At 45.7% G+C, this 135,864-nt stretch overlaps 2 protein-coding genes across 7 annotated transcripts in view; one reads left to right on the forward strand and one right to left on the reverse strand.

Moving 5' to 3' along the window:
* Nucleotides 1–11,713, reverse strand: part of LOC306917753 (calumenin-A-like) — a 21,624-nt gene extending 9,911 nt beyond the window's left edge. The window contains exons 1-4 of the mRNA XM_079530659.1: nucleotides 11,535–11,713; nucleotides 8,761–8,991; nucleotides 2,509–2,702; nucleotides 478–644 (exon numbers count right to left, since the gene is read on the reverse strand). Of these exons, the coding sequence (XP_079386785.1) occupies nucleotides 478–644; nucleotides 2,509–2,702; nucleotides 8,761–8,990 (591 nt within the window). The 5' untranslated portion in view covers nucleotide 8,991; nucleotides 11,535–11,713. The remainder of the gene's footprint in view (nucleotides 1–477; nucleotides 645–2,508; nucleotides 2,703–8,760; nucleotides 8,992–11,534) is intronic.
* A 14,412-nt stretch (nucleotides 11,714–26,125) lies between these two features.
* On the forward strand, nucleotides 26,126–121,098 carry upf2 (UPF2 regulator of nonsense mediated mRNA decay). 6 transcript variants are annotated; one of them, XM_079530662.1, is made up of 23 exons: nucleotides 26,126–26,210; nucleotides 28,846–29,250; nucleotides 33,120–33,899; nucleotides 38,651–38,811; nucleotides 43,057–43,251; nucleotides 47,355–47,510; nucleotides 50,994–51,097; nucleotides 54,446–54,531; nucleotides 57,522–57,630; nucleotides 61,252–61,365; nucleotides 64,430–64,546; nucleotides 67,170–67,355; nucleotides 70,724–70,927; nucleotides 73,110–73,385; nucleotides 76,175–76,183; nucleotides 77,002–77,176; nucleotides 103,799–103,950; nucleotides 107,317–107,421; nucleotides 108,737–108,835; nucleotides 112,585–112,776; nucleotides 114,790–114,931; nucleotides 118,406–118,526; nucleotides 120,669–121,098. In XM_079530662.1, exons 2-23 carry the CDS (start codon nucleotides 28,847–28,849, stop codon nucleotides 120,676–120,678), a joined length of 3,897 nt encoding a protein of 1,298 aa, XP_079386788.1. In that variant the 5' UTR covers nucleotides 26,126–26,210; nucleotide 28,846; the 3' UTR covers nucleotides 120,679–121,098. The 6 variants fall into 6 exon arrangements, with proteins under 6 accessions (XP_079386788.1, XP_079386786.1, XP_079386789.1 ...); XM_079530660.1 differs by lacking the exon at nucleotides 76,175–76,183 and having other exon boundaries at nucleotides 76,993–77,176; XM_079530663.1 differs by lacking the exon at nucleotides 76,175–76,183 and having other exon boundaries at nucleotides 76,993–77,176; nucleotides 120,672–121,098.
* Nucleotides 121,099–135,864: the final 14,766 nt, after the last annotated feature.

Below are 135,864 nucleotides of genomic sequence, written 5' to 3' on the forward strand. Positions count from 1 at the left end.
CGAAAAATGTTCGTCGACTACCCTTTTCCACTGACGTAAACTACATGGAAACTAAATGAAAACTAAGACATGGTGACTAAAACTATGACTAAATATACTGACAATTTTATCAACAAATAAAAACTAGACTAAAATGCCAATCTACAAGCCCACAACGCGTCGCTGCGACGCGTTGTGGGCTTGTAGATTGGCTATTTTCAGCATGCAACCAAGTGTAAAATGACTTATACTGGATCGCTTGTCCACTAGTCCCTTCCTAACATTTTAGTCTAGTTTTTATTTGTTGATAAAATTGTCAGTATATTTAGTCATAGTTTTAGTGCTTACTACTATTTTCAGCAAGTGAAAAAAAACAGTCATTACGACAGCATCGTAATGACTAAAACTAGACTAAACACAAACATTCCGTGTGACTAAAATATGACTGAAACTAAATAAACTATTCAAAAGACTAAAACTAAAATCAAAATGTCCTACCTGCACCACGGTGTGCTTCATGTGGTCGAAGTCTTCGGGGTGGAGGAAGGCGGTGAATTCCTCGCGGTCTGCGTCGTTGTCGGCGTTCTTGTCGGCTGCCTTGAAGCGCTTCTCGTCGCGCGACATCTGTTTCTTATAGTCGTAGCCTTCTTCTTCTGTTGGGTTCTCTGAGGAAATATTAGATTAGATTAGGTCTTCTTCTGTTGGGTTCTCTGAGGAGGGGAAGGAAAGATTAGATTAGATTAGGTCTTCTTCTGTTGGGTTCTCTGAGGAAGGGAAAGATTAGATTAGGTCTTCTTCTGTTGGGTTCTCTGAGGAAGGGAAAGATTACATTAGATTAGATTAGATTAGGTCTTCTTCTGTTGGGTTCTCTGAGGAGGGGAAGGAAAGATTAGATTAGATTAGGTCTTCTGTTGGGTTCTCTGAGGAAGGGAAAGATTAGATTAGATTAGATTAGGTCTTCTTCTGTTGGGTTCTCTGAGGAGGGGAAGGAAAGATTAGATTAGATTAGGTCTTCTGTTGGGTTCTCTGAGGAAGGGAAAGATTAGATTAGATTAGATTAGGTCTTCTTCTGTTGGGTTCTCTGAGGAGGGGAAGGAAAGATTAGATTAGGTCTTCTTCTGTTGGGTTCTCTGAGGAAGGGAAAGATTAGATTAGGTCTTCTTCTGTTGGGTTCTCTGAGGAAGGGAAAGATTAGATTAGATTAGATTAGGTCTTCTTCTGTTGGGTTCTCTGAGGAAGGGAAGGGGGGGAAATATTAGATTAGGTCTTGTCTTCATTTAGGCCTTAGATTAGGTCTAACAGCACCATAACGTTCAACAAGGCAGCGGTAGTAGGGAGGGATACACAATATAATCGGTACCTTAATCGGAACAGGCATCAATTATAAAAGGTAATATCAGATCCATATCAATTATAAAAGGTAATAGCAGATCCATATCAATTATAAAAGGTAATATCAGATCCATATCAATTATAAAAGGTAATATCAGATCCATATTATAAAAGGTAATATCAGATCCATATCAATTATAAAAGGTAATATCAGATCCATATCAATTATAAAAGGTAATATCAGATCCATATCAATTATAAAAGGTAATATCAGATCCATATCAACCATAGAAATGCCATATCGGTATCGGAACGGTCTCAAAATAATACAGATTATTTAATCGGTTATGAAAACAGACACTTGGAAAAGAGTATAGACTTTATTTACCCATTTTGGTGTTAGCATTATGTTATGTTTAGATCTACAAGCTCATAGCGCTATGAACTTGTAGGTCTGCTATTTATGAAAAATCAAAGAACCACTGACATAGACACATAGCTTTTTCAGAAAACTGGCAGGATTTAGAAGACATTTTTAGAATCTGATCTCAGGTCAGAATGGGTTAACAGGCTGTGGGCCGATAAGCCCCTATAGGGCCAATCAGCCCCTATAGCGCCTATAGGCTTGTTTCCATTGTGGTCCTCTGTATAATATCAGAACCGGTCAGAATCGGTATCGGCAGATATGACCCTGCAGATAATCAGATATCGGTCATAATTTCAGAATCGTGTACCACTAAACAATAATACTTTCAACCTGGCAGCCCTACTTTAGGGCCATTATAGGTACCAACCTGGCAGCCCTACTTTAGGGCCATTATAGGTACCAACCTGGCAGCCCTACTTTAGGGCCATTATAGGTACCAACCTGGCAGCCCTACTTTAGGGCCATTATAGGTACCAACCTGGCAGCCCTACTTTAGGGCCATTATAGGTACCAACCTGGCAGCCCTACTTTAGGGCCATTATAGGTACCAACCTGGCAGCCCTACTTTAGGGCCATTATAGGTACCACAACCGGTGGTACAGCGTGGCTGTACATAAAAGACACACACGCGTACAGGCAACTTTGTGTGTGTGTGTGTGTGTGTGTGTGTGTGTGTGTGTGTGTGTGTGTGTGTGTGTGTGTGTGTGTGTGTGTGTGTGTGTGTGTGTGTGTGTGTGTGTGTGTGTGAAGCTTCATGCGCCCGTCCTTACCTAAATACGTGCCGTAGGTGACGTTCTTGTACTCGTCCCAGGAGATGATGTCGTCTCCGTTGGTATCGTAGTCCTTCCACTGGCGGTCCACGTTGTCGTAGATGTACTTCTTCTGGGCTTTCTTGATCCACTCGTTGAGCTCAGCCTCCGTCACGAAGCCGTCCTTGTCTTCGTCTATTCTGTCTACGATGATGCTGTGAAGAGAAGGAAGATATGATGAAGATATGGGCATGTTTCTATTGTCTACGATGATGAAGAGAAGGAGGAGCATGATGAAGATATGATGAAGATATGATGAAGATATGAAGATATGAGCATGTTTCTATTGTCTACGATGATGCTGAAGTGAAGGAGGAGCATGATGAAGATATGGGCATGTTTCTATTGTCTACGATGATGAAGAGAAGGAGGAGCATGATGAAGATATGATGAAGATATGATGAAGATATGAAGATATGAGCATGTTTCTATTGTCTACGATGATGCTGAAGTGAAGGAGGAGCATGATGAAGATATGGGCATGTTTCTATTGTCTACGATGATGAAGAGAAGGAGGAGCATGATGAAGATATGATGAAGATATGATGAAGATATGAAGATATGAGCATGTTTCTATTGTCTACGATGATGCTGAAGTGAAGGAGGAGCATGATGAAGATATGATGAAGATATGATGAAGATATGGGCATGTTTCTATTGTCTACGATGATGCTGAAGAGAAGGAGGAGCATGATGAAGATATGATGAAGATATGATGAAGATATGAGCATGTTTCTATTGTCTACGATGATGCTGAAGAGAAGGAGGAGCATGATGAAGATATGATGAAGATATGGGCATGTTTCTATTGTCTACGATGATGCTGAAGAGAAGGAGGAGCATGATGAAGATATGATGAAGATATGAGCATGTTTCTATTGTCTACGATGATGCTGAAGAGAAGGAGGAGCATGATGAAGATATGATGAAGATATGATGAAGATATGAGCATGTTTCTATTGTCTACGATGATGCTGAAGAGAAGGAGGAGCATGATGAAGATATGATGAAGATATGAGCATGTTTCTATTGTCTACGATGATGCTGAAGAGAAGGAGGAGCATGATGAAGATATGATGAAGATATGATGAAGATATGGGCATGTTTCTATTGTCTACGATGATGCTGAAGAGAAGGAGGAGCATGATGAAGATATGATGAAGATATGATGAAGATATGATGAAGATATGAGCATGTTTCTATTGTCTACGATGATGCTGAAGAGAAGGAGGAGCATGATGAAGATATGATGAAGATATGAGCATGTTTCTATTGTCTACGATGATGCTGAAGTGAAGGAGGAGCATGATGAAGATATGATGAAGATATGATGAAGATATGGGCATGTTTCTATTGTCTACGATGATGCTGAAGAGAAGGAGGAGCATGATGAAGATATGATGAAGATATGATGAAGATATGGGCATGTTTCTATTGTCTACGATGATGCTGAAGAGAAGGAGGAGCATGATGAAGATATGATGAAGATATGATGAAGATATGATGAAGATATGATGAAGATATGAGCATGTTTCTATTGTCTACGATGATGCTGAAGTGAAGGAGGAGCATGATGAAGATATGATGAAGATATGATGAAGATATGAAGATATGATGAAGATATGGGCATGTTTCTATTGTCTACGATGATGCTGAAGAGAAGGAGGAGCATGATGAAGATATGATGAAGATATGGGCATGTTTCTATTGTCTACGATGATGCTGAAGAGAAGGAGGAGCATGATGAAGATATGATGAAGATATGATGAAGATATGAGCATGTTTCTATTGTCTACGATGATGCTGAAGTGAAGGAGGAGCATGATGAAGATATGATGAAGATATGATGAAGATATGATGAAGATATGGGCATGTTTCTATTGTCTACGATGATGCTGAAGTGAAGGAGGAGCATGATGAAGATATGATGAAGATATGATGAAGATATGGGCATGTTTCTATTGTCTACGATGATGCTGAAGAGAAGGAGGAGCATGATGAAGATATGATGAAGATATGATGAAGATATGAGCATGTTTCTATTGTCTACGATGATGCTGAAGTGAAGGAGGAGCATGATGAAGATATGATGAAGATATGATGAAGATATGAGCATGTTTCTATTGTCTACGATGATGCTGAAGTGAAGGAGGAGCATGATGAAGATATGATGAAGATATGATGAAGATATGGGCATGTTTCTATTGTCTACGATGATGCTGAAGAGAAGGAGGAGCATGATGAAGATATGATGAAGATATGGGCATGTTTCTATTGTCTACGATGATGCTGAAGTGAAGGAGGAGCATGATGAAGATATGATGAAGATATGAAGATATGAGCATGTTTCTATTGTCTACGATGATGCTGAAGAGAAGGAGGAGCATGATGAAGATATGATGAAGATATGATGAAGATATGAGCATGTTTCTATTGTCTACGATGATGCTGAAGTGAAGGAGGAGCATGATGAAGATATGATGAAGATATGAAGATATGAGCATGTTTCTATTGTCTACGATGATGCTGAAGAGAAGGAGGAGCATGATGAAGATATGATGAAGATATGATGAAGATATGAGCATGTTTCTATTGTCTACGATGATGCTGAAGAGAAGGAGGAGCATGATGAAGATATGATGAAGATATGATGAAGATATGAGCATGTTTCTATTGTCTACGATGATGCTGAAGAGAAGGAGGAGCATGATGAAGATATGATGAAGATATGATGAAGATATGATGAAGATATGGGCATGTTTCTATTGTCTACGATGATGCTGAAGTGAAGGAGGAGCATGATGAAGATATGATGAAGATATGATGAAGATATGAGCATGTTTCTATTGTCTACGATGATGCTGAAGAGAAGGAGGAGCATGATGAAGATATGATGAAGATATGGGCATGTTTCTATTGTCTACGATGATGCTGAAGTGAAGGAGGAGCATGATGAAGATATGATGAAGATATGATGAAGATATGGGCATGTTTCTATTGTCTACGATGATGCTGAAGTGAAGGAGGAGCATGATGAAGATATGATGAAGATATGATGAAGATATGGGCATGTTTCTATTGTCTACGATGATGCTGAAGAGAAGGAGGAGCATGATGAAGATATGATGAAGATATGGGCATGTTTCCAAGATGCAGCATCGATAGTATCAACACAAGTCAATGTACATACAGTAGTAGGAAGTGAAAGTAAATGCCTAGCATAGCCAAACCTAGCCGTAAATTTGCAACTCTAGATTTTTTTTTATAATGGGATGAGTCCAGAGTTGCAATACCCTCCATTGACTCCCCACTCATCACCAATACCCTCCATTGACTCCCCACTCATCACCAATACCCTCCATTGACTCCCCACTCATCACCAATACCCTCCATTGACTCCCCATTCATCACCAATACCCTCCATTGACTCCCCACTCATCACCAATACCCTCCATTGACTCCCCATTCATCACCAAAACCCTCCATTGACTCCCCATTCATCACCAATACCCTCCATTGACTCCCCATTCATCACCAATACCCTCCATTGACTCCCCAGTCCCCACTCACCACCAATACCCTCCATTGACTCCCACTCATCACAATACCCTCCATTGACTCCCCTTTCATCACCAATACCCTCCATTGACTCCCCACTCATCACCAATACCCTCCATTGACTCCCCACTCATCACCAATACCCTCCATTGACTCCCCACTCATCACCAATACCCTCCATTGACTCCCCACTCATCACCAATACCCTCCATTGACTCCCCATTCATCACCAATACCCTCCATTGACTCCCCAGTCCCCACTCACCACCAATACCCTCCATTGACTCCCCACTCATCACCAATACCCTCCATTGACTCCCCACTCATCACCAATACCCTCCATTGACTCCCCACTCATCACCAATACCCTCCATTGACTCCCCACTCATCACCAATACCCTCCATTGACTCCCCACTCATCTAATGTGCGTTTGCGATCTGCTTGTATTAAACAACATTAAACTCACCAACATTGCAGCTCTAGGCCAAGCTTGAATTATCCTCTTTCAATCTGCCGAGCTTTTGTTTCATAAAAATCCACCGTAGAAATAGGTAGCTGATATATTGCACTTTTACCTTAGCGCTAGGTATACTCTTGGTTGCTTGTTTTTGCAGAAAATGCACTAAAGACTTCTGGTGATTAGATTATTGTAAGTCGCTTTGGATAAAAGCGTCTGCTAAATGACTGTAATGTAATGTAATGTAATGTAATGTAATGTAGACATTGAGATACTTTCTGTCAAGACATTCTGTGCATGTGATTCTTTTTCTAAGTGTTGCAGTTTGGAAGCACCCGTTTTAACGGGTCGCGCTGCTGCCTCCTGCATTATGTGCAAATTCTAAACCGGTGGTACGCAGGGCAGATTGAAAGAGGATCATTCAAGCTTGGCCGCAAACGCAATTTGGATGAGTGGGGAGTCAATGGAGGGTATTGGTGATGAGTGGGGAGTCAATGGAGGGTATTGGTGATGAGTGGGGAGTCAATGGAGGGTATTGGTGATGAGTGGGGAGTCAATGGAGGGTATTGGTGATGAGTGGGGAGTCAATGGAGGGTATTGGTGATGAGTGGGGAGTCAATGGAGGGTATTGGTGATGAGTGGGGAGTCAATGGAGGGTATTGGTGATGAGTGGGGAGTCAATGGAGGGTATTGGTGATGAGTGGGGAGTCAATGGAGGGTATTGGTGATGAGTGGGGAGTCAATGGAGGGTATTGGTGATGAGTGGGGAGTCAATGGAGGGTATTGGTGATGAGTGGGGAGTCAATGGAGGGTATTGGTGATGAGTGGGGAGTCAATGGAGGGTATTGGTGATGAGTGGGGAGTCAATGGAGGGTATTGGTGATGAATGGGGAGTCAATGGAGGGTATTGGTGATGAGTGGGGAGTCAATGGAGGGTATTGGTGATGAGTGGGGAGTCAATGGAGGGTATTGGTGATGAGTGGGGAGTCAATGGAGTGTATTGGTGATGAGTGGGGAGTCAATGGAGGGTATTGGTGATGAGTGGGAGTCAATGGAGGGTATTGGTGGTGAGTGGGGACTGGGGAGTCAATGGAGGGTATTGGTGATGAATGGGGAGTCAATGGAGGGTATTGGTGATGAATGGGGAGTCAATGGAGGGTTTTGGTGATGAATGGGGAGTCAATGGAGGGTATTGGTGATGAGTGGGGAGTCAATGGAGGGTATTGGTGATGAGTGGGGAGTCAATGGAGGGTATTGGTGATGAGTGGGGAGTCAATGGAGGGTATTGGTGATGAGTGGGGAGTCAATGGAGGGTATTGGTGATGAGTGGGGAGTCAATGGAGGGTATTGGTGATGAGTGGGGAGTCAATGGAGGGTATTGGTGATGAGTGGGGAGTCAATGGAGGGTATTGGTGATGAATGGGGAGTCAATGGAGGGTATTGGTGATGAGTGGGGAGTCAATGGAGGGTATTGGTGATGAGTGGGGAGTCAATGGAGGGTATTGGTGATGAGTGGGGAGTCAATGGAGGGTATTGGTGATGAGTGGGGAGTCAATGGAGGGTATTGGTGATGAGTGGGGAGTCAATGGAGGGTATTGGTGATGAGTGGGGAGTCAATGGAGGGTATTGGTGATGAGTGGGGAGTCAATGGAGGGTATTGGTGATGAGTGGGGAGTCAATGGAGGGTATTGGTGATGAATGGGGAGTCAATGGAGGGTATTGGTGATGAGTGGGGAGTCAATGGAGGGTATTGGTGATGAATGGGGAGTCAATGGAGGGTATTGGTGATGAATGGGGAGTCAATGGAGGGTATTGGTGATGAATGGGGAGTCAATGGAGGGTATTGGTGATGAATGGGGAGTCAATGGAGGGTATTGCAACTCTAGATTCATCCCATTATAAAAAAAATCTAGAGTTGCAAATTGCGGCTAAGCCAAACCTAACGTTAAGCCTAAAATCTCCTGACCCGTTTCTGATCGTTGAGATGATGGGGGAACCCCGGAAGGTATAAAGACTTCCTTGGGGAACCTTCCTGGGGGAACCCCGGAGGGTATAAAGACTTCCTTCTCTCTCTCTGGTAAAGAAGACAAACAAACTGGAGTCTGTCTGCCTTCATTACAGAAAGTGGATTTATCCTTGAATTCCTTCCATCAGCCAAACGGTGGTACAAAACAGAAGGACTATGAGCTCAACTCACCCCAGTCTGCGCTGGCTCTCATCGGGCGGGAGCTGGTCGAAGGTCTTGGCCTCCTCTTCGCCCAGGAAGGCGTCGTGGTCGTATTCGTGGTCCTCGTCGTTGTGCTCGTGGCTGCTCAGAGGCTTCTCGTGGTGAATGCGACTGCCCTTGGTGGGTTTGCTGGTGGCGTAAACCACACAGAGGGCGTAGCAGCACATCAGCACCGTCAGCACCGGTCTGACCAGCTTCATTCTGAGGAGGAAAGGCCAGAGTTAGAGAGGCAGGGGCTGAAATCCTGGTGTTGGAGGATTGTAGTCGGCCTAAGGCCACTGCGTCATGGTGTTGGAGGATTGTAGACGGCCTAAGGCCACTGCGTCATGGTGTTGGAGGATTGTAGACGGCCTAAGGCCACTGCGTCATGGTGTTGGGAGGATTGTAGACGGCCTAAGGCCATACTGCGTCATGGTGTTGGGAGGATTGTAGACGGCCTAAGGCCATACTGCGTCATGGTGTTGGGAGGATTGTAGTCGGCCTAAGGCCATACTGCGTCATGGTGTTGGGAGGATTGTAGACGGCCTAAGGCCATACTGCGTCATGGTGTTGGAGGATTGTAGACGGCCTAAGGCCACTGCGTCATGGTGTTGGAGGATTGTAGTCGGCCTAAGGCCACTGCGTCATGGTGTTGGAGGATTGTAGTCGGCCTAAGGCCACTGCGTCATGGTGTTGGGAGGATTGTAGACGGCCTAAGGCCACTGCGTCATGGTGTTGGAGGATTGTAGTCGGCCTAAGGCCACTGCGTCATGGTGTTGGGAGGATTGTAGACGGCCTAAGGCCACTGCGTCATGGTGTTGGAGGATTGTAGTCGGCCTAAGGCCACTGCGTCATGGTGTTGGAGGATTGTAGTCGGCCTAAGGCCACTGCGTCATGGTGTTGGGAGGATTGTAGACGGCCTAAGGCCACTGCGTCATGGTGTTGGAGGATTGTAGTCGGCCTAAGGCCACTGCGTCATGGTGTTGGGAGGATTGTAGACGGCCTAAGGCCACTGCGTCATGGTGTTGGGAGGATTGTAGTCGGCCTAAGGCCACTGCGTCATGGTGTTGGAGGATTGTAGTCGGCCTAAGGCCACTGCGTCATGGTGTTGGGAGGATTGTAGACGGCCTAAGGCCACTGCGTCATGGTGTTGGAGGATTGTAGTCGGCCTAAGGCCACTGCGTCATGGTGTTGGGAGGATTGTAGACGGCCTAAGGCCACTGCGTCATGGTGTTGGGAGGATTGTAGTCGGCCTAAGGCCACTGCGTCATGGTGTTGGGAGGATTGTAGTCGGCCTAAGGCCGTACTGCCTTTACAATAGTTTCCCACACAGTGGGTCAGGACCTATTTATGGGTATAAGTATAAATAAGTATAAATAACCCATATTTTTTGGTTTCCTAGGCTATATATTTTAAAGCACAAAAAAATCTTCAGGAAAAGAAAATGGAATACAAAAAAAAAAAAAACATTTATTAGAAGCAGCTTGTAGATCTGCTATTTTCACTAGTTTGAGTCCTGCAGAGGAGACATTTTTCTTTTGGGTCTAAAGCTTTAGACCCAAAAGTCTAAAGTTTGGGAACCACTTCTAGATTGAGAATATGACATCTGTGTCAGGTACATTCAGGACGGGAACCCCTTTTGGTGTTTTAAGCATTATGTTATACTTTAGCTATTGAAAAATAGCAGATCTACAAGCTCGTAGCGCGGTCTGCTATTTTTGAAAAATCTTGAAAATGTGGCGCAAATCTTTGAATATATATTCTTTCAGAGCGAACATTTTTAACTCAACTCTTTGCTCCTGGGAGGTCCCTGGAACTACATATTTTCAGATGGGGGTCGGCGGCCAATTCAATATAATTTTTTGGAAATATTGAGCACCACTGATACAGAAACATGAGGTATTTCAGAAAACTGTCAGGATTTAGAAGACACTTTTTTAGGCCTAAATGGGTTTGCCTGGATGAGTCTCTGAGGTACAGCTGCAGTTGTCTACAACATAATACAGTATGTATGCATATGGTTATGTCTCCACCACTAATTAACTTGAACTCGTGCCAAAAACATTAAGAAATCAATATTAAAGTTTCTCCTTTGGGTTAGAATGCTTTCACATTCTGATTTATTTAGAATTCCTGGACAATTGTATATGCCAGAAAAATGTTGTGAATGTAAACTTCTTCTTTGCATACATCATGCAGCAATAAGTGCATCGTTATATCAAATTGTAGCCTAGACTACTGTAATGCTACTGAATAATTAACTACTGTAACTATAGCCTAATTGATACTGATGATCTGATTAATTAGGGCTATAAAACATTGTCCAGTGATTGACTGGAGTCCAGTCCACAGCGATGGGTTAGGGTTAGGGTTAGCCTAACCCTAACCCTGGAGTCCAGTCCACAGCAATGATCACATTCAATACTGAACTAATAATATAATGGGTCTCTGCAGTGATATCAGTTAAACACTTCATTCTTATTGATTGATTGATTGAAGTATTTAACAGATTGCAGAATTACAGTACAACTCAATACAAAGACTGTTAACTGTGAGTGGACGACACCATAAAGCACTACACTTGTTTACAAGAGGGTCCACCATGTTCAATTCATCAAAAACAAAACAACATGAACATCTTAAACAACCATTTATGGTCATATTATCTAGGCTACTGTCTGAGACCAATATAGGAATCATGATCTATTAATAATTCAACTTAATGTTAGAACTAGACGTTCCTTATCATGAATTAATTAACCAACCTGTTTGATGTGATGCTGTAATTGGAAGAGAAAGAAGACCAGCTTTCTACCAAGTCAAATAAAACACACGCACTGTACACACACACACACACACACACCCACCGACAGAACGATGCACAATATGATGATAAATAAACACACAGCTTCTTCTTTTATCTTAGATCACACCCCCGGTCCATTTCCTCACACACACACACACACACACACACACACAGAGAGAGAACCAATGAAATGCCACCAAAAAACACTACTCCGCGTCCGATTGGACCACTTCAGCAGAAGGATGATGACGTCTTGCATCTGATGCAGCGCTCACTCACCGCACTGCCTTCCCATTGGCTCTCGTCAGTGGAACACACAGTGAATTGCCCTGTCGTCACAACGGTCGCGACTGAGGGAGCCAATCCGCGCAGAGAAAAGTAAAAGTTCCACTGCGTTCTTTGCCACGTCCACAAATTAGAACTTTAAATTACTGTAGGTAAACAAACTCCATTTGGTGGAATCTATTTCATCATGTTTGATTTTCCAAGTAAGAAATATATAGGCCTCTATACACTAGGCTACCTGACAGACAGACAGACAGACAGACACAGACAGACACAATGAATAATTCATCTCTCCTTCCATCCACACACATGCAACTCTATGAACACTGTAGGCATGCCTACTAGTCTGTAACTCTATGAACACTGTAGGCATGCCTACTAGTCTGTAACTCTATGAACACTGTAGGCATGCCTACTAGTCTGTAACTCTATGAACACTAGGCATGCCTACTAGTCTGTAACTCTATGAACACTGTAGGCATGCCTACTAGTCTGTAACTCTATGAACACTGTAGGCATGCCTACTAGTCTGTAACTCTATGAACACTAGGCATGCCTACTAGTCTGCAACTCTATGAACACTGTAGGCATGCCTACTAGTCTGTAACTCTATGAACACTGTAGGCATGCCTACTAGTCTGCAACTCTATGAACACTGTAGGCATGCCTACTAGTCTGTAACTGTACGCTAATTCCTATCAGGTTAAGAACAATTAATGTTCTTAAAAATCATTGTGTTTAATACTGAAAATGGGTACTGGGGAGTCGGTCTTTTATTTTCAGGACTGTTAAATTATGGAATAAATTACAATAATTCAGTCAATTTGAATTGTATGATTTTGTGTGTGTGTGTGTGTGTGTGTGTGTGTGTGTGTGTGAGTGTGTGTGTGATTGATGAATTATTAACAGATTGCAGAATTAAGCAAAACTGAATACAAAGACTGTTAACTGTGAGTGGACGACACCATAAAGCATTACACTTGTTTACAAGAGGGTCCACCTTGTTCAATTCATCAAAACATTTAGAGACGTACAAATAGACACTTCTATATAGTCAAAGAACAGAACAGGAATTCATCATAAAGGAGGTAAAAAGGGAAAATAAACATATACAGTGGGGGATTCAGATTTTACGGGGGCCAGTTTCGAATCGCAGCCGAGCAGTTTTGAAGGAGTCAAGGGATTCGCATGTCTTAATGACTGTTGGTAGGGGATTTTGGTGGCATAGGAGCGAAAATAATTTAGTCCCTTGTTTGTGCCGAATCTGGGTTGCACATGGTTTGTTGAGCTCCCTCTGGTGTTGTGGGTGTGGACTTCGTTGACATTAAGAAAGTATTTAGACAGGTACATGGGTATCTTGGTGGTGTATCGAATCTTGTGGACCAGACCCATTGCAAGATGCTGTACTCGACCCTGATTCCAGTCTGTCAAAATGGGCAGGGGTGAGGTGGATTCGGGGAGTGAGGCCAAGTAGTAGCCTGACCAGTTTGTTTTGGGAAGTCTGGAGCCTTGTCTTAAGGGCTTTTGTGGTGCTGTGGTACCAGGAGGTGCATGCATACTAGTCAAATAAATCTTGTACAAGGGATCCTGTTAGGGTCTTCAAGGTGTTTTTGTTGACCAGTGAGGAGATCCTGTGTAAAGGAATCTTGTTCTTTGGTTGACTTTTTTGATTACGTTGGTGGCCATTTTATCACCGGAAAGATTTGCCTCCAGGATTGAACCTATGTAGGTAATTTCATCTTTTCGTGTGATAATATTGTCACCCACTCTAACCAAGAAGCCATCTGCCTTGCTGAGATTACTATTTGAACCAAAGAGAATGGATTCAGTTTTTCCCAGGTGTATAGAGATAGTTTATCAGCGAGCCAGATGCAGATTCTACCGAGCTCAGAGCTGAGGGCCTTTTCAACCTGCAGTTTGTTCCTTGTTCCGAGACCAGCAGTGCCGAGTCATCTGCGAACAGGAACAAGTTGCAGTCACAAGCTCATGTCATGTCATGTCATTGTGTGTGTGTGTGTGTGTGTGTGTGTGTGTGTGTGTGTGTGTGTGTGTGTGTGTGTGTGTGTGTGTGTGCGTGCGTGCGTGCGTGCGTGCGTGCGTGCGTGCGTGCGTGCGTGCGACCGTGCGTGCATGCGTGCGTGCGTGCGCCTTTGTGTGTGTGTGTTACAGATAGACGAACAATCAGCTAAACCAAACTGCCCACATGGTGACTGTGGAGGTATTGAAATACCAGTTACACACATCATAGAGTCTCTAATCACCTCCTCCATCACACATCATAGTCTCTAATCACCTCCTCCATCACACATCATAGAGTCTCTAATCACCTCCTCCATCACACATCATAGAGTCTCTAATCACCTCCTCCATCACAACCTGCTTCAGCATCGTCACCAAGCTAGCAGCTAGCAGCTTGGCCTACAATCATCTGGTCAGTTGGCCTACAATCATCTGGTCAGTTGGCCTACATCATGGTCAGCTGAAAAGATGGACATGGGCTCCGCTGCAACCTGCTCGTACGGCATGCTCCAAGGGGCAGAATGACCTCTGACCCCTCTCTTATCCTGGCCACACACTATGGGAATGGGAATAAGAACCAGCTTCTTATGTGCGATTGCACTAGCTATAGGCCTACTCAACAACTGAATTATACCAGCACAACTATTGGACTGGACTACATGTGTCTGTAAGCACTGGTATCCATCGTCTAATTATTGTTATGTGCACTCATGTAAATACCATTAGGCCTAAAATATATACATGTAGACTGGAATATATATTGTGTGCAATATACAGTATAATATAGTCTAGATACAATGTATGTGTTGCATTTAACCCATTCTGGACGGGAACCCGTTGGTGTTTTAACTAAGCATTATGTTATACTTTAGCTATTGTGAAAATGTGACACAAATCTTTGAATATAATATTCTTTCAGAAGACTTTTTAGTCAGGCCTAATCACTGCCAGACTTAATCTGATCCTATATTTGTATTTGTACTGTTATACTTTTACTTACTTTTTTTTATACGTACATTTCTCTTACATTTTATTCGTATTTGTTGCATTTCTGTGTCAGAGTAACGTAATGCACCAAGTCATGTTCCTTCATTCCGTGCACGTGTAGGACAGTAAAGAGATTCACAGCACAGCACGAAGACAATACCGTCTCTATTGGACCAGCATATAGTTGTACTGCTGTAGTATCAGTATAAAGTCTCTATTGGACCAGCATATAGTTGTACTGCTGTAGTATCAGTAGTCTCAGTATTGGACCAGCATATAGTTGTACTGCTGTAGTATCAGTAGTCTCAGTATTGGACCAGCATATAGTTGTACTGCTGTAGTATCAGTAGTCTGTCTCAGTATTGGACCAGCATATAGTTGTACTGCTGTAGTATCAGTAGTCTCAGTATTGGACCAGCATATAGTTGTACTGCTGTAGTATCAGTAGTCTCAGTATTAGACCAGCATATAGTTGTACTGCTGTAGTATCAGTAGTCTCAGTATTAGACCAGCATATAGTTGTACTGCTGTAGTATCAGTAGTCTCATATTGGACCATGCATATCGTTTTACTGCTGTAGTATCAGTAGTCTCAGTATTGAACCAGCATATAGTTGTACTGCTGTAGTATCAGTAGTCTAATATTGGACCAGCATATCGTTTTACTGCTGTAGTATCAGTAGTCTCAGTATTAGACCAGCATATCGTTTTACTGCTGTAGTATCAGTAGTCTCAGTATTAGACCAGCATATAGTTGTACTGCTGTAGTATCAGTAGTCTCAGTATTAGACCAGCATATAGTTGTACTGCTGTAGTATCAGTAGTCTCAGTATTAGACCAGCATATAGTTGTACTGCTGTAGTATCAGTAGTCTCAGTATTAGACCAGCATATAGTTGTACTGCTGTAGTATCAGTAGTCTCAGTATTAGACCAGCATATAGTTGTACTGCTGTAGTATCAGTAGTCTCAGTATTGGACCAGCATATAGTTGTACTGCTGTAGTATCAGTAGTCTCAGTATTGGACCAGCATATAGTTGTACTGCTGTAGTATCAGTATAAAGTCTCAGTATTAGACCAGCATATAGTTGTACTGCTGTAGTATCAGTAGTCTCAGTATTGGACCAGCATATAGTTGTACTGCTGTAGTATCAGTAGTCTCAGTATTGGACCAGCATATAGTTGTACTGCTGTAGTATCAGTATAAAGTCTCAGTATTAGACCAGCATATAGTTGTACTGCTGTAGTATCAGTAGTCTCAGTATTGGACCAGCATATAGTTGTACTGCTGTAGTATCAGTAGTCTCAGTATTGGACCAGCATATAGTTGTACTGCTGTAGTATCAGTATAAAGTCTCAGTATTAGACCAGCATATAGTTGTACTGCTGTAGTATCAGTAGTCTCAGTATTGGACCAGCATATAGTTGTACTGCTGTAGTATCAGTAGTCTCAGTATTGGACCAGCATATAGTTGTACTGCTGTAGTATCAGTAGTCTCAGTATTAGACCAGCATATAGTTGTACTGCTGTAGTATCAGTAGTCTCAGTATTGGACCAGCATATAGTTGTACTGCTGTAGTATCAGTAGTCTCAGTATTGGACCAGCATATAGTTGTACTGCTGTAGTATCAGTAGTCTCAGTATTAGACCAGCATATAGTTGTACTGCTGTAGTATCAGTAGTCTCAGTATTGGACCAGCATATAGTTTTACTGCTGTAGTATCAGTAGTCTCAGTATTGGACCAGCATATAGTTGTACTGCTGTAGTATCAGTAGTCTCAGTATTAGACCAGCATATAGTTGTACTGCTGTAGTATCAGTAGTCTCAGTATTAGACCAGCATATAGTTGTACTGCTGTAGTATCAGTAGTCTCAGTATTGGACCAGCATATAGTTGTACTGCTGTAGTATCAGTAGTCTCAGTATTGGACCAGCATATAGTTGTACTGCTGTAGTATCAGTAGTCTCAGTATTGGACCAGCATATAGTTGTACTGCTGTAGTATCAGTAGTCTCAGTATTGGACCAGCATATAGTTGTACTGCTGTAGTATCAGTAGTCTCAGTATTGGACCAGCATATAGTTGTACTGCTGTAGTATCAGTAGTCTCAGTATTGGACCAGCATATAGTTGTACTGCTGTAGTATCAGTAGTCTCAGTATTAGACCAGCATATAGTTGTACTGCTGTAGTATCAGTAGTCTCAGTATTAGACCAGCATATAGTTTTACTGCTGTAGTATCAGTAGTCTCAGTATTGGACCAGCATATAGTTGTACTGCTGTAGTATCAGTAGTCTCAGTATTAGACCAGCATATAGTTGTACTGCTGTAGTATCAGTAGTCTCAGTATTGGACCAGCATATAGTTGTACTGCTGTAGTATCAGTAGTCTCAGTATTAGACCAGCATATAGTTTTACTGCTGTAGTATCAGTAGTCTCAGTATTGGACCAGCATATAGTTGTACTGCTGTAGTATCAGTAGTCTCAGTATTAGACCAGCATATAGTTGTACTGCTGTAGTATCAGTAGTCTCAGTATTAGACCAGCATATAGTTGTACTGCTGTAGTATCAGTAGTCTCAGTATTAGACCAGCATATCGTTTTACTGCTGTAGTATCAGTAGTCTCAGTATTGGACCAGCATATAGTTGTGAATGAATGAATGAATGAATGAATGAATGAATGATTTTATTTATTTAAGTGTCATGCCACCTTGTGGCCTATCCCTCATGGGATTATATGACACCTTTTCACACAGGTTATAATAAACAGTTATACACTTATAGTTCTTTACTTATACTGCTGATCGCATACAACATAAATACAAATACAATAAATCAAAACAAAACATAAAACAAAACACCGTAACTAGCATACATATTTCTTACTGGCTGTACATGGCCTTTTTCCTCAGGTCCCATGCTTTCTCTAGATAATTTGCCAATTTAAATAAGTATTTTTCAAATAAACGGTTAATAAGTTGTGCATCATTCATATCCATCATATTAACATAGTTTATATTATTAAACAACACTTCTCTCACCGCACCATAAAAAGGACAACACAAAGTGACACTCATTCTCTATTTCATTGAGATCACACATTTGGCAGATTCGATCTTCTTCATCTAGCCCAACATAACGACCCGTTTCAATATAAAGTGGCAGTATACCTCCTCTAATCTGGGCACAAAGTGATCTTTTTTTCTTTGGTAGATTAAATAAAACATAGTTTTCAGTATAATAGTCATGTTTGATTTCTCTATATGTACGTAGTTTTGGTTTGCTCCAGATCTCTTCTGTCCAGGTACGTTTGATCTTATCAAAAAGTATCTCCCTTAGCCCCACAATATTAACCTGCTCCAATCCAAGAAACACATCCTCAATTCCATATTCACAGAACATATTACGCATGTCCTCTATCCATGGTCCATTCTGTTGTTTGTCCCAGTTAAATACTTTTTTTGTTAGTCTATTATCATTCATATTTACTAATCTGTTCCACAACCTAGCAGTGCAGACCTTCCACCGGACCTCACAAGGTTCCCATCCCATATCTCCTGAGACTGCTGCCATTGGTGCATATTTATGTACACCCAGGAAGTATCGGAGGGCTCGGTTATGTACAGCTACACTCTTAGGGAATCTCCCATGACCCCAGACTCCAGCACCATAATCTAGGACTGGGCAAACACAGTTGTACTGCTGTAGTATCAGTATAAAGTCTCAGTATTAGACCAGCATATAGTTGTACTGCTGTAGTATCAGTAGTCTCAGTATTGGACCAGCATATAGTTGTACTGCTGTAGTATCAGTAGTCTCAGTATTAGACCAGCATATAGTTGTACTGCTGTAGTATCAGTAGTCTCAGTATTAGACCAGCATATAGTTTTACTGCTGTAGTATCAGTAGTCTCAGTATTGGACCAGCATATAGTTGTACTGCTGTAGTATCAGTAGTCTCAGTATTAGACCAGCATATAGTTGTACTGCTGTAGTATCAGTAGTCTCAGTATTGGACCAGCATATAGTTGTACTGCTGTAGTATCAGTAGTCTCAGTATTGGACCAGCATATAGTTTTACTGCTGTAGTATCAGTAGTCTCAGTATTGGACCAGCATATAGTTGTACTGCTGTAGTATCAGTAGTCTCAGTATTAGACCAGCATATAGTTGTACTGCTGTAGTATCAGTAGTCTCAGTATTAGACCAGCATATAGTTGTACTGCTGTAGTATCAGTAGTCTCAGTATTGGACCAGCATATAGTTGTACTGCTGTAGTATCAGTAGTCTCAGTATTGGACCAGCATATAGTTGTACTGCTGTAGTATCAGTAGTCTCAGTATTGGACCAGCATATAGTTTTACTGCTGTAGTATCAGTAGTCTCAGTATTGGACCAGCATATAGTTTTACTGCTGTAGTATCAGTAGTCTCAGTATTGGACCAGCATATAGTTGTACTGCTGTAGTATCAGTAGTCTCAGTATTAGACCAGCATATAGTTGTACTGCTGTAGTATCAGTAGTCTCAGTATTAGACCAGCATATAGTTGTACTGCTGTAGTATCAGTAGTCTCAGTATTGGACCAGCATATAGTTGTACTGCTGTAGTATCAGTATAAAGTCTCATATCAGTATAAATAGTAACAATGTAACATCAAGACCAATTGGATGAATCACTTTACATTGGTGGCAGCGGTGGCCGAACGGATTGCGGAGCGGTCTTGATACCGGAAGGTCGCCAGTTCGAATCAGCGGTCCGACACGTTAAAATGACCACCGCTGAAGTGCCCTTGAACAAGGCATTGAACCACTACGATGAAATGTTCTATGAGCAGGGCCTGGCTGGAAACAAGTTCTTGAGCTTAGCCCAGATACCCTGGGTAAATATAGTAATCATTTCATTTCATTTCATTTTACATATTACACGTGTTCCTGGTTCAGTGGCTTTCCAGAGAGACTACGGTAAATATTTGCATATGGACTGTTTGTTCTGTTGTGTTATGTTAAATATCTTCAAGCTATTTCTACCGGCTTCAAGCAGTTTTTGTCTTTTTCAAATAGTGTGTGTGTGCGCGGCGCGTGCGTGTGTGTGTGGGAAGGGTGGGGGTAAAAAACTATTTTGGATGAACCTGAACAAGTCCATTTTGAAGGCGTAAGAGAGTGATAATGATAATATTAACATAAGAGAGTGATAATGTGACCAATCAGAGAGTGATAATGTGACCAAATTGCAGTCACTATTAACCACAATCCTTTCTAAGTGTTGTCTGATCTTGGCAGAGAATAGAGACCTATACTTGACCACTATTAGGCATTAGGTACTATTTCAATGTTGGCCCAGGGCCCTGCATGTAGGGTTAGGCTATATGGATCTTCATCTTTCTTGTGTACTACCAACCTACCACATTCACCATTATTAGGTCTACCAACCTACCACATTCACCATTATTAGTTTGTTTGGTAAAGTATTATAGCCTACTAAATATCAAGCATAACAAAATAGCATAGCAGCATTTTCAAAATATATTTTAGAAATTGCGCAGATCCTGTTAACTATTGTGACACAGCAACCGTTATGGATGAAATTAAATGTTGAACAATAACAGTGAACAATAACACCATATTGTTCATTAGTGATTATACTAATGAACAATAACAGTGAACAATAACACCATATTGTTCATTAGTGATTATACTAATGAACAATAACAGTGAACAATAACACCATATTGTTCATTAGTGATTATACTAATGAACAATAACAGTGAACAATAACACCATATTGTTCATTAGTGATTATACTAATGAACAATAACAGTGCACCACTGATTACTAATGTGATTTAAATGATCAAATCACACCCGTGTGAAGTGAGGGGCGCTAATATATTAAAGTCTAACTCATGTTGATTAGGTGAATGTAATGGTGATGTAAAACAAACGGTGCAAACACAAACATTAAATGCATTAACAATAGAGGGTATGCGCATGCAACAGTGAATAGCAAATCGAGTGGCAAAGTGACAGGCAAAGTGAGTTTAACATTGTTTAATGTTGTTTAATGCAATTAGATATGACCTTTCTGTTTGTATGTATAGGCTGTCAAGGCCAGAAAGTAGTTTTTTGCCACTCAGTAGGCATCCCTGCATAACTTCCTGGTTTGATGATGATGTCACGCGCATACCCTCTATAAAGAGACAATATGACGTAAATTACACAATATGACCTACATTTTCCCTTCATTGTCAACGGCGTTTACAAAACGAACATTGAACTAAAGACAAACATTAAACCTGTGTATAGGAGGGGCTGGCATTCCCCATTCAAAAATGGGCCCAGCTCTCTCCAATGACTAAGTTCTCCCAAATATGACACTAATACATTTACATATAATAACCAGTAAGACGCCCTAAAGGGCGAGGCCGCGTGCACGCATCCGCCTGGGTGACGGCAGAATGCTGGGCGAGAGCTGGCGCTTTGGCATGGGGGGGTCAGATCAACATATGGAATGAATTCTGTACTGGCCATATATGGAGCGAGTCTCGAGTGTACAGGGTTTGATGAGGTCAGATCAACATATGAAATTAATTCTGTCGCAAGGCATGATGGATTGGCAACCATACGTGGTGTGACGGGGGCGAGAGACGCAGGATTTCATAGTAAATGTGACCTTCAGTGATGCGTCATTATATTATGCCTAGCTCTGTTCCATATCCTTAAGACTTGCTCTGGTCCATATCCTTAAGACTTGCTCTGGTCCATATCCTTAAGACTTGCTCTGGTCCATATCCTTAAGACTTGCTCTGGTCCATATCCTTAAGACTTGCTCTGGTCCATATCCTTAAGACTTGCTCTGGTCCATATCCTTAAGACTTGCTCTGGTCCATCGCCTTAAGACTTGCTCTGGTCCATAGCCTTAAGACTTGCTCTGGTCCATATCCTTAAGACTTGCTCTGGTCCATATCCTTAAGACTTGCTCTGTTCCATATCCTTAAGACTTGCTCTGGTCCATATCCTTAAGACTTGCTCTGGTCCATATCCTTAAGACTTGCTCTGGTCCATATCCTTAAGACTTGCTCTGGTCCATATCCTTAAGACTTGCTCTGGTCCATAGCCTTAAGACTTGCTCTGGTCCATCGCCTTAAGACTTGCTCTGGTCCATAGCCTTAAGACTTGCTCTGGTCCATAGCCTTAAGACTTGCTCTGGTCCATAGCCTTAAGACATGCTCTGGTCCATAGCCTTAAGACTTGCTCTGGTCCATATCCTTAAGACTTGCTCTGGTCCATCGCCTTAAGACTTGCTCTGGTCCATAGCCTTAAGACTTGCTCTGGTCCATAGCCTTAAGACTTGCTCTGGTCCATAGCCTTAAGACTTGCTCTGGTCCATAGCCTTAAGACTTGCTCTGGTCCATAGCCTTAAGACTTGCTCTGGTCCATAGCCTTAAGACTTGCTCTGGTCCATAGCCTTAAGACTTCCAACCAACAATGGGTTCTATAGGCCTATTAACATGTAAATATATTTGATATCTGATTTAAAAACATCAGTGATATCACTGAAATATAACATGTATTAATAAATAAATAAATATCACATCAGTGATATAAATATCACATCAGTAAATATCACATCAGTGATATATATATATAAATATCACATCAGTGATATATATTAAATATCACATCAGTAAATATCACATCAGTGATATATATTAAATATCACATCAGTAAATATCACATATATATCTATATATATATATATATATATCACATCAGTGATATCACTGGTAGGTGGTTGACATGGTACCAGATGATGAGCATCAGTGATATATTTATATATATCACATCAGTATCACTGAAATATAACATGTATTTCAGTGATATCACATCAGTGATATCACTGAAATATAACATGTATTGCTCTGGTCCATAGCATCAGTGATATCACTGAAATATAACATGTATTGCTCTGGTCCATAGCATCAGTGATATCACTGAAATATAACATGTATTGCTCTGGTCCATAGCATCAGTGATATCACTGAAATATAACATGTATTGCTCTGGTCCATAGCATCAGTGATATCACTGAAATATAACATGTATTGCTCTGGTCCATAGCATCAGTGATATCACTGAAATATAACATGTATTGCTCTGGTCCATAGCATCAGTGATATCACTGAAATATAACATGTATTGCTCTGGTCCATAGCATCAGTGATATCACTGAAATATAACATGTATTGCTCTGGTCCATAGCATCAGTGATATCACTGAAATATAACATGTATTGCTCTGGTCCATAGCATCAGTGATATCACTGAAATATAACATGTATTGCTCTGGTCCATAGCCTCAGTGATATCACTGCTCTGGTCCATAGCCTCAGTGATATCACTGCTCTGGTCCATTACATTACATTACATTACATTACAGTCATTTAGCAGACGCTTTTATCCAAAGCGACTTACAATAAGTGTATTCAACATAGGTAGGGAACAAAAACTACTAATCACCAGAAGTTTTTAGTGCATTTTCTGCAAAAACAAGCAGCCAAGAGTATACCTAGCGCTAAGGTAAAAGTGCAATATATCAGCTACCTATTTCCTTAACCAGATGAGACAGAATAGCTAAATCAAATGAGCATGAGCTAAAACAATTAAGTGTATCGACTAAACAAGATCCAATAAACAATACAACAATAGAAAACAAGCGTTCGTACAACTAGTTAACAACAAGTAGGTCAGGCAGAGAGGAAGGGTAGTGTTTCCTGAAGAGGTGGGTTTTCAACCTGCGGCGAAATATGGGCAGTGACTCTGCTGTCCTAACATCAGTGGGGAGTTCATTCCACCACTGTGGGGCCAGAACAGAAAAGAGTCGTGACCGTGTGGATCGGCCAGAAGGACCCTTGAGTGACGAGGCAATCAGTCGCCCCGAGGTGGCAGACCGAAGTGGTCGGACAGGGGTGTAGGCATCGACCATAGCCCGGAGATAGGAAGGAGCTGTTCCTTTCACTGCCCTATAGGCTAACACCAGGGTTTTGAACTGGATGCGGGCCGCTACGGGGAGCCAGTGTAGAGAACGGAGAAGGATGGTTGTGTGGGAGAACTTGGGGCGGTTGAACACCAGACGAGCCGCAGCTTTCTGAACAAGCTCCAGAGGTCTGATGGCAGATGCCGGAGCACCAGCAAGGAGGGAGTTGCAGTAGTCCAGGCGGGAGATGACGAGAGCCTGGATGAGCACCTGGGCTGCCTTCTCCGTGAGGAAGGGGCGAATCCTCCTGATGTTGTAGAGGAGGAATCTGCAGGACCTTGTCACTGATGCGATGTTTGCCGAGAACGTCAGTTGATCGTCCAGGGTCACACCCAGATTTTTCGCAGTCCGAGTTGAGGTCACCACAGCATTATCAATGGTGATGGCCATGTCTCGGTGCGGACAGCCCTTCCCCGGGAGGAACATCAGCTCGGTCTTGTCCAGGTTGAGCTTCAGGTGGTTTGTCGACATCCACGCCGAGATGTCAGCCAGACAAGCAGCAATGCGTGCCTCCACTTGGGTATCAGAGGGGGGGAATGAGAGGATCAGCTGGGTGTCATCGGCATAGCAGTGGTAGGAAAAGCCATGGGAGTGGATGACAGCACCCAGAGATGTAGTGTAGAGAGAGAAAAGAAGAGGACCCAGAACCGAGCCTTGGGGAACCCCAGTTGTGAGCCTGTGTGGTTCTGACACAGACCCTCTCAGCATCACCTGGTAGGAGCGACCCGTCAGGTAGGATGCAAACAGGGAGAGTGCAGAGCCTGAGACACCCATCCCCTCGAGGGTGGAGAGGAGGATCTGATGGTTCACCGTGTCGAACGCTGCAGACAGGTCCAGGAGTATCAGGACGGAGGAGAGAGAGTTCGCTCTAGCGGAATGGAGCGACTCCGTCACTGCCAGCAGGGCAGTCTCTGTCGAGTGACCCACTTTGAAACCAGACTGGTTGGAGTCCAGGAGGTTGTTCTGGTGGAGATAGGAGGACAGTTGTTTAAAGACAGCACGTTCGAGAGTTTTAGATAGGAAGGATAGAAGGGAAACCGGTCTGTAGTTCTTGATCTCAGAGGGGTCAAGTGTCGGTTTCTTCAGGAGGGGGGTGACTCTGGCAGTCTTGAAAGTAGAGGGAAAGTAGCCAGATGTCAGAGAGGTGTTAATAAGGTGGGTTAAGAAGGGAAGAAGTTCAGGTGCAATAGACTGCAACAGAGTGGTTGGGACCGGGTCCAGAGAGCATGAGGTGGGGCGACTAGAGGTAACAAGGAGAAGGACCTCGTTAGGGGAGAGGGGAGAGAAGTGGGATAGAGAGGGGATGGGGGGGGGAAGAGGAGTAGATGAAGGTAGAGAGGGGGGGGTGGCAGGCAGACGGGTGTGGGCAGTGCGCAGGGCACCAGCCGGGGGAGGAGGGAAGGAGGATCGGATATCGTTCACCTTCTTGTCAAAGAAGTAGGCGAAATCGTCAGGGAGGAGGGACGAGGAGGGAGGAGGGGGTGGTGGTTGTAGGAGAGAGGAGAAAGTTTCAAAGAGTTTTTTAGGGTTGGAAGCAGAAGCCTGAATTTTAGTGCAGAAAAAAGCAGCTTTAGCAGCTGATAGAGAGGAGGAAAAAGTAGAAATGAGAGATTGGAAGGTGAGAAGGTCCTCCGGGAGGTTGCCCTTTCTCCATTTGCGCTCAGCCGCTCTCAGGCTCCGTCTCTCAGTCCGCACTGAGTCCGACAACCAGGGGGCAGGTGGAGTTTGGCGTGCAGGCCTGGTGGTGAGGGGACAGAGATGGTCGAGAGAAGAGGATAGAGTAGAGAAAAGAAGATCTGTGGCGGTATCAGGGGATAGAAGAGCAAAGGATTCAGGGGCAGGGAGAGCAGAGAGAACAGAAGAGGAAAGATCAGTGGAGGAAAGTGAGCGAAGATTGTGACGTGAGGAAATCATGTGGGTAGGGAGGGGCTGTGAGGGGGGAGAGGAGAGAGAGAGAGAGTCCATAGCCTCAGTGATATCACTGAAATATAACATGTATTTCTAAGAAGATAAGTCTGCTGTTATGCTTTCATTATTGTCTGCATGAAATCATTGACATTAATTAAAATAATAAATGTAATTACCACTATTAATGATTTAATTAGATAATATTCTTTCAATTACATTGATAGCATAAATTAAAAGTATCACAACCAGGACTATACATATTCATGGCATTCATTTCAAGTCACTAAACTCTAGTCTAACAGTTGTTTTTTTAGTCAGGCAGTCTCTGAGCCACAGCCAAACAGCCAGGGGTCCTACTGCTCTTCACACGGAAACAGCGTTCAATGTTTATTTTGCAACAAATTGAAGGTAAATTCTAATATCTTTACCATTCTATAGTGAAGTAGTATTTAATAAACCTCCACATTACAGTGTGTAGGTTCACCAGAGCACGGAGCACACATTAAACTGACACCGTAGTAAACAGAGTTGCTGTCAAAGGAGTTTGTTTACATCCATTCAAGCTAGTTAGCTTCACTGCTAACGTTAGCTAGCATAACGGCTACTTGTGTTATTGCACATTATTTTATAATAATACCGATTAAAAACAGAACTATGTTTGCTACTAGGACACGTTTATGTGAATAATAACGTGACAACACGTGGATGCTAGTTATAATATTACTATATTAATAATATCTGCCAACTTTGGCACAGCAACAATGAATTATAAGTGTGTGTGTGTGTGTGTGTGTGTGTGTGTGTAGCCTGTTAGCTGATACCGTTGAAACAGGCCGTGCCGCCCAATCTGTGGGCGTGGAACAGCAATATGTTCCCAAACTTATCATGTCAAGGACCCCTACAAATGTACACTAATTATCCCACCACGGACCCCCCATTTGAAAAGACGTGCCAGGGACCCCCATAAGAGAAGATCTTTACGTTTCTAGCAGTGATTCTCAACCAGTTTAATTTCAAGGACCCGTCCAGTCTTACGTGCATTTAAGCTACGGACGGACCCCTATTTAATGGCATTTCTATCTCTGGGACCCACAATTTATATTGTAAAAGCAATGTTAATTTAACTCAGAGTACAAAATGGAACCATTTGTACACTCTCAGAGTTACAGACCCATAAGGGTCCATTTGCTTCCAAACTATCATTTAGCTGGGGACCCCCTGGAACTCCCTCAAGGACCCCTGGTGTAACTTATTAGCCCTGTTTTTGACTATATAGAAGTGTCTATTTGTACGTCTCTAAATGTTTTGATGAATTGCACAAGGTGGACCCTCTTGTAAACAAGTGTAATGCTTTATGGTGTCGTCCACTCACAGTTAACAGTCTTTGTATTGAGTTGTGCTTGAAATGTACTGTAATTCTTCAAACTGTTAATAAATACTTCAATCAATCAATCAACCCCTGTGCATGATTGCATCACGATATAATTGTCTTTCACAGACACGTTCACAGAAAACCCTTGCTACAAAGAGCTAGCTGCAAAGATGTAATCACACTTATGACTTTGAACGTAGTAATAATTGGCATCAGGTGGTACCGTTTAAATAGCCCGTTTTTGTGTTGTTAGTTGGGGTACTTGTTGTTGTGTTGTTAGTTGGGGTACTTGTTGTTGTGTTGTTAGTTGGGGTACTTGTTGTGTTGTTAGTTGGGGTACTTGTTGTGTTGTTAGTTGGGGTACTTGCCATGATGCAGGTACCTGGAATTTAATGACCTCTGCATTTTTACCAGTCTAAACTTAGGGCAGTGGGAGCAGTTAGCATAGGGGTAAAGATTGATTGATTGAAGTATGTATTAACAGTTTGCAGAATTACAGTACATTTCAAGCACAACTCAATACAAAGATTGTTAACTGTGAGTGGACGACACCATAAAGCATTACACTTGTTTACAAGAGGGTCCACCTTGTTCAATTCATCAAAACATTTAGAGACGTACAAATATACATAACACTATATAGTCAAAACAGGAAATCATCATAGAGGAGGTAAAAAGGGAAAAGAAACATATTCAGTGAGACAGTGGTGGGGGGAATAGACACTTATTGTCTACGAATAGACACTTCTATATAGCCAAAAACATGAAATCATAGAGGGAAAAAACATAGGATGAGGGGAAAAAGGGGGCGGGGGGGGGGGATTCAGATTTTACGGGGACCAGTGCAGCAGAGTGGCTCACAGCCTCAGCCTGATGGTGGCGCTATAGTGCAGCAGAGTGGCTCACAGCCTCAGCCTGATGGTGGCGCTATAGTGCAGCTATAGCTATAGTTAGCTATATTGAAAAATTGCAGATCTACAAGCTCATAGTGGCACCGAGTGCCACGCTATGAGCTTGTAGATCTGCTATTTTTTGAAAAACCTTTAAAATGTGGTGCAAATCTTTCAAAACGTTTTTTAACTCAAATCTTTGCTTCTGGGGGGGTCCCTGGAACAACATATTTTCAGATGGGGCTCGGTGGCCAATTACAGATAATTCTGGGGATCCTTGACATGAAATAGTTTGAGCATCACTGATACAGAAACATGAGGGTTTTCAGAAAACTGTCATGATTTAGAAGACGTTTGTAGAATCTGGTGTCAGCTCTAAGTGGGTTAACCCATTTTAGGCGGCAACCCCTTTTGGTGTTAGCATTAGGTTATGCTTTAGCTATTGAAAAATAGCAGATCTACAAGCTCATAGCGCTACGAGCTTGTAGATCTGCTATTTTTGAAAAATCGAAGAACGACTGACAGAAACATAGCTTCTTCAGAAAACTGTCAGGATGTAGAAGACATTTTTAGAATCTGATCTCAGCTCTAAATGGGTTAAGTGGAGAGTAACGTGGCCGCCGGTCTGACTGGCTTAATAATAAATAATACTAATGTACTGCATGTGTTCTAGAGCAGATCTGTACACTTATTAATTATTATTATAATAATAATGTACTGCATGTGTTCTAGAGCAGATCTGTACACTTATTAATTATTATTATTTCTCTCGTCTCCACAGCATGCCTGCTGAACGCAAGCGATCAGTGAACATGGACGAGGCGAAGGAGGCGTCGTCCTCTTTCAGCAGCAAAGACAAGGAGAAGGACGGTCCGCGCGATGGCGGGGAGACTCGGGAGAGGAGCAGAGCGGGCGGCGTCTCGTCTCGAGACAAGTCCAAAGACGAGTCCAAAGTGAGCGGCAAGAAGGACGGCAAAGCTTCGGAGGAGAAGAGGAAGCGCCTGGAGGAGGAGAAGAGGAAGAGGGAGGAGAAGGAGAGGAAGAAGAAGGAGGAGGAGAAGCAGAAGGCTGAGGAGGAGCAGAGGAAGAAGGAGGAGGAGGAGAGGGTGCTGCAGGAGGAGACGGAGAAGAGGCTTCAGGAGGAGGAGGCCAAGAGGCAGCGGGAGGAGGAGGCCGCACAGCTGAAGTAAGTAGGAGGAGGAGGAGGAGGCCGCACAGCTGAAGTAAGTAGGAGTAGGATGGGGAGGGGGAGGAGGAGGAGGCCGCACAGCTGAAGTAAGTAGGAGTAGGATGGGGAGGGGGAGGAGGAGGAGGAGGAGGCCGCACAGCTGAAGTAAGTAGGAGGAGGAGGAGGAGGCCGCACAGCTGAAGTAAGTAGGAGTAGGATGGGGAGGGGGAGGGGGAGGAGGAGGCAGCACAGCTGAAGTGAGTAGGATGGGGAGGGGGAGGAGGAGGAGGAGGCAGCACAGCTGAAGTAAGTAGGGGGAGGAGGAGCAGGAGGAGGAGGAGGAGGAGGAGGAGGAGGCAGCACAGCTGAAGTAAGCAATGTGTTCGTCTTTTTGCATTGTTCCCTCCCATGAAGCACAGACACGGCTTTAGAATGATTTAGACTAGCAAGCTGCATAGACACTGCTTTAGAATGATTTAGACTAGCAAGCTGCATAGACACTGCTTTAGAATGATTTAGACTAGCAAGCTGCACAGACACGCTTTACAATGATTTAGACTAGCAAGCTGCACAGACACGCTTTACAATGATTTAGACTAGCAAGCTGCACAGACACGCTTTACAATGATTTAGACTAGCAAGCTGCACAGACACGCTTTACAATGATTTAGACTAGCAAGCTGCACAGACACTGCTTTAGAATGATTTAGACTAGCAAGCTGCATAGACACGCTTTAGAATGATTTAGACTAGCAAGCTGCACAGACACGCTTTAGAATGATTTCGACTAGCAAGCTGCATAGACACAGCTTTACAATGATTTAGGGGACATTTGACTAGCCTGTTTTAGGCACAGGAGACTAGTGTATTTTCTTAAATGATTTAATATTCATATAAGATGGCAGAGTAAGTGGAATTGTAAATCCCAGCCCGTGGAGCCACGCTCCCAGCCTGTGGAGCCACGCTCCCAGCCCGTGGAGCCACGCTCCCAGCCCGTGGAGCCACGCTCCCAGCCTGTGGAGCCACGCTCCCAGCCCGTGGAGCCACGCTCCCAGCCTGTGGAGCGACGCTCCCAGCCCGTGGAGCCACGCTCCCAGCCTGTGGAGCCACGGTCCCAGCCTGTGGAGCCACGCTCCCAGCCCGTGGAGCCACGCTCCCAGCCTGTGGAGCGACGCTCCCAGCCCGTGGAGCCACGCTCCCAGCCTGTGGAGCCACGCTCCCAGCCCGTGGAGCCACGCTCCCAGCCTGTGGAGCGACGCTCCCAGCCCGTGGAGCCACGCTCCCAGCCTGTGGAGCGACGCTCCCAGCCTGTGGAGCGACGCTCCCAGCCTGTGGAGCGACGCTCCCAGCCTGTGGAGCCACGCTCCCAGCCCGTGGAGCCACGCTCCCAGCCTGTGGAGCGACGCTCCCAGCCTGTGGAGCCACGCTCCCAGCCTGTGGAGCCACGCTCCCAGCCTGTGGAGCCACGCTCCCAGCCCGTGGAGCCACGCTCCCAGCCCGTGGAGCCACGCTCCCAGCCCGTGGAGCCACGCTCCCAGCCTGTGGAGCCACGCTCCCAGCCTGTGGAGCCACGCCCCCAGCCTGTGGAGCCACGCTCCCAGCCTGTGGAGCCACGCCCCCAGCCCGTGGAGCCACGCTCCCAGCCTGTGGAGCCACGCTCCCAGCCCGTGGAGCCACGCTCCCAGCCTGTGGAGCCACGCTCCCAGCCCGTGGAGCCACGCTCCCAGCCCGTGGAGCCACGCTCCCAGCCCGTGGAGCCACGCTCCCAGCCCGTGGAGCCACGCTCCCAGCCCGTGGAGCCACGCTCCCAGCCTGTGGAGCGACGCTCCCAGCCTGTGGAGCCACGCTCCCAGCCCGTGGAGCCACGCTCCCAGCCCGTGGAGCCACGCTCCCAGCCCGTGGAGCCACGCTCCCAGCCTGTGGAGCGACGCTCCCAGCCTGTGGAGCCACGCTCCCAGCCCGTGGAGCCACGCTCCCAGCCCGTGGAGCCACGCTCCCAGCCCGTGGAGCCACGCTCCCAGCCCGTGGAGCCACGCTCCCAGCCTGTGGAGCCACGCTCCCAGCCTGTGGAGCCACGCTCCCAGCCTGTGGAGCCACGCTCCCAGCCTGTGGAGCCACGCTCCCAGCCCGTGGAGCCACGCTCCCAGCCCGTGGAGCCACGCTCCCAGCCCGTGGAGCCACGCTCCCAGCCTGTGGAGCCACGCTCCCAGCCCGTGGAGCCACGCTCCCAGCCCGTGGAGCCACGCTCCCAGCCTGTGGAGCCACGCTCCCAGCCTGTGGAGCGACGCTCCCAGCCTGTGGAGTGATGCGATCGGTTTTGATATCAATAATCTCCGTCCTATTGATCGATCTCCGTCCAGGGCATCACACTGTACTAATTAACCCATTTTGGGAGGGAACCCCTTTTGGTGTTAGCATTATGTTATGCTTTAGCTATTGAAAAATAGCAGATCCAGCCTTCCTCAGTGAGGAAGGCCTTCCTCAGTGAGGAAGGCTCACTGAGGAAGCCTTCCTCAGTGAGCCTTCCTCACTGAGGAAGGCCTTCCTCACTGAGGAAGGCTCACTGAGGAAGGCTCACTGAGGAAGGCTCACTGAGGAAGGCCTTCCTCACTGAGGAAGCCTTCCTCAGTGAGCCTTCCTCACTGAGGAAGGCCTTCCTCACTGAGGAAGGCTCACTGAGGAAGGCTTCCTCAGTGAGCCTTCCTCACTGAGGAAGGCCTTCCTCACTGAGGAAGGCTTCCTCAGTGAGCCTTCCTCAGTGAGGAAGGCCTTCCTCAGTGAGGAAGGCTCACTGAGGAAGCCTTCCTCAGTGAGGAAGGCTCACTGAGGAAGCCTTCCTCAGTGAGGAAGGCCTTCCTCAGTGAGCCTTCCTCAGTGAGCCTTCCTCAGTGAGCCTTCCTCAGTGAGGAAGGCCTTCCTCAGTGAGGAAGGCTCACTGAGGAAGCCTTCCTCAGTGAGGAAGGCCTTCCTCAGTGAGGAAGGCTCACTGAGGAAGCCTTCCTCAGTGAGGAAGGCTGGATAGCCCAAACGTTTGTCTCCTGTTCAAAATGAAATCATTTTTTGAACTACTGTCTTGGTGTGTGCGACTCACTACCGTTGATATGTTTTGAACGGGTAATCACCTACAGTCAGAGCACGACGGTCACAAGTGAGCCGAGTGGCTGAGATTTTGGGTATTGTAATTTGGCTCTTCATTCTCATTCTGTGGTCCGCTTTTACTGCCTGTTGTCCCTCACCCTCCCATCTGGTCTGTCCTGTTGTCCCTCACCCTCCCATCTGGTCTGTCTTGTTGTCCCTCACCCTCCCATCTGGTCTGTCCTGTTGTCCCTCACCCTCCCATCTGGTCTGTCCTGTTGTCCCTCACCCTCCCATCTGGTCTGTCTTGTTGTCCCTCACCCTCCCATCTGGTCTGTCCTGTTGTCCCTCACCCTCCCATCTCATCTGTCCTTGTCCTGTTGTCCCTCACCCTCCCATCTGGTCTGTCCTGTTGTCCCTCACCCTCCCATCTGGCCTGTCCTGTTGTCCCTCACCCTCCCATCTCGTCTGTCCTGTTGTCCCTCACCCTCCCATCTCGTCTGTCCTGTTGTCCCTCACCCTCCCATCTCGTCTGTCCTGTTGTCCCTCACCCTCCCATCTGGTCTGTCCTGTTGTCCCTCACCCTCCCATCTGGTCTGTCCTGTTGTCCCTCACCCTCCCATCTGGCCTGTCCTGTTGTCCCTCACCCTCCCATCTGGTCTGTCCTGTTGTCCCTCACCCTCCCATCTCGTCTGTCCTGTTGTCCCTCACCCTCCCATCTGGTCTGTCCTGTTGTCCCTCACCCTCCCATCTGGTCTGTCCTGTTGTCCCTCACCCTCCCATCTCATCTGTCCTGTCTTGTCTCTCCACAGGGAGAAGGAGGAGGGCCACCAGCTGCACCAGGAGGCCTGGGAGCGCCACCAGTGCAGGAAGGAACTCCGCGTGAAGAACCAGTGCGCCCACGAGGGCCGTCCCGAGGAGGCCTTCTTCAGCCGCCTGGACTCCAGCCTCAAGAAGAACACGGCCTTCGTCAAGAAGCTGCGCACGCTCACCGAGCAGCAGCGCGACTCGCTCTCCCACGACTTCGGCTCGCTCAACCTCAGCAAGTACATCGGCGAGGCGGTGGGCTCCGTGGTGGAGGCCAAGCTGAAGATCTCTGACGTGGGCTGCGCCGTGCACCTCTGCTCCCTGTTCCACCAGCGCTACGTGGAGTTCGCCCCGCTGCTCCTCCAGGCCTGGAAGAAGCACTTCGAGGCCCGCAGGGAGGAGAAGACGCCCAACGTGAGCAAGCTGCGCACCGACCTGCGCTTCATCGCCGAGCTCACCATCGTGGGCCTGTTCACCGACAAGGAGGGCCTGTCGCTCATCTACGAGCAGCTGAAGAGCATCATCGGCACGGACCGCGACACGCACACGCACGTCTCCGTGGTCATCAGCTTCTGTAAGCACTGCGGCGACGACATCGCCGGCCTGGTGCCGCGGAAGGTGAAGCTGGCCTCGGAGCGCTTCGGCCTGGCCTTCCCCCCCAGCGAGATCATCAACACAGAGAAGCAGCAGCCCTTCCAGAACCTGCTGAGGGAATACTTCACGTCGCTCACCAAGCACCTGAAGAAGGACCACCGCGAGCTGCAGAACATCGAACGGCAGAACAGGTTTGTTAATAATAACTAGTTTTATTCGGCTGTGATATACAGCTAAATAATGTAAAGCCTCTCTGGTTAGCTGTGATATACAGCTAAATAATGTAAAGCCTCTGGTTAGCTGTGATATTCAGCTAAATAATGTAAAGCCTCTGGTTAGCTGTGATATACAGCTAAATAATGTAAAGCCTCTGGTTAGCTGTGATATACAGCTAAATAATGTAAAGCCTCTGGTTAGCTGTGATATACAGCTAAATAATGTACAGCCTCTGGTTAGCTGTGATATACAGCTAAATAATGTACAGCCTCTGGTTAGCTGTGATATACAGCTAAATAATGTACAGCCTCTGGTTAGCTGTGATATACAGCTAAATAATGTACAGCCTCTGGTTAGCTGTGATATACAGCTAAATAATGTAAAGCCTCTGGTTAGCTGTGATATACAGCTAAATAATGTACAGCCTCTGGTTAGCTGTGATATACAGCTAAATAATGTACAGCCTCTGGTTAGCTGTGATATACAGCTAAATAATGTACAGCCTCTGGTTAGCTGTGATATTCAGCTAAATAATGTAAAGCCTCCGGTTAGCAAACACTGAGCAAATCTTTATTTTAGTTTTAGTCTCTTGAATAGTTTTCATTTAGTTTTAGTCACATTTTAGTCACCCGGAATGTTTTAGTGTTAGTCTAGTTTTAGTCGACTAAATCTACAGTTGATTTAGTCGACTAAAATGTGTTTTGGTGGGCCTTGATGCCGTCGAAATGACTGATTTTACGCGTTCTGAAAATAGCTGCGACGCGCTGTGAGCTTGTAGATCGGCTATTTTCAGCATGCAACCAAGTGTAAAATCACTAAAATGACTTATACTGGATCTCTTGTCCACTAGTCCCTTCCTAACATTTTAGTCTAGTTTTTATTTGTTGTCGAAATGGTCAAAATATCTAGTCTCAGTTTTAGTCGTAGCTTAGTTTTCATTTAGTTTCCATGTAGTTTTCGTCAGTGAAAAAAAGGTAGTCGACGAACCTTTTTCGTCTTGGTTTTAGTCGACGAAAACAACACTGAGCTGAGCTGAGCTGAGCTGAGCTGAGCTGAGCTGAGCTGAGCTGAGCTGAGCTGAGCTGAGCTGAGCTGAGCTGAGCTGAGCTGAGCTGAGCTGAGCTGAGCTGAGCTGAGCTGAGCTGAGCTCACCACAGACTGTGTGCTTGTTTAGTCACCTTCGCACAGGAACAGGTGTTGTAATCCCTGGGTGTCTAGAGAGAACCAGTCAGGCAGTCTGATATTTAACATTGGAACAGGTGTTGTAATCCCTGGGTGTCTAGAGAGAACCAGTCAGTCAGTCTGATATTTAACATTGGAACAGGTGTTGTAATCCCTGGGTGTCTAGAGAGAACCAGTCAGTCTAATATTTAACATTGGAACAGGTGTTGTAATCCCTGGGTGTCTAGGGAGAACCAGTCAGTCAGTCAGTCTAATATTTAACATTGGAACAGGTGTTGTAATCCCTGGGTGTCTAGAGAGAACCAGTCAGGCAGTCTGATATTTAACATTGGAACAGGTGTTGTAATCCCTGGGTGTCTAGAGAGAACCAGTCAGTCAGTCTAATATTTAACATTGTAACAGGTGTTGTAATCCCTGGGTGTCTAGAGAGAACCAGTCAGTCTAATATTTAACATTGGAACAGGTGTTGTAATCCCTGGGTGTCTAGGGAGAACCAGTCAGTCAGTCAGTCTAATATTTAACATTGGAACAGGTGTTGTAATCCCTGGGTGTCTAGAGAGAACCAGTCAGTCAGTCTAATATTTAACATTGGAACAGGTGTTGTAATCCCTGGGTGTCTAGAGAGAACCAGTCAGTCAGTCTAATATTTAACATTGGAACAGGTGTTGTAATCCCTGGGTGTCTAGAGAGAACCAGTCAGTCTAATATTTAACATTGGAACATGTGTTGTAATCCCTGGGTGTCTAGAGAGAACCAGTCAGTCTAATATTTAACATTGGAACAGGTGTTGTAATCCCTGGGTGTCTAGAGAGAACCAGTCAGTCTAATATTTAACATTGGAACAGGTGTTGTAATCCCTGGGTGTCTAGAGAGAACCAGTCAGTCAGTCAGTCTAATATTTAACATTGGAACAGGTGTTGTAATCCCTGGGTGTCTAGAGAGAACCAGTCAGGCAGTCTGATATTTAACATTGGAACAGGTGTTGTAATCCCTGGGTGTCTAGAGAGAACCAGTCAGTCAGTCTAATATTTAACATTGTAACAGGTGTTGTAATCCCTGGGTGTCTAGAGAGAACCAGTCAGTCTAATATTTAACATTGGAACAGGTGTTGTAATCCCTGGGTGTCTAGGGAGAACCAGTCAGTCAGTCAGTCTAATATTTAACATTGGAACAGGTGTTGTAATCCCTGGGTGTCTAGAGAGAACCAGTCAGTCAGTCTAATATTTAACATTGGAACAGGTGTTGTAATCCCTGGGTGTCTAGAGAGAACCAGTCAGTCAGTCTAATATTTAACATTGGAACAGGTGTTGTAATCCCTGGGTGTCTAGAGAGAACCAGTCAGTCTAATATTTAACATTGGAACATGTGTTGTAATCCCTGGGTGTCTAGAGAGAACCAGTCAGTCTAATATTTAACATTGGAACAGGTGTTGTAATCCCTGGGTGTCTAGAGAGAACCAGTCAGTCTAATATTTAACATTGGAACAGGTGTTGTAATCCCTGGGTGTCTAGAGAGAACCAGTCAGTCAGTCAGTCTAATATTTAACATTGGAACAGGTGTTGTAATCCCTGGGTGTCTAGAGAGAACCAGTCAGTCTAATATTTAACATTGGAACAGGTGTTGTAATCCCTGGGTGTCTAGAGAGAACCAGTCAGTCTAATATTTAACATTGAAACAGGTGTTGTAATCCCTGGGTGTCTAGAGAGAACCAGTCAGTCTAATATTTAACATTGGAACAGGTGTTGTAATCCCTGGGTGTCTAGAGAGAACCAGTCAGTCAGTCTAATATTTAACATTGGAACAGGTGTTGTAATCCCTGGGTGTCTAGGGAGAACCAGTCAGTCAGTCTAATATTTAACATTGGAACAGGTGTTGTAATCCCTGGGTGTCTAGAGAGAACCAGTCAGTCAGTCTAATATTTAACATTGGAACAGGTGTTGTAATCCCTGGGTGTCTAGAGAGAACCAGGCAGTCTGATATTTAACATTGGAACAGGTGTTGTAATCCCTGGGTGTCTAGAGAGAACCAGTCAGTCTAATATTTAACATTGGAACAGGTGTTGTAATCCCTGGGTGTCTAGAGAGAACCAGTCAGTCTAATATTTAACATTGGAACAGGTGTTGTAATCCCTGGGTGTCTAGGGAGAACCAGTCAGTCAGTCTAATATTTAACATTGGAACAGGTGTTGTAATCCCTGGGTGTCTAGGGAGAACCAGTCAGTCAGTCAGTCTAATATCTCAGTGAGCGCATGCCATTATTACTAATATTTTCCCTTTACACGTCGTTCTAACTTTTCCCTCCCTCTCTCTCCTCTCTCTCCAATGTCAGACGTATCCTCCACTCCAAAGGGGAGCTCAGTGAGGACAGACGGTTCTAACTCTCTCTCTCCTCTCTCTCATCAGGCGTATCCTCCACTCCAAAGGGGAGCTCAGTGAGGGCAGACGGTTCTAACTCTCTCTCTCTCCTCTCTCTCCATCAGGCGTATCCTCCACTCCAAAGGGGAGCTCAGTGAGGACAGACGGTTCTAACTCTCTCCTCTCTCTCTCTCATCAGGCGTATCCTCCACTCCAAAGGGGAGCTCAGTGAGGACAGACGGTTCTAACTCTCTCTCTCCTCTCTCTCATCAGGCGTATCCTCCACTCCAAAGGGGAGCTCAGTGAGGACAGACGGTTCTAACTCTCTCTCTCTCCTCTCTCTCATCAGGCGTATCCTCCACTCCAAAGGGGAGCTCAGTGAGGACAGACAGTTCTAACTCTCTCTCTCTCCTCTCTCTCATCAGACGTATCCTCCACTCCAAAGGGGAGCTCAGTGAGGACAGACGGTTCTAACTCTCTCTCCTCTCTCTCTCTCCATCAGGCGTATCCTCCACTCCAAAGGGGAGCTCAGTGAGGACAGACGGTTCTAACTCTCTCCTCTCTCCTCTCTCTCATCAGGCGTATCCTCCACTCCAAAGGGGAGCTCAGTGAGGACAGACGGTTCTAACTCTCTCTCTCTCTCTCTCCATCAGGCGTATCCTCCACTCCAAAGGGGAGCTCAGTGAGGACAGACGGTTCTAACTCTCTCTCTCTCTCTCTCTCTCCATCAGGCGTATCCTCCACTCCAAAGGGGAGCTCAGTGAGGACAGACGGTTCTAACTCTCTCTCTCTCTCTCTCATCAGACGTATCCTCCACTCCAAAGGGGAGCTCAGTGAGGACAGACGGTTCTAACTCTCTCTCTCTCTCTCTCTCTCCATCAGGCGTATCCTCCACTCCAAAGGGGAGCTCAGTGAGGACAGACGGTTCTAACTCTCTCTCTCTCCTCTCTCTCTCTCATCAGGCGTATCCTCCACTCCAAAGGGGAGCTCAGTGAGGACAGACGGTTCTAACTCTCTCTCTCCTCTCTCTCTCTCCATCAGGCGTATCCTCCACTCCAAAGGGGAGCTCAGTGAGGACAGACGGTTCTAACTCTCTCTCCTCTCTCTCTCTCCATCAGGCGTATCCTCCACTCCAAAGGGGAGCTCAGTGAGGACAGACGGTTCTAACTCTCTCTCCTCTCTCTCATCAGGCGTATCCTCCACTCCAAAGGGGAGCTCAGTGAGGACAGACACAAACAGTATGAGGAGTTCGCCACCTCCTACCAGAAGCTGCTGGCCAACACTCAGTCTCTGGCTGACCTGCTGGATGAGAACATGCCAGAGCTTCCTCAGGACAAGACGGTGCAGGAAGGTGGGTTTGGTTTATTCTAGGGTTGCACGGTTATGACATTATGACCGACATCCCATACACTGACACCACGCTAGACAGGAACGCCCAAAAACGTCACATCCGGTTTTAGCCTGGGGTAAGAATTTTCTATGGCTGCCAATGCAACTTGGTCCAATCCTTAATCACATATGCCGATGCTATCTAACTTGCGGAGGTAGCGTGCCTTGTCCACGGGCAACAGATCTTGCAACGTATGGCATTGCAAATACGTTTGATAATCGCTACTCTGCTCAATATTGTTTTGAAAATGCTGCAAATTGCATTGCAGTGAACGAGCGCAAATCACAACTTCCCCCGGGGGTGGGCGGAGTCACAGCTTGACGTATGGTTCGTGTCAGTTTATCTCCGATTATCTGCAGGGTCATATTCTGCCGATACCGATTCTGACCGATTCCGATATTCTACAGAGGACCACAATGGAAACAAGCCTATATGCCCTGTAGGGGCTGATTGGCCCAAACCTGTTAATAAAGTATTCAATCAATAAATAGCCTATTTTTTCCAAGTGTCTGTTTTCACAGCTGAATGACTACTGAATGAGACGAGTACCGTAAATCCTCAAATACATTCCTTCCTTCAATAAAAAGCCGTCCCCCTATTAATTACCGGGGATGGCGTTGAATTAACCCATTTTGGGCGGGAACCCCTTTTGGTGTTAGCATTATGCTATGCTTTAGCTATTCAAAAATAGCAGATCTACAAGCTCATAGCGCGGCACCGAGTGGCACGCTACGAGCTTGTAGCTCTGCTATTTTTGAAAAATCGAAGAACCACTGACATAGAAACATAGCTTTTTCAGAAAACTGTCAGGATGTAGAAGACATTTTTAGAATCTGATCTCAGGTCAAAATGGGTTAAGTATATAAAAAACTTCCTTTTATTAGCCAGGTTTTTTGTGTTTTGTTTTTTCAAGTGCCGTATCTGTTCCCTTCGCTGCCCTGGCTGGCTGTGCCTGTCACGTATCTGTTCCCTTCGCTGCCCTGGCTGGCTGTGTCACGTATCTGTTCCCTTCGCTGCCCTGGCTGGCTGTGTCACGTATCTGTTCCCTTCGCTGCCCTGGCTGGCTGTGTCACGTATCTGTTCCCTTCGCTGCCCTGGCTGGCTGTGCTGTGTATCTGTTCCCTTCGCTGCCCTGGCTGGCTGTGTCACGTATCTGTTCCCTTCGCTGCCCTGGCTGGCTGTGTCACGTATCTGTTCCCTTCGCTGCCCTGGCTGGCTGTGTCACGTATCTGTTCCCTTCGCTGCCCTGGCTGGCTGTGCCTGTCACGTATCTGTTCCCTTCGCTGCCCTGGCTGGCTGTGTCACGTATCTGTTCCCTTCGCTGCCCTGGCTGGCTGTGTCACGTATCTGTTCCCTTCGCTGCCCTGGCTGGCTGTGCTGTGTATCTGTTCCCTTCGCTGCCCTGGCTGGCTGTGTCACGTATCTGTTCCCTTCGCTGCCCTGGCTGGCTGTGTCACGTATCTGTTCCCTTCGCTGCCCTGGCTGGCTGTGCTGTGTATCTGTTCCCTTCGCTGCCCTGGCTGGCTGTGCCTGTCACGCCAGTGTCCAGATGCCGGTGGTCGCGTTGCTCGCGCACAACGCAACAAACTAACAAACAAACTTCGGGAGAGAACGCCACTATAAGCACTTTACACGGTCAACAAAACTAATGAGAGCAGGAGTCTAACTGCGGAGGAGGGAGGAGAATGACACGAAACCAAGCAAGTGAGAGTTTGTGACATGAGGTGCTGCTCGCAGATCTACGCTTCATGCAACGGATGTACCGTCTGTTCGTTCTATTAACCGTTTCCGTCCATCCGACCTAGCCACACGTCCTAGGGGTCCCAATCGACGCGTACATCCGACGTGTCAGCACGTCCTAGGGGTCCCAATCGACGCGTACATCCGACGTCCTCACACGTCTTAGCGCATCCTCAATGATACGGGGCGAGATAAGAATATTCTGAATTATTTCCTCTTTTTTTTTTTTGTCAGTTCTCCTTTCGGCTACCGTATGCTACACTATAGGCAATTGTTAGCTTCCCATTGACTTGGCCGTTAGCGCGGCAGAAAGTAGGACTCGTCTCTCCTAATCCAGGGCGCTTTCCGTGGTGTTGAACGGATCGATATACTGGTGCTTCATTTCTGCTCCTCATCCGTCTCTCCCACAAAATATGAACGCTTTTTGGATCATATATCGTATAAATTAAAACGATCGCAACGTAAGCTAGCTATGTAAAGTAAACTTTTTTTAGTGGATTGTTTCCGGGTCGTGGGTTTCCGAGTAAAAGCGGCCATGTTGTTCCGGCACCCCAGAGCTCCTATTTTGAAGGACTTCCGGCACTGATTTTGTTAAAGGGTAGATCTCTCTCTCTCGCGCGCGAGCGTCTCTCTCTAACGTCTCTCTCTAACGCAACTCTCTCCCGTTGAAGTTGCAAGAGTTGGATCACTGCAGTGTTGTGTTCATATTAGCTGCTATGATATTATAGGAAATGATCGTTTTGAAAAGTAGAAATATAGGCCTCCTTCTTATAGCTGCCTCCTTCCAATAAAATATAGGCCTCCTTCTTATAGCTGCCTCCTTCCAATAAAATATAGGCCTCCTTCTTATAGCTGCCTCCTTCCAATAAAATATAGGCCTCCTTCTTATAGCTGCCTCCTTCCAATAAAATATAGGCCTCCTTCTTATAGCTGCCTCCTTCCAATAAAATATAGGCCTCCTTCTTATAGCTGCCTCCTTCCAATAAAATATAGGCCTCCTTCTTATAGCTGCCTCCTTCCAATAAAATATAGGCCTCCTTCTTATAGCTGCCTCCTTCCAATAAAATATAGGCCTCCTTCTTATAGCTGCCTCCTTCCAATAAAAGCCTGGTATCAGAATCGGTTGAGACAAATAACAGCCCCGGATTATAAATGGAGATTTATGGTATCTAAATTAAATGTAGAGGTTTTTTGAGACCTTACCGATACCGATATGGCCCATGACCGTACCGATACCGATATGGCCCATGACCGTACCGATACCGATATGGCCCATGACCGTACCGATACCGATATGGCCCATGACCGTACCGATACGATATGGCCCATGACCGTACCGATACCGATATGGCCCATGACCGTACCGATACCGATATGGCCCATGACCGTACCGATACCGATATGGCCCATGACCGTACCGATACCGATATGGCCCATTCAGATTATGCTACCTTTAATCGTGCATCCCTAGTTTATTGGTTTATTTATTTAGCACATAGTTATACAAAATTGACACATTAACACATCAATGAACAAAAATACTGTGCAAGGAAAGGAAGAAGCCAGCTGGCTTTTTTGGAATCCTTTCCTGTATGGAAGAGGTCATTGATTAAGCAGATTAAAAGTTCATTAAGAACAATACAAAAGGCAAAGGGAGCAGCTGTGCAATAAATAAATAAAAACACAGACTGCACAAAAAGTGGAAATAAACAATACAACAAAAACAATTTTTTTTTTATAACTCATCAAACAACAGGGTTATGAGTGACTCCTACTTACTACTTATATCTAGTTTAAACACTGGGCTACTGCCGGGATTGAAAATATACCTCTCTGACAGAGAGGCGAGATAAGCATTGGCACCTATTTTTATATAAAGCCATTGCTGGGATGCTCCCTGACTATATTTGGTCTTTGTGGCGTCCCACAGAGCACGGCCCTGGGACTCTCTAATGTTTGGTCTTTGTGGCGTCCCACAGAGCACGGTCCTGGGACTCTCTAATGTTTGGTCTTTGTGGCGTCCCACAGAGCACGGTCCTGGGACTCTCTAATGTTTGGTCTTTGTGGCGTCCCACAGAGCACGGTCCTGGGACTCTCTCTAATGTCTCTTTATGGTGTCCCACAGAGCACGGCCCTGGGACTCTCTAATGTTTGGTCTTTGTGGCGTCCCACAGAGCACGGTCCTGGGACTCTCTCTAATGTCTCTTTGTGGCGTCCCACAGAGCACGGTCCTGGGACTCTCTAATGTTTGGTCTTTGTGGCGTCCCACAGAGCACGGTCCTGGGACTCTCTAATGTTTGGTCTTTGTGGCGTCCCACAGAGCACGGTCCTGGGACTCTCTAATGTTTGGTCTTTGTGGCGTCCCACAGAGCACGGTCCTGGGACTCTCTAATGTTTGGTCTTTGTGGCGTCCCACAGAGCACGGTCCTGGGACTCTCTCTAATGTCTCTTTATGGTGTCCCACAGAGCACGGTCCTGGGATCGACATCTTCACCCCTGGGAAGCCTGGAGAGTACGACCTGGACGGAGGCATCTGGGAGGACGAGGACGCTCGTAACTTCTATGAGAACATGGTGGACCTCAAGGCCTTCGTCCCCGCCATCCTGTTCAAGGACAACGACAAGGGAGGAGGCCCGGGCAAGGACAAGGACGAGGCCAAAGGTACTGACCAGGGGGAGGGGCCAAAGGTACTGACCAGGGGGAGGACCGGGCAGAGACAAGGACGAGACCAAAGGTACTGACCAGGGGGAGGGGCCAAAGGTACTGACCAGGGGGAGGGGCCAAAGGTACTGACCAGGGGGGAGGGGCCAAAGGTACTGACCAGGGGGAGGACCGGGCAGAGACAAGGACGAGACCAAAGGTACTGACCAGGGGGAGGACCGGGCAGAGACGAGGCCAAAGGTACTGACCAGGGGGAGGACCGGGCAGAGACTAGGCCAAAGGTACTGACCAGGGGGAGGACCGGGCAGAGACGAGGCCAAAGGTACTGACCAGGGGGAGGACCGGGCAGAGACGAGGCCAAAGGTACTGACCAGGGGGAGGACCGGGCAGAGACGAGGCCAAAGGTACTGACTAGGACGAGGACCGGGCAGAGACTAGGACGAGACCAAAGGTACTGACCAGGGGGGAGGACCGGCAGAGACAAGGACGAGACCAAAGGTACTGACCAGGGGGAGACAAGGACGAGGCCAAAGGTACTGACCAGGGGGAGGACCGGACAAGGGCGAGGCGACCGTACCTGTTATTTACAGCTAGGTAGAGTAGTGGGGCGAGATGGAAAAGGGGCGACCGTACCTGTTATTTACAGCTAGGTAGAGTAGTGGGGCGAGGTGGAAAAGGGGCGACCGTACCTGTTATTTACAGCTAGGTAGAGTAGTGGGGCGAGGTGGAAAAGGGCTGACCGTACCTGTTATTTACAGCTAGGTAGAGTAGTGGGGCGAGGTGGAAAAGGGCTGACCGTACCTGTTATTTACAGCTAGGTAGAGTAGTGGGGCGAGGTGGAAAAGGGGCGACCGTACCTGTTATTTACAGCTAGGTAGAGTAGTGGGGCGAGGTGGAAAAGGGGCGACCGTACCTGTTATTTACAGCTAGGTAGAGTAGTGGGGCGAGGTGGAAAAGGGGCGACCGTACCTGTTATTTACAGCTAGGTAAAGTAGTGGGGCGAGGTGGAAAAGGGGCGACCGTACCTGTTATTTACAGCTAGGTAGAGTAGTGGGGCGAGGTGGAAAAGGGGCGACCGTACCTGTTATTTACAGCTAGGTAGAGTAGTGGGGCGAGATGGAAAAGGGGCGACCGTACCTGTTATTTACAGCTAGGTAGAGTAGTGGGGCGAGGTGGAAAAGGGGCGACCGTACCTGTTATTTACAGCTAGGTAGAGTAGTGGGGCGAGGTGGAAAAGGGGCGACCGTACCTGTTATTTACAGCTAGGTAGAGTAGTGGGGCGAGATGGAAAAGGGGCGACCGTACCTGCTATTTACAGCTAGGTAGAGTAGTGGGGCGAGGTGGAAAAGGGGCGACCGTACCTGTTATTTACAGCTAGGTAGAGTAGTGGGGCGAGGTGGAAAAGGGGCGACCGTACCTGTTATTTACAGCTAGGTAGAGTAGTGGGGCGAGGTGGAAAAGGGGCGACCGTACCTGTTATTTACAGCTAGGTAGAGTAGTGGGGCGAGATGGAAAAGGGGCGACCGTACCTGTTATTTACAGCTAGGTAGAGTAGTGGGGCGAGATGGAAAAGGGGCGACCGTACCAGATTGACATGCATCTGCATACACATCCACATCTAATGCACACAGCAGTAATCCTGTTTGCTGTTGACCCGTTCTGGGCGGGAACCCCTTTTGGTGTTTTAAGCATTATGTTACACTTTCGCTATGGAAAAAGTGCCGCGCTACGAGCTTGTAGATCTGCTATTTTTTTTTATCCTGAAAATGTGGTGCAAATCTTTGAATATATTCTTTCAGAGCGAACGATTTTAACTCAAATCTTTGCTTCTGGGGGGGGGGGGGGGGGGGGGGGGTCCCTGGAACAACATATTATCAGATGGGGGGGGGGGTCCCTGGAACAACATATTATCAGATGGGGGGGGGGGGGGGGGTCCCTGGAACAACATATTATCAGATGGGGGGGGGGGTCCCTGGAACAACATATTATCAGATGGGGGGGGGGGTGTCCCTGGAACAACATATTATCAGATGGGGGGGGGGGGTCCCTGGAACAACATATTATCAGATGGGGGGGGGGGGGGTCCCTGGAACAACATATTATCAGATGGGGGGGGGGGGGGTCCCTGGAACAACATATTATCAGATGGGGGGGGGGGGGGGGTCCCTGGAACAACATATTATCAGATGGGGGGGGGGGGGTCCCTGGAACAACATATTATCAGATGGGGGGGGGGGGGGGTCCCTGGAACAACATATTATCAGATGGGGGGGGGGGGGGGGGGGGGGGGCTGGAACAACATATTATCAGATGGGGGGGGGGGTCCCTGGAACAACATATTATCATATGGGGGGGGGGGGGGGGGGTCCCGTCCCGTCCCGTCCCGTCCCTGGAACAACATATTATCAGATGGGGGGGGGGGGGGGGGGTCCCTGGAACAACATATTATCAGATGGGGGGGGGGTCCCTGGAACAACATATTATCAAATGGGGGGGGGGGGGGGGGGTCCCTGGAACAACATATTATCAGATGGGGGGGGGGTCCCTGGAACAACATATTATCAGATGGGGGGGTCCCTGGAACAACATATTATCATATGGGGGGGGGGGGGTCCCTGGAACAACATATTATCAGATGGGGGGGGGGGGGTCCCTGGAACAACATATTATCAGATGGGGGGGGGGGGTCCCTGGAACAACATATTATCAGATGGGGGGGGGGGTCCCTGGAACAACATATTATCAGATGGGGGGGGGGGGGTCCCTGGAACAACATATTATCAGATGGGGGGGGGGGGGTCCCTGGAACAACATATTATCAGATGGGGGGGGGGGGTCCCTGGAACAACATATTATCAGATGGGGGGGGGGGTCCCTGGAACAACATATTATCAGATGGGGGGGGGGGGGGGTCCCTGGAACAACATATTATCAGATGGGGGTCGGCGGCCAAATGCATAATAATCTCGGGGGTCCTTGACATGAATGTTTTAGAACCATTGACATAAGAACACAAGGTTTTTCAGAAAACCGTTAGGATTTAGAAGACATTTGTAGAATCGTCCTCGGGTCTAAATGAAGACATTTGTAGAATCGTCCTCGGGTCTAAATGAAGACATTTGTAGAAATCGTCCTCGGGTCTAAATGAAGACATTTGTAGAATCGTCCTCGGGTCTAAATGAAGACATTTGTAGAATCGTCCTCGGGTCTAAATGAAGACATTTGTAGAAATCGTCCTCGGGTCTAAATGAAGACATTTGTAGAAATCGTCCTCGGGTCTAAATGAAGACATTTGTAGAATCGTCCTCGGGTCTAAATGAAGACATTTGTAGAATCGTCCTCGGGTCTAAATGAAGACATTTGTAGAAATCGTCCTCGGGTCTAAATGAAGACATTTGTAGAATCGTCCTCGGGTCTAAATGAAGACATTTGTAGAATCGTCCTCGGGTCTAAATGAAGACATTTGTAGAATCGTCCTCGGGTCTAAATGGTTAGAATCGTCCTCGGGTCTAAATGAAGACATTTGTAGAATCGTCCTCGGGTCTAAATGTAGAATCGTCCTCGGGTCTAAATGAAGACATTTGTAGAATCGTCCTCGGGTCTAAATGAAGACATTTGTAGAATCGTCCTCGGGTCTAAATGGTTAGAATCGTCCTCGGGTCTAAATGAAGACATTTGTAGAATCGTCCTCGGGTCTAAATGGTTAGAATCGTCCTCGGGTCTAAATGAAGACATTTGTAGAATCGTCCTCGGGTCTAAATGGTTAGAATCGTCCTCGGGTCTAAATGAAGACATTTTGTAGAATCGTCCTCGGGTCTAAATGAAGACATTTGTAGAATCGTCCTCGGGTCTAAATGAAGACATTTGTAGAATCGTCCTCGGGTCTAAATGGTTAGAATCGTCCTCGGGTCTAAATGAAGACATTTGTAGAATCGTCCTCGGGTCTAAATGGTTAGAATCGTCCTCGGGTCTAAATGAAGACATTTTGTAGAATCGTCCTCGGGTCTAAATGAAGACATTTGTAGAATCGTCCTCGGGTCTAAATGGTTAAGCTAATGCACACAGCTGTAATAATCCTGTTTGCTGTTGACCTCTGACCTCAGACACCAAAGAGGCGAAGGACGCGGCGAGTCTGGCGACCACGGAGGAACTGGAGCTGGAACTGGAGGCTCTGGACATCGCTGACGACCCTCTGGAGCTGGACGGACCCGACGAGGCCGAGACCGAAGAGATGGCCAAGAAACTGATGGATGAGCAAGGTAGATGAACTGTAGGATGAGCAAGGATGAGCAAGGTAGATAAACTGTTGGATGAGCAGCAAGGTAGATGAACTGTAGGATGAGCAAGGTAGAGATGAACCATACAGTTAAAAAGAATAGAGGATCACCATAAATCTCTTCTCAGGTATGGAGTTCTAATCCCCAAATGTTGGTCGACTACCTTTTCTCACTGACGAAAACTACATGGAAACTAAATTAAAACTAAGCTATGAGTCATCATAGTATGATGACTAAAACTAAGACTAAATATACTGACAATTTCGTCAACAAATAAAAACTAGACTAAAATGTTAGGAAGGGACTAGTTTGGTTGCATGCTGAAAATAGCTGATCTACAAGCCCACAACGCGTCGCAGCGGCCCTCATTCATCAATTGAGTGTAAAATCTGCCCCAAATTCGAGTGTAGGTTTCGTAGTACACCCACGTCGCCACAGCATTTATAAAGTGATCGCAAACAGCTGATCCTTCCTTAATTTCGTTCCGAAGTTAATAAATGTGACGGCTGAAATCTATCTGGCACGCCCTATGAAATCAAGCTTCGCCATCGTTTTTGCGACATGAACAACTGCAGTACAACCTTGGGAACCATAGTTACATGACGAAAAAACTCAATAGAAAAGTTTCCCCCGCTTGCCTTGCTTAGGCCTATATTAATTTTACCCATTCGTGCGCATGCAGTGCACGGCGAAGGCGATCAGTGAGACTGCTGTGATAAGTGCTGTGGGTGAGTGATGCCTGGCTGCATGAGAGATATAGGGGGGGGGGGGGGGGGGGGGGGTCCTGTGCTGTGGGTGCTGTGGGTGAGTGATGCCTGGCTGCATGAGAGATAGCAAGGCAAGTCAAGGCAATCATAATCAACGTTTATGGAGTGATTTGATCATTGATGAACGAATCATTAACATGGATGAACGTGCGTTGCCAGCACATAGACGCACGCCGCGGTCCCGTCCTCCCGACTCCCGAAAATGATCTCGCTTTTATCTGAATACTGTCAAAGCACTTATTTAAATGGTGAATGATTAAGCCCCTTACGCCTATAGCCTACAATTGCAAATAGGCAAGCTGTATGCTTGTCATTGTCACTTGGAATTAAAGGCGTGCAGTCCATTTATGCCTAGCCCTGAAACATGACTGTCATGATGATTATCATGACAGTCATGGCGCAACTGCAGCCTGTTTTACGCAATCGCTACATTTACAGTCCAAACGTGTATATAAACATTCCGATTTCAAATATATAGTACTCGCCACATGTGCCACGGGTGTTTTGCTGTTTTGCTGGTACAGCGATTAGCATTGCTGCATCCCGCGTTGTTTAATAAAAAGCATTTTTATCCGAGCTCCCCGGCTACTTTTCTCAAACGGGGTTCGTTTGGGAAATACAAAGTTGCACACCGGGAGCGCACTCTCCTATTAGTCTGTATAGGCAGTGCGGTCAGCGTGCCTATATCGAACACACCGAGTGCCACACTCCTCCCGACCGTTAGGGGCGCGTAGTTGAAAGCCAATGGCAAAAAACAGCTCGGATAAAAATGCTTTTTATTAAACAACGCGGGATGCAGCAATGCTAATCGCTGTACCAGCAAATTTCTAACACCCGTGGCACATGTGGCGAGGACTTTATATTTGAAATCGGAATGTTTATATACATGTTTGGACTGTAAATGTAGCGATCTTGTTAAAACAGGAGGCAGTTGCGCCATGACGCTCGTGAAGTACGAGCGTCATGTGAACCATGGCTAATTTATGTCTTTTTATAATATCACAGGGATTATATAGGCATCTGAAGTCACGGGCATGCGCTCCCAAATCATCTCACAAGTGCGCTCGCATATACAAGGCCAGTAAAGCACTGTTTGATTAAGCACAAACTAGTACATTGTAAACATGTTATATTGTTTTTAATTGCTTGTAAAGTTGGAAATATCTCTCTTTATTTTTATTTTTTTACATGTAGGCCTATATACATAGTGTTATATTAACATTTTAGTACTGAATACATATGTTTAGATGCCTGTGACAGCATGTCAGCAGTTCAGTCAATGCTGCTCCGCTTGTGTACGACAGAAAAACAGGTGAGGACAAAGCGTACGACAGCTCCCGACCTGACGTGATTTTTGTCCTGGCTCAAGTTCAAGTTCAAGGTTTCGCGGAAATGGTAAATGCCGAAAATTGCGGTAATTTCGGCGTGCACCCATATGTTGGCTACGCCGAGTTGATAAATGAGCTGCCAAAACACTGCTCCTGAGTGAGCTTAGAGCTCCCTCTGGTGGTTTGACTGCATTATAACCTCCCATGTTGATAATGTGAAGGTTGGAAAATAAACTGCATATAGAGTGAATAAAGTGCATTTTGTGGCTTCATTCACAAAAACACCACATCATAAATGTTACATTATGGACCAGCAAATAAAACTACACTTCAACACCACATCATAAATGTTACATTATGGACCAGCAAATAAAACTTCCATAATAATACACCTCAAAGTAGAATAAACACAACACATCACCAAAGTCCTACTTTTTTAGTAGCAGGGAAAAAATACACTATACAAAATCTAAACCGAAATAATAAATATCTAGGCATGAACATAGGCTAGTACATATCCATGAACATAGGCTAGTACATATCCATGAACATAGGCTAGTACATATCCATGAACATAGGCTAGTACATATCCAAACATGTGTAGATGTTGGACTGTCCATCTAAGATGATCCATGACTTTGTGCAAGTACATGTTTTTATGTATTCATTATATTGTGATCATTTATTACACATTGTATTTGACATCGATCTCATGCATTGTTTCAGAACTAGAGGAGGAGGAGGCACTGGGTCTCACCTGAAGCTAATGATCTGTTGTTTCAGAACAGGAGGACGAGGAGGCCAGCACTGGGTCTCACCTGAAGCTAATGATCTGTTGTTTCAGAACAGGACGAGGAGGCCAGCACTGGGTCTCACCTGAAGCTAATGATCTGTTGTTTCAGAACTAGAGGAGGAGGAGGAGGCACTGGGTCTCACCTGAAGCTAATGATCTGTTGTTTCAGAACTAGAGGAGGAGGCACTGGGTCTCACCTGAAGCTAATGATCTGTTGTTTCAGAACTAGAGGAGGAGGAGGCACTGGGTCTCACCTGAAGCTAATGATCTGTTGTTTCAGAACTAGAGGAGGAGGAGGCACTGGGTCTCACCTGAAGCTAATGATCTGTTGTTTCAGAACTAGAGGAGGAGGAGGCACTGGGTCTCACCTGAAGCTAATGATGTGTTGTTGTTTCAGAACTAGAGGAGGAGGAGGAGGCACTGGGTCTCACCTGAAGCTAATGATCTGTTGTTTCAGAACTAGAGGAGGAGGAGGCACTGGGTCTCACCTGAAGCTAATGATCTGTTGTTTCAGAACTAGAGGAGGAGGAGGAGGCACTGGGTCTCACCTGAAGCTAATGATGTGTTGTTGTTTCAGAACTAGAGGAGGAGGAGGCCAGCACTGGGTCTCACCTGAAGCTAATCGTGGACGCCTTCATTCAGCAGCTTCCCAACTGTGTCAACAGAGACCTCATAGACAAGGTGCAGTGATCCTAAAAAATACTCTTTGTTTTGATTAGCAATTGCACTAACCCATTCTGAACGGGAACCCCTTTTGGTGTTTCAAGCATTGTTATACTTTAGCTATTGAAAAACAGCAGATCTACAGGGGGGGGGGGGGGGGGGTCCCTGGAACAACATATTTTCAGATGGTGTGCCAGATGTCGGCTGCCAAATACATATATTTTTGGGGGTCCTTGACATGAAAATGTTTGAGCACCGCTGATATAGAAACATGAGGGTTTTCAGAGGATGGTCCTCAGATCTAAATGGGCTAAGGATAATCAGGATGAGAGCATGAGATGATGCTCCCTAATAATAGACTTGTAGCATACAAGGGGTGGGCTCTAATTGGGGCTCCCAGTCACAAGCAAAAGTCTGGAATTTAAAATGTACTTGAGTAAAAGTAAGTAAGTATTGGTATTAGGCATGTAACGATATATCGTATATCGATATATATCGATATTATATCCCGACGATATGTATCTATTTATTAAAAATTAATATCGATTTTCAACAAAAACAAAATATTTTATTTTTTAGAGAGAAATGAGACAGACTCCATGCAGTCACTTTCAGTAGTAGAGGCCTGCAGAGGGGAGCTGTATGTGTCTGTGCCCAGGTGATGGTCTTTGTTGATGCTCATTAATACATCAAGGAAGGCAGTTATGTTTCTGCACTGTCAAATAGGTCTATATCTATCCTAAGATGTTTCTACACTGTCAAATAGGTCTACATCTATCCTAAGATGTGTCTGCACTGTCAAATAGGTCTACATCTATCCTAAGATGTTTCTGCACTGTCAAATAGGTCTACATCTATCCTAAGATGTTTCTGCACTGTCAAATAGGTCTACATCTATCCTAAGATGTTTCTACACTGTCAAATAGGTCTACATCTATCCTAAGATGTTTCTACACTGTCAAATAGGTCTACATCTATCCTAAGATGTTTCTACACTGTCAAATATGTCTACATCTATCCTAAGATGTTTCTGCACTGTCAAATAGGTCTACATCTATCCTAAGATGTTTCTGCACTGTCAAATAGGTCTACATCTATCCTAAGATGTTTCTATACTGTCAAATAGGTCTACATCTATCCTAAGATGTTTCTATACTGTCAAATAGGACTACATCTATCCTAAGATGTTTCTGCACTGTCAAATAGGTCTACATCTATCCTAAGATGATTCTACACTGCCAAATAGGTCTACAGCTATCCTAAGATGTTTCTACACTGTCAAATAGGTCTACATCTATCCTAAGATGTTTCTACACTGCCAAATAGGTCTACATCTATCCTAAGATGTTTCTACACTGTCAAATAGGTCTACATCTATCCTAAGATGTTTCTGCACTGTCAAATAGGTCTACATCTATCCTAAGATGTTTCTGCACTGTCAAATAGGTCTACAGCTATCCTAAGATGACATCAAAGAAAAGAAGAAATGTTAACTCGAGCTAGGTTTAAACATGAAAGCATGTTTACAGTTGTTGCACAGAAATTAAGTAATGTTACATGAAAAGTAATGCTACTTTTGCAATGTAGTTAAATAAAAATTGTGAAAAAAGCTTGGGGGAAGATAAATAATTTGTCTGGAAAATAATTGTGTTGAAAAAATCGTGAAAAATGGTATCGTGAGTTGAGTGTATCGTTACACTGTATCGTTCCAATGTATCGTTCTATTGGTATACTTTATCCCATTCTGTACAGTAACCCCTTTGGTGTTTGAAGCATTGTTATTCTTTAGCTGTTGAAAAATAGCAGATCTACAAGCTCATAGCACGTCACCGCGCTATGAGCTTGTAGATCTGCTATTTTTGATAATTAATAATCATTAATTAAATAAATGTGGCACAAATCTTTGAATATATATTCTTTCACAGTGAACGTTTTTAACTCCAATATTAGCTTCTAGGGTGTCCCTGGAACAACATATTGTCAGATGTGTGTGGGGGGGGGGGGGGGCTCTGCAGCCAAATACAGATAATTCTGGGGGTCCTTGACATTAAATAGTTTAACCACTGACATTAATAGGATAGGATTTTTCAGAAAACTGTCATTTTGTAGAATCGGGTCTCGAGTCTAAACGGGTTAAACCAGCTGAAAGGGAGCTGTAATCTCTGGGTGTTTCCCTGCAGGGTTAGGGTTAGGGGTAGGGTTAGGGTCTCTGGGTGTTTCCCTGCAGGACCCTAACCCTAACCCTGCAGGCGGCCATGGATGTATTTATTATGTAATGTCATGTATGGGTGTTTATTTATTATGTAATGTAATGTATGGGTGTTTATTTATTATGTAATGTAATGTATGGGTGTTTATTTATTATGTAATGTCATGTATGGGTGTTTATTTATTATGTAATGTAATGTATGGGTGTTTATTTATTATGTAATGTAATGTATGGGTGTTTATTTATTATGTAATGTCATGTATGGGTGTTTATTTATTATGTAATGTAATGTATGGGTGTTTATTTATTATGTAATGTCATGTATGGGTGTTTATTTATTATGTAATGTAATGTATGGGTGTTTATTTATTATGTAATGTAATGTATGGGTGTTTATTTATTATGTAATGTAATGTATGGGTGTTTATTTATTATGTAATGTCATGTATGGGTGTTTATTTATTATGTAATGTCATGTATGGGTGTTTATTTATTATGTAATGTAATGTATGGGTGTTTATTTATTATGTAATGTCATGTATGGGTGTTTATTTATTATGTAATGTCATGTATGGGTGTTTATTTATTATGTAATGTAATGTATGGGTGTTTATTTATTATGTAATGTCATGTATGGGTGTTTATTTATTATGTAATGTCATGTATGGGTGTTTATTTATTATGTAATGTCATGTATGGGTGTTTATTTATTATGTAATGTAATGTATGGGTGTTTATTTATTATGTAATGTCATGTATGGGTGTTTATTTATTATGTAATGTAATGTATGGGTGTTTATTTATTATGTAATGTCATGTATGGGTGTTTATTTATTATGTAATGTAATGTATGGGTGTTTATTTATTATGTAATGTCATGTATGGGTGTTTATTTATTATGTAATGTCATGTATGGGTGTTTATTTATTATGTAATGTCATGTATGGGTGTTTATTTATTATGTAATGTCATGTATGGGTGTTTATTTATTATGTAATGTAATGTATGGGTGTTTATTTATTATGTAATGTCATGTATGGGTGTTTATTTATTATGTAATGTCATGTATGGGTGTTTATTTATTATGTAATGTAATGTATGGGTGTTTTCCATGGATGTATTTATTATGTAATGTAATCTCTGGTGTTTTCCTGCAGGCTGCCATGGATTTCTGCATGAACATGAACACCAAGTCCAACCGCAGGAAGCTGGTCCGCGCGCTGTTCACCGTTCCCAGGCAGAGGTAGAACCCTGTGTGTGTGTGTGTGTGTGTGTGTGTGTGTGTGTGTGTGTGTGTGTGTGTGTGTGTGTGTGTGTGTGTGTGTGTGTGTGTGTGTGTGTGTGTGTGTGTGTGTGTGTGTGTGTGTGTGTGTGTGTGTGTGTGTGTGTGTGTGTGTGTGTGTGTGTGTGTGTGTGTGTGTGTGTGTGTGTGTGTGTGTGTGTGTGTGGCGCTGTTCACCGTTCCCAGGCAGAGGTAGAACCGTGTGTGTGTGTGTGTGTGTGTGTGTGTGTGTGTGTGTGTGTGGTGCTGTTCACCGTTCCCAGGCAGAGGTAGAACCGTGTGTGTGTGTGTGTGTGGTGCTGTTCACCGTTCCCAGGCAGAGGTAGAACCGTGTGTGTGTGTGTGTGTGTGTGTGTGTGTGGTGCTGTTCACCGTTCCCAGACAGAGGTAGAACTGTGTGTGTGTGTGTGTGTGTGTGTGTGTGTGTGGTGCTGTTCACCGTTCCCAGGCAGAGGTAGAACCGTGTGTGTGTGTGTGTGTGTGTGTGTGTGTGTGTGTGGTGCTGTTCACCGTTCCCAGGCAGAGGTAGAACCGTGTGTGTGTGTGTGTGTGTGTGTGTGTGTGTGGTGCTGTTCACCGTTCCCAGACAGAGGTAGAACTGTGTGTGTGTGTGTGTGTGTGTGTGTGTGTGTGTGGTGCTGTTCACCGTTCCCAGGCAGAGGTAGAACCGTGTGTGTGTGTGTGTGTGTGTGTGTGTGTGTGTGTGTGTGTGTGTGTGTGTGTGTGTGTGTGTGTGTGTGTGTGTGTGTGTGTGTGTGTGTGTGTGTGTGTGTGTGTGTGTGTGTGTGTGTGTGTGTGTGTGTGTGTGTGTGTGTGTGTGTGTGTGTGTGTGTGTGTGTGTGTGTGTGTGTGTGTGGTGCTGTTCACCGTTCCCAGGCAGAGGTAGAACCCTGTGTGTGTGTGTGTGTGTGTGGTGCTGTTCACCGTTCCCAGGCAGAGGTAGAACCAGTGTTGATTTCATCGAAACATTTTTGACTACCTGTTTTCACTGACTATAAACTAAGATATGATGACTAATTTTGTCGATAAATAAAATTAGTTAGGAGGGACTAGTGGACAAGAGGTCAAAGTAAAGGAAAACACACTGTTTTCACTGACAAAAACCAAATAGAAACTAAATGAAAACTAAGCTACGACGACTAAAACCAAGACTAAATATATCGACAATTTTGTCAATAAATAAAAACTAGACTAAAATGTTAGGAAGGGACTAGTGGACAAGAGATCCACTAGGAAGGGACTAGTGGACAAGAGATCCAGTATTTTACACTTACACTGGTTGCATGCTGAAAATAGCTGATCTGCTCACATTGGAAACGCAGCAGGGAACTTTATCATAAACTAGTGAGTGAAATCTATGATGTTAACATAATGCTTGTAGTAATAGTTAGGACTTGCGGGTAACGTGGATGCATGTGTGTCGTCGGCCGTCCCTGCTGTGAAAGCAAACCGCAGTAAATTAAATATACAAGAATCCCAACTTCTCAGCCATTCGCATCGAGTCTACCGAAGTATTAGGTGTGAATGGAAGTATTAGGTGTGAATGCGACCTTAGTATTAGGTGTGAATGCGACCTTAGTATTAGGTGTGAATGCGACCTTAGTATTAGGTGTGAATGCGACCTTAGTATTAGGTGTGAATGCGACCTTAGTATTAGGTGTGAATGCGACCTTAGTATTAGGTGTGAATGCGACCTTAGTATTAGGTGTGAATGCGACCTTAGTATTAGGTGTAAGTATTAGGTGTGAATGCGACCTTAGTATTAGGTGTGAATGCGACCTTAGTCTTAGGTGTAAGTATTAGGTGTGAATGCGACCTTAGTATTAGGTGTGAATGCGACCTTAGTATTAGGTGTGAATGCGACCTTAGTATTAGGTGTGAATGCGACCTTAGTATTAGGTGTGAATGCGACCTTAGTATTAGGTGTGAATGCGACCTTAGTATTAGGTGTAAGTATTAGGTGTGAATGCGACCTTAGTATTAGGTGTGAATGCGACCTTAGTATTAGGTGTGAATGCGACCTTAGTATTAGGTGTGAATGCGACCTTAGTATTAGGTGTGAATGCGACCTTAGTATTAGGTGTAAGTATTAGGTGTGAATGCGACCTTAGTATTAGGTGTAAGTATTAGGTGTGAATGCGACCTTAGTATTAGGTGTGAATGCGACCTTAGTCTTAGGTGTAAGTATTAGGTGTGAATGCGACCTTAGTCGACTAAATGTCATGAGATTTTAGTCGACTAGATCTACGGTTGATTTAGTCAACTAAAATGTATTTTGGCGGGCCTTGATCCCGTCGTAATGACTGATTCTACGCTTGCTGAAAATAGCTGATCAGATCAGCTATTTTCAGCATGCAACCAAGTGTAAAATGACTTATACTGGATCTCTTGTCCACTAGTCCCTTCCTAACATTTTAGTCTAGTTTTTATTTATTGACAAAATTGTCGATATATTTAGTCTTGGTTTTAGTCGTCGTAGCTTAGTTTTCATTTAGTTTATATTTAGTTTTTGTTGAACAGTGTGTTTTCCTTTACTTTAATTGATACGATTGCACGATCGAAATCAAGTGCGATTGGAAGCGAAGCAAAACCCCATTTTTTTTGGCGAGGTAGATTGATGCGCATTAGGATTCACACCTGCCAAACGAAGCGCACTTTCCAATGTGCAGCAGGATTTGTTTTAATCTCAGTAAAGCTTTCTGGTGTGAAGGCGACCTAAAACTAGACTAACACTAAAACATTCCAGGTGACTAAAACTAAATAAACTATTCAAAAGACTATGACTAAAACTAAAATCTAATTTTGCGGCCAAAAACAACACTGGGTAGAACCTTGCAGTGTGTGTGCTACGACCTGTGTGGTTGTGGTTACCATTAACTCCACCAGGTGGTGCTGTTGTCATGTTTTATCACTCATATCATACTCATATCACTGTGGTTGTCCCTGGACAGGTTGGACCTCCTTCCGTTCTACTCCCGCCTAGTGGCGACCCTTCATCCCTGCATGTCGGACGTAGCAGAGGACCTGTGTTCCATGCTGAAGGGAGACTTCAGGTTCCACGTGGGTTTTTTGATTGATTGATTGATTGAAATATGTATTAACAGTTTGCAGAATTACAGCCCATTTCAAGCACAAACTCAATACAAAGACTGTTAAAGGAGAATTCCATGCTAGAAGGCTTTCTTACCTTTCTTACCTTATTTGTTACGTCCCCACCAAAGAGGTCCAGGTGTTATTTGTAGTTACGTCCCCACCAAAGAAGTCCAGGTGTTATTTGTAGTCGTTACGTCCCCACCAAAGAGGTCCAGGTGTTATTTGTAGTCGTTACGTCCCCACCAAAGAGATCCAGGTGTTATTTGTAGTCGTTACGTCCCCACCAAAGAGGTCCAGGTGTTATTTGTAGTCGTTACGTCCCCACCAAAGAGGTCCAGGTGTTATTTGTAGTCGTTACGTCCCCACCAAAGAGGTCCAGGTGTTATTTGTAGTCGTTACGTCCCCACCAAAGAGGTCCAGGTGTTATTTGTAGTCGTTACGTCCCCACCAAAGAGGTCCAGGTGTTATTTGTAGTCGTTACGTCCCCACCAAAGAGGTCCAGGTGTTATTTGTAGTCGTTACGTCCCCACCAAAGAGGTCCAGGTGTTATTTGTAGTCGTTACGTCCCCACCAAAGAGGTCCAGGTGTTATTTGTAAGGCTGTCAAAGTTAACGCGTTAATCGTGCGTTAACTCAAAGTCATTTTAACGGCGTTAATTTAATTAACGCGCGATTAACGCACGGTGAAGTTTGACAGAATAGTTGAGAGACGCATTCATGTGAATGCAGGCAGTCAGTGAGCCCCGCCTCTCTCCCCACTCTCTCTCCCAGTGACTCGTCCGTCAGCCTGTGCAGGACCGGTGCGCAGATAGAGTGTAGCCTACCAGTGTGGGCTGGGCAGTTGAGCTGTGAGCACTCGAGTCGTCGCGTTCGTTGGGCTTGTTATTAATTAATTTGCTCCACAACGTGTTAGATCAGAAGCTCTTTGAATTGGGCATTGGGCAAAAGCAAAACTCTGGCAGTTTTGGTTGACAAACATAGTCAGTTGTGATAGCGTGATGCTACACAGACCATGCTAATGCTAAAGCTAATGTTGACAGCCTGACTGTGCGTGCGTGCTTACAGGAGAGAGAGCTCTCGCCTGGGTGTGTGTGTGTGTGTGTGTGTGTGTGTGTGTGTGTGTGAGACTGTGTTGAGTTGAGTTTATGATTTTGTTTCCCTCTTCCATGGCATTTGCAATAAAGCAAGCATTCTCCCATGTTGATAAGAGTATTTAAAACTTGAAAAGCAGTGGTTCTGATTGAACCAGTGGTCCCTGAGGGGGTTCCAGGTGGTCCCCAGCTAAATGATGGAGAGTTGGTAACCAAATGGAAGGCTAAATGTCATCAAATGGTGGTCTGTGGCTCAAATGCAGAATACATAATGGACCTTGATATGAAAAATCTTGAAAACCACTGATTTAAGGTATATTTAGAATGGATACAAAATATGCGATTAATTTGCGATTAATCGGCGATTAACTATGGGCAATCATGCGATTAATCGCGATTAAATATTTTAATCGACTGACAGGCCTAGTTATTTGTAGTCGTTACGTCCCCACCAAAGAGGTCCAGGTGTTATTTGTAGTCGTTACGTCCTCACCAAAGAGGTCCAGGTGTTATTTGTAGCCGTTACGTCCCCACCAAAGAGGTCCAGGTGTTATTTGTAGTCGTTACGTCCCCACCAAAGAGGTCCAGGTGTTATTTGTAGTCGTTACGTCCCCACCAAAGAGGTCCAGGTGTTATTTGTAGTCATTACGTCCCCACCAAAGAGGTCCAGGTGTTATTTGTAGTTGTTACGTCCCCACCAAAGAGGTCCAGGTGTTATTTGTAGTCGTTACGTCCTCACCAAAGAGGTCCAGGTGTTATTTGTAGCCGTTACGTCCCCACCAAAGAGGTCCAGGTGTTATTTGTAGTCGTTACGTCCCCACCAAAGAGGTCCAGGTGTTATTTGTAGTCGTTACGTCCCCACCAAAGAGGTCCAGGTGTTATTTGTAGTCGTTACGTCCCCACCAAAGAGGTCCAGGTGTTATTTGTAGTCGTTACGTCCCCACCAAAGAGGTCCAGGTGTTATTTGTAGTCGTTACGTCCCCACCAAAGAGGTCCAGGTGTTATTTGTAGTCGTTACGTCCCCACCAAAGAGGTCCAGGTGTTATTTGTAGTCGTTACGTCCCCACCAAAGAGGTCCAGGTGTTATTTGTAGTCGTTACGTCCCCACCAAAGAGGTCCAGGTGTTATTTGTAGTCGTTACGTCCCCACCAAAGAGGTCCAGGTGTTATTTGTAGTCGTTACGTCCCCACCAAAGAGGTCCAGGTGTTATTTGTAGTCGTTACGTCCCCACCAAAGAGGTCCAGGTGTTATTTGTAGTCGTTACGTCCCCACCAAAGAGGTCCAGGTGTTATTTGTAGTCGTTACGTCCCCACCAAAGAGGTCCAGGTGTTATTTGTAGTTGTTACGTCCCCACCAAAGAGGTCCAGGTGTTATTTGTAGTAGTTACGTCCTCACCAAAGAGGTCCAGGTGTTGTTTGTAGTCGTTACGTCCTCACCAAAGAGGTCCAGGTGTTATTTGTATTCGTTACGTCCCCACCAAAGAGGTCCAGGTGTTATTTGTAGTCGTTACGTCCCCACCAAAGAGGTCCAGGTGTTATTTGTAGTCGTTACGTCCCCACCAAAGAGGTCCATGTGTTATTTGTAGTCGTTACGTCCCCACCAAAGAGGTCCAGGTGTTATTTGTAGTCGTTACGTCCCCACCAAAGAGGTCCAGGTGTTATTTGTAGTTATGTCCCCACCAAAGAGGTCCAGGTGTGTTTTTATGCAAAAACACCTTATTGGCTATTTCCCCTACCATAAGCCCTCAATGAATTGCATTGAATTTAATGGGAATTCAATGGGGCGTTGTGCTAATTCGCTTATTTCCATCAAAATAAGTAGTAAAGTGTGCCGCTTGGGATATTATTTACATTATGAAGAGAGGATATATACAAAAAAATTATAATCTTGAGCAATGGAAATAAGCGAATTAGCACAACACCCCATAGCCCCATTCAATTCATTTAGGGCTTATGGTAGGGGAAATATCCAATAATGCGCTTTTGCACAAAATAACACCTGGACCTCTTTGGTGGAGACGTAACGACTACAAAGAAAGGTAAGAAAGCCTTTTAGTATGGAATTATCCTTTAACTGTGAGTGGATGACACCATAAAGCATTACACTTGTTTACAAGAGGGTCCACCTTGTTCAATTCATCAAAACATTTAGAGACGTACAACTAGACACTTCTGTATAGTCAAAGAACAGAACAGGAATTCATCATAAAGGAGGTAAAAAGGGAAAAGAAACATATACATTTTACGGGGGCCAGTTTTGAATTGCAGCCATCCGTAGGTGCCCTTTGAGAGCGGTTTTGAAGTAGTCAAGGGATTCGCATGTCTTAACGACTGTTGGTAGGGCGTTCCACATTTTGGTGTCATAGGAGCGAAAATAATTTAGTCCCTTGTTTGAGCCGAATCTGGCTTGCACAGGTCCATCATCTCTCTATTTCCAGTCCTTTGTGCAGATAAAAGAAGCCTTATTGACACCCATCATGTGTTCTGCTGCCGCCACAGATCCGTAAGAAGGACCAGATTAACATCGAAACCAAGAACAAGACCGTGAGGTTCATCGGAGAGCTGGCCAAGTTCAAGATGTTCTCCAAAACCGACTCTCTGTACTGTCTGAAGGTAGGTGGCAACGACTCACTGGTCTGTACTGTCTGTACTGTCTGTACTGTACTGTCTGTACTGTACTGTCTGTACTGTCTGTACTGTCTGTACTGTACTGTCTGTACTGTCTGTACTGTCTGTACTGTCTGTACTGTCTGTACTGTACTGTACGTACTGTCTGTACTGTCTGTACTGTACTGTCTGTACTGTACTGTCTGTACTGTCTGTACTGTCTGTACTGTCTGTACTGTACTGTCTGTACTGTACTGTCTGTACTGTCTGTACTGTACTGTCTGTACTGTCTGTACTGTCTGTACTGTACTGTCTGTACTGTCTGTACTGTCTGTACTGTACTGTCTGTACTGTCTGTACTGTACTGTCTGTACTGTCTGTACTGTACTGTCTGTACTGTACTGTCTGTACTGTCTGTACTGTACTGTCTGTACTGTCTGTACTGTCTGTACTGTACTGTCTGTACTGTACTGTACTGTCTGTACTGGCTGTACTGTCTGTACTGTACTGTCTGTACTGTACTGTCTGTACTGTCTGTACTGTACTGTACTGTCTGTACTGTACTGTCTGTACTGTCTGTACTGTCTGTACTGTCTGTACTGTCTGTACTGTACTGTCTGTACTGTCTGTACTGTCTGTACTGTCTGTACTGTACTGTCTGTACTGTCTGTACTGTACTGTACTGTCTGTACTGTCTGTACTGTCTGTACTGTACTGTCTGTACTGTACTGTCTGTACTGTCTGTACTGTCTGTACTGTCTGTACTGTCTGTACTGTACTGTACTGTACTGTCTGTACTGACTGTACTGTCTGTACTGTCTGTACTGTACTGTACTGTCTGTACTGTCTGTACTGTCTGTACTGTACTGTACTGTCTGTACTGTCTGTACTGTACTGTCTGTACTGTCTGTACTGTACTGTACTGTCTGTACTGTACTGTACTGTCTGTACTGTACTGTCTGTACTGTCTGTACTGTACTGTACTGTCTGTACTGTCTGTACTGTCTGTACTGTCTGTACTGTACTGTCTGTACTGTCTGTACTGTCTGTACTGTACTGTACTGTACTGTACTGTACTGTACTGTACTGTCTGTACTGTCTGTACTGTCTGTACTGTACTGTCTGTACTGTCTGTACTGTACTGTACTGTACTGTCTGTACTGTCTGTACTGTCTGTACTGTACTGTACTGTACTGTACTGTCTGTACTGTACTGTCTGTACTGTCTGTACTGTACTGTACTGTCTGTACTGTCTGTACTGTACTGTCTGTACTGTACTGTCTGCACTGTCTGTACTGTCTGTACTGTCTGTACTGTCTGTACTGTCTGTACTGTACTGTCTGTACTGTCTGTACTGTACTGTCTGTACTGTCTGTACTGTCTGTACTGTACTGTACTGTACTGTACTGTACTGTACTGTCTGTACTGTCTGTACTGTACTGTACTGTCTGTACTGTACTGTACTGTCTGTACTGTACTGTACTGTCTGTACTGTCTGTACTGTACTGTACTGTACTGTACTGTCTGTACTGTCTGTACTGTACTGTCTGTACTGTCTGTACTGTACTGTCTGTACTGTCTGTACTGTACTGTCTGTACTGTCTGTACTGTCTGTACTGTCTGTACTGTACTGTCTGTACTGTACTGTCTGTACTGTCTGTACTGTCTGTACTGTACTGTACTGTACTGTCTGTACTGTCTGTACTGTACTGTCTGTACTGTACTGTACTGTACTGTCTGTACTGTCTGTACTGTCTGTACTGTCTGTACTGTACTGTCTGTACTGTACTGTCTGTACTGTCTGTACTGTCTGTACTGTACTGTCTGTACTGTACTGTACTGTACTGTACTGTACTGTACTGTACTGTACTGTACTGTCTGTACTGTCTGTACTGTACTGTCTGTACTGTCTGTACTGTCTGTTCTGTACTGTCTGTACTGTACTGTCTGTACTGTCTGTACTGTACTGTCTGTACTGTCTGAAGGTAGGTGGCAACGACTCACTGTGGTTTCCAAACTTTTTCATGTCAAGGACCCCCAAATTGGCACTAATTAGCCCGTAGACCCCCATTTGAAGAGATATGCCAGGGTCCCCCATACGAAAAGATTTGTACGGCTCTAGCAGTGATTCTCAACCAGTTTAATTTCAAGGACATGCATTAGTCTACGGACCCCCATTTAATGGCATTTCTATCTCTGGGACCCCCAGAGATAGAAACACTCTCAGAGTTACACTTTCAGAGTTACAGACCCATAAGGGTCCATTTGGTCAGAGTTACAGACCCATAAGGGTCCATTTGGTACTTCTAACACAGGGGTGGGCAACTTTGACGATGGAGAGGGCCACTATATTTCCACACTCACTCCCTAGGGCCATATATTACTGTCGTAGCAAAAATAGCCGATCTACAAGCTCAAAACGCGTCGCGCTGCGACGCGTTTTAAGCTTGTAGATCGGCTATTTTTGCTATATTCGAATTGAAATCTTGAATTTTTGCTATTTTTGAATTGGAATCCTGAAAATGAACATTTTTATGTAATTTCAAATGCCTTTAATTATACTTGTGTCGCGCAATGAGCTACCAATTTAGACTGAAGTAATTAAAGCGCTGTCATGTTCGCATGTTGTGGAATTGTAACAGCTGAAACCAATATTATATCAGTATTCTGACATTAACCTGAGGGCCACATTAAGTGAAGGTGGGGGCCACATGTGGCCCCCGGGCCGCCAGTTGCCCACCCCTGTTCTAACATCTACTTTGGGGAGCACTGGTCTAAAAGCTTCAACACGATGATCAGATTGATGTTAATCACTTGTGAAAGGACATTATCGTAAAAGTGTGTGTGTGTGTGTGTGTGGTGTGTGGTGTGTGGTGTGGTGTGTGGTGTGTGGTGTGTGGTGTGTGGTGTGTGGTGTGTGTGTGTGTGTGTGTGTGTGTGTGTGTGTGTGTGTGTGTGTGTGTGTGTGTGTGTGTGTGTGTGTGTGTGTGTGTGTGTGTGTGTGTGTGTGTGTGTGTGTGTGTGTGTGTGTGTGTGTGTGTGTGTGTGTGTGTGTGTGTGTTCTCTCCAGATGCTACTGTCAGATTTCTCCCATCATCACATAGAGATGGCGTGCACGCTGCTGGAGACCTGCGGTCGCTTCCTGTTCAGATCGCCTGAGTCCCACCTCAGAACCAGCGTCCTACTGGTACGCACACGCACGCATACACACACACACACACACACACACACAGCGGTGTGGTACCGTCTTGAGTAGGAGTGGGTCCCGAACCTCGGGACTAAGTATGTACCGAACCGAACGTGCCTGGGTAGCGGGTACCCATTACAACGTGCCTGGGTACCCCCGGGTACCCATTACAACGTGCCTGGGTAGCGGGTACCCATTACAACGTGCCTGGGTACCCCCGGGTACCCATTACAACGTGCCTGGGTAGCGGGTACCCATTACAACGTGCCTGGGTACCCCCGGGTACCCATTACAACGTGCCTGGGTAGCGGGTACCCATTACAACGTGCCTGGGTACCCCCGGGTACCCATTACAACGTGCCTGGGTAGCGGGTACCCATTACAACGTGCCTGGGTAGCGGGTACCCATTACAACGTGCCTGGGTACCCCCGGGTACCCATTACAACGTGCCTGGGTAGCGGGTACCCATTACAACGTGCCTGGGTACCCCCGGGTACCCATTACAACGTGCCTGGGTAGCGGGTACCCATTACAACGTGCCTGGGTACCCCCGGGTACCCATTACAACGTGCCTGGGTAGCGGGTACCCATTACAACGTGCCTGGGTACCCCCGGGTACCCATTACAACGTGCCTGGGTAGCGGGTACCCATTACAACGTGCCTGGGTAGCGGGTACCCATTACAACGTGCCTGGGTACCCCCGGGTACCCATTACAACGTGCCTGGGTAGCGGGTACCCATTACAACGTGCCTGGGTAGCGGGTACCCATTACAACGTGCCTGGGTAGCGGGTACCCATTACAACGTGCCTGGGTACCCTCGGGTACCCATTACAACGTGCCTGGGTACCCTCGGGTACCCATTACAACGTGCCTGGGTACCCTCGGGTACCCATTACAACGTGCCTGGGTACCCCCGGGTACCCATTACAACGTGCCTGGGTACCTCGGGTACCCATTACAACGTGCATGGGTACCCCCGGGTACCCATTACAACGTGCCTGGGTACCCTCGGGTACCCATTACAACGTGCCTGGGTACCCTCGGGTACCCATTACAATAATTAAATTTCGGTTCCCTCTATCGGTTCCCACAGACACACGGTCACACGATATGTATTTATTTTCTTCCCTTAATAGACGCGCAGGGAACAGAGCTGATCTACAAGCCTACACCGCGTTGCATCAGCGACGCGTTGTGGGCTTGTGGCTTGCAGAGGCGGAGCTATCTCTCTGCATGGAGTTAGTTGTGGAGGAGTCTAGAGACAGAGACACGCGCTGTGCCTGGCACTGAAGCAGAGAAGCAACATCATTATTACAGTTTAGTTTAGTCTAGAGACAGTGACACGCTGTGCCTGGCACTGAAGCAGAGAAGCAACATCATTATTACAGTTTAGTTTAGTCTAGAGACAGAGACACACTGTGCCTGGCACTGAAGCAGAGAAGCAACATCATTATTACAGTTTAGTTTAGTCTAGAGACAGAGACACGCGCTGTGCCTGGCACTGAAGCAGAGAAGCAACATCATTATTACAGTTTAGTTTAGTCTAGAGACAGTGACACGCTGTGCCTGGCACTGAAGCAGAGAAGCAACATCATTATTACAGTTTAGTTTAGTCTAGAGACAGTGACACGCTGTGCCTGGCACTGAAGCAGAGAAGCAACATCATTATTACAGTTTAGTTTAGTCTAGAGACAGAGACACACTGTGCCTGGCACTGAAGCAGAGAAGCATCATCATTATTACAGTTTATTAAACGTAATTTTCCAGTGAAGTTTATGGGAGGAAACTTTTAAGTGACAGGAATCTAGCGCCTTGCCTGAGTCTTCACTGCATACGTGCAGCACGCTGGCGGCAGCACGCTGGCGGCAGCACGCTGGCGGCAGCACGCTGGCGGCACAGCATCGAATCAACATGAGACGAGAGAGGAGGAGAGAGAAAGCGGTCACTTCATACCGGAAGCTATTGTTGTATTCATACAGATGACTTTTAATTCGGGCAGAATCAATGATGGCTTCAATAATGGAAATCACACCCAAATGTTTATTCTCATCATTCTGGCCCTCTGTGGCGTCCACAGGAACAGATGATATTATTATTATTATTATTATTATTATTATTATTATTAACCCATTCTGGGCGGGAACCCCTTTTGGTGTTAGCATTATGTTATGCTTTAGCTATTGAAAAATAGCAGATCTACAAGCTCATAGCGCGCCAGGAGCTTGTAGGTCTGCTATTTTTCGAAATATCGAAGAACGACTGACATAGAAACATAGCTTTTTCAGAAAACTGTCAGGATGTAGAAGACATTTTTTGAATCTGATCTCAGGTCAAATGTGTTTATTCTCATCATTCTGGCCCTCTGTGGATCCTCAGGAACAGATGATGCGTAAGAAGCAGGCTCAGCACCTGGACTGATATTATTATTATTATTATATTACAGGAACAGATGATGTTATTATTATTATTATTATTACTATATTACAGGAACAGATGATGTTATTATTATTATTATTATTACTATATTACAGGAACAGATGATGTTATTATTATTATTATTATTATTATATTACAGGAACAGATGATGTTATTATTATTATTATTATTACTATATTACAGGAACAGATGATGCGTAAGAAGCAGGCTCAGCACCTGGATGCGCGCTACGTGACCATGGTGGAGAACGCCTACTACTACTGCAACCCCCCCCCCATGGAGAAGACTGTGAGGAAGAAGAGACCTCCGCTGCACGAGTACATCCGCAAGCTGCTCTACAAGGACCTCTCCAAGGTCACCACGGAGAAGGTACGGTCACTATGATCTCTCCAAGGTCACCACCGAGAAGGTACGGTCACTATGACCTCTCCAAGGTCACCATCGAGAAGGTACGGTCACTATGACCTCTCCAAGGTCACCACCGAGAAGGTACGGTCACTATGACCTCTCCAAGGTCACCACCAAGAAGGTACGGTCACTCTATGACCGGGGTGGGCAATTATTTTTCCAAAGGGGCCAAATGAGAAAGGGCTCACGGCTCAGGGCTCAGGGCTCAGGGCTCACGGCTCACGGCGCATCGCCCAAGCGTTCTGAAGAAGAAGCATGCCACATTCTGGGCACAACACCGCCTTACGATGCAGCATCCTAAAACATCTTAACTTTATTGGCGAGGCGGGTTAGAGCGGGTTAAATAAAGCAAAGCATAATGGGATTTAACTTGTCCTCCTGCGAGGAAGTTTGGTAATCAAAGCATGCGCCTACCGTGTTGTGGAGCTGCATGCTTCATGGCTATTTGCATTCACCGACGTTTCACCAACGCGACATTTTGGCATATGAGGAAGGTTCTCAATCACACGCAATTCACATGCACAGTTGACGTGCAGATTGCATGCACTGTGAGAATACATGGGCTTCAAAATAAAAGCAATGCGGTTTTAGTCCACCCATAAGGTAATGAAAGTATGTTTTTTTTCCTAATTATCAAGTAATCTTCCGGGGCCCGGTCAGAGTCAGCCCGTGGGCCGTACAATGCCCAGGTCAGAGTCAGCCCGTGGGCCGTACAATGCCCAGGTCAGAGTCAGCCCGTGGGCCGTACAATGCCCAGGTCAGAGTCAGCCCGTGGGCCGTACAATGCCCAGGTCAGAGTCAGCCCGTGGGCCGTACAATGCCCAGGTCAGAGTCAGCCCGTGGGCCGTACAATGCCCAGGTCTGCTCTCTGAGTAGAGAGGAAGAAATCACCAAACGTTGTCCTGGTGATGTCATTCCACAGTGTCATTTCAGACTGTAGATAGTGGACTGTATTCCACGGTGTCATTTCAGACTGTAGATAGAGGACTGTATTCTATGGTGTCATTTCAGACTGTAGATAGTGGACTGTATTCTATGGTGTCATTTCAGACTGTAGATAGTGGACTGTATTCTATGGTGTCATTTCAGACTGTAGATAGTGGACTGTATTCTATGGTGTCATTTCAGACTGTAGATAGTGGACTGTATTCCACGGTGTCATTTCAGACTGTAGATAGTGGACTGTATTCTATGGTGTCATTTCAGACTGTAGATAGTGGACTGTATTCTATGGTGTCATTTCAGACTGTAGATAGTGGACTGTATTCTATGGTGTCATTTCAGACTGTAGATAGTGGACTGTATTCTATGGTGTCATTTCAGACTGTAGATAGTGGACTGTATTCTATGGTGTTATTTCAGACTGTAGATATTTCCGAGTTTACGGTATTTGAATACAGCGGTGGGCGGCGCATGCTGCTCATATGCAGTGCAACTCCACTCGCAGACGAAGGCAAAACATTTATTTTCACCACACAGCTGCAGTAGATTGAAAAGTTGCTTCCTACCTTTGAGTTAGTGTTGCTGAAAGACACCCAGATCCAATTGTATATTCCATATTTCCATATGTTTGTACTAACTAAGTGTGAACTGTCAACACGGCACACAGAGTTGTGAGCATGCACAGATTACCCTGCTACAGCGTGCAGGGTACACGTACCATAAACGGCCATTAGGGGGAGCCATAGTACAGTGTAATACAGTGGGGAATAGCTATTGATTCATTGATTGAATACTTTATTGGCAGAAATGTAATCAGTACAGGGTACAGTCAAACACATGTCCAAAGGGATCACTGAAAACAGTCCTTGCAGTCTTGTTTCCATTCAGGTCCTGGGTAATCATGACATGACAAATAACAATAAAATTCAAATTATCACAAAAGGTCAAAATAAAAAATACGATATGTAGGCCTACAGGTTGGGGGCCAAAGAAGGGCTTATAAGGAGGTGGGGGTAGTCACTAGACATAGGTGTGGGGGGGGGGGGGGGGATTATTATAATTGTTTTTATATAAATACCGTGTATACCGAGGTATGGGTTATCAATATCGGCACCGTACCGTACTGTAAATTATCATACCGTGGCATGCCTAGTTCACACACACACACACACACACACACACACACACACACACACACACACCTTCAAAACCGCTCTCAAAGGGCACCTACGGACGGCTGCAATTCGAAACTGGCCCCCATAAAATCTGAATCCCCCCCCACCGCCCACCCTTTTTCCCCCTCACTGTATATGTTTCTTTTCCCTTTTTACCTCCTTTATGATGAATTCCTGTTCTGTTCTTTGGCTAAATAGAAGTGTCTGTTTGTTCGTCCAGGGCTCCAGACTAACTTTTTTCACCAACGTCCCGGAACCGTCCCGAAATAGAATTTGAACCGTCCCGAAGTAAATGTATACAGTCCCGGGAAAAAAGTACAAAAATATATTATAAAAAAATAGTACCACTCAGATTGCGAAATTAATAACTGTATTCTCTCATAATACAATACAGGCTATAATTAGTTTAGCTTCATGTTTCTTCTGTAGAGGAAATATGCTCCCAGATGAAAAATAGGGCTGGGACTCATTTTGTTAATCAAATTAATTATAGGCTTTGTAATGAATTAATCTCAATGAATCAATCAAATCTTGATCGTATATCAATATATTCGACCTGAGAACAATGATACTAACTTATTTTCAAATAGATTTTGGTATACCAGTGAATCAGTGACTAGTGATTATATAAGCTTATAAAAGGTTGGTGGTCTAGGCTACTGACCAAGACCAAAGGTTGGTGGTCTAGGCTACTGACCAAGACCAAAGGTTGGTGGTCTAGGCTACTGACCAAGACCAAAGGTTGGTGGTCTAGGCTTCTGACCAAGACCAAAGGTTGGTGGTCTAGGCTACTGACCAAGACCAAAGGTTGGTGGTCTAGGCTTCTGACCAAGACCAAAGGTTGGTGGTCTAGGCTACTGACCAAGACCAAAGGTTGGTGGTCTAGGCTACTGACCAAGACCAAAGGTTGGTGGTCTAGGCTACTGACCAAGACCAAAGGTTGGTGGTCTAGGCTACTGACCAAGACCAAAGGTTGGTGGTCTAGGCTACTGACCAAGACCAAAGGTTGGTGGTCTAGGCTACTGACCAAGACCAACAGATAAACAACTCTCTACCTGCAGGCAGTCTATATGAATACTCAATGTCCATCAGGACCCTAACCCATCCATCTGTCTGTCTGTCCATCAGGACCCTGACCCTAACCCATCCATCTGTCTGTCTGTCCATCAGGACCCTGACCCTAACCCATCCGTCTGTCTGTCTGTCCACCAGGTGCTGAGGCAGATGCGTAAACTGCCCTGGCAGGACCCAGAGATCAAGTCGTACCTGATCTGCTGCATGGTGAACATCTGGAACGTGAAGTACAACAGCATCCACTGCGTGGCCAACCTTCTGGCCGGCCTGGTGGCGTACCAGGAGGACGTGGGCATCCACGTGGTGGACGGGGTGCTGGAGGACATCCGCCTGGGCATGGAGGTGAGTGAGACACCCCTCTGGGCATGGAGGTGAGTGAGACACCCCTCTGGGCAGGGAGGTGAGTGAGACACCCCTCTGGAGGACATCCGCCTGGGCATGGAGGTGAGTGAGACACCCCTCTGGGCATGGAGGTGAGTGAGACACCCCTCTGGGCATGGAGGTGAGTGAGACACCCCTCTGGACATGGAGGTGAGTGAGACACCCCTCTGGGCATGGAGGTGAGTGAGACACCCCTCTGGACATGGAGGTGAGTGAGACACCCCTCTGGGCATGGAGGTGAGTGAGACACCCCTCTGGACATGGAGGTGAGTGAGACACCCCTCTGGGCATGGAGGTGAGTGAGACACCCCTCTGGACATGGAGGTGAGTGAGACACCCCTCTGGGCATGGAGGTGAGTGAGACACCCCTCTGGACATGGAGGTGAGTGAGACACCCCTCTGGGCATGGAGGTGAGTGAGACACCCCTCTGGACATGGAGGTGAGTGAGACACCCCTCTGGGCATGGAGGTGAGTGAGACACCCCTCTGGGCATGGAGGTGAGTGAGACATCCGCGTGTGTGTGTGTGTGTGTGTGTGTGTGTGTGTGTGTATTTGAACCTGGCTCAGGGTCTTGGACTTCTTTCAAGGCCGATTCTACAAATGTCTTCTAAATCCTGACAGTTTTCTGAAATACCTCATGTTTCTGTATCAGTGGTGCTCAATATTTCATGTCAAGGACCCCTAGAATTATGTATTTTCCCGCCGACCCCCATCTGAAAATATGTTGTTCCAGGAGATTTGAGTTAAAAACTTTCGCTCTGAAAGAATATTAATATATTCAAAGATTTGAGGCACATTTTCAGGATTTTTCAAAAATGGCAGATCTACAATCTGCTATACAATGCTATGATGAGCTTGTAGATCTGCTATTTTTCAATAGCTAAAGCATAACATAATCCTTAAAACACCAAAAGGGGTTCCCGTCCAGAATGGGTTAAACCCAGCGTCCCTATTTTGGGCATTTCTAGGTGAACTGGTATTCTGGTAATGCTATTTTCACTATTCCTTGTAGGACAAAGTAAGTAGGGCTTAAATGGTTAAAAGTGTATTTTAACCCTAACCCTATTTCAGTCTTTGCTACAGTACACAGAACACATTGGCTGTGTGACAATCATTTGGAAAAAGTCAAAATAAATATAATTTGTTTTGACCTTTTGAGCAGACCTTTAAAAGCATATAAGGGTATAAGCTAGGCTTAATGAGCAGACCTTTAAAAGCATATAAGGGTATAAGCTAGGCTTAATGAGCAGACCTTTAAAAGCATATAAGGGTATAAGCTAGGCTTAATGAGCAGACCTTTAAAAGGGTATAAGCTAGGCTTAATGAGCAGACCTTTAAAAGGGTATAAGGGTATAAACTAGGCTTAATGAGCAGACCTTTAAAAGGGTATAAGGGTATAAGCTAGGCTTAATGTACCACAAAGACTTAAGTTAACCCATTCTGGACGTGAGGGAACCCCTGTTGGTGTTTTAAGCATCATGTTATACTTTAGCTGTTGAAAAATAGCAGATCTACAAGCTCATAGCGCTGCACCGAGTGCCGCGCTACAAGCTTGTAGGTCTGCTATTTTTTTCTTTGAATCTTTGAATATATACTTTCAGATTCAGAGTGAACGTTTTTAACTCAAATCTTTGTTTCCAGGGTTCCCTGGAACAACATATTTTCAGATGGGGGTATATACGTATAATACAGTCTGTTTCTAGTGAAAATGTAAGTAATTCAGTAACAACAGCGTTTTCTCTCAGTCAGTTGATTCTTCATATCCATATGAGTGAAACGGCCGGGATGATTTGTTTATTTTTAAACAGTTCTTAACCCATTTTGGGCGGGAACCCCTTTTGGTGTTAGCATTATGTTATGCTTTAGCTATTGAAAAATAGCAGACCTACAAGCTCATATGAGCTTGTAGGTCTGCTATTTTTGAAAAATCGAAGAACGACTGACATAGAAACATAGCTTTTTCAGAAAACTGTCAGGATGTAGAAGACATTTTTAGAATCTGATCTCAGGTCAAAATGGGTTAATTATTTGGGGCGATCTAAGACCCCCCTATGGGGATTATAATACAAATAAAAAGTACATGAACCCGTGGACTTAGCGCTTGACGTCAGACCTCGGTGCTCTGTTGTCTTCTCCAAACAGGTCAACCAGCCCAAGTTCAACCAGCGGCGCATCAGCAGCGCTAAGTTCCTGGGCGAGCTGTACAACTACCGCATGGTGGAGTCGGCCGTCATCTTCCGCACCCTGTTCTCCTTCATCTCCTTCGGGGTGAACCAGGACGGCAGCCCCTCCCCCCTGGACCCCCCCGAGCACCTGTTCCGCATCCGGCTGGTCTGCACCCTGCTGGACACCTGTGGACAGTACTTTGACCGCGGCTCCTCCAAGAGGAAGCTGGACTGTTTCCTCATCTACTTCCAGGCATGTTGTCATTTAGTTTTAGTCACATTTTAGTCACCTGGAATGTCTTGGTGTTAGTCTGGTTTTAGTCGACTAAATGTCATGCGATTTTACTCAACTAAATCTACAGTTGATTTAGTCGACTAAATTGTAATTTGGCGGGCCTTGATGGTGTCGTAATGGCTGATTTTACACTTGACATGAAGTTTCTGATCAAAGGGTTAATCCACTCCATCCGGATTCCCTCTGATTAACCCTTTGCTCCCCGGGGGGGGGGGGGGGGGGGGGGGACGCAAGTTAACGTTGCCAAGAAATACAGAATAGCATTTATAGAAATACAGAATAGCATTTATAGAAATACAGAATAGCATTTATAGAAATACAGAATAGCATTTATAGAAATACAGAATAGCATTTATAGAAATACAGAATAGCATTTATAGAAATACAGAATAGCATTTATAGAAATAATACAGAATAGCATTTATAGAAATACAGAATAGCATTTATAGAAATACAGAATAGCATTTATAGAAATACAGAATATCATTTATAGAAATACAGAATAACATTTATAGAAATACAGAATAGCATTTATAGAAATACAGAAAAGCATTTATAGAAATACAGAATAGCATTTATAGAAATACAGAATAGCATTTATAGAAATACAGAATAGCATTTATAGAAATAATACAGAATAGCATTTATAGAAATACAGAATAGCATTTATAGAAATACAGAATAGCATTTATAGAAATACAGAATATCATTTATAGAAATACAGAATAACATTTATAGAAATACAGAATAACATTTATAGAAATACAGAATAGCTTTTATAGAAATACAGAATAGCATTTATAGAAATACAGAATAGCATTTATAGAAATACAGAATAACATTTATAGAAATACAGAATAGCATTTATAGAAATACAGAATAGCATTTATAGAAATACAGAATAGCATTTATAGAAATACAGAATAACATTTATAGAAATACAGAATAGCATTTATAGAAATACAGAATAGCATTTTGCTTGTCAAAATAATGCTCAAAACATCCAGTGATATACATATTAGATGTTAGATAAGTCCCCAATCTACAAGCCCACAACGCGTTGAGCTTGTAGATCGGCTATTTTCAGCATGCAACCAAGTGTAAAATGACTTCTACTGGATCTCTTGTCCACCAGTCCCTTCCTAACATTTTAGTCTAGTTTTTATCTGTTAACGAATTTACATTCGAAAATACATTTAGTCTTAGTTTTAGTCATCATAATCAGTCTTTCAGCCTATAGCAGGGGTTCTCAACCCGTGGGTCGCGACCCCTCGGGGGGTCGCAACTTTCTTTTGGCAACTGAATGGCTGGAAAGTGGAAATGAAGAGTTTACATATAGTACACATAGTACATGCATACACCTTCCCTAATGATTATATCTGGTTTCAGTATTTATTTATGGTGTATTGTCTCTATTATTAAGGTTATTGTAGCAGTCAATTTATATTTGGGGTCGGGAGGGGGCGGGGCGGGGGTCCCGAGACGTTGGCAAAGCATTTCCGGGGGTCCACACAATGGCGTGTTGAGACCCCCTGGTCTAGAGCACAGTGTGGTTGTGTCTCTGTGTGGAACAGAATGGAGAAATACTACTATTGTTACTACTATTACTAGTATTATTGCTAATATTATTATTATTAATAATAATACTATTGGTTAATATTGTTATTACCACTATTATTATATGGTAGAACTAGATGTATGTGTGTAACTAGTATAAGGCATACAAGCCGAATGTGTCTTTTCATTATTTTTTGTTTGTTATCATTGATATTTAAGAAGCACAGCACTGTAGAAAATCAGTTTTTCCGTTTGCTTTTGTTCTTGTTTTTCGTTAACCTTATCTTTAAGGGATAATTATTTTAATCATTAATACGTTGGGCTGAAGCCCAAACCTTATCTTTAAGGGATAATTATTGTAATCATTAATAAGTTGGGCTGAAGCCCAAACCTCATTCTGTAGCTTCAGCTGCTGTTTAACCCATTAAAGAAAAGGCTTCTAAATCCTAATAGTTTTCTGAAAAACCCATGTTTCTATGTCAGTGGTGCTCAACCTTTAAAACCCATGTTTCTATGTCAGTGGTGCTCAACCTTTAAAACCCATGTTTCTATGTCAGTGGTGCTCAACCTTTAAAACCCATGTTTCTATGTCAGTGGTGCTCAACCTTTAAAACCCATGTTTCTATGTCTGTGGTGCTCAACCTTTAAAACCCATGTTTCTATGTCAGTGGTGCTCAACCTTTAAAACCCATGTTTCTATGTCAGTGGTGCTCAACCTTTAAAACCCATGTTTCTATGTCAGTGGTGCTCAACCTTTAAAACCCATGTTTCTATGTCAGTGGTGCTCAACCTTTAAAACCCATGTTTCTATGTCAGTGGTGCTCAACCTTTAAAACCCATGTTTCTATGTCAGTGGTGCTCAACCTTTAAAACCCATGTTTCTATGTCAGTGGTGCTCAACCTTTAAAACCCATGTTTCTATGTCAGTGGTGCTCAACCTTTAAACCCATGTTTCTATGTCAGTGGTGCTCAACCTTTAAACCCATGTTTCTATGTCAGTGGTGCTCAACCTTTAAACCCATGTTTCTATGTCAGTGGTGCTCAACCTTTTTCATGTCAAGGACCCCCAGAATTATCTCTATTGGGCCACGGACCCCCATCTGAAAATATGTAGTTCCAGGGTTTCTCTGTGTGGCCCCCAGCGGTACGTGTGGTGGAAGCAGGGTGTTGTTTCTCTGTGTGGCCCCCAGCGGTACGTCTGGTGGAAGCAGGGTGTTGTTTCTCTGTGTGGCCCCCAGCGGTACGTCTGGTGGAAGCAGGGTGTTGTTTCTCTGTGTGGCCCCCAGCGGTACGTCTGGTGGAAGCAGAGTGTTGTTTCTCTGTGTGGCCCCCAGCGGTACGTCTGGTGGAAGCAGAGTGTTGTTTCTCTGTGTGGCCCCCAGCGGTACGTCTGGTGGAAGCAGAGTGTTGTTTCTCTGTGTGGCCCCCAGCGGTACGTCTGGTGGAAGCAGGGTGTTGACGTGTTTTTTCTCTGTGTGGCCCCCAGCGGTACGTGTGGTGGAAGCAGGGTGTTGATGTGTTTTTTCTCTGTGTGGCCCCCAGCGGTACGTGTGGTGGAAGCAGGGTGTTGATGTGTTGTTTCTCTGTGTGGCCCCCAGCGGTACGTGTGGTGGAAGCAGGGTGTTGATGTGTTGTTTCTCTGTGTGGCCCCCAGCGGTACGTCTGGTGGAAGCAGGGTGTTGACGTGTTGTTTCTATGTGTGGCCCCCAGCGGTACGTGTGGTGGAAGCAGAGTGTTTCTCTGTGTGGCCCCCAGCGGTACGTGTGGTGGAAGCAGGGTGTTGTTTCTCTGTGTGGCCCCCAGCGGTACGTCTGGTGGAAGAAGGGAGTTGACGTGTTGTTTCTATGTGTGGCCCCCAGCGGTACGTGTGGTGGAAGCAGAGTGTTTCTCTGTGTGGCCCCCAGCGGTACGTGTGGTGGAAGCAGGGTGTTGTTTCTCTGTGTGGCCCCCAGCGGTACGTCTGGTGGAAGAAGGGAGTTGACGTGTTGTTTCTCTGTGTGGCCCCCAGCGGTACGTGTGGTGGAAGAAGGGAGTTGACGTGTGGAACAAGGACCACCCGTTCCCCATCGACATCGACTACATGATCAGCGACACCCTGGAACTGCTCCGGCCCAAGATGAGACTCAGCTGCTCCCTGGAGGAGGCCACCAAACAGGTCACCGACCTGGAGAGGGAGGTTCTGGTCAAACTAGGTACGTACCAGAGGGAGGTTCTGGTCAGACTAGATGCGCTCAGAGTCCTGGCCTCAAACAACACATACTACAATAAACCACATTTAAAGTCTCTTCCTCCCCATACCAGGCCAGTCTCAGTCTCTTCCTCCCCATACCAGGCCAGTCTCAGTCTCTTCCTCCCCATACCAGGCCAGTCTCAGTCTCTTCCTCCCCATACCAGGCCAGTCTCAATCTCTTCCTCCCCATACCAGGCCAGTCTCAGTCTCTTCCTCCCCATACCAGGCCAGTCTCTTCCTCCCCATACCAGGCCAGTCTCAGTCTCTTCCTCCCCATACCAGGCCAGTCTCAGTCTCTTCCTCCCCATACCAGGCCAGTCTCTTCCTCCCCATACCAGGCCAGTCTCAGTCTCTTCCTCCCCATACCAGGCCAGTCTCAGTCTCTTCCTCCCCATACCAGGCCAGTCTCAGTCTCTTCCTCCCCATACCAGGCCAGTCTCAGTCTCTTCCTCCCCATACCAGGCCAGTCTCAGTCTCTTCCTCCCCATACCAGGCCAGTCTCAGTCTCTTCCTCCCCATACCAGGCCAGTCTCAGTCTCTTCCTCCCCATACCAGGCCAGTCTCAGTCTCTTCCTCCCCATACCAGGCCAGTCTCTTCCTCCCCATACCAGGCCAGTCTCAGTCTCTTCCTCCCCATACCAGGCCAGTCTCAGTCTCTTCCTCCCCATACCAGGCCAGTCTCGGTCTCTTCCTCCCCATACCAGGCCAGTCTCAGTCTCTTCCTCCCCATACCAGGCCAGTCTCAGTCTCTTCCTCCCCATACCAGGCCAGTCTCAGTCTCTTCCTCCCCATACCAGGCCAGTCTCAGTCTCTTCCTCCCCATACCAGGCCAGTCTCAGTCTCAGTCTCTTCCTCCCCATACCAGGCCAGTCTCAGTCTTAGTCTCTTCCTCCCCATACCAGGCCAGTCTCAGTCTCTTCCTCCCCATACCAGGCCAGTCTCAGTCTCTTCCTCCCCATACCAGGCAAGTCTCAGTCTCTTCCTCCCCATACCAGGCCAGTCTCAGTCTCTTCCTCCCCATACCAGGCCAGTCTCAGTCTCTTCCTCCCCATACCAGGCCAGTCTCAGTCTCTTCCTCCCCATACCAGGCCAGTCTCAGTCTCTTCCTCCCCATACCAGGCCAGTCTCAGTCTCTTCCTCCCCATACCAGGCCAGTCTCAGTCTCTTCCTCCCCATACCAGGCAAGTCTCAGTCTCTTCCTCCCCATACCAGGCCAGTCTCAGTCTCTTCCTCCCCATACCAGGCCAGTCTCAGTCTCAGTATCTTCCTCCCCATACCAGGCCAGTCTCAGTCTCTTCCTCCCCATACCAGGCCAGTCTCAGTCTCAGTCTCTTCCTCCCCATACCAGGCCAGTCTCAGTCTTAGTCTCTTCCTCCCCATACCAGGCCAGTCTCAGTCTCTTCCTCCCCATACCAGGCCAGTCTCAGTCTCTTCCTCCCCATACCAGGCCAGTCTCAGTCTCTTCCTCCCCATACCAGGCCAGTCTCAGTCTCTTCCTCCCCATACCAGGCCAGTCTCAGTCTCTTCCTCCCCATACCAGGCCAGTCTCAGTCTCAGTCTCTTCCTCCCCATACCAGGCCAGTCTCAGTCTCAGTATCTTCCTCCCCATACCAGGCCAGTCTCAGTCTCTTCCTCCCCATACCAGGCCAGTCTCAGTCTCAGTCTCTTCCTCCCCATACCAGGCCAGTCTCAGTCTTAGTCTCTTCCTCCCCATACCAGGCCAGTCTCAGTCTCTTCCTCCCCATACCAGGCCAGTCTCAGTCTCTTCCTCCCCATACCAGGCCAGTCTCAGTCTCTTCCTCCCCATACCAGGCCAGTCTCAGTCTCTTCCTCCCCATACCAGGCCAGTCTCAGTCTCTTCCTCCCCATACCAGGCCAGTCTCAGTCTCTTCCTCCCCATACCAGGCCAGTCTCAGTCTCTTCCTCCCCATACCAGGCCAGTCTCAGTCTCTTCCTCCCCATACCAGGCCAGTCTCAGTCTCTTCCTCCCCATACCAGGCCAGTCTCAGTCTCTTCCTCCCCATACCAGGCCAGTCTCAGTCTCTTCCTCCCCATACCAGGCCAGTCTCTTCCTCCCCATACCAGGCCAGTCTCAGTCTTAGTCTCTTCCTCCCCATACCAGGCCAGTCTCAGTCTCTTCCTCCCCATACCAGGCCAGTCCCAGTCTCTTCCTCCCCATACCAGGCCAGTCTCAGTCTCTTCCTCCCCATACCAGGCCAGTCTCTTCCTCCCCATACCAGGCCAGTCTCAGTCTCTTCCTCCCCATACCAGGCAAGTCTCAGTCTCTTCCTCCCCATACCAGGCCAGTCTCAGTCTCAGTCTCTTCCTCCCCATACCAGGCCAGTCTCAGTCTCTTCCTCCCCATACCAGGCAAGTCTCAGTCTCTTCCTCCCCATACCAGGCCAGTCTCAGTCTCTTCCTCCCCATACCAGGCCAGTCTCAGTCTCAGTCTCTTCCTCCCCATACCAGGCCAGTCTCAGTCTTAGTCTCTTCCTCCCCATACCAGGCCAGTCTCAGTCTCTTCCTCCCCATACCAGGCCAGTCTCAGTCTCTTCCTCCCCATACCAGGCAAGTCTCAGTCTCTTCCTCCCCATACCAGGCAAGTCTCAGTCTCTTCCTCCCCATACCAGGCCAGTCTCAGTCTCTTCCTCCCCATACCAGGCCAGTCTCAGTCTCTTCCTCCCCATACCAGGCCAGTCTCAGTCTCTTCCTCCCCATACCAGGCCAGTCTCAGTCTCTTCCTCCCCATACCAGGCCAGTCTCAGTCTCTTCCTCCCCATACCAGGCCAGTCTCAGTCTCTTCCTCCCCATACCAGGCCAGTCTCAGTCTCTTCCTCCCCATACCAGGCCAGTCTCAGTCTCTTCCTCCCCATACCAGGCAAGTCTCAGTCTCTTCCTCCCCATACCAGGCCAGTCTCAGTCTCTTCCTCCCCATACCAGGCCAGTCTCAGTCTCAGTCTCTTCCTCCCCATACCAGGCCAGTCCCAGTCTCTTCCTCCCCATACCAGGCCAGTCTCAGTCTCAGTCTCTTCCTCCCCATACCAGGCCAGTCTCAGTCTCTTCCTCCCCATACCAGGCCAGTCTCAGTCTCAGTCTCTTCCTCCCCATACCAGGCCAGTCCCAGTCTCTTCCTCCCCATACCAGGCCAGTCTCAGTCTCAGTCTCTTCCTCCCCATACCAGGCCAGTCTCAGTCTCTTCCTCCCCATACCAGGCCAGTCTCAGTCTCTTCCTCCCCATACCAGGCCAGTCTCAGTCTCTTCCTCCCCATACCAGGCCAGTCTCAGTCTCTTCCTCCCCATACCAGGCCAGTCTCAGTCTCAGTCTCTTCCTCCCCATACCAGGCCAGTCTCAGTCTCTTCCTCCCCATACCAGGCCAGTCTCAGTCTTAGTCTCTTCCTCCCCATACCAGGCCAGTCTCAGTCTCTTCCTCCCCATACCAGGCCAGTCTCAGTCTCAGTCTCTTCCTCCCCATACCAGGCCAGTCTCAGTCTTAGTCTCTTCCTCCCCATACCAGGCCAGTCTCAGTCTCTTCCTCCCCATACCAGGCCAGTCTCAGTCTCTTCCTCCCCATACCAGGCCAGTCTCAGTCTCTTCCTCCCCATACCAGGCCAGTCTCAGTCTCTTCCTCCCCATACCAGGCCAGTCTCAGTCTGTCTCTTCCTCCCCATACCAGGCCAGTCTCAGTCTCTTCCTCCCCATACCAGGCCAGTCTCAGTCTGTCTCTTCCTCCCCATACCAGGCCAGTCTCAGTCTCAGTCTCTTCCTCCCCATACCAGGCCAGTCTCAGTCTCTTCCTCCCCATACCAGGCCAGTCTCAGTCTCTTCCTCCCCATACCAGGCCAGTCTCTTCCTCCCCATACCAGGCCAGTCTCAGTCTCTTCCTCCCCATACCAGGCCAGTCTCAGTCTCTTCCTCCCCATACCAGGCCAGTCTCAGTCTCTTCCTCCCCATACCAGGCCAGTCTCAGTCTCTTCCTCCCCATACCAGGCCAGTCTCAGTCTCTTCCTCCCCATACCAGGCCAGTCTCAGTCTCTTCCTCCCCATACCAGGCCAGTCTCAGTCTCTTCCTCCCCATACCAGGCCAGTCTCAGTCTCTTCCTCCCCATACCAGGCCAGTCTCTTCCTCCCCATACCAGGCCAGTCTCAGTCTCTTCCTCCCCATACCAGGCCAGTCTCAGTCTCTTCCTCCCCATACCAGGCCAGTCTCGGTCTCTTCCTCCCCATACCAGGCCAGTCTCAGTCTCTTCCTCCCCATACCAGGCCAGTCTCAGTCTCTTCCTCCCCATACCAGGCCAGTCTCAGTCTCTTCCTCCCCATACCAGGCCAGTCTCAGTCTCTTCCTCCCCATACCAGGCCAGTCTCAGTCTCTTCCTCCCCATACCAGGCCAGTCTCAGTCTCTTCCTCCCCATACCAGGCCAGTCTCAGTCTCTTCCTCCCCATACCAGGCCGGTGTGAGAATGTGCAGCCAAGCCTCTCGGGTTCCCGTGTTGCGCTCCGTCCTGCCGGTCGGGTCGGGCAGCATTCCTGCCGTGTGGGCAGATAGACGACGCTGTCTGATCACTCGTCACTGAGGCCTCAGTCACACACGGAAGACAAGCGTGTCTTCTCGGTGTCGCACGGCTCGCAATTAACCTTCAATGGGAGTCACGTGGTTTGACGAGACAAGCTTTGCTCCACGGCTGTGTTGTGGTGGGGGGAGGGGGGATAAGGGGGGGTGGGGGGGGGGGGGGGGGGTGGAGGGGGGGTGTAGACAGCCGTGGAGCAAACGTGTCTCGTCAAACCACGTGACTCCCGTTGAACAGGAATTGCGAGCCGTGCGACACACGTGTTAGCAGGGATTTTCCACTGAGTAACTACATTCTTTTTTCACAGTAGGCAGATAGAATTCGTATAAATACTGTAAGTAATGTTTGCAGCTCGGATTCGTACGCATTAACGAAAAAGACAGATTTTAAAATGCAATTTTAAACTGGCAAATATGCAGGGCTACTAAGACATCTCTATGACAACCAGGAAGACGCTACAACATATTTCTGTTCCAAAAAGACAAAATTAGCGTAATATATATATTTTCCAGGCGAATATGCAACTGGTATAGTAGAGTAGAGTTTATTTATTTTGGTCATTAAAAACAATACAGTGCCTGCTTTGTGTTTTTTTTGCAAAAATAAATATTGACCAAAAAGGTGTAGGCTGAAGCCTAAGCTTATTGTGCCTACCCTTCTAACAAATAATTGACTTTCATATGTAAAATAATACCATAGGCTACTAATTGTTCATTCATAAACATAAACATTTACTTGTTGATTAGCTATGTAGTTAAATAAACTCAACATTTGCTTGTTTATTGGCTATTTAGTAAGTGTTTGGATTTGGAAATAATCCTAAGAAGAATGCACAGAAAAATATCACTTTATTGTATTCACATACGGTGACATACCAGTACTCACCTTTCATCATCTAGCTGACCGTTTAATTGCACAACATAATTTGATCACTTTGGAAATGAACTATAACATCTGTGGGGTTGACATACTATATTGATGAAGACAGCATGTTAGCATGTGGATGAAGAAATACATAACTTAAGTAAATATATCTGATGATGACCCATCTCCATCTGGAGGAGAGCTGGGAGGTGTTTCACAGTATGCAGAATGGGTACATTTCAAACAAAGGCACAGGTAAATTCAAAAGCTGTTTACTGTGGATTGTCATGAACTACCATTGTTTCATTTATTTTTAATGTTCTACATCATCCCCAGAAACACAAACAATATACTGTCCTCTTAACAAACAATATACTGTCCTCTTAACAAACAAAGATGGTTATTTTCCAGCACATTATGGTGAATATCACTGCCTCACTTTTCACCAGCAAGCCTGTGAAATCAATGTCATTACAATATATGTTATAATGTTATAATGCTGCGTTTTTAAGCAAGCTTTATAGCAGTGGTTCTTTTCATATCAGGGTCCATTGATTATTTGGCATTTGAGCCACAGACCACCATTTGATGATATTTAGCCTCTCAGACCCAAAACTTAGAAGAATGTTGTGTTGTCGTCAGATTGGATTTTGTACACAATTCCATGCTGTATTGATGTTGGTACCATAGGATAGATAACAGTCGTTGATCCAAATAACAATTATTCTACATTCTCTAATTGTGTAGATTTTGTGTAAATTAAGCAATACGGATGTTTAACTCTTGGTCCATTTGGTTTCATTTTACTTCAGTTCAATATTTAATAAGGGTCAACTCTCCACCATGTATAGCATTATGAATAGTGATACTATAAAAGGGTCAACTCTCCACCATGTATAGCATTATGAATAGTGACACTATAAAAGGGTCAGCTCTCCACCAGCATTATGAATAGTGATACTATAAAAGGGTCAACTCTCCACCAACATTATGAATAGTGATACTATAAAAGGGTCAACTCTCCACCAGCATTATGAATAGTGATACTATAAAAGGGTCAACTCTCCACCAGCATTATGAATAGTGAAACTATAAAAGGGTCAACTCTCCACCATGTATAGCATTATGAATAGTGTTACTATAAAAAGGGTCAACTCTCCACCAGCATTATGAATAGTGTTACTATAAAAGGGTCAACTCTCCACCATGTATAGCATTATGAATAGTGATACTATAAAAGGGTCAGCTCTCCACCAGCATTATGAATAGTGATACTATAAAAGGGTCAACTCTCCACCAGCATTATGAATAGTGATACTATAAAAGGGTCAACTCTCCACCAGCATTATGAATAGTGATACTATAAAAGGGTCAACTCTCCACCATGTATAGCATTATGAATAGTGTTACTATAAAAGGGTCAACTCTCCACCAGCATTATGAATAGTGATACTATAAAAGGGTCAACTCTCCACATGTATAGCATTATGAATAGTGATACTATAAAAGGGTCAACTCTCCACCAGCATTATGAATAGTGAAACTATAAAAGGGTCAACTCTCCACCAGCATTATGAATAGTGATACTATAAAAGGGTCAACTCTCCACCAGCATTATGAATAGTGATACTATAAAAGGGTCAACTCTCCACCAGCATTATGAATAGTGAAACTATAAAAGGGTAAACTCTCCACCAGCATTATGAATAGTGATACTATAAAAGGGTAAACTCTCCACCAGCATTATGAATAGTGATACTATAAAAGGGTCAACTCTCCACCAGCATTATGAATAGTGATACTATAAAAAGGGTCAACTCTCCACCAGCATTATGAATAGTGATACTATAAAAGGGTCAACTCTCCACCAGCATTATGAATAGTGAAACTATAAAAGGGTCAACTCTCTACCATGTATAGCATTATGAATAGTGTTACTATAAAAAGGGTCAACTCTCCACCAGCATTATGAATAGTGTTACTATAAAAGGGTCAACTCTCCACCATGTATAGCATTATGAATAGTGATACTATAAAAGGGTCAGCTCTCCACCAGCATTATGAATAGTGATACTATAAAAGGGTCAACTCTCCACCAGCATTATGAATAGTGATACTATAAAAGGGTCAACTCTCCACCAGCATTATGAATAGTGATACTATAAAAGGGTCAACTCTCCACCATGTATAGCATTATGAATAGTGTTACTATAAAAGGGTCAACTCTCCACCAGCATTATGAATAGTGATACTATAAAAGGGTCAACTCTCCACATGTATAGCATTATGAATAGTGATACTATAAAAGGGTCAACTCTCCACCAGCATTATGAATAGTGAAACTATAAAAGGGTCAACTCTCCACCAGCATTATGAATAGTGATACTATAAAAGGGTCAACTCTCCACCAGCATTATGAATAGTGATACTATAAAAGGGTCAACTCTCCACCAGCATTATGAATAGTGAAACTATAAAAGGGTAAACTCTCCACCAGCATTATGAATAGTGATACTATAAAAGGGTAAACTCTCCACCAGCATTATGAATAGTGATACTATAAAAGGGTAAACTCTCCACCAGCATTATGAATAGTGATACTATAAAAGGGTCAACTCTCCACCAGCATTATGAATAGTGATACTATAAAAAGGGTCAACTCTCCACCAGCATTATGAATAGTGATACTATAAAAGGGTCAACTCTCCACCAGCATTATGAATAGTGATACTATAAAAGGGTCAACTCTCCACCATGTATAGCATTATGAATAGTGATACTATAAAAGGGTCAACTCTCCACCAGCATTATGAATAGTGATACTATAAAAGGGTCAACTCTCCACCATCATTATGAATAGTGATACTATAAAAGGGTCAACTCTCCACCAGCATTATGAATAGTGATACTATAAAAGGGTCAACTCTCCACCAGCATTATGAATAGTGAAACTATAAAAGGGTCAACTCTCCACCATGTATAGCATTATGAATAGTGTTACTATAAAAGGGTCAACTCTCCACCAGCATTATGAATAGTGATACTATAAAAGGGTCAACTCTCCACATGTATAGCATTATGAATAGTGATACTATAAAAGGGTCAACTCTCCACCAGCATTATGAATAGTGAAACTATAAAAGGGTCAACTCTCCACCAGCATTATGAATAGTGATACTATAAAAGGGTCAACTCTCCACCAGCATTATGAATAGTGATACTATAAAAGGGTCAACTCTCCACCAGCATTATGAATAGTGAAACTATAAAAGGGTAAACTCTCCACCAGCATTATGAATAGTGATACTATAAAAGGGTAAACTCTCCACCAGCATTATGAATAGTGATACTATAAAAGGGTCAACTCTCCACCAGCATTATGAATAGTGATACTATAAAAAGGGTCAACTCTCCACCAGCATTATGAATAGTGATACTATAAAAGGGTCAACTCTCCACCAGCATTATGAATAGTGATACTATAAAAGGGTCAACTCTCCACCAGCATTATGAATAGTGATACTATAAAAGGGTCAACTCTCCACCAGCATTATGAATAGTGATACTATAAAAGGGTCAACTCTCCACCAGCATTATGAATAGTGATACTATAAAAGGGTCAACTCTCCACCATGTATAGCATTATGAATAGTGATACTATAAAAGGGTCAACTCTCCACCAGCATTATGAATAGTGATACTATAAAAGGGTCAACTCTCCACCATGTATAGCATTATGAATAGTGATACTATAAAAGGGTCAACTCTCCACCATGTATAGCATTATGAATAGTGATACTATAAAAGGGTCAACTCTCCACCATCATTATGAATAGTGATACTATAAAAGGGTCAACTCTCCACCATGTATAGCATTATGAATAGTGATACTATAAAAGGGTCAACTCTCCACCAGCATTATGAATAGTGATACTATAAAAGGGTCAACTCTCCACCAGCATTATGAATAGTGATACTATAAAAGGGTCAACTCTCCACCAGCATTATGAATAGTGTTACTATAAAAGGGTCAACTCTCCACCAGCATTATGAATAGTGATACTATAAAAGGGTCAACTCTCCACCAGCATTATGAATAGTGATACTATAAAATGGTCAACTCTCCACCATGTATAGCATTATAAATAGTGTTACTATAAAAGGGTCAACTCTCCACCAGCATTATGAATAGTGTTACTATAAAAGGGTCAACTCTCCACCAGCATTATGAATAGTGATACTATAAAAGGGTCAACTCTCCACCAGCATTATGAATAGTGATACTATAAAAGGGTCAACTCTCCACCATGTATAGCATTATGAATAGTGATACTATAAAAGGGTAAACTCTCCACCATGTATAGCATTATGAATAGTGATACTATAAAAGGGTCAACTCTCCACCATCATTATGAATAGTGATACTATAAAAGGGTCAACTCTCCACCAGCATTATGAATAGTGATACTATAAAAGGGTCAACTCTCCACCAGCATTATGAATAGTGATACTATAAAAGGGTCAACTCTCCACCATGTATAGCATTATGAATAGTGATACTATAAAAGGGTCAACTCTCCACCATGTATAGCATTATGAATAGTGATACTATAAAAGGGTCAACTCTCCACCATGTATAGCATTATGAATAGTGATACTATAAAAGGGTCAACTCTCCACCAGCATTATGAATAGTGATACTATAAAAGGGTCAACTCTCCACCATGTATAGCATTATGAATAGTGATACTATAAAAGGGTCAACTCTCCACCATGTATAGCATTATGAATAGTGATACTATAAAAGGGTCAACTCTCCACCATGTATAGCATTATGAATAGTGATACTATAAAAGGGTCAACTCTCCACCAGCATTATGAATAGTGATACTATAAAAGGGTCAACTCTCCACCAGCATTATGAATAGTGATACTATAAAAGGGTCAACTCTCCACCAGCATTATGAATAGTGATACTATAAAAGGGTCAACTCTCCACCAGCATTATGAATAGTGATACTATAAAAGGGTCAACTCTCCACCAGCATTATGAATAGTGATACTATAAAAGGGTCAACTCTCCACCATGTATAGCATTATGAATAGTGATACTATAAAAGGGTCAACTCTCCACCAGCATTATGAATAGTGATACTATAAAAGGGTCAACTCTCCACCAGCATTATGAATAGTGATACTATAAAAGGGTCAACTCTCCACCATGTATAGCATTATAAATAGTGTTACTATAAAAGGGTCAACTCTCCACCAGCATTATGAATAGTGATACTATAAAAGGGTAAACTCTCCACCATGTATAGCATTATGAATAGTGATACTATAAAAGGGTCAACTCTCCACCATCATTATGAATAGTGATACTATAAAAGGGTCAACTCTCCACCATGTATAGCATTATTAATAGTGATACTATAAAAGGGTCAACTCTCCACCATGTATAGCATTATGAATAGTGATACTATAAAAGGGTCAACTCTCCACCATGTATAGCATTATGAATAGTGATACTATAAAAGGGTCAACTCTCCACCAGCATTATGAATAGTGATACTATAAAAGGGTCAACTCTCCACCATGTATAGCATTATGAATAGTGATACTATAAAAGGGTCAACTCTCCACCATGTATAGCATTATGAATAGTGATACTATAAAAGGGTCAACTCTCCACCATGTATAGCATTATGAATAGTGATACTATAAAAGGGTCAACTCTCCACCAGCATTATGAATAGTGATACTATAAAAGGGTCAACTCTCCACCAGCATTATGAATAGTGATACTATAAAAGGGTCAACTCTCCACCAGCATTATGAATAGTGATACTATAAAAGGGTCAACTCTCCACCAGCATTATGAATAGTGATACTATAAAAGGGTCAACTCTCCACCAGCATTATGAATAGTGATACTATAAAAGGGTCAACTCTCCACCAGCATTATGAATAGTGATACTATAAAAGGGTCAACTCTCCACCATGTATAGCATTATGAATAGTGATACTATAAAAGGGTCAACTCTCCACCATGTATAGCATTATGAATAGTGATACTATAAAAGGGTCAACTCTCCACCATGTATAGCATTATGAATAGTGATACTATAAAAGGGTCAACTCTCCACCATCATTATGAATAGTGATACTATAAAAGGGTCAACTCTCCACCATCATTATGAATAGTGATACTATAAAAGGGTCAACTCTCCACCAGCATTATGAATAGTGATACTATAAAAGGGTCAACTCTCCACCATGTATAGCATTATAAATAGTGTTACTATAAAAGGGTCAACTCTCCACCAGCATTATGAATAGTGATACTATAAAAGGGTAAACTCTCCACCATGTATAGCATTATGAATAGTGATACTATAAAAGGGTCAACTCTCCACCATGTATAGCATTATGAATAGTGATACTATAAAAGGATCAACTCTCCACCAGCATTATGAATAGTGATACTATAAAAGGGTCAACTCTCCACCATGTATAGCATTATGAATAGTGATACTATAAAAGGGTCAACTCTCCACCATGTATAGCATTATGAATAGTGTTACTATAAAAGGGTCAACTCTCCACCATGTATAGCATTATGAATAGTGAAACTATAAAAGGGTCAACTCTCCACCAGCATTATGAATAGTGAAACTATAAAAGGGTCAACTCTCCACCATGTATAGCATTATGAATAGTGATACTATAAAAGGGTCAACTCTCCACCATGTATAGCATTATGAATAGTGAAACTATAAAAGGGTCAACTCTCCACCAGCATTATGAATAGTGAAACTATAAAAGGGTCAACTCTCCACCAGCATTATGAATAGTGATACTATAAAAGGGTCAACTCTCCACCAGCATTATGAATAGTGATACTATAAAAGGGTCCACTCGCCACCATGTATAACATTATGAATAGTGAAACTATAAAAGGGTCAACTCTCCACCAGCATTATGAATAGTGATACTATAAAAGGGTCAACTCTCCACCATGTATAGCATTATGAATAGTGTTACTATAAAAGGGTAAACTCTCCACCAGCATTATGAATAGTGAAACTATAAAAGGGTCAACTCTCCACCAGCATTATGAATAGTGATACTGTAAAAGGGTCAACTCTCCACCAGCATTATGAATAGTGATACTATAAAAGGGTCAACTCTCCACCATGTATAGCATTATGAATAGTGATACTATAAAAAGGGTCAGCTCTCCACCAGCATTATGAATAGTGATACTATAAAAGGGTCAACTCTCCACCAGCATTATGAATAGTGATACTATAAAAGGGTCAACTCTCCACCATGTATAGCATTATGAATAGTGATACTATAAAAAGGGTCAGCTCTCCACCAGCATTATGAATAGTGATACTATAAAAGGGTCAGCTCTCCACCAGCATTATGAATAGTGATACTATAAAAGGGTCAGCTCTCCACCAGCATTATGAATAGTGATACTATAAAAGGGTCAGCTCTCCACCAGCATTATGAATAGTGATACTATAAAAGGGTCAACTCTCCACCAGCATTATAAATAGTGTTACTATAAAAGGGTCAACTCTCCACCAGCATTATGAATAGTGATACTATAAAAGGGTCAACTCTCCACCATGTATAGCATTATGAATAGTGATACTATAAAAGGGTCAACTCTCCACCAGCATTATGAATAGTGATACTATAAAAGGGTCAACTCTCCACCATGTATAGCATTATGAATAGTGTTACTATAAAAGTGTCAACTCTCCACCATGTATAGCATTATGAATAGTGATACTATAAAAGGGTCAACTCTCCACCAGCATTATGAATAGTGTTACTATAAAAGTGTCAACTCTCCACCATGTATAGCATTATGAATAGTGTTACTATAAAAGTGTCAACTCTCCACCATGTATAGCATTATGAATAGTGATACTATAAAAGGGTCAACTCTCCACCATGTATAGCATTATGAATAGTGTTACTATAAAAGTGTCAACTCTCCACCATGTATAGCATTATGAATAGTGATACTATAAAAGGGTCAACTCTCCACCAGCATTATGAATAGTGTTACTATAAAAGTGTCAACTCTCCACCATGTATAGCATTATGAATAGTGATACTATAAAAGGGTCAACTCTCCACCAGCATTATGAATAGTGATACTATAAAAGGGTCAACTCTCCACCAGCATTATAAATAGTGTTACTATAAAAGGGTCAACTCTCCACCAGCATTATGAATAGTGATACTATAAAAGGGTAAACTCTCCACCATGTATAGCATTATGAATAGTGATACTATAAAAGGGTCAACTCTCCACCAGCATTATGAATAGTGATACTATAAAAGGGTAAACTCTCCACATCAATTAGATGTTTTTTTTAATGATAGGGGCAGGTATATATAAGATTTATCTTCTTCCTGCTCCTTTTCCTTTCTGTATGGAATATGTAAAAAAAAAAAAAAAAGTACAAAGTAAAAATTAATATGATCATGTAAAACCATAACTGAAATGAAATAAATAAATATGAAATGAAATGAAATAATAAGGGTCAACTCTCCACCAGCATTATGAATAGTGATACTATAAAAAGGTTGAGTGTAAAATGTGCAAAAGCATTTTCTATGGAAGTGCACTCCACTTTAATAACACTGCCTCTTTAAGAGTCTCCATTGTTGTTTTTGGGATGTCCAGATAATGGGTCTAATGGTTCTAATGGTTTTTGGGATGTCCAGATAATGGTTCTAATGGTTTTTGGGATGTCCAGATAATGGTTCTAATGGTTTTTGGGATGTCCAGATAATGGTTCTAATGGTTCTAATGGTTTTTGGGATGTCCAGATAATGGTTCTAATGGTTTTTGGGATGTCCAGATAATGGTTCTAATGGTTTTTGGGATGTCCAGATAATGGTTCTAATGGTTTTTGGGATGTCCAGATAATGGTTCTAATGGTTTTTGGGATGTCCAGATAATGGTTCTAATGGTTCTAATGGTTTTTGGGATGTCCAGATAATGGTTCTAATGGTTTTTGGGATGTCCAGATAATGGTTCTAATGGTTTTTGGGATGTCCAGATAATGGTTCTAATGGTTCTAATGGTTTTTGGGATGTCCAGATAATGGTTCTAATGCAAATATATGCTAATGATGATGGCCAATACTTCCATCAAGACATTAGCATGCAAGACATTTTTGGGTATTCACACATCTTCGTTGAGGGCAGTTAGAAGTTAGAACCAGGCACTTCAGTCCCTCCCCATAGACAGCATGATGATGAGACAGTATTCTTCAGTCTCTCCCCATAGACAGCATGATGATGAGACAGTATTCTTCAGTCTCTCCCCATAGACAGCATGATGATGAGACAGTATTCTTCAGTCTCTCCCCATAGACAGCATGATGATGAGACAGTATTCTTCAGTCCTTCCCCATAGACAGCATGATGATGAGACAGTATTCTTCAGTCTCTCCCCATAGACAGCATGATGATGAGACAGTATTCTTCAGTCTCTCCCCATAGACAGCATGATGATGAGACAGTATTCTTCAGTCTCTCCCCATAGACAGCATGATGATGAGACAGTATTCTTCAGTCCCTCCCCATAGACAGCATGATGATGAGACAGTATTCTTCAGTCTCTCCCCATAGACAGCATGATGATGAGACAGTATTCTTCAGTCCTTCCCCATAGACAGCATGATGATGAGACAGTATTCTTCAGTCCTTCCCCATAGACAGCATGATGATGAGACAGTATTCTTCAGTCCTTCCCCATAGACAGCATGATGATGAGACAGTATTCTTCAGTCCTTCCCCATAGACAGCATGATGATGAGACAGTATTCTTCAGTCCTTCCCCATAGACAGCATGATGATGAGACAGTATTCTGTCCCTCCCCATAGACAGCATGATGATGAGACAGTATTCTTCAGTCTCTCCCCATAGACAGCATGATGATGAGACAGTATTCTGTCCCTCCCCATAGACAGCATGATGATGAGACAGTATTCTTCAGTCCTTCCCCATAGACAGCATGATGATGAGACAGTATTCTTCAGTCTCTCCCCATAGACAGCATGATGATGAGACAGTATTCTTCAGTCTCTCCCCATAGACAGCATGATGATGAGACAGTATTCTTCAGTCTCTCCCCATAGACAGCATGATGATGAGACAGTATTCTTCAGTCTCTCCCCATAGACAGCATGATGAGACAGTATTCTTCAGTCCTTCCCCATAGACAGCATGATGATGAGACAGTATTCTTCAGTCCTTCCCCATAGACAGCATGATGATGAGACAGTATTCTTCAGTCTCTCCCCATAGACAGCATGATGATGAGACAGTATTCTTCAGTCTCTCCCCATAGACAGCATGATGATGAGACAGTATTCTGTCCCTCCCCATAGACAGCATGATGATGAGACAGTATTCTGTCTCTGCCCATAGACTGCATGATGATGAGACAGTATTCTTCATCCGTATCATTCATAATCATTTCCCAGGTCCACCCTTTGTCACCTTAGCTGCTGTAACTCCATGTCTGCAAAACTCTCAGTCTCACACACACACACACACACACACACACACACACACACACACACACACACACACACACACACACACACACACACACAGTACAATCAATACATGTGTGTGTCCCATATACTCCCATTAGAACATGAATAGAAGAACCACTGCAAGATTCTGAGCATAATTGTCTTAATGAAGCTTTCACAACACACGTAATAATAACCCAGACAGCTGTAGTTCTAATAGCACATAACCTAGACAGCTGTAGTTCTAATAGCACATAACCTAGACAGCTGTAGTTCTAATAGCACATAACCCAGACAGCTGTAGTTCTAATAGCACATAACCTAGACAGCTGTAGTTCTAATAGCACATAACCTAGACAGCTGTAGTTCTAATAGCACATAACCTAGACAGCTGTAGTTCTAATAGCACATAACCCAGACAGCTGTAGTTCTAATAGCACATAACCTAGACAGCTGTAGTTCTAATAGCACATAACCTAGACAGCTGTAGTTCTAATAGCACATAACCTAGACAGCTGTAGTTCTTATCTTAATAGCACATAACCTAGACAGCTGTAGTTCTAATAGCACATAACCTAGACAGCTGTAGTTCTAATAGCACATAACCTAGACAGCTGTAGTTCTAATAGCACATAACCTAGACAGCTGTAGTTCTAATAGCACATAACCTAGACAGCTGTAGTTCTAATAGCACATAACCTAGACAGCTGTAGTTCTTATCTTAATGGCACATAACCTAGACAGCTGTAGTTCTAATAGCACATAACCTAGACAGCTGTAGTTCTAATAGCACATAACCTAGACAGCTGTAGTTCTAATAGCACATAACCTAGACAGCTGTAGTTCTAATAGCACATAACCTAGACAGCTGTAGTTCTTATCTTTTAGAACATAACCTAGACAGCTGTAGTTCTAATAGCACATAACCTAGACAGCTGTAGTTCTAATAGCACATAACCTAGACAGCTGTAGTTCTAATAGCACATAACCTAGACAGCTGTAGTTCTAATAGCACATAACCTAGACAGCTGTAGTTCTAATAGCACATAACCTAGACAGCTGTAGTTCTAATAGCACATAACCTAGACAGCTGTAGTTCTAATAGCACATAACCTAGACAGCTGTAGTTCTAATAGCACATAACCTAGACAGCTGTAGTTCTTATCTTTTAGAACATAACCTAGACAGCTGTAGTTCTTATCTTAATAGCACATAACCTAGACAGCTGTAGTTCTTATCTTAATAGCACATAACCTAGACAGCTGTAGTTCTAATCTTAATAGCACATAATCTAGACAGCTGTAGTTCTTATCTTAATATTAATAGCACATAACCTAGACAGCTGTAGTTCTTATCTTAATAGCACATAACCTAGACAGCTGTAGTTCTTATCTTAATAGCACTTAACCTAGACAGCTGTAGTTCTTATCTTTTAGCACATAACCTAGACAGCTGTAGTTCTTATCTTAATAGCACATAACCTAGACAGCTGTAGTTCTTATCTTAATAGCACTTAACCTAGACAGCTGTAGTTCTTATCTTAATAGCACTTAACCTAGACAGCTGTAGTTCTTATCTTTTAGCACATAACCTAGACAGCTGTAGTTCTTATCTTTTAGCACATAACCTAGACAGCTGTAGTTCTTATCTTTTAGCACATAACCTAGACAGCTGTAGTTCTAATAGCACATAACCTAGACAGCTGTAGTTCTTATCTTAATAGCACTTAACCTAGACAGCTGTAGTTCTTATCTTAATAGCACATAACCTAGACAGCTGTAGTTCTTATCTTAATAGCACATAACCTAGACAGCTGTAGTTCTTATCTTAATAGCACATAACCTAGACAGCTGTAGTTCTTATCTTAATAGCACATAACCTAGACAGCTGTAGTTCTAATCTTAATAGCACATAACCCAGACAGCTGTAGTTCTTATAGCACATAACCTAGACAGCTGTAGTTCTTATCTTAATAGCACATAACCCAGACAGCTGTAGTTCTTATAGCACATAACCTAGACAGCTGTAGTTCTTATCTTAATAGCACATAACCTAGACAGCTGTAGTTCTTATCTTAATAGCACATAACCTAGACAGCTGTAGTTCTTATCTTAATAGCACATAACCTAGACAGCTGTAGTTCTTATCTTAATATTAATAGCACATAACCTAGACAGCTGTAGTTCTTATCTTAATATTAATAGCACATAACCTAGACAGCTGTAGTTCTTATCTTAATAGCACATAACCTAGACAGCTGTAGTTCTTATCTTAATATTAATAGCACATAACCTAGACAGCTGTAGTTCTTATCTTAATAGCACATAACCTAGACAGCTGTAGTTCTTATCTTAATAGCACATAACCTAGACAGCTGTAGTTCTTATCTTAATAGCACATAACCTAGACAGCTGTAGTTCTTATCTTAATAGCACATAACCTAGACAGCTGTAGTTCTTATCTTAATAGCACATAACCTAGACAGCTGTAGTTCTTATCTTAATAGCACAGAACCTAGACAGCTGTAGTTCTTATCTTAATAGCACATAACCTAGACAGCTGTAGTTCTTATCTTAATAGCACATAACCTAGACAGCTGTAGTTCTTATCCTAATATTAATAGCACATAACCTAGACAGATGTAGTTCTTATCTTAATAGCACATAACCTAGACAGCTGTAGTTCTTATCTTAATAGCACATAACCTAGACAGCTGTAGTTCTTATCTTAATAGCACATAACCTAGACAGCTGTAGTTCTTATCTTAATATTACCAGCATTTTCTATCTGGCATTTTGAAGATCTTGGTATGACATGGTAGCAGGAATGGTCTCTGAATCAACACGTGTTGTCTGAATATAATGCACAGCACAAGCATTAACTTGGTTTGCGCACATGCACACAAACAGATCGAGATAACACCATTTGAACCATACAATATACCTTGAGTATTTTACTGTACAGGCTCGGGTCGCTAGTGTACAAAATAACAAATAGGAACATGATTTATACAATAAGGAATGTATAGCCTAACGCAGACGACGGGAAAACATCAAACGAACCAACTGTGCAAACGCAACATACTGTAGCCCAACCTACTACATTACTGGTAACTTTAAGATAGAATTAGAACAAATAACCCACTATATGTCGACCCAAAACACCAAATGAAACTTACGGTTACGGTATTCACACACCGACTGGACTGAATGAATGCTACGAGACGAAGCTGTCCGTGCCCGTTTGGATTCATAAATAAACTAATTCAACAGTATATAGCAGAGCCAATCATAGCGACCAAGTTCTCTGGGGTAAATACTGATCAGATGAGTAAGCCTGATCGGTCAATGATTAATGTTATCTTAATATCTTAATCATTTGCAATGTTCATTCGCTAATAACATTATTAGCCTTCCCAAGACTCCCAGGTTCCCCAGCTGTTGTTCTAACATTTAGACTCCCAGGTTCCCCAGCTGTTGTTCTAACATTTAGACTCCCAGGTTCCCCAGCTGTTGTTCTAACATTTAGACTCCCAGGTTCCCCAGCTGTTGTTCTAACATTTAGACTCCCAGGTTCCCCAGCTGTTGTTCTAACATTTAGACTCCCAGGTTCCCCAGCTGTTGTTCTAACATTAAGACTCCCAGGTTCCCCAGCTGTTGTTCTAACATTTAGACTCCCAGGTTCCCCAGCTGTTGTTCTAACATTTAGACTCCCAGGTTCCCCAGCTGTTGTTCTAACATTTAGACTCCCAGGTTCCCCAGCTGTTGTTCTAACATTTAGACTCCCAGGTTCCCCAGCTGTTGTTCTAACATTTAGACTCCCAGGTTCCCCAGCTGTTGTTCTAACATTAAGACTCCCAGGTTCCCCAGCTGTTGTTCTAACATTTAGACTCCCAGGTTCCCCAGCTGTTGTTCTAACATTAAGACTCCCAGGTTCCCCAGCTGTTGTTCTAACATTTAGACTCCCAGGTTCCCCAGCTGTTGTTCTAACATTTAGACTCCCAGGTTCCCCAGCTGTTGTTCTAACATTTAGACTCCCAGGTTCCCCAGCTGTTGTTCTAACATTTAGACTCCCAGGTTCCCCAGCTGTTGTTCTAACATTTAGACTCCCAGGTTCCCCAGCTGTTGTTCTAACATTTAGACTCCCAGGTTCCCCAGCTGTTGTTCTAACATTAAGACTCCCAGGTTCCCCAGCTGTTGTTCTAACATTTAGACTCCCAGGTTCCCCAGCTGTTGTTCTAACATTAAGACTCCCAGGTTCCCCAGCTGTTGTTCTAACATTTAGACTCCCAGGTTCCCCAGCTGTTGTTCTAACATTTAGACTCCCAGGTTCCCCAGCTGTTGTTCTAACATTTAGACTCCCAGGTTCCCCAGCTGTTGTTCTAACATTTAGACTCCCAGGTTCCTCAGCTGTTGTTCTAACATTTAGACTCCCAGGTTCCCCAGCTGTTGTTCTAACATTTAGACTCCCAGGTTCCCCAGCTGTTGTTCTAACATTAAGACTCCCAGGTTCCCCAGCTGTTGTTCTAACATTTAGACTCCCAGGTTCCCCAGCTGTTGTTCTAACATTTAGACTCCCAGGTTCCCCAGCTGTTGTTCTAACATTTAGACTCCCAGGTTCCCCAGCTGTTGTTCTAACATTTAGACTCCCAGGTTCCCCAGCTGTTGTTCTAACATTTAGACTCCCAGGTTCCCCAGCTGTTGTTCTAACATTAAGACTCCCAGGTTCCCCAGCTGTTGTTCTAACATTTAGACTCCCAGGTTCCCCAGCTGTTGTTCTAACATTAAGACTCCCAGGTTCCCCAGCTGTTGTTCTAACATTAAGACTCCCAGGTTCCCCAGCTGTTGTTCTAACATTTAGACTCCCAGGTTCCCCAGCTGTTGTTCTAACATTTAGACTCCCAGGTTCCCCAGCTGTTGTTCTAACATTAAGACTCCCAGGTTCCCCAGCTGTTGTTCTAACATTAAAACTCCCAGGTTCCCCAGCTGTTGTTCTAACATTTAGACTCCCAGGTTCCCCAGCTGTTGTTCTAACATTAAGACTCCCAGGTTCCCCAGCTGTTGTTCTAACATTTAGACTCCCAGGTTCCTCAGCTGTTGTTCTAACATTTAGACTCCCAGGTTCCCCAGCTGTTGTTCTAACATTTAGACTCCCAGGTTCCCCAGCTGTTGTTCTAACATTAAGACTCCCAGGTTCCCCAGCTGTTGTTCTAACATTTAGACTCCCAGGTTCCCCAGCTGTTGTTCTAACATTTAGACTCCCAGGTTCCCCAGCTGTTGTTCTAACATTGCACTAACGTTCTAAAGATCGACTATGAATGTTTAAATTAAATTATACTATTAAAAACACGGCTCATTCTCTAGTCTGCATCCATACATTGTATTAAATTATAGAATATGTAAAACCGCATCACAAAGGAGACATTACCTCTGTTGTGTTAGCTGCTGTAAGTGAAGTGCTGTTGTTCTGTTTTCATCAGTCAGGGATTTAGAGGGTACAGTACTGTACCCTCTACTGTACCGTACAGTACAGTAGAGGGTACAGTAGAGGGTACAGTAGAGGGTACAGTACTGGTAGAGGGTACAGTACTGTACCAGGGTACAGTAGAGGGTACAGTACTGTACCAGGGTACAGTAGAGGGTACAGTAGAGGGTACAGTACTGTACCAGGGTACAGTAGAGGGTACAGTACTGTACCAGGGTACAGTAGAGGGTACAGTAGAGGGTACAGTACTGTACCAGGGTACAGTAGATGGTACAGTACTGTACCAGGGTACAGTAGAGGGTACAGTAGAGGGTACAGTACTGTACCAGGGTACAGTAGAGGGTACAGTACTGTACCAGGGTACAGTAGAGGGTACAGTAGAGGGCACAGTACTGTACCAGGGTACAGTAGAGGGTACAGTAGAGGGTACAGTACTGTACCAGGGTACAGTAGAGGGTACAGTAGAGGGTACAGTACTGTACCAGGGTACAGTAGAGGGTACAGTAGAGGGTACAGTACTGTACCAGGGTACAGTAGAGGGTACAGTACTGTACTAGGGTACAGTAGAGGGTACAGTAGAGGGTACAGTACTGTACCAGGGTACAGTAGAGGGTACAGTACTGTACCAGGGTACAGTAGAGGGTACAGTAGAGGGCACAGTACTGTACCAGGGTACAGTAGAGGGTACAGTAGAGGGTACAGTACTGTACCAGGGTACAGTAGAGGGTACAGTAGAGGGTACAGTACTGTACCAGGGTACAGTAGAGGGTACAGTAGAGGGTACAGTAGAGGGTACAGTACTGTACCAGGGTACAGTAGAGGGTACAGTAGAGGGTACAGTACTGTACCAGGGTACAGTAGAGGGTACAGTACTGTACCAGGGTACAGTAGAGGGTACAGTAGAGGGTACAGTACTGTACCAGGGTACAGTAGAGGGTACAGTAGAGGGTACAGTACTGTACCAGGGTACAGTAGAGGGTACAGTAGAGGGTACAGTACTGTACCAGGGTACAGTAGAGGGTACAGTAGAGGGTACAGTACTGTACCAGGGTACAGTAGAGGGTACAGTAGAGGGTACAGTACTGTACCAGGGTACAGTAGAGGGTACAGTAGAGGGTACAGTACTGTACCAGGGTACAGTAGAGGGTACAGTAGAGGGTACAGTAGAGGGTACAGTACTGTACCAGGGTACAGTAGAGGGTACAGTACTGTACCAGGGTACAGTAGAGGGTACAGTACTGTACCAGGGTACAGTAGAGGGTACAGTAGAGGGTACAGTAGAGGGTACAGTACTGTACCAGGGTACAGTAGAGGGTACAGTAGAGGGTACAGTACTGTACCAGGGTACAGTAGAGGGTACAGTAGAGGGTACAGTACTGTACCAGGGTACAGTAGAGGGAACAGTAGAGGGACCCCCACACCGTAACTCTGTCATTTCTCGGCCGTTTCGGACGCGGGGCGGCTCGCCGGAACCGGGGCCAGCACCCTGGCCGCGTTTCTGTGTGGGTCTGGAAGTTCCGGGGACCCCCACACGGAGTTGCACCACTCACTTCACACGGGTGTGATTTTATTTTTTAATATTATGATTGGTGCAAACCAAAACCAGGCGTGGCTTTGAAACGAGCAGGAAGGAGGAGCTTTCCTTTAGTTTGGAGACCAGAGAGAGAGGCGAGCAGGAAGGAGGAAGCTTTCCTTTAGCAGCATGTCTGAAACTGTAAACAGCTAAATGTAGTTGTTGTTTCACAGGTTCATGTCGTTAACTTCTAGAATATACTGAGAATGCCTTCAATGCAGCTCCACCCGTGTGTGTGTGTGTGTGTGTGTGTGTGTGTGTGTGTGTGTGTGTGTGTGTGTGTGTGTGTGTGTGTGTGTGTGTGTGTGTGTGTGTGTGTGTGTGTGTGTGTGTGTGTGTGTGTGTGTGTGTGTGTGTGTGTGTGTGTGTGTGTGTGTGTGCGCGCGCTCAGAACTGAAAGGCAGAAGGAGAGTGATTTATGAGGGACATGGAGAGAGACCCCTGGGTCCACAGTAGCACCATTACAGACCCCTGGGTCCACAGTAGCACCATTACAGACCCCTGGGTACACAGTAGCACCATTACAGACCCCTGGGTACACAGTAGCACCATTACAGACCCCTGGGTACACAGTAGCACCATTACTACAGACCCCTGGGTACACAGTAGCACCATTACAGACCCCTGGGTACACAGTAGCACCATTACAGACCCCTGGGTACACAGTAGCACCATTACAGACCCCTGGGTCCACAGTAGCACCATTACAGACCCCTGGGTACACAGTAGCACCATTACAGACCCCTGGGTACACAGTAGCACCATTACAGACCCCTGGGTCCACAGTAGCACCATTACAGACCCCTGGGTACACAGTAGCACCATTACAGACCCCTGGGTCCACAGTAGCACCATTACAGACCCCTGGGTCCACAGTAGCACCATTACAGACCCCTGGGTCCACAGTAGCACCATTACAGACCCCTGGGTACACAGTAGCACCATTACAGACCCCTGGGTACACAGTAGCACCATTACAGACCCCTGGGTACACAGTAGCACCATTACAGACCCCTGGGTCCACAGTAGCACCATTACAGACCCCTGGGTACACAGTAGCACCATTACAGACCCCTGGGTCCACAGTAGCACCATTACAGACCCCTGGGTACACAGTAGCACCATTACAGACCCCTGGGTACACAGTAGCACCATTACTACAGACCCCTGGGTCCACAGTAGCACCATTACTACAGACCCCTGGGTACACAGTAGCACCATTACAGACCCCTGGGTCCACAGTAGCACCATTACTACAGACCCCTGGGTCCACAGTAGCACCATTACAGACCCCTGGGTCCACAGTAGCACCATTACAGACCCCTGGGTCCACAGTAGCACCATTACTACAGACCCCTGGGTCCACAGTAGCACCATTACAGACCCCTGGGTCCACAGTAGCACCATTACAGACCCCTGGGTACACAGTAGCACCATTACAGACCCCTGGGTCCACAGTAGCACCATTACAGACCCCTGGGTAGACAGTAGCACCATTACAGACCCCTGGGTCCACAGTAGCACCATTACAGACCCCTGGGTCCACAGTAGCACCATTACTACAGACCCCTGGGTACACAGTAGCACCATTACAGACCCCTGGGTCCACAGTAGCACCATTACTACAGACCCCTGGGTACACAGTAGCACCATTACAGACCCCTGGGTACACAGTAGCACCATTACAGACCCCTGGGTCCACAGTAGCACCATTACAGACCCCTGGGTACACAGTAGCACCATTACAGACCCCTGGGTACACAGTAGCACCATTACTACAGACCCCTGGGTACACAGTAGCACCATTACAGACCCCTGGGTACACAGTAGCACCATTACAGACCCCTGGGTACACAGTAGCACCATTACAGACCCCTGGGTACACAGTAGCACCATTGTTTAAAGCCTTCATCCTTTAACTAGGCTACGGCATTCCATAGTTCCCTGCCTGTCTTCACCTCCCTCTATCATCCTATAGTCTGGAGGTTCTTCACCTCCCTCCATCACCACTCACACATCATCCTATAGTCTGAAGGTCGTTACAGAATCAGAGGCGCACCTGTCCTGTCCGGTAAAACAATGACTTCCTTGCAGCTTCTTGCCTCAGTTGCTTTTGTTGGCGTGAAGCTGCTTGTCTGGTTTGGCCTGCTTGTGTGTGTGTGTGTGTGTGTGTGTGTGTGTGTGTGTGTGTGTGTGTGTGTGTGTGTGTGTGTGTGTGTGTGTGTGTGTGTGTGTGTGTGTGTGTGTGTGTGTGTGTGTGTGTGTGGGTGTGGGGTGTGGGGTGTGTGAGAGGGAGAGATTACTCCTGGTAAGGAAAAGCCTGTTAAGGCCAACATTGTTACTGCTGTAACATGATCTAAGTGGATTCTTTGTGTGTGTGTGTGTGTGTGTGTGTGTGTGTGTGTGTGTGTGTGTGTGTGTGTGTGTGTGTGTGTGTGTGTGTGTGTGTGTGTGTGTGTGTGTGTGTGTGTGTGTGTGTGTGTGTGTGTGTGTGTGTGTGTGTGTGTGTGTGTGTGTGTGTGTGTGTGTGTGTGTACATACATTGCTAGGCACGACAGAAGTGTTGACCTATTAGCTAAGGACATAAGTTCATATGTTTCATCATCTGCCAAAATGTGTAAGCACTCACGTGTTTCACCTGCCATGTTCATGCACAATAATGAAAATGATGCCTTCTCAGATGTCACAGCTAATACACCAGATATTGTTGTTGTTGATGAGGACAGTAGAGAAGTGACCATTTTGGAAGTGGCGTGTATATTTGACCACCGTCTGGAAGAGGCATTCCTTACCAAGGTGCTTACCAAGGTGCTTAAGTACCAGCGTCTTAAGGATGCTATTATACAGCTTGGCTACAAATGTAAACTACTTGTGTTCATATCTGGAAGCCTCTGTAATGTCCATAAATCAGTCGTGAGGGGCCTGCAGATTGCAGGCATGCCCAATAAGCCGAGAGCTGATCAGAGATCGGCAAAATTCTGTTCAGTGTCTGCAATAATTGTCAGTCGATCTGTGTCCTGAAGCACTCGTCGTAGAGTTTTCCAAGTTTGCGCATCCACTATTGTTTGTGTTCAAGAACTTCTTGTAAAATGTGAATGCAAATCGTGTGTGTGTGTGTGTGTGTGTGTGTGTGTGTGTGTGTGTGTGTGTGTGTGTGTGTGTGTGTGTGTGTGTGTGTGTGTGTGTGTGTGTGTGTGTGTGTGTGTGTGTGTGTGTGTGTGTGTGTGTGTGTGTGTGTGTGTGTGTGTGTGTGTGTGTGTGTGTGTGTGTGTGTCCTACAGGCCTGGTCATGGGTTAATGCGTGTGTGTGTGTGCGTCCTACAGGCCTGGTCATGGGTTAATGCGTGTGTGTGCGCGTCCTACAGGCCTGGTCATGGGTTAATGCGTGTGTGTGTGCGCGTCCTACAGGCCTGGTCATGGGTTAATGTGTGTGTGTGTGTGTGCGCGTCCTACAGGCCTGGTCATGGGTTAATGTGTGTGTGTGTGTGTGCGTGTGCGTGTGCGTGCGCGTCCTACAGGCCTGGTCATGGGTAAGGACGGCCGCTGTTCGGGCGCCATGGCGGACGGCGAGGCGATGGACGAGGAAGACGATGATGATGACGAAGAGGGCGGGGCCGAGACGGAGGAGCAGAGCGGGAACGAGAGCGAGATAAACGAGCAGGAAGAGGAGGTGAGGTGCCCCCCCTGTCCCCTCCCCTGCCCCCCCCCCCCCCCCGTTTGAGACATAATGACATCACAGCTGTAAAAATGAGATGAATGAGCAGGAGGAGGAAGTGAATGTCTCAGGAGGACAAATAAAAAAAAAGTAGACTAAAATGTCAGGAAGAGACTAGTGGACAAGAGATCCAGTATAAGTCACTTTACAATTGGCTGCATGCTGACGATAGCAGATGTTAAAACAGTCATTACGACGGCATCAATACATTTTAGTCGACTGTCGATTTTAGTCAGCTGTAGATTTAGTCGACTAAAATGCTATGATATTTAGTCCACTAAAACTAGACTAACACTAAGACATTCCAGCTGACTAAAATGTGACTAAATGAAAACCATGCAAGAAACTATGACTAAAACTAAACTCAACTGCACTGCACTCAGTGACCTCACACAGGGAACCTGAGACATAATGACATCACAGTCCGCCTGGTGTGTTTATTGACACTGTGCTTATAAATAAACTCTGCAATTTACAACGTAGGCATTTATCAGACTCTTAATGCAGAGCGATTTACAGTAAGACTCTCTTAATGCAGAGCGATTTACAGTAAGACTCTCTTAATGCAGAGCGATTTACAGTAAGACTCTTAATGCAGAGCGATTTACAGTAAGACTCTCTTAATGCAGAGCGATTTACAGTAAGACTCTCTTAATGCAGAGCGATTTACAGTAAGACTCTCTTAATGCAGAGCGATTTACAGTAAGACTCTTAATGCAGAGCGATTTACAGTAAGACTCTCTTAATGCAGAGCGATTTACAGTAAGACTCTCTTAATGCAGAGCGATTTACAGTTTTTTCCACAAGAACTCTGCTATTTATGGGTTGAATTGGTGGGATGGGAGTGGCTATCTTTAATTGGTGGGATGGGAGTGGCTATCTTTAATTGGTGGGATGGGAGTGGCTATCTTTAAATTGGTGGGATGGGAGTGGCTATCTTTAATTGGTGGGATGGGAGTGGCTATCTTTAATTGGTGGGATGGGAGTGGCTATCTTTGAATTGGTGGGATGGGAGTGGCTATCTTTGAATTGGTGGGATGGGAGTGGCTATCTTTAATTGGTGGGATGGGAGTGGCTATCTTTAATTGGTGGGATGGGAGTGGCTATCTTTAATTGGTGGGATGGGAGTGGCTATCTTTGAATTGGTGGGATGGGAGTGGCTATCTTTAATTGGTGGGATGGGAGTGGCTATCTTTAATTGGTGGGATGGGAGTGGCTATCTTGAATTGGTGGGATGGGAGTGGCTATCTTTGAATTGGTGGGATGGGAGTGGCTATCTTTAATTGGTGGGATGGGAGTGGCTATCTTGAATTGGTGGGATGGGAGTGGCTATCTTTGAATTGGTGGGATGGGAGTGGCTATCTTTAATTGGTGGGATGGGAGTGGCTATCTTTAATTGGTGGGATGGGAGTGGCTATCTTTAATTGGTGGGATGGGAGTGGCTATCTTTGAATTGGTGGGATGGGAGTGGCTATCTTTAATTGGTGGGATGGGAGTGGCTATTTTTAATTGGTGGGATGGGAGTGGCTATCTTTTAATTGGTGGGATGGGAGTGGCTATCTTTAATTGGTGGGATGGGAGTGGCTATCTTTAATTGGTGGGATGGGAGTGGCTATCTTGAATTGGTGGGATGGGAGTGGCTATCTTTGAATTGGTGGGATGGGAGTGGCTATCTTGAATTGGTGGGATGGGAGTGGCTATTTTAATTGGTGGGATGGGAGTGGCTATTTTTAATTGGTGGGATGGGAGTGGCTATCTTTGAATTGGTGGGATGGGAGTGGCTATCTTTCATTGGTGGGATGGGAGTGGCTATCTTTAATTGGTGGGATGGGAGTGGCTATCTTTGAATTGGTGGGATGGGAGTGGCTATCTTTGAATTGGTGGGATGGGAGTGGCTATCTTTAATTGGTGGGATGGGAGTGGCTATCTTTAATTGGTGGGATGGGAGTGGCTATCTTTGAATTGGTGGGATGGGAGTGGCTATCTTTGAATTGGTGGGATGGGAGTGGCTATCTTTAATTGGTGGGATGGGAGTGGCTATCTTTAATTGGTGGGATGGGAGTGGCTATCTTTGAATTGGTGGGATGGGAGTGGCTATCTTTAATTGGTGGGATGGGAGTGGCTATCTTTAATTGGTGGGATGGGAGTGGCTATCTTTAATTGGTGGGATGGGAGTGGCTATCTTTAATTGGTGGGATGGGAGTGGCTATCTTTAATTGGTGGGATGGGAGTGGCTATCTTTAATTGGTGGGATGGGAGTGGCTATCTTGAATTGGTGGGATGGGAGTGGCTATCTTTGAATTGGTGGGATGGGAGTGGCTATCTTTGAATTGGTGGGATGGGAGTGGCTATCTTTAATTGGTGGGATGGGAGTGGCTATCTTTAATTGGTGGGATGGGAGTGGCTATCTTTGAATTGGTGGGATGGGAGTGGCTATCTTTAATTGGTGGGATGGGAGTGGCCATCTTTAATTGGTGGGATGGGAGTGGCCATCTTTAATTGGTGGGATGGGAGTGGCCATCTTTAATTGGTGGGATGGGAGTGGCCATCTTTAATTGGTGGGATGGGAGTGGCTATCTTTGAATTGGTGGGATGGGAGTGGCTATCTTTGAATTGGTGGGATGGGAGTGGCTATCTTTAATTGGTGGGATGGGAGTGGCTATCTTTAATTGGTGGGATGGGAGTGGCTATCTTTAATTGGTGGGATGGGATTGGCTATCTTTGGGAGAGTGGGAGTGGCTATCTCTGGGAGAGCTTTTGTTTTGTTCTGTTTTGTTTTGTGTGTATATATTTGTGTGTTTGGACGTACTGTTGTATCGTATGTATTGTATGTACTGTTCATTTGTGTTGAGGACCTCCTCGAAAATGAGATGTGACATCTCAAGGGGTTTATCCTTTCAATAAAGGTATATAATAATAAAGAAATAGTCATCATGAATCATACGTAAACTTAACCCATTTTGGCCTGACGTCTTTTTAAAATGCCTTTTTTTCTGAAAAACCTCATGATTCAATATTTCATGTCAAGGACCCCAACAATTATATGAATTATGCCACCAAATGTTTTACTTTGCTGTAAAAGTATCAATTCTGTAATATAGAAATACTCTATATTTACAAGTAAAGGAATTCAAAATGTACTTCAGTGAAAGTACAAAAGTCATCTGTGTGTGTGTGTGTGTGTGTGTGTGTGTGTGTGTGTGTGTGTGTGTGTGTGTGTGTGTGTGTGTGTGTGTGTGTGTGTGTGTGTGTGTGTGTGTGTGTGTGTGTGTGTGTGTGTGTGTGTGTGTGTGTGTGTGTGTGTGTGTCTCTGTGTTCCAGGAGGGTTCAGAGAACGATGAAGAGGAGAGGGAGGAAGAGGAGGAGGAGAACACCGACTACCTGACCGACTCCAACAAGGAGAACGAGACGGACGACGAGAACAACGTGAGACAATTTAGACCTGATTCTACAAATACCTTCTAAATCCTGACAGTTTTCTGAGAAACCCCATGTTTCTGTCTAACCCTAACCCTAACCCCATGTTTCTGTCTAACCCTAACCCTAACCCCCTAACCCTAACCCCATGTTTCTGTCTAACCCTAACCCCATGTTTCTGTCTAACCCTAACCCCATGTTTCTGTCTAACCCTAACCCTAACCCCATGTTTCTGTCTAACCCTAACCCTAACCCCATGTTTCTGTCTAACCCTAACCCCATGTTTCTGTCTAACCCTAACCCCATGTTTCTGTCTAACCCTAACCCTAACCCCATGTTTCTGCCTAACCCTAACCCCATGTTTCTGTCTAACCCTAACCCCATGTTTCTGTCTAACCCTAACCCTAACCCCATGTTTCTGTCTAACCCTAACCCCATGTTTCTGTCTAACCCTAACCTCATGTTTCTGTCTAACCCTAACCCTAACCCCATGTTTCTGTCTAACCCTAACCCTAACCCCATGTTTCTGTCTAACCCTAACCCCATGTTTCTGTCTAACCCTAACCCTAACCCCATGTTTCTGTCTAACCCTAACCCCATGTTTCTGTCTAACCCTAACCCTAACCCCATGTTTCTGTCTAACCCTAACCCCATGTTTCTGTCTAACCCTAACCCCATGTTTCTGTCTAACCCTAACCCCATGTTTCTGTCTAACCCTAACCCTAACCCCATGTTTCTGTCTAACCCTAACCCCATGTTTCTGTCTAACCCTAACCCTAACCCCATGTTTCTGTCTAACCCTAACCCCATGTTTCTGTCTAACCCTAACCCCATGTTTCTGTCTAACCCTAACCCTAACCTCATGTTTCTGTCTAACCCTAACCCCATGTTTCTGTCTAACCCTAACCCCATGTTTCTGTCTAACCCTAACCCTAACCCCATGTTTCTGTCTAACCCTAACCCCATGTTTCTGTCTAACCCTAACCCTAACCCCATGTTTCTGTCTAACCCTAACCCTAACCCCATGTTTCTGTCTAACCCTAACCCTAACCCCATGTTTCTGTCTAACCCTAACCCCATGTTTCTGCCTAACCCTAACCCCATGTTTCTGTCTAACCCTAACCCCATGTTTCTGTCAGTGGTGCTCAATATTTCATGTCAAGAACCCCCAAAAATATATGTAATTGGCCACCAACCCCTATATTCAGGGGGTATAGGGCACAGAGTGCTCGTAGCGCGGCACTCTGTGCCGAGCTACGAGCTTGTAGATCTGCTATTTTTATACTAATAATAATGCTTATGGACTGTGTTTCTCTCCCTCTAGGAGGTGACCCTACGGAGTGGGGGTCTGAAGCACGTGGCCTGTGCCGAGGATGAGGACTTCATCCAGGCTCTGGACAAGATGATGCTGGAGAACCTGCAGGTAATCCTGAACCAGAACCAGAACCACTCAGTGTTGAGTTGGACCAGTTGGTTTAAAGCCCTTTATTCAGCGTCTGAGCCGCGGAACCACCGTTTGGTGACATGTAGGAACCACCGTTTGGTGACATGTAGGAACCACCGTTTGGTGACATGTAGGAACCACCGTTTGGTGACATGTAGGAACCACCGTTTGGTGACATGTAGGAACCACCGTTTGGTGACATGTAGGAACCACCGTTTGGTGACATGTAGGAACCACCGTTTGGTGACATGTAGGAACCACCGTTTGGTGACATGTAGGAACCACCGTTTGGTGACATGTAGGAACCACCGTTTGGTGACATGTAGGAACCACCGTTTGGTGACATGTAGGAACCACCGTTTGGTGACATGTAGGAACCACCGTTTGGTGACATGTAGGAACCACCGTTTGGTGACATGTAGGAACCACCGTTTGGTGACATGTAGGAACCACCGTTTGGTGACATGTAGGAACCACCGTTTGGTGACATGTAGGAACCACCGTTTGGTGACATGTAGGAACCACCGTTTGATGACATGTAGGAACCACCGTTTGGTGACATGTAGGAACCACCGTTTGGTGACATGTAGGAACCACCGTTTGGTGACATGTAGGAACCACCGTTTGGTGACATGTAGGAACCACCGTTTGATGACATGTAGGGCGCTTTCACACCGGGACTGTTTGGTTCATTTAAAACGAACCATGGTCCGCTTACCCCTTCGGTTCGGTTGGTGTGAACGTGCATCCCAACGAACCATGGTCCGCTTACCCCTTCGGTTCGGTTGGTGTGAACGTGCATCCCAACGAACCATGGTCCGCTTACCCCTTCGGTTCGGTTGGTGTGAACGTGCATCCCAACGAACCATGGTCCGCTTACCCCTTCGGTTCGGTTGGTGTGAACGTGCATCCCAACGAACCATGGTCCGCTTACCCCTTCGGTTCGGTTGGTGTGAACGTGCATCCCAACTCTGGTGCGGATCAAAGAAACAAACCATGGTCTGCTAAAAAAGGCCGGACTCTGTTCGCTTCCAAACGAACCACGGTGCGTTTCGTTACTGGCGTGCATTCTGACTTTATAGAGGACCAAATACAGGACGATAGCCAAAATAGCCGTCGGGCGTCGGCAGTTGTGAGGTTGCATTAATAATTAGTTATTAGTATTTTTTACGGGGATCACTATTGATATGACAGCTGTCCGCTGATTATAGTAGTAGACCACTAGCCCCGCATCCTAGGAGGCGCAGCGCAAATGTAACGGCAGCGTACGAGGTTCACATGCGCAAACATAACAGATGTACAAGTTATCGACACGGAATGGTATGTACGGTATGGTACATGATGTAAGCTTGTAGATCTGTTCATTTCAGACATATTTTTGCTTGCTTACCTCGCTATCGTTACGATAAAATCGCTCGATGATCCCTCTCGTTCATATTTTGAAAGAGAGGCAGGTGAGAAGTCAGAAATGAAGAGCTTAGTATTATATATCCATCAGATCAAAACCACGGAGAGCTCCTTAGATTAGGAGAGACGAGGCATCCTTTCTGCAGCGGTAAACAGGGAAGTGACCGGGACCGCGGGCGAACGAAGAGCGAAGCCTTAGAGTCCAACTAAAACATTTTAAAAAGAAAGAAATTGAATATCATTGAAGATGCACTTAGCACCCCGCCGGTTAGCACCCCGCCGGTTAGCACCCCGCCGGTTAGCACCCCGCCGGTTAGCACCCCGCCGGTTAGCACCCCGCCGGTTAGCACCCCGCCACTTAGCACCCCGCCGGTTAGCACCCCGCCGGTTAGCACCCCGCCGGTTAGCACCCCGCCGGTTAGCACCCCGCCGGTTAGCACCCCGCCACTTAGCACCCCGCCGGTTAGCACCCCGCCGGTTAGCACCCCGCCGGTTAGCACCCCGCCGGTTAGCACCCCACCGGTTAGCACCCCACCGGTTAGCACCCCACCGGTTAGCACCCCACCGGTTAGCACCCCACCGGTTAGCACCCCACCGGTTAGCACCCCGCCGGTTAGCACCCCACCGGTTAGCACCCCACCGGTTAGCACCCCACCGGTTAGCACCCCACCGGTTAGCACCCCACCGGTTAGCACCCCGCCGGTTAGCACCCCGCCACTTAGCACCCCGCCGGTTAGCACCCCGCCGGTTAGCACCCCACCGGTTAGCACCCCGCCGGTTAGCACCCCACCGGTTAGCACCCCGCCGGTTAGCACCCCGCCGGTTAGCACCCTGCCGGTTAGCACCCCGCCGGTTAGCACCCTGCCGGTTAGCACCCCGCCGGTTAGCACCCTGCCGGTTAGCACCCCGCCGGTTAGCACCCCGCCGGTTAGCACCCCGCCGGTTAGCACCCCGCCGGTTAGCACCCCGCCGGTTAGCACCCCGCCACTTAGCACCCCGCCGGTTAGCACCCCGCCGCTTAGCACCCCGCCGGTTAGCACCCTGCCGGTTAGCACCCCGCCGGTTAGCACCCCGCCGGTTAGCACCCCGCCGGTTAGCACCCCGCCACTTAGCACCCCGCCACTTAGCACCCTGCCGGTTAGCACCCCGCCACTTAGCACCCCGCCACTTAGCACCCTGCCGGTTAGCACCCCGCCACTTAGCACCCCGCCACTTAGCACCCCGCCACTTAGCACCCTGCCGGTTAGCACCCCGCCACTTAGCACCCCGCCGGTTAGCACCCTGCCGGTTAGCACCCTGCCGGTTAGCACCCCGCCACTTAGCACCCCGCCGGTTAGCACCCCGCCGGTTAGCACCCCGCCGGTTAGCACCCCGCCGGTTAGCACCCCGCCGGTTTGCACCCCGCCGGTTTGCACCCCGCCGGTTAGCACCCCGCCGGTTAGCACCCCGCCGGTTAGCACCCCGCCGGTTAGCACCCCGCCGGTTAGCACCCCGCCGGTTAGCACCCCGCCGGTTAGCACCCCGCCACTTAGCACCCCGCCGGTTAGCACCCCGCCGGTTTGCACCCCGCCGGTTAGCACCCCGCCGGTTAGCACCCTGCCGGTTAGCACCCCGCCACTTAGCACCCCGCCGGTTAGCACCCCGCCGGTTAGCACCCCGCCACTTAGCACCCCGCCGGTTAGCACCCCGCCGGTTAGCACCCCGCCGGTTAGCACCCCGCCGGTTAGCACCCCGCCGGTTAGCACCCCGCCGGTTAGCACCCCGCCGGTTAGCACCCCGCCGGTTAGCACCCCGCCGGTTTGCACCCCGCCGGTTTGCACCCCGCCGGTTAGCACCCCGCCGGTTAGCACCCCGCCGGTTTGCACCCCGCCGGTTAGCACCCCGCCGGTTAGCACCCCGCCGGTTAGCACCCCGCCGGTTAGCACCCCGCCGGTTAGCACCCCGCCGGTTATCACCCTGCCGGTTAGGTTAGTTATGCCGTTCCCACACGTCGTACGGTCTGACGTCGAAATAAAAAATGAAAGTCTTCTGAAAGAATATATATTCAAAGATTTGTGCCGCATTTTCACGATTCTTTTAAAAAATAGCAGATCTACAAGCTCATAGCGCAGATCTACAAGCTCGTAGCGCACCACCGAGTGGCGCGCTACGAGCTTGTAGATCTGCTATTTTTCAATAGCTAAAGTACAACACAATGCTTAGTTAAAACACCAAAAGGGGTTCCCGCCCAGAATGTGTTCAGGACAAGCCATAGAGGGTTTGGAATGACCTTGATGCCTCACTAGGGCGGGTTTGACTTGTGGTGCGTTTGTTTGGTGTAGCAGCGCAGCGGCGAGGCGGTCAAGGTGCACCAGCTGGACGTGGCCATTCCACTGCAGCTGAAGAGCCAGCTGAAGAAAGGAGGGGGGGTCCCGGGGGTCCCGGGGGGGGTCCCCTGCACCGCGGAGCCCCACCAGGACATCTCTGACACCATGCAGTTTGTCATGCTCACACGCAAAGGCAACAAGCAGCAGGTAGCACGCACACACACACACACACACACACACACACACATGTCTCACACACACACACGCACACACACACACACACACACACATGTCTCACACACACACACACACACGTCTCACACACACACACGTGTCTCACACACACACACACACACACACACACACACACACACACACACACACACACACACGTGTCACACACACACACACACACACACACACACACATGTGTCTCACACACACACACGTGTCTCACACACACACACACACACACACAGTGGCAGCGGTGGCCGAACGGTTTGCGGAGCGGTCTTGATACCGGAAGGTCGCCAGTTCGTATCCCCGGACCGGCGCGTTAAAATTACCACCGCTGAAGTGCCCTTGAGCAAGGCATTGAACCACTACCATGAAATGTTCTATGAGCAGGGCCTGGCTGTAAACAAGTATCTGATGCTTAGTCCAGTTACCCTGGGTAAATATAGTAACTTTGCTTTGCTTTGCTTACACGTGTCTCACACACACACACACGCGTGCACACACACACCTTTGTCTGTATGTCTGTCTGTCTGTCTCTCTCACTCTCTCTGACTCTCTCTCTCTCTCTCTCTCTCTCACACACACACACACGCGTGCACACACACACCTTTGTCTGTATGTCTGTCTGTCTGTCTCTCTCACTCTCTCTGACTCTCTCTCTCTCTCTCACACACACACACACTCTCACTCTTACTTTCAGGCCTTGGTTCCTTTTGATTGAGCGTCTCTTACAGTCTCAGCTCTGTCCCGACTGAGCCCAGGGATAATATTGACTCTCTGAGTTGCAGTCTTGTGTGTATTTAGGCAGAACTGGGCTGGTGGAATGTGTGGTTTGGGGGCAGAGCCTTTAGGGTGTGGCCTTTTCTCAAGGCCAGCGAGGGAGCCTTAGTGGAACTCAAGGCCAGCGAGGGTAGTAGGGTGTAGACCTACAAGCTCATAGCGCGTGGCGCGCTACGAGCTTGTAGATCTGCTATTTTTCAATAGCTAAAGTATTACATAATGCTTAGTTAAAACACCAAAAGGGGTTCCCGCCCAAAATGGGTTAACCCATTTATAGGAAATGGCTTCTAAAACCTGACAGTTTTCTGAAAAACCTCATGTTTCTATGTCAGTGGTGCTCAACCTTTTTCATGTCAAGGACCCCCATCTGAAAATATGTAGTTCCAGGGACCCCCCAGAAGCAAATATATGAGTTAAAAACATTCACTCTGAAAGAATTTATATTCAAAGATTTGCGTCACATTTTCACGTTTTTTCAAAAAATAGCAGACCTACAAGCTCGTAGCGCGCCACTCGGTGCCGCGCTACGAGCTTGTAGATCTGCTTTTTTTCAACAGCTAAAGTACAACACAATGCTTAAAACACCAAAAGGTGAATGGGTTAAGTAAAGCCTTGAGTTCTGCGTATTTGCGTGCGTACGGGCGTCTCACGCACGGAACTAGCCAATCACAAGCTGTACGGGCGTCTCACGCACGGAACTAGCCAATCACAAGCTGTACGGGCGTCTCACGCACGGAACTAGCCCATCACAAGCTGTACGGGCGTCTCACGGAACTAGCCAATCACAAGCTCACAACTTGTAATAGACGTGTTATTTGTGGTCCGTGGCACCATTTAAGTTTAATAAATCAGGCGTAGCCGCTGTTTCAGTCGAAGGTAGGTGTGTGTGTGTGTGTGTGTGTGTGTGTGTGTGTGTGTGTGTGTGTGTGTGTGTGTGTGTGTGTGTGTGTGTGTGTGTGTGTGTGTGTGTGTGTGTGTGTGTGTGTGTGTGTGTGTGTGTGTGTGTGTGTGTGTGTGTGTGTGTGTGTGTGTGTGTGTGTGTGTGTGTGTGTGTGTGTGAGAGATCTGTATCCTAAAGCACTTGTAGAGTTTCCACTATTGTTTGTGTTCAAGGTTTTCTTGTTAAATGTGAATGCAAATAAAGATGTTAAGTGTGTACTGTGTGTGTGTGTGTGTGTGTGTGTGTGTGCGTGCGCTCCCCAGTATAAGATCCTCAACGTGCCCCTCTCCTCCCACCTCGCCGCCAACCATTTCAACCAACAACAGGCTGAGCAGGAGGAACGCATGAAGATGAAGAAACTCACCCTGGATATCAACGAGAGGCAGGAGCAGGAGGACTACCAGGGTACGCACTGTTCAATTCATCACTTTAATACAGGACTACCAGGGTACGCACTGTTCAATTCATCACTTTAATACAGGACTACCAGGGTACGCACTGTTCAATTCATCACTTTATACAGGACTACCAGGGTACGCACTGTTCAATTCATCACTTTAATACAGGACTACCAGGGTACGCACTGTTCAATTCATCACCTTAATACAGGACTACCAGGGTACGCACTGTTCAATTCATCACCTTAATACAGGACTACCAGGGTACGCACTGTTCAATTCATCACTTTAATACAGGACTACCAGGGTACGCACTGTTCAATTCATCACCTTAATACAGGACTACCAGGGTACGCACTGTTCAATTCATCACTTTATACAGGACTACCAGGGTACGCACTGTTCAATTCATCACTTTAATACAGGACTACCAGGGTACGCACTGTTCAATTCATCACTTTAAAACAGGACTACCAGGGTACGCACTGTTCAATTCATCACTTTAATACAGGACTACCAGGGTACGCACTGTTCAATTCATCACCTTAATACAGGACTACCAGGGTACGCACTGTTCAATTCATCACTTTAATACAGGACTACCAGGGTACGCACTGTTCAATTCATCACCTTAATACAGGACTACCAGGGTACGCACTGTTCAATTCATCACTTTAATACAGGACTACCAGGGTACGCACTGTTCAATTCATCACTTTAATACAGGACTACCAGGGTACGCACTGTTCAATTCATCACTTTAATACAGGACTACCAGGGTACGCACTGTTCAATTCATTACCTTAATACAGGACTACCAGGGTACGCACTGTTCAATTCATCACCTTAATACAGGACTACCAGGGTACGCACTGTTCAATTCATCACTTTAATACAGGACTACCAGGGTACGCACTGTTCAATTCATTACTTTAATACAGGACTACCAGGGTACGCACTGTTCAATTCATCACTTTAATACAGGACTACCAGGGTACGCACTGTTCAATTCATCACTTTAATACAGGACTACCAGGGTACGCACTGTTCAATTCATCACTTTAATACAGGACTACCAGGGTACGCACTGTTCAATTCATTACTTTAATACAGGACTACCAGGGTACGCACTGTTCAATTCATCACTTTAATACAGGACTACCAGGGTACGCACTGTTCAATTCATCACTTTAATACAGGACTACCAGGGTACGCACTGTTCAATTCATCACTTTAATACAGGACTACCAGGGTACGCACTGTTCAATTCATTACTTTAATACAGGACTACCAGGGTACGCACTGTTCAATTCATCACCTTAATACAGGACTACCAGGGTACGCACTGTTCAATTCATCACTTTAATACAGGACTACCAGGGTACGCACTGTTCAATTCATCACTTTAATACAGGACTACCAGGGTACGCACTGTTCAATTCATCACTTTAATACAGGACTACCAGGGTACGCACTGTTCAATTCATCACTTTAATACAGGACTACCAGGGTACGCACTGTTCAATTCATCACTTTAATACAGGACTACCAGGGTACGCACTGTTCAATTCATCACTTTAATACAGGACTACCAGGGTACGCACTGTTCAATTCATCACTTTAATACAGGACTACCAGGGTACGCACTGTTCAATTCATCACCTTAATACAGGACTACCAGGGTACGCACTGTTCAATTCATCACTTTAATACAGGACTACCAGGGTACGCACTGTTCAATTCATTACTTTAATACAGGAGGACTACCAGGGTACGCACTGTTCAATTCATCACTTTAATACAGGACTACCAGGGTACGCACTGTTCAATTCATCACTTTAATACAGGAGGACTACCAGGGTACGCACTGTTCAATTCATCACTTTAATACAGGACTACCAGGGTACGCACTGTTCAATTCATCACTTTAATACAGGACTACCAGGGTACGCACTGTTCAATTCATCACTTTAATACAGGACTACCAGGGTACGCACTGTTCAATTCATTACCTTAATACAGGACTACCAGGGTACGCACTGTTCAATTCATCACTTTAATACAGGACTACCAGGGTACGCACTGTTCAATTCATTACTTTAATACAGGACTACCAGGGTACGCACTGTTCAATTCATCACCTTAATACAGGACTACCAGGGTACGCACTGTTCAATTCATTACTTTAATACAGGACTACCAGGGTACGCACTGTTCAATTCATCACTTTAATACAGGACTACCAGGGTACGCACTGTTCAATTCATCACTTTAATACAGGACTACCAGGGTACGCACTGTTCAATTCATCACTTTAATACAGGACTACCAGGGTACGCACTGTTCAATTCATCACTTTAATACAGGACTACCAGGGTACGCACTGTTCAATTCATCACCTTAATACAGGACTACCAGGGTACGCACTGTTCAATTCATCACTTTAATACAGGACTACCAGGGTACGCACTGTTCAATTCATCACTTTATACAGGACTACCAGGGTACGCACTGTTCAATTCATTACTTTAATACAGGAGGACTACCAGGGTACGCACTGTTCAATTCATCACTTTAATACAGGACTACCAGGGTACGCACTGTTCAATTCATTACTTTAATACAGGAGGACTACCAGGGTACGCACTGTTCAATTCATCACTTTAATACAGGACTACCAGGGTACGCACTGTTCAATTCATTACTTTAATACAGGAGGACTACCAGGGTACGCACTGTTCAATTCATCACTTTATACAGGACTACCAGGGTACGCACTGTTCAATTCATTACTTTAATACAGGACTACCAGGGTACGCACTGTTCAATTCATTACTTTAATACAGGACTACCAGGGTACGCACTGTTCAATTCATCACCTTAATACAGGACTACCAGGGTACGCACTGTTCAATTCATTACTTTAATACAGGACTACCAGGGTACGCACTGTTCAATTCATTACTTTATACAGGACTACCAGGGTACGCACTGTTCAATTCATCACTTTATACAGGACTACCAGGGTACGCACTGTTCAATTCATTACTTTATACAGGACTACCAGGGTACGCACTGTTCAATTCATCACTTTATACAGGACTACCAGGGTACGCACTGTTCAATTCATTACTTTAATACAGGACTACCAGGGTACGCACTGTTCAATTCATTACTTTAATACAGGACTACCAGGGTACGCACTGTTCAATTCATTACTTTAATACAGGACTACCAGGGAGTATTGTCGAGGAGAAGTTCAGAAGAAATGGGATGAAAATGTGGTTTTCTAATTCGTTGTGTTTTTGTGTTCCAGAGATGCTGCAGTCTCTGTGTTCCTCTGTGTTCATCCTCTGTGTTCCTCTGTGTTCATCTCTGTGTTCCAGAGATGCTGCAGTCTCTGTGTTCCTCTGTGTTCATCCTCTGTGTTCATCTCTGTGTTCCTCTGTGTTCATCCTCTGTGTTCATCTCTGTGTTCCAGAGATGCTGCAGTCTCTGGCCCAGCGTCCAGCGCAGGCCAACACCAACCGGGAGCGCAGACCTCGCTACCAGCACCCGAAGGGTGCGCCCAACGCTGACCTCATCTTCAAGACGGGAGGAAGGTGAGCCTCTCCCTCACACCGATGGCCGCCACACGGCAACACACGTGCACAACACAACATGAGTTAATGACTCCAAGGCACCTATTGGTGTCTCTGAAGAGAATACTTTTGAAAAGCAGGAAAGAAGTGAAAGACATTAAGAAGCAAAGACAGACGAGAGAGACGCGAATGTTGCAAAGAGCAGCAGGTTAGGGTCATGAAACTAAGGACAACCTGTGTGTGTGTGTGTGTGTGTGCGTGCGTGCGTGCGTGTGTGCGTGCGCGTGCGTGTGCGCGCGCTCAAAGCCAATCAATCAAAGGATTGGAATGACACCCACTTCATTTATTGTTTGTGTGCAAATATGTTTTACCTAAATGTATTTTCTGCTTTGCAGGTAAGGATTCATAACGACATGATTGTTTTTTTTTCTTGTCAAACTGGGGGAAATATATTTATGTAATAATAATAATAAAGTTTGAATTTTCTATTTTCTTTATTAAAACCAGCTTGTCTTTCTTGTTTCTTTAACCCTGTAAAACCCGGATTCATTTCTACTTGCAAAAAACAGATTTCAACCTCACTACGTTTTACTACTTGGACTTATCAGAGGAAATTATGTCAAAAAAATATTATTTTCTTTGTGTGCAAATTTTATCCACATTTATTATAATAATAAATGAATAATCAGAATCAGAATCAGAATCATAATAATAGATAACATAATAATTTACATTTGGGGGATATCTTTCACAATAATGAATAAAACGTGTTCTAGACATTCTAATGATCACAATAAATATATATTAGTTATTTTACTTACTTTTATCAGGGTTAAATTGCACAGTCCAGAGATTTTTAATTTGTATGAATTTCAGCCTCTGTGGGGGGTATTTATATGCAAATATCATGACCAATGGCATTGCAATGAACATCAATGATGACGTATTGGTGAAAAAGAACAAAAAAATAAGAATTAATTAATTCAAATATGTATTGTATTGTATGTAGTATTGCAACGCTGGGTGTTACAGGGATATGGAAGAATCCATACATTACAGATGTTTCATATGGAAGAATCCATACATTACAGATGTTTCATATGGAAGAATCCATACATTACAGATGTTTCATATGGAAGAATCCATACATTACAGATGTTTCATATGGAAGAATCCATACATTACAGATGTTTCCAAAATGTGATGAGAGTGAATGAAATGTGATGAGAGTGAATGGCTGGGAGCACCGCTCCACAGGCTGGGAGCGCCGCTCCACAGGCTGGAAGCATCGCTCCACAGGCTGGGAGCGTCGCTCCACAGGCTGGGAGCGGCGCTCCACAGGCTGGGAGCGTCGCTCCACAGGCTGGGAGCGGCGCTCCCAGCCTGTGGAGCGCCGCTCCACAGGCTGGGAGCGTCGCTCCACAGGCTGGGAGCGTCGCTCCACAGGCTGGGAGCGTCGCTCCACAGGCTGGGAGCGTCGCTCCACAGGCTGTGGAGCGCCGCTCCACAGGCTGGGAGCGCATCGCTCCACAGGCTGGGAGCGTCGCTCCACAGGCTGTGGAGCGCCGCTCCACAGGCTGGGAGCGCCGCTCCACAGGCTGGGAGCGTCGCTCCACAGGCTGGGAGCGTCGCTCTACAGGCTGGGAGCGCCGCTCCACAGGCTGTGGAGCGCCGCTCCACAGGCTGGGAGCGTCGCTCCACAGGCTGGGAGCGTCGCTCCACAGGCTGGGAGCGCCGCTCCACAGGCTGGGAGCGTTAACCCATGCAGTGCATAAGAGTAGGGCTTACAGTACGTTCTAACAGCGGGCGGCCAGACGATTTTTCCGGAAGTGCATCGTTGGTCTACGGGACCCTACTGGTCTACGGGACCCTACTGGTCTACGGGACCCTACTGGCGACTACCGCAGATAGCAGGCGAACGGCCGATAGTCAAAGTGGTGGCGGAGGAACGTTCATCTTCTCGGGGCCGATACCGGGCGTTTAGGCGATGTGTCGGCCCGATGCTCGCCCGCTGTTAGAACGCAGTCTCTACAGTAACACCCTGCTCTGTCCTTCAGGAGACGCTGACCGGAGTCTGGCCCAGGGCGTGGCCCAGGGCGTGGCCCAGGGCGTGGCCGCTGTTAGAACGCAGTCTCTACAGTAACACCCTGCTCTGTCCTTCAGGAGACGCTGACCGGAGTCTGGCCCAGGGCGTGCGTGAGAAAGAGCGAAAGAGAGAGAGAGAGAGAGAGAGAGAACGCAAGAGGAAAGAGTGGAGGGGGTCCGGGTCTCATCTGGACCAGACGCCCACACCGAGGGTCCGGGTCTCATCTGGACCAGACGCCCACACCGAGGGTCCGGGTCTCATCTGGACCAGACGCCCACACCGAGGGTCCGGGTCTCATCTGGACCAGACGCCACGCGATTGGGTCCGGGTCTCATCTGGACCAGACGCCACACCGAGGGTCCGGGTCTCATCTGAACCAGACGCCACACCGAGGGTCCGGGTCTCATCTGAACCAGACGTCCACACCGAGGGTCCGGGTCTCATCTGAACCAGACGCCCACACCGAGGGTCCGGGTCTCATCTGAACCAGACGCCCACACCGATGGGTCCGGGTCTCATCTGAACCAGACGCCACACCGAGGGTCCGGGTCTCATCTGAACCAGACGCCACACCAAGGGTCCGGGTCTCATCTGAACCAGACGCCACACCGAGGGTCCGGGTCTCATCTGAACCAGACGCCACACCGAGGGTCCGGGTCTCATCTGAACCAGACGCCACACCGAGGGTCCGGGTCTCATCTGAACCAGACGCCACACCGAGGGTCCGGGTCTCATCTGAACCAGACGCCACACCGATGCCAGTGCAGTCCCTCGCACCGTTCCCCCTCCCGTGGCAGGAGAGAGAGAGAGAGGAGGAGGAGAAGGGAGCGAGGGCGTCCCCTCACCCACAGCGAAGAGGCACAGACAGACAGACCCTTTTCTTTTGTCTGTTGCCTGAGATGATTTCAACCAGCAGAACCAGCAGAACAAGCAGAACAAGCAGAACACGTGGCCTGTCGGACTGCAGAACCAACTATAAACATCAATTAACAGTTGCTCGGCTAACTGACGGATAGACGGGCAGACAGACAGGCAGGCAGACAGACGGGCAGGCAGGCAGGCAGGCAGGCAGGCAGGGAGGGAGGGAGGGAGGGAGAGAGAGAGGCAGGCAGGCAGGCAGGCAGGGAGGGAGAGAGGCATCGGGATTTACCGTCACCAGTCCTCAAGCGTGCAGCATGAGGATATGGAAAGGTTTCTCATGTTAGATCACAGTTTAAGGTGTGTGTGTGTGTGTGTGTGTGTGTGTGTGTGTGTGTGTGTGTGTGTGTGTGTGTGTGTGTGTGTGTGTGTGTGTGTGTGTGTGTGTGTGTGTGTGTGTGTGTGTGTGTGTGTGTGTGTGTGTGTGTGTGTGGTGTGCAGGCGACTCATCTGTTGTTTCCGACTTTGTCTATCTAGTTAAATCACACAACGAGGCGTCGTTTATACTTTGTCTGATGATCGTTGCTGAAAATATTCATAACATTTTAAGGTGAACATGTACATTTTCAATGAGCGACGTGGCCGAGTGTCGAGTGTAACGTCAGCCATAACGAGGATGAGGTTCAGATACAGTAGAGTCATCCACTGGAAGCTATGGAGGGATGGATTAGCACGTAGCGCGTTCCTCCTTCCTGTCCCACGTAGCGCGTTCCTCCTTCCTGTCCCACGTAGCGCGTTCCTCCTTCCTGTCCCACGTAGCGCGTTCCTCCTTCCTGTCCCACGTAGCGCGTTCCTCCTTCCTGTCCCACGTAGCGCGTTCCTCCTTCCTGTCCCACGTAGCGCGTTCCTCCTTCCTGTCCCACGTAGAGTGTTCCTCCTTCCTGTCCCACGTAGCGCGTTCCTCCTTCCTGTCCCACGTAGCGCGTTCCTCCTTCCTGTCCCACGTAGCGCGTTCCTCCTTCCTGTCCCACGTAGCGTGTTCCTCCTTCCTGTCCCACGTAGCGCGTTCCTCCTTCCTGTCCCACGTAGCGCGTTCCTCCTTCCTGTCCCACGTAGCGCGTTCCTCCTCCCTGTCCCACGTAGCGCGTTCCTCCTTCCTGTCCCACGTAGCGCGTTCCTCCTTCCTGTCCCACGTAGCTCGTTCCTCCTTCCTGTCCCACGTAGCGCGTTCCTCCTTCCTGTCCCACGTAGCGCGTTCCTCCTTCCTGTCCCACGTAGCGTGTTCCTCCTTCCTGTCCCACGTAGCGTGTTCCTCCTTCCTGTCCCACGTAGCGCGTTCCTCCTTCCTGTCCCACGTAGCGCGTTCCTCCTTCCTGTCCCACGTAGCGTGTTCCTCCTTCCTGTCCCACGTAGCGTGTTCCTCCTTCCTGTCCCACGTAGCGTGTTCCTCCTTCCTGTCCCACGTAGCGCGTTCCTCCTTCCTGTCCCACGTAGCGCGTTCCTCCTTCCTGTCCCACGTAGCGCGTTCCTCCTTCCTGTCCCACGTAGCGTGTTCCTCCTTCCTGTCCCACGTAGCGCGTTCCTCCTTCCTGTCCCACGTAGCGCGTTCCTCCTTCCTGTCCCACGTAGCGCGTTCCTCCTTCCTGTCCCACGTAGCGCGTTCCTCCTTCCTGTCCCACGTAGCGCGTTCCTCCTTCCTGTCCCACGTAGCGCGTTCCTCCTTCCTGTCCCACGTAGCGCGTTCCTCCTTCCTGTCCCACGTAGCGCGTTCCTCCTTCCTGTCCCACGTAGCGTGTTCCTCCTTCCTGTCCCACGTAGCTCGTTCCTCCTTCCTGTCCCACGTAGCGCGTTCCTCCTTCCTGTCCCACATAGCACGTTCCTCCTTCCTGTCCCACGTAGCGCGTTCCTCCTTCCTGTCCCACGTAGCGTGTTCCTCCTTCCTGTCCCCTGTGGGGGGGGACAGCCCTGTCTCAGGTGAAACGAGACAGCAGACCAACCCGTGTTTGTTTTCTGGTGAAACGTATTATTCATTGAATTATTTTCAAGCCCTTTTAGATTCATTGGTTTTTGCCATTTAGGGCACATCAAATATTTTGGGGGCGATATTCAGTTTGTGATGATTTGGATTTGTGTTGTTATGATGTGATATAAAAGTGCATAAGTGAGTGGTGTTTAGTGAGGGCAGGGAGTATTATACTGTTTGATTATTTTGGTCTGTTAACATGGATACATTAGATGTAATCTGTGTTCTGTTGCATGGGCCTTTTCTGCACCAGCTCTGTAAGCCAATCTCTGCCCACGTTGTAGTAAAGTGGTGACTCTGTAAGCCAATCTCTGCCCACGTTGTAGTAAAGTGTGTAAACTTTAGACTTATACTTTGTGTCTGTGTTTGAAAAATACAACATTCCATAGATATTGTTGTCATATTTCGCAAAACCACCAAACACTCTTTTGGTTTTGTGCTTTCACACTCGCTGTCGGGAGGAAACCTCATAACTCCAAAATGTTCATTTTTCAGGAAATTAAGAAAACCTTATATTTTTAAAACAAAGCAATACAGTACTGCCTCATCAACGTTGGTGTTGTGACTTTATATATTGTCAATTACTTCCATGAGAAGGGGAGAGGTGGTGGAGTTAGCTGCTTTAGCAGACAGTCTGAGGGTCCAATGGAGTTAAGAGGTTTTGTCCAAAGCACTTTTTACTACTTTCCTTTGGTTCAATATTTGTTAAACAACACACAGACGTAAAGGGTGTTCAATAGCACTGATTTATGAAACAACACACAGACGTAAAGGGTGTTCAATGGCACTGATTTATGAAACACACGGACGTAAAGGGTGTTCAATAGCACTGATTTATGAAACAACACACAGACGTAAAGGGTGTTCAATAGCACTGATTTATGAAAACACACAGACGTAAAGGGTGTTCAGTAGCACTGATTTATGAAACAACACACAGACGTAAAGGGTGTTCAATAGCACTGATTTATGAAACAACACACAGACGTAAAGGGTGTTCAATAGCACTGATTTATGAAACAACACACAGACGTAAAGGGTGTTCAATAGCACTGATTTATGAAACACAGACGTAAAGGGTGTTCAATAGCACTGATTTATGAAACAACACACAGACGTAAAGGGTGTTCAATAGCACTGATTTATGAAACACAGACGTAAAGGGTGTTCAATAGCACTGATTTATGAAACACAGACGTAAAGGGTGTTCAATAGCACTGATTTATGAAACAACACACAGACGTAAAGGGTGTTCAATAGCACTGATTTATGAAACAACACACAGACGTAAAGGGTGTTCAATAGCACTGATTTATGAAACCACACAGATGTAAAGGGTGTTCAATAGCACTGATTTATGAAACACAGACGTAAAGGGTGTTCAATAGCACTGATTTATGGAACAACACACAGACGTAAAGGGTGTTCAATAGCACTGATTTATGAAACAACACACAGACGTAAAGGGTGTTCAATAGCACTGATTTATGAAACAACACACAGACGTAAAGGGGGTTCAATAGCACTGATTTATGCCCCCCAAAATAAATCAAAAACCTAAAAAATGGAGACAGCAGAGATATCATATACAACAGCGTCAATCAGTGCCTACTGTATGTACAGCCTACTGTATGTACAGCCTACTGTATGTACATTGTATGCAGCAGCAGAGATCTATAAGGAGGGGGGGGGGGAGCAACCAGAGGGTGTGTCTGTTTCTGTGTAATTACAGCACACGGCCCCAAGCGCACCCATTTCCTCACTTCCTGTCTGAGTGTCTCAGACAGTATGAAGTACAGTATGAAGTACAGTATGAACTTAGTTAACATGCAATAGTTTGCATTCCATCCATACAGTGAAGTGAAGAATAACAAAAAAAAAAGTAAAATCATAAAAGGATTCTCTTTAATTACTGATCAAAGCACTGTATACTGTTTAGTACAGTATCTATACTATATATATGCAGAAATTAATCTTTAATTACTGATCAAAGCACTATACTATTTAGTATAGTATATTAGTATAGTGGTTCTGACAGGGTTAAACCCATGTTTCTATATCAGTGGTTCTCAACCTTAACATCAGTGGTTCTCACAGGGTTAAACCCTATGTTTCTACATCAGTGGTTCTGACAGGGTTAAACCCTATGTTTCTATATCAGTGGTTCTCACAGGGTTAAACCCTATGTTTCTACATCAGTGGTTCTCACAGGGTTAAACCCTATGTTTCTATATCAGTGGTTCTCACAGGGTTAAACCCTATGTTTCTATATCAGTGGTTCTCACAGGGTTAAACCCCATGTTTCTATATCAGTGGTTCTCACAGGGTTAAACCTCATGTTTCTATATCAGTGGTTCTGACAGGGTTAAACCCTATGTTTCTATATCAGTGGTTCTCACAGGGTTAAACCCCATGTTTCTATATCAGTGGTTCTCACAGGGTTAAACCCTATGTTTCTATATCAGTGGTTCTCACAGGGTTGAACCCTATGTTTCTATATCAGTGGTTCTCACAGGGTTAAACCCTATGTTTCTATATCAGTGGTTCTCACAGGGTTGAACCCTATGTTTCTATATCAGTGGTTCTCACAGGGTTAAACCCTATGTTTCTATATCAGTGGTTCTCAGGGTTAAACCCATGTTTCTATATCAGTGGTTCTCACAGGGTTAAACCCATGTTTCTATATCAGTGGTTCTGACAGGGTTAAACCCTATGTTTCTATATCAGTGGTTCTCACAGGGTTAAACCCATGTTTCTATATCAGTGGTTCTCACAGGGTTAAACCCTATGTTTCTATATCAGTGGTTCTCACAGGGTTAAACCCTATGTTTCTATATCAGTGGTTCTCACAGGGTTAAACCCATGTTTCTATATCAGTGGTTCTGACAGGGTTAAACCCTATGTTTCTATATCAGTGGTTCTCACAGGGTTAAACCTCATGTTTCTATATCAGTGGTTCTGACAGGGTTAAACCTCATGTTTCTACATCAGTGGTTCTCACAGGGTTAAACCTCATGTTTCTACATCAGTGGTTCTCACAGGGTTAAACCTCATGTTTCTATATCAGTGGTTCTCACAGGGTTAAACCCATGTTTCTATATCAGTGGTTCTCACAGGGTTAAACCCTATGTTTCTATATCAGTGGTTCTGACAGGGTTAAACCCTCATGTTTCTATATCAGTGGTTCTCACAGGGTTAAACCCTATGTTTCTATATCAGTGGTTCTCACAGGGTTAAACCCTATGTTTCTATATCAGTGGTTCTCACAGGGTTAAACCCTCATGTTTCTATATCAGTGGTCCTCACAGGGTTGAACCCTATGTTTCTATATCAGTGGTCCTCACAGGGTTAAACCTCATGTTTCTATATAAGTGGTTCTCACAGGGTTAAACCCTATGTTTCTATGTCAGTGATTCTCACAGGGTTAAACCCTACAGTATGTTTCTATATCAGTGGTTCTCACAGGGTTAAACCCATGTTTCTATATCAGTCGTTCTCACAGGGTTAAACCCTATGTTTCTATATCAGTGGTTCTCACAGGGTTAAACCCTATGTTTCTATATCAGTGGTTCTCACAGGGTTAAACCCTATGTTTCTGTATCAGTGGTTCTCACCGGGTTAAACCCTATGTTTCTATATCAGTGGTTCTCACCGGGTTAAACCCTATGTTTCTATATCAGTGGTTCTCACAGGGTTAAACCCTCATGTTTCTATATCAGTGGTTCTGACAGGGTTAAACCCATGTTTCTATATCAGTGGTTCTGACAGGGTTAAACCCATGTTTCTATATCAGTGGTTCTCACAGGGTTAAACCCATGTTTCTATATCAGTGGTTCTCACAGGGTTAAACCCATGTTTCTATATCAGTGGTTCTCAACCTTTTTCATGTCAAGGACCCCCAGAATTATATGTATTTGGCCGCCGACCCCCATCTGAAAATATGTTGTTCCAGGGACCCCCCAGAAGCAAAGATTTGAGTTAAAAACGTTCTGAAAGAATATATATTCATAGATTTGCACCACATTTTCACGATTTTTCAAAAATAGCAGATCTACAAGCTCATATCGCGGCACCGAGTGCCGCGCTATGAGCTTGTAGATCTGCTATTTTTCAATAGCTAATAGCAATAGCCAAAACACCAAAAGGGGTTCCCGTACAGAAAGCTTCAAGGGAGTTTGGGACAGTCGTAGCAGACCGGTCGTATCCACTGATGTCATTCTTAGGGTCTTTAGAACCATTTTATTCTTTAGGGTCTTTAGAACCATTTTATTCTTTAGAACCATTTTTATTTAGAACCATTTTATTCTTTAGGGTCTTCAGAACCATTTTATTCTTGTCTTTAGAACCATTTTATTCTTTAGGGTCTTTAGAACCATTTTATTCTTTAGAACCATTTTATTTAGAACCATTTTATTCTTTAGGGTCTTCAGAACCATTTTTTTCTTTAGGGTCTGTAGAACCATTTTATTCTTTAGGGTCTTCAGAACCATTTTATTCTTTAGGGTCTTCAGAACCATTTTATTCCCACCACATTAATAATAATAATTATAATAATAATCTTTACGTTACAGCTTAGCTCAGAGCAGTAATTTCCCAGCTTTGGTGAATCATTAAACTACACATTGTTTGCATTCCATCCATACAGTGAAGTGAAGAATAACAACAAAAGTCAAATCATAAAAGGATTCTCTTTAATTACTGATCAAAATATTAAACATATTCATTTAGTAGAGTACATTTATAAACAAAACGGGTTGGCAGGCTATTGTTGTGGAATGTGATTAATCTTTATGTCAAAGAGTAAGACCCATGTTGTCTCATCCTGCATATTGTATGGGTCATTAAGCTGTTTATACTGTCCAAACTGTCCATCACTGGATACTTCCAAACTACTGTAGATTAACTACAAGACCCAGAGTCTGTAAACACAAGACATGCATGCACACACACACACACACACACACACACACACACAATCATACTGACATGTAACACAGTCGTGTGATACAAAATATACTTCAAAAGTTACTGTAGAAATACCTACAGAGGCCGGAGTCTGGCTAAAACCGAAAGGAAAATGCACACTGTCTTCTAACACACACGCACGCACACAGACACACGCACACACAGACACACAAACAATCATACTGACATGTAACTCATTTCATGTGTGACACAAAATATACTTCGAAAGTTAGTGTAGAGCACTTACAGAGGCCGGAGTCTGGCTAAAACCACAAGACAAATGTACCCGTTAGTACACTCTTTGAGTTACGGACCCATAAGGGTCCATTTTGTTCCAAACAATCATTTAGCTGGGGACCCCCTGGAAGTCCCTCAAGGACCCCTGGTGGTCCCCGGACCCCCCTTTGGGAACCACTGGTCAAACTCTCACAGGGATTTGAACAACATGATGACAGTTCAATAGAACGCTTCAATGCATGAACAGTTTGTCAACAACAGAGCAAAAAAGAAAAGAAAAAGTATTTCTAAGCTCTTGTGGTTTTGGTGGTTGTGTGTTTGTTACAATGCCTCGCTATGCTCGCCTGTCCGTCATTACGGAGTTGTTCAGGGTTTATTCCATCATTCCATCTGCATAGTAAAAGTAGTAAAAGTCATTCCACAGTCTGTGGTTTGGGTGTGGGAGGTATAAATATATCCTTCAGCCAACTCTGTAGTTAACACAGTTCAGCCTTGCGCTCCTTCCAAGAAACTCCAGACTGAACTCTGTTTTAGTTTCTTTACTAACTTAGCATTATATCTATATATATATATTATATCTGTGTCATTCTAGGACACTGAGTTCTGTTGGGAAACAAACGTTAAATTCCTGTACAATGAATAACTCACTATCACTGCTGTAAACTAGCCCATCATTTGACGTAAAGTCTCGTAAAGTCACAGTGTGTATAAGAAAGCATATTATACCATATTATTACTATTATTATATTATACCATATTATTACTATTATTATATTATACCATATTATTACTATTATCATGTAAATGTTCCACTTTCACAGAATGTTCTTTCTCCTAAAGCCAGTGGGTTTCAACCCTTTTCATCTCAAGGCCCATCATTTATTCATCTGAGCCATTTAGCCTCTCAGACCCATCTGAGCCACGGACCACCATCTGATGACATTTAGCCTCTCAGACCCATCTGAGCCACGGACCACCATTTGATGACATTTAGCCTCTCAGACCCATCTGAGCCACGGACCACCGTCTGATGACATTTAGCCTCTCAGACCCATCTGAGCCACGGACCACCGTTTGATGACATTTAGCCTCTCAGACCCATCTGAGCCACGGACCACCATCTGATGACATTTAGCCTCTCAGACCCATCTGAGCCACGGACCACCATTTGATGACATTTAGCCTCTCAGACCCATCTGAGCCACGGACCACCATCTGATGACATTTAGCCTCTCAGACCCATCTGAGCCACGGACCACCATCTGATGACATTTAGCCTCTCAGACCCATCTGAGCCACGGACCACCGTCTGATGACATTTAGCCTCTCAGACCCATCTGAGCCACGGACCACCGTTTGATGACATTTAGCCTCTCAGACCCATCTGAGCCACGGACCACCATCTGATGACATTTAGCCTCTCAGACCCATCTGAGCCACGGACCACCATCTGATGACATTTAGCCTCTCAGACCCATCTGAGCCACGGACCACCATCTGATGACATTTAGCCTCTCAGACCCATTTGAGCCACGGACCACCATCTGATGACATTTAGCCTCTCAGACCCATTTGAGCCACGGACCACCATTTGATGACATTTAGCCTCTCAGACCCATCTGAGCCACGGACCACCATCTGATGACATTTAGCCTCTCAGACCCATTTGAGCCACGGACCACCATCTGATGACATTTAGCCTCTCAGACCCATCTGAGCCACGGACCACCGTTTGATGACATTTAGCCTCTCAGACCCATTTGAGCCACGGACCACCATCTGATGACATTTAGCCTCTCAGACCCAAAAATAAAGAATATTTTGTTGTCGTTGATCAAAATAACAATTCTTCTACATTGTGTAGACTTCTTGTAAATGAAGTAATGTTTGGGGACATGGGGACCACCTGGAACCCCCTCAAGGACCCCTGGTGGTCCCCAGACCACATGGGGACCGCCTGGAACCCCCTCAAGGACCCCTGGTGGTCCCCAGACCACATGGGGACCGCCTGGAACCCCCTCAAGGACCCCTGGTGGTCCCCAGACCACATGGGGACCGCCTGGAACCCCCTCAAGGACCACTGGTGGTCCCCAGACCACATGGGGACCGCCTGGAACCCCCTCAAGGACCCCTGGTGGTCCCCAGACCACATGGGGACCGCCTGGAACCCCCTCAAGGACCACTGGTGGTCCCCAGAACACATGGGGACCGCCTGGAACCCCCTCAAGGACCACTGGTGGTCCCCAGACCACATGGGGACCGCCTGGAACCCCCTCAAGGACCACTGGTGGTCCCCAGAACACATGGGGACCGCCTGGAACCCCCTCAAGGACCCCTGGTGGTCCCCAGACCACATGGGGACCGCCTGGAACCCCCTCAAGGACCCCTGGTGGTCCCCAGACCTATAGTACAGTATAGTACAGTATAGTACAGTACAGTATAGTACAGTACAGTATAGTACAGTAGCTGCTGACAACAATGCCCTTCAAACCAACAATGCCCAAAGTCAGTAAATCAACTGACGATACAAAATATCATGTAACAAATATAATAGACTTCACAGACCTCACAGCCTGCCTGCACCTCACAGCCTGACCTCACAGCCTGCCTGCCTTCACCTTGTCAACAGTTCCTATTGAAGTGATGATATATATACTGTTACTGTATATCTACTGTACACAGTGATGATAGATGTACTGTTACTGTATATCTACTGTACACACAGTGATGATAGATGTACTGTTACTGTATCTCTACTGTACACACAGTGATGATAGATGTACTGTTACTGTATATCTACTGTACACACAGTGATGATAGATGTACTGTATATCTACTGTACACACAGTGATGATAGATGTACTGTACACAGTGTGTATATATATACACATACAGTACAGTATAAAGTACAGAGACAAAGTAAATCAGTTTTTACTCCAGTTGTAGCTCCTTTGCCAACATTGTGTAGCTTTTGTCACCATGCCAAGACAGTTGGAGAGAGAGCCGGCCCGTGTGTGTGTGCGTGTGTGTGTGTCTGTGTGTGTGTGTGTGTGTGTGTGTGTGTGTGTGTGTGTGTGTGTGTGTGTGTGTGTGTGTGTGTGTGTGTGTGTGTGTGTGTGTGTGTGTGTGTGTGTGTGTGTGTGTGTGTGTGTGTGTGTGTGTGTGCGTGCGTGCGTGTGCGTACAGCAACCAAAGCATGTCATACTCGTTTGTCGACGTTCTCCGTTGTCCAGGAACTGAGAACTGTGTGTGTGTGTGTGTGTGTGTGTGTGTGTCAGTCAAATAAGATCCGGCTCCTAAATGTAGGTCTCTCCTCCCACCACGCCTCGTGTACACACACGTGCGCACACGCACACACACACGGCGTGCACTCACACACACACTGAAACTTCCCAGACGCCAGCTACCAGACTCAGGAGATCCAGGCCATGCAGGAGAGGGGGGGGGGGGGGGGGGGGGGGGAGAGTCCATACTGTACAGAGGGGGAGGAGTCCATACTGTACAGAGGGGGAGTCCATACTGTACAGAGTCCATACTGTACAGAGGGGGAGTCCATACTGTACAGAGGGGGAGGAGTCCATACTGTACAGAGGGGGAGGAGTCCATACTGTACAGAGGGGGAGGAGTCCATACTGTACTCTAGCACGTGTCTTTCAGCAGTCCCAGTTTCCTCAGCGCGTCTCTGCGTGACTCGTCCGTCGCTCCTCGTCCAGAGAACTGGACGGTGATTCCCTGTGAGCGAAACGCGGCCGGTTTGGAGATGGACCTCCGCCTCATGGGTTCTGGGGACGGAGGGCGCTGCCCCCCCGCCGCTGCCCTCTGGGGGGTGCTGAGAGAGGGGCCGTGATGATGATGAGGGAGCTGGCGGATAGGCTTCGGGGCGGGGCTGGGGGCCTGAGGAGCTTTACTGGGGGTCCTCGCCGGGCCGCGGGAGGAGGGATTCGAGCCGCGGGAGGAGGGCGTTATGCTCCGCGTCTTTCCTCCGTAGCTGTTGACCTCGTAGGGAAGCATCTCTGGTCTGCCCGGGGCAGCGGTCGGCGATGGCGGGGCTCTGCTCTTGTCGATGTGAGAGCTGAGGATGTCGGGGAGGTCGCTCCTGGTTATGGGGGCGGGGGCAGTGGTCATGACCTTGGACTTCCCTCCATAGCTGTTGTAGTCGCTCGTAGTGGCCACTACTAGTGATGGGTGGGCCTTACCGTCATGGTCACCCTCGGTGACCGAAGGCTCACTCCTGTTGTTGGATGCAGAGGGATTCACCACCATGCTGTTGTTGGATGCAGAGGGATTCACCACCATGCTGTTGTTGGATGCAGAGGGATTCACCACCATGCTGTTGTTGGATGCAGAGGGATTCACCACCATGCTGTTGTTGGATGCAGAGGGATTCACCACCATGCTTTTCCCTCCGTAGGTGTTGAAGTCCAACGAGGCCACTTCAGGGGGCGTTGGGGTGACGGTCGGCTCGCTCTCGGGCGGAGGTGGAGGTGGCCAGTCGGTACTTTGCGTGACTGTTTTGTAGGTACTCTGGGAGACTGTTGATGGAGGCGAGGGGTTTGCCTTGATGGTCTTAGGACTAATAGGGTCGGGTAACACAGCTGTTTCTGCTCTCGTCTCGGCAACAAGAGTCTGGCTCGGAGGTGTGGCGGGAACGGCTGGAATCGGGGGATTGGCGCTGGTTCCTGTGTCTGTGGTGTCTGAGGTGGGGGTGGGGGGGGTCACGGGAGGGCTGCTGCCTCCAGACCTGGCGCGGTTCCTGGTCAGGCCCAGCTTGGACAGAGCCTCCATCCTGGACTTGTCCGGCGTCGGATCCCTGAAGGACACGCTGCGGGTGGGGAGGTTCCGGTCCTTCTCCGGGGGAGGAGCCGAGGGGGGAGGAGCCGAGGACGCGGCGGTGGCGTGCTGCTCCTCCAGAGGGTGACACGTCCCCGTCAGGTTGGCCAGCATCTGCGCCCGCCTCTCGTGCATGCTGACGCTGGCCAGCGATTGGCTGTTGTTGTTGTGGGACTCCAGCTTGCCGCCGAGCGTCACGCTGATGTTGGCGGGGAAGCGGCTGGGCTTGGTGGAGGTGGGCGGGCCCTGTTTGGAGGAGGAGGCGTGGTCGGCGTGATCGGCGTAGCTTAGCGCTGGTTTATCGGAGTCCAGGCTGCGGCGGCGCAGGACGGCGGAGGGGAGGAGCACGTTGGTGGGTCCGCCGCCACCCTGGTTCTGGGCGATCTTCTGGGCGATCAGGACCGGCGTGGGGATGCTGCCGGGGGGGTGGTACGGGAGGTGGTCTCCTCCTGGACCGTAGCTGCTACTGGGCAGGGGGGGGTTGTACTCTGAAGGCAAGGTGTCCATTAGATCACGTTTAGACGACCTCACTTCAACGTGACTGTCGGGAGTTCTCACCATATTCTGGAAATCTATAGGAGATAAAGACACATTTTACAACATTTAACTCATCGAACATTCAATAATATCTGCACTGAAAACCCTTAACCCTTAACCATTTAGGCCTGACGTCTTCTAAATCCTTTTCTGAAATACCTCATGTTTCTATGTCAGTGGTGCTCAATATTTCATGTCAAGGACCTCCAGAAACTACAGTATATGTAATTGGCCACCGACCCCCATCTAAAAATTATGTTCTTCCAGGGTAACCCCAGGAGCAAAGATTTGAGTTAAAAACGTTCGCTCTGAAAGAATATATATTCAAACATTTGCGCCACATTTTCACGATTTTTCTAAAACAATTGCAGATCTACAAGCTCGTAGCGCGGCACCGAGTGCCGCGCTACGAGCTTGTAGATCTGCTCTTTTTTCAATAGCTAAAGTATAACATAATGCTTAAAACACCAAAAGGGGTTCCCGCCCTGACTTAGGCAGGGCGGGACCCACAGCAGGACAATACCTGGCATGGTGGGGTCAAAGACCAGCTCTTTGGTCTGGACCAGGTCCATGGTGGGGTCAAAGACCGGCTCTTTGGTCTGGACCAGGTCTGGTTGGAGTAGGTCTATGATGTCCTGGTCTTTGGGACCACGTCGGTCTGCCATCGGGGGCACAACGCTGGGACCGGGGCTGGACGCGGAGCTAGAACCTGGGATGGAACCGGAGGTACTGCTACTGGTCTCCAGGGCGTGTAGTTGGACTGGTTCTGGTCCTGATCTCTCCTCCTGGTTCAGACTCTCCTCCAGCGAGTCGATGGTCTCCTCAAAGAACTGGATGCACTCCTGCTCCTCCTGACTCAGGAACTGCAGAGCCTCGTCTTCCTGGCGGTTGAAAAAGCAACAATTTAGAACTCTTAAGGTGGATTAAACACAGACAGGGTAACTCTTAAGGTGGACTAAACACAGACAGGGTAACTCTTAAGGTGGACTAAACACAGACAGGGTAACTCTTAAAGTGGACTAAACACAGACAGGGTAACTCTTAAGGTGGACTAAACACAGACAGGGTAACTCTTAAGGTGGACTAAACACAGACAGGGTAACTCTTAAGGTGGACTAAACACAGACAGGGTAACTCTTAAGGTGGACTAAACACAGACTCTTAACCCATTCAGGCCTTTACTTCGAAATTTAAAAAAATGTGAGACCACCAGGTGTGAACACAAGGTGAGACCACCAGGTGGCAGTAGACTATACTCGTCAGTATTGATTAACATGATTAGTCGTGTTGAGCAGCAGGAATAGATCTGGTTCATTTCCTTCCCCTCATTAGATACTGAAGGCCCAGCTGGGTGCGTTAGATACTGAAGGCCCAGCTGGGTGCGTTAGATACTGAAGGCCCAGCTGGGTGCGTTAGATACTGAAGGCCCAGCTGGGTGCGTTAGATACTGAAGGCCCAGCTGGGTGCGTTAGATACTGAAGGCCCAGCTGGGTGCGTTAGATACTGAAGGCCCAGCTGGGTGCGTTAGATACTGAAGGCCCAGCTGGGTGCGTTAGATACTGAAGGCCCAGCTGGGTGCGTTAGATACTGAACCAGCTGGGTGCGTTAGATACTGAAGGCCCAGCTGGGTGCGTTAGATACTGAAGGCCCAGCTGGGTGCGTTAGATACTGAAGGCCCAGCTGGGTGCGTTAGATACTGAAGGCCCAGCTGGGTGCGTTAGATACTGAAGGCCCAGCTGGGTGCGTTAGATACTGAAGGCCCAGCTGGGTGTATTAGATACTGAAGGCCCAGCTGGGTGCGTTAGATACTGAAGGCCCAGCTG

The sequence above is a fragment of the Electrona antarctica genome (genome assembly GCF_951216825.1).
Source record: "Electrona antarctica genome assembly, contig: scaffold_47, whole genome shotgun sequence".
NCBI classification, from domain to species: domain Eukaryota; kingdom Metazoa; phylum Chordata; class Actinopteri; order Myctophiformes; family Myctophidae; genus Electrona; species Electrona antarctica.

Coding starts and splice junctions, on each gene's coding strand:
- upf2 (XM_079530662.1), top strand. CDS start 28,847: ATGCCTGCTGAACGCAAGCGATCAGTGAACATGGACGAGGCGAAGGAG. Junction 70,928..73,109: donor ACATCCGCCTGGGCATGGAG/GTGAGTGAGACA, acceptor TTCTCCAAACAG/GTCAACCAGCCCAAGTTCAA. Junction 77,177..103,798: donor GGAGGTTCTGGTCAAACTAG/GTACGTACCAGA, acceptor CGCGTCCTACAG/GCCTGGTCATGGGTAAGGAC.